The sequence below is a fragment of the Maylandia zebra genome, linkage group LG15, assembly GCF_041146795.1.
Source record: "Maylandia zebra isolate NMK-2024a linkage group LG15, Mzebra_GT3a, whole genome shotgun sequence".
NCBI classification, from domain to species: domain Eukaryota; kingdom Metazoa; phylum Chordata; class Actinopteri; order Cichliformes; family Cichlidae; genus Maylandia; species Maylandia zebra.
This window is the reverse complement of record NC_135181.1, coordinates 15,827,505-15,971,182: the sequence shown is the minus strand read 5'-3', so window position 1 is coordinate 15,971,182 and position 143,678 is coordinate 15,827,505. Positions and strand designations below refer to the sequence as shown.

At 41.0% G+C, this 143,678-nt stretch overlaps 7 protein-coding genes across 22 annotated transcripts in view; 3 read left to right on the top strand and 4 right to left on the bottom strand.

Moving 5' to 3' along the window:
• si:dkey-174m14.3 (brain-enriched guanylate kinase-associated protein) overlaps nt 1-19,009 on the bottom strand; it is a 39,401-nt gene extending 20,392 nt beyond the window's left edge. Inside the window, exons 1-3 of one of the 6 annotated variants that reach the window (XM_076874002.1) lie at nt 18,078-18,095; nt 15,073-15,110; nt 916-1,113 (exon numbers count right to left, since the gene is read on the bottom strand). In XM_076874002.1, the coding sequence (XP_076730117.1) occupies nt 916-1,013 (98 nt within the window). In that variant the 5' untranslated portion in view covers nt 1,014-1,113; nt 15,073-15,110; nt 18,078-18,095. Of the gene's footprint in view, nt 1-915; nt 1,114-14,626; nt 15,049-15,072; nt 15,111-15,315; nt 15,398-18,077 lie in introns of those variants that run through there. The other 5 variants (XM_076874001.1, XM_004550474.4, XM_076874003.1 and 2 more) reach the window with 5 other exon arrangements.
• Nucleotides 19,010-36,734: 17,725 nt separating this feature from the next.
• nt5c1bb (5'-nucleotidase, cytosolic IB b) lies at nt 36,735-42,338 on the bottom strand. 2 transcript variants are annotated; one of them, XM_076873999.1, is made up of 6 exons: nt 42,106-42,338; nt 41,804-41,971; nt 40,058-40,202; nt 39,828-39,950; nt 39,283-39,467; nt 36,735-37,999 (listed from the first exon to the last, which is right to left on the bottom strand). In XM_076873999.1, the coding sequence occupies exons 1-6, from the start codon at nt 42,217-42,219 to the stop codon at nt 37,634-37,636; spliced, it is 1,101 nt and encodes a 366-aa protein (XP_076730114.1). In that variant the 5' UTR covers nt 42,220-42,338; the 3' UTR covers nt 36,735-37,633. The 2 variants fall into 2 exon arrangements, with proteins under 2 accessions (XP_076730114.1, XP_004550530.3); XM_004550473.5 differs by having other exon boundaries at nt 40,073-40,202; nt 42,106-42,336.
• Nucleotides 42,339-43,907: 1,569 nt separating this feature from the next.
• On the top strand, nt 43,908-64,797 carry syt14b (synaptotagmin XIVb). Of its 8 annotated transcripts, XM_076873997.1 has the most exons (10): nt 43,919-44,016; nt 47,537-47,584; nt 47,989-48,130; nt 52,821-52,967; nt 55,380-55,517; nt 57,939-58,198; nt 58,523-58,960; nt 59,396-59,576; nt 59,963-60,019; nt 61,830-64,797. In XM_076873997.1, the coding sequence occupies exons 3-10, from the start codon at nt 48,118-48,120 to the stop codon at nt 62,144-62,146; spliced, it is 1,551 nt and encodes a 516-aa protein (XP_076730112.1). In that variant the 5' UTR covers nt 43,919-44,016; nt 47,537-47,584; nt 47,989-48,117; the 3' UTR covers nt 62,147-64,797. The 8 variants fall into 8 exon arrangements, 5 of the variants coding, with proteins under 5 accessions (XP_076730113.1, XP_076730112.1, XP_004550528.1 ...); XM_004550471.3 differs by lacking the exon at nt 47,989-48,130 and having other exon boundaries at nt 43,920-44,016; XR_001167542.3 differs by lacking the exons at nt 43,919-44,016; nt 47,537-47,584; nt 47,989-48,130 and adding an exon at nt 54,199-55,164 and having other exon boundaries at nt 52,889-52,967; nt 61,830-62,260; nt 62,368-64,797.
• Nucleotides 64,798-67,403: 2,606 nt separating this feature from the next.
• extl3 (exostosin-like glycosyltransferase 3) lies at nt 67,404-110,432 on the bottom strand. Its single transcript, XM_004550469.5, has 6 exons — nt 110,192-110,432; nt 77,048-79,681; nt 75,263-75,390; nt 70,987-71,131; nt 70,764-70,892; nt 67,404-68,783 (listed from the first exon to the last, which is right to left on the bottom strand). The coding sequence occupies exons 2-6, from the start codon at nt 79,184-79,186 to the stop codon at nt 68,574-68,576; spliced, it is 2,751 nt and encodes a 916-aa protein (XP_004550526.1). The 5' UTR covers nt 79,187-79,681; nt 110,192-110,432; the 3' UTR covers nt 67,404-68,573.
• A 1,003-nt stretch (nt 110,433-111,435) lies between these two features.
• On the top strand, nt 111,436-118,269 carry riox1 (ribosomal oxygenase 1). Of its 2 annotated transcripts, none has more exons than XM_004550468.2 (15): nt 111,436-111,617; nt 111,748-111,891; nt 111,991-112,127; nt 112,801-112,900; nt 113,576-113,689; nt 114,038-114,144; nt 114,231-114,338; nt 114,795-114,829; nt 116,424-116,602; nt 116,917-117,021; nt 117,114-117,255; nt 117,358-117,478; nt 117,569-117,668; nt 117,754-117,840; nt 118,037-118,269. In XM_004550468.2, the coding sequence occupies exons 1-15, from the start codon at nt 111,531-111,533 to the stop codon at nt 118,094-118,096; spliced, it is 1,626 nt and encodes a 541-aa protein (XP_004550525.1). In that variant the 5' UTR covers nt 111,436-111,530; the 3' UTR covers nt 118,097-118,269. The 2 variants fall into 2 exon arrangements, with proteins under 2 accessions (XP_004550525.1, XP_004550524.1); XM_004550467.2 differs by having other exon boundaries at nt 111,985-112,127.
• A 41-nt stretch (nt 118,270-118,310) lies between these two features.
• ndufb1 (NADH:ubiquinone oxidoreductase subunit B1) lies at nt 118,311-120,462 on the bottom strand. Its single transcript, XM_076873996.1, has 3 exons — nt 120,370-120,462; nt 118,977-119,125; nt 118,311-118,476 (listed from the first exon to the last, which is right to left on the bottom strand). The coding sequence occupies exons 2-3, from the start codon at nt 119,114-119,116 to the stop codon at nt 118,440-118,442; spliced, it is 177 nt and encodes a 58-aa protein (XP_076730111.1). The 5' UTR covers nt 119,117-119,125; nt 120,370-120,462; the 3' UTR covers nt 118,311-118,439.
• Nucleotides 120,463-120,634: 172 nt separating this feature from the next.
• On the top strand, nt 120,635-129,529 carry cpsf2 (cleavage and polyadenylation specific factor 2). Of its 2 annotated transcripts, none has more exons than XM_004550464.6 (15): nt 120,635-120,787; nt 121,154-121,320; nt 123,081-123,240; nt 123,340-123,445; nt 123,537-123,666; nt 123,756-123,871; nt 124,008-124,195; nt 124,350-124,640; nt 124,804-124,904; nt 125,241-125,444; nt 125,565-125,717; nt 125,938-126,160; nt 126,361-126,675; nt 128,032-128,166; nt 129,111-129,529. In XM_004550464.6, exons 2-15 carry the CDS (start codon nt 121,172-121,174, stop codon nt 129,201-129,203), a joined length of 2,364 nt encoding a protein of 787 aa, XP_004550521.1. In that variant the 5' UTR covers nt 120,635-120,787; nt 121,154-121,171; the 3' UTR covers nt 129,204-129,529. The 2 variants fall into 2 exon arrangements, with proteins under 2 accessions (XP_004550521.1, XP_004550522.1); XM_004550465.6 differs by having other exon boundaries at nt 120,648-120,741.
• The last annotated feature ends 14,149 nt before the right edge of the window (nt 129,530-143,678 follow it).

The window sequence follows — 143,678 nt, the reverse complement described above, 5'->3', positions numbered from 1 at the left end:
CTTCTCTGACACACATAAATGCAGCTAGATCCTTGCACAAACTCACAATGTTTTGTTTTTCTTAAAGAATAACAAAAAGATACATAATGCAGTGCTCATATTCTCTCAGGTTGATTCCTCTGTATTAGATATGGATTGCTTCTATTTTTAAACCAATTAAGTTTTATTTTATGAAAAACTGAGCATCTGAATTTTTCATTTCCACTTTTTTTTTTTTTTTAGCAAAGCAACATAATATCTTATCAAATTTAGAACTTATTTTTTCTCATGTTAGGTAAGTTGTGCTTCTGTAAAAGTAGTTTACGTTCTCTTTTTAAGCCTTTTTTTATGCACTCAGATTGAGTATCCTGCCTCAAGCACAGCTCTAGTCTCCATTTACTCGACTGTAAATACAAAAATGCTAAATACTAAATAACTTCTAGCTTCAGTCTAACTTCAGACTGAAAGTGGGATAGTGTTTATGTTTTATGGAACTGTGTCAGTGAGTAGAGAAAACCTGCCCACAGAGTGATTCAATGAATGTCTCAAATGACTGAGTGACATTTGAGTGCCGCATTATCCAAGCAGCCCCCACCTCCTCGCCTCATGCCTCTCTGTGATTGGTTGGAATCATCAGGGGAAAACAGGTGTTTGTTGTTTGGTAGAGGATGAGTTAACGTGAAGTAGCTCCAGGGATGTTAAATCCCCCATTAGTGACCTCCCCGGTGAACAGGAGCTGAGTCAGACATAATGAGTGTTTTCATTCCAGCGAGATGAGATGACGAGGCAGCGTGACTTCTGGGCTTGGAGAGGCGGGATGAGGCTGCTTTAGCACCTCTGGATGGCGAGAGGAGACACCTCGTGGGCGGATGAACGGACAAACAGATAAAAAACGAGGATGGATGGAAAGATGGCGTCTGAGACGTTCACTCTTACCTCTTTTTCGGATGTTTGCCGCCATTTCGGGGGACTTTTAAGGCGGTTTTGCCAATGTATATCTTTTTCATGGTTTGTCTGTGTTCCTTCCCTCTCATGTGTTTAAAGGGCTTGACCACAGGGAGACAGCATTTATGTTAGTTTTCCAAAGGAGACCAGCTAAGTCTGGAATTAGTGAGTGATCTATCTGTGTTGACCCTGCCAAACAAAGCAAACAGACAGGATGGCAACTTTTAGTAAGGACAAGTCAAGCAGGACAAAACTGATGTTAAGATCCATGGACAGATTCTGTTGGTCATATTCATATGAAAGAACCCATATTATTTTTTAAAGGGCCTGTAGTTGTATGTAGGGGATCTGCTACTAAAAATAACAAATAAAATAAATGCTTTTCTCATAATTTTTCTCACATGCTGCACCTCTTCTCACCTTCTGTCTGAAATGCTCTTTAGCTCCAGTCTATTTAAGGCCTCTCCCCCTGAAAACCCGAATTTGCTATGATCCAACTCTCATTCTACATAAAATCCCTTTTGAGCACAGAGCACACATAGCAACGTTTGCAACTTACCCCTCCGGATATTGCATCAAACTGAAAATAATTCACTGGGTCTTCAGATGCCGTGAAGATTCATGCGCTTACTCTTAGTACCCGACACCAGAACATTTGGTGTGCTTTGCTCATGGCTGAGATATTTTGGAGAATATGTGCCAAAACTAGCCACTCTTATACCACTGTTATGTAGATGAGTAACAGAAAGTCTGGAAAAGTCTGGACTACAAATGAGGCATAAGAAGGACTTCAATAGCTTTTCTTTGTGGGTGAGAATTACTCTATTTGGTGTTGACTTTGTCTTTTTAACTGTGCAAACCCCTGTGTAGAAGACTAAATGACATGGAAATCCCATTAAGCATAATGTGGACAGTTTAATGGCAAATATCCCACGAGTTTTGTCCCGTTTCCTTAAATTCAAGGCACTAAATTCAAAGTAAAGACCATTTTTGTCTTACTTCTTCCACTGACGGTGCACAACGTTTCCTGCAAAGAAACAGCGGAAGCGAAAATGAGAAGTAAAACTGTCTGAGACATCAGCTGTAAATGTCAAGCTTTGGACTCAGTCCTTCAGACATAAAGAGCAAGGGATTCCTTTCAGCTTTCTAGCAAAGTTCAGCTACCATATGAGGGGAATCCATTAAAGGAGAGGGAATATATACGCTCACGGTTTGAACACTCATTAACTCAAATATCCAATCAATCACATGGCAGCAGATTATTGTAGTTACGCATGTAGATACAGTCAAGATGACCTGCTGATGTTCAAATTGAGCATCAGAATGAGGACGAAAGGTAATTTAAGGGCCTGAACATGAGATAGTTGTTGTCGTGGCAGGGTTTTCTGAGTCATCAACCCAATATCACAGCAAAGCATGTAATAGACCTGCAGGACCATCCTATGGATGCCACGCTTTGCCTCTCCTAGGTGTAGTACCAGTAGAGGGCGATAGTTTATTTAAAGCCAACAAGTTAAACTGACCAAAGTAGGAATGAAGTACAATCCAGGCTCCTTCTATTCCACGTAATATTAAGCTACGTGGCTGATATGTGTTTACGTGTTTCATTAAAAGTTCGTCCATGACTGTTTTTATGTTGCTTTTAAATACATTATCGCCCTCTGCTGGCACTGAAAGGTACTGCAACTTAAGCATGCCTGTCCATTTCATGCGTAGGAGAAGCAAAGCATGACATTCACGGGATGGACCAGTGGGTCTATTACACACTTTGTCAGTATACTGGGTTAAAGTACTTCAGAAACTGCTGATCTGCTGGGATTTTCCCACAAACCCATCTCTAGGGTTTAAAGAGAAAGCATTTGACAACATCTGTTGACTGTGATACAAAAGCAGCAATCACTCATGAAACAAAGGTATGCAGAAGAGCATCTCTAAACAAGCTACTGATCAAACCTTTGCACAGATGTGCTACAGTAGCAGAAGACCATACTGGGTGCCACTCCTGTCAACTAAGAACAGGAAACTGAAGCTACAATTCATACATGCTCATTAAAACTGGACAACAGAACCTTGGAAAAACATTCCCTGGTCTATGAATCTCAATTACTAAAGTGACATTCAGATGGTAGGATCAGATTTTGGCATACAGCATGGATCCATCCCGCCTTGCATGATGGTGTAATGGTGTAGACAATGTTTTCTTGGCACACTTTGGGCCCTTTAGTACCAGTGAAGGAATGTTTCCAGCACCTTGTTAAATCTGTGCCTCAAAGATTTAAGAGCGTCCAACCAATTAATATTAAGATGTACCTAATAAAGCGCCCGGTGAGTACATTCTGTGTATATTTTTATTTCTTAAATTAAAGGCTCCCACAAACAGCTTGTCTGCATCTTCTTCTAAAATCTAAGTTCCCCCCACTCAGTTTAGGGAACATTTGGGGAACTGAAAACCTGATTTTGAATGAGAAGTATTCTTTTGTGACCACAAATGCTGTATATTAAAAGAAAAAATGCTAATTGTTTGACATGGAAAAACACGCAAAGAAGCACTAAGCTGCCTAATCACTGACACGCTGTGAGTGTGGTTTGATGAAATTTTGAAAGCACTCTGGAACATAAGCAAACAACCCCCACAACTGCCTTCATACAAAAAATGAAATGTTTGAAACATTTGTCTATATCTTTTTAAAAAAAACATAAATGTTCACAAAACTTTTCTACGTTCTTAAATATTGTGTTTAATGCTGAATTGTTTGCTTGTGGTCAGGAGCCATTAGACAAAATCTGTTGGAGGTTAAAAAAAACTGCTTCTGGGTCCTGGCAGGACATAGACTTGTTTCATGTCACTAGTGGTGGGGGAAAGTCTCCTGTGACAGGCGGATATCAGACTTATCAGTAAAAACAAACATCCCTTGCAGACTCAGTGTCTTCATCTCGTATATGTCCAAACACAAAGAAGAGGAGCTGACACATCCAGGCAGTGTGAATGAAGGAGTTTGACAAGCCTGAAAGACTGAAAGTCTTTTGTATAAATATTTCCTCCATCCCTCCAGTCCTCTGCGTCTTGGTGGCGTCCGCAGCACAGGTGCAGCCTTCAGCACACAGACAAATGGCGCATGTTATTAAATGAGACAGGCTGTCAAAGCTTGATCAAAGCTCCTCTGATCCGAGCAGCGGGCTGACCATCCGGGAAGGAAGCAATGACCGACTGTGGATGGGACTGCAGCGAGTTACAGCTCATGTTTGGGGTGTTGTACCCACTGATATTGTGTACACACACGCACGTATTATGAAATAAAGAAACATGTTGATCTACTAATGCCCAGTTGTTGGGAGGTGACTTCTGCTACTGGCTGAGAAGGCAGGGAGACATGTACTCCTCCAGATGGTGACAGCTCACTACCGCCACTGGAGCCTTCACTCCAGCTGCTCCCCTCTGAGTCATACCAGCTTCGAATATGTGTGTGCGCGCGTGTGTGTGTTTAAGATTTGGCAGGTGCGAGCATGTATTTGAGAGCATTAAAGTGGCAGAAATGTGTGAGTTTATCCATGCAGGTGTACGCTTGATTGTCCGTATGCATATGTACACATTTGTTTGTATCTATAAGTCTAGGTGTGTTCCTGCTTGTGCGTTCGTGTGTGTGTGTGCCTGTGTTTACTCTGCGGCACAAGCTCTGCCTATTCAACCTCCTTCTTCCAGGCTTGAATTAAAGTAACGCTGTCTGCCATAAAAGTGAAAAAGGACAGCTGTTAGCGACACGTCTCAGGCCCCATCAGGCGTCCGCTGTCAAAACGCCAACGCACAACCGCGCACGCAACACCCTCGCTCATTCACTCGCTTGCTTGCTTCTTCGTCTTCCTTGTGCCCATCCTCACACTGCAGCAAAACCTTACAAGGGGCTCGTTCGGATGGCGGTGCCTGCCACCCACTCGTGCCACGCTGACATTCGAGAGCATTGAAAAGAAGAGGAAGAGGGAGGTGGTAAAAGAGGAGGAGGGCATTAAAGTTGTGGAATGAGGGAGATGGAAAAGTAGAGGGGTGTGTGTGTGTTTGTGAGGGGGGGTTGCTAGCCAGAGTATTTACAATAAAGCCAAAGACATTAAAGAGGAAGCGAGCTTTGCCAAATTACAAAGGAAAAGCAAATAGAGCGGGTGTGAAGTCTCTGCTGAAAAGTCATCATTTCTTTACCTCCTTCCTCTCCTTTTCCTCGCCTCTTCCGTCAATCTCTTTCTTCCTTCCTGGCTTCCTGATTGCATCTACCTTTCAGCAAGATTGGCTCTCAGGAAAAACCCTTATCACAGGCCCAGACCTCAGCATTAGAGCGGGGGAACCCGAGTGGCTGACTCATCCAGCAGCAGGGAAAGAAGGCAGAGATGATGCTCTTTCTGGCCCCTGTGCCTTCGGATTAACAACCTGCAGTAGTCACTCAGTCCAATGGCATGTACAGTATGACTCAACCACCTCACAGACAAAAATCAGCTTTCAAATTAGGGTGCTATTCTGTCAGTGTGTGTGGGTTTATGTCTTAGCTGTTTCTCGGTCCTGCATTGATTAACTCGGGAGCAGACACCTAAGTAGTTTCACAGCAACTACCAACATCATTAGCGGCAGCAGGGGATAATGACCCGCTGAACGGATTTCACGTGCTGCTGATGGCACCCGGCACTGGGGAGTGTGAAATCACGACAACATCCCGAGAGGATTTTAGAATGAGCGGAAGAGGTGATGGAGGCTCGCCGATCCCAAATACAAACAGTTCTGTTCTGCCAAAACTGAAGGAGTGAACACAGAGAACAGAGTCCAACATCAACCACAGAATAAGCTGCAGGCAGACATTTAGACGTAGAAAATGGCACCGCGTTAAAAAGAGGGTTTGATACAGGCACCGGTATAATGATGAAATGCAAAGCTAGAGAACTGGTTTGAATGTTATCTGTTTATTTATCTTCCAAGAGTGCCTCTACCACTTAATACATTAACACTTTCCCTACCAGAGTATTGTTTTCAGCATACCACTCATTTGTGATTCCCTAATTATTCAAGCCTCCTCACGGCATTTTTGTTCAGGGAATATATAAACACATAATACCCTCGCCTGTCACTTCATTATGTATACCTGTTCAGCTGCTTGTTAATGCAAGTATCTTGTCGGCCACTCAATGCATGTATTCATGTAGACATGGCCATTAGAAGATTAGGAATTGTTGTATGATGGTAGGGTCAGAATTAGTTGTAAACACCATGAAAGCATGGATTCATCCTCACTTGTATCAACGGTTTAGGCTGCTGGTGGTGTAATGGTGATTGCGTTTCTCATTTTTGGACCATTCTCAGTAGATCCTAGTAGATCAGCAGCTTCTGAAATACTAAGTCCAGCTGATACGAACAACCATGTCACATTGAAACCCTCTTTCTTCCCCTTTCTGATTCTCTGTTTGAACTTCAGCTTCACCCCATTCCTGCAAACGTAAAAATGCTTTGAGCTGCTGCCATGTGATTGGCTGTTAATGAGCAGTTGAATGGTGTACCTAATGAAATGGTCAGGTAGGTATGTTGGGTTTATGGAGGCTTATTGTGCTTTTGACTGAGTGCATTTGGGCAGTCCCTGGAAGAAATTTGTTTTCCATGTCCGAATCAAAAATTTGATATTTGAATGCCAAATAAATTTTTAAAAAAAAAATCAGAAGCCACATCCTTGGCCACGGCCATTTTTCTACTTTGCCATTTTAAAGAGCGTGATCAAATCCACTCCAGAACTGAACTGCTTCTATTCTTGCCCATGCTTCAAGTCTTGATCACGTTTTATTTAATGGCTTTGCAGTTTTTACAGAATCCTGCTGGAAAACAACACAATACATGACACAGATCATTTAAATGACTCTGCAAATACTTCTTTCACCTTGAGGAACTACAGAAATAGCTTTCAAATTTGCAAATAGACTCTGTATATTTTTATATATTTTATTTATTGACTCTATTTAATTTGTAAAATATGTGTATACACACACACACACACACACACACACACACGTAGAAAAACATTTAGTATACACATCCAGAATTTTTTATTTTTTATTTTATTTATTTATTATTATTATTATTATTATTATTTTTTTTTGCATATACTATTATATATTGTACATATATTTATTAGTTTCAGATTTAGCCATTCGTATATTTTGCCTGTTTATGTTATTGTATTTTGCACAACTCTGTTGCTTGTGAAGCTCGCACACAAGAATTTCACTCGCATGTGCTGTACCAATGTACCTGCACATGTGATGTGACAATAAAAAGTGATTTGATTTAATAAAAAAAACAAAGATAAAATTCAAGCTAGGAGCCTCAGAGTGGCAAAAACAATGACCTATGCGTTCCTAAAAGAACAAACCCGCACACTGAGCGCATTAAAAACATAAAAACATGCTGCTCTACAAAAAAAAAAAGAGCTCATCCTTCAGACAAGATACTCATAGTGCCAGCGAAGCCTTCCGAGAGCTGTCCTAGCAAAGACGCTGAGATCACGTCTTTCTCGACCCAGAATACACCCTCTCACAATAACCCCAACTTTTAAACTCTTTCACAAGTTGAAACCAAAGTTTTCCCACTGATTACTTTGTTCCATCTCAGTGGTTCTGAATTACTTTCACAATTTAAATTTTCCCAGAAAGGATGAGAGCAGAAAATAAATAAATAAATAAATAAAAGCATTTCTGTCCACAGTCTTTTCATTTTTATCCATTTATTTATTTATTTTGCTGGTTGGAAAGAGGAAAAAGAAATACAGCTGTGAAAATGCTGTTGTGGTGCAAAAAAACAAGGCCAGTGTTTGCCACGTTTGCAACCACAACCAAAAGCAGACGGGATGGAAAAACACAAGCGGCTTTCAAACGGGTTCAGCTCATTAAAAATAGAACAGACACAAACACACATGGATGCACGTGCACACATGTGTATACACACATACACGCACACACGCATGCACAGCACGCCACCCACCATCGCAGCATGCTGTTTACGAGTGGAGCTCGAATGGACAGGTAGTGATTAGATGCAACAAAGGAACAACCTCTGCATATCTAGCCTGCAGTGTAGTGCTCTGTGTTTCTGTGCGTGTATGTGTGTGTGTGAGTTTCCTCAGCATTTACCTCGTGCACTTATACACAGATGTACTTACTGGTCCATCCATAACTCTCAAGAGGCTGCCTAAAAAGCCTCAACTCAGGGATGCATGAAAGGATCTTTAAAAAAACACAGAGAGGCACTATATTGGGAAGACGCAATATAGCACTAATAACTTTCCAGCATAGCCCCATTAATGTAGCGGCTTGGAAAGAAAACAAGGGTAATCTGTGACCTCCGGCTTGACCGAGGCAAACAAGCTGCAGACATTTGCTTGAAAAGCTTTAATTTATCTGTTTAATTTTCTTCTAAACTCTCACAGGTTGATACTCTTTATTACAAAGGTCCCTGCAGTTTGGCTTTTAAATGCTTTATGGCTTGGTTAAAAAAGAAGGTTTTGAATAACAGTTCAACATTTTAAGAAATGCATTTATTTGATTTGAGAAGATGGGTTCTACAATTGTATCTGTCCAACAGCAATGTAACCTCTTGTGCAGGCATGAGTTTGTGTCAGACTTTTAACAGATGGGAATTTTACATGGCGTCTGCTATTTTCACAGGCATGCTAACTAGAGATTTAGCCCACAGCCACTGAACTGACATCTCATCTGGAGCTGCGTATCTTAAAATCTTGCATGATTCCTACGATTAGTACAAAAACATGTTTTTTATATGTTGCGTTCATTTTATATGATGCCCGGCATGACGGAAAACCCCTACAGGTCTCAGAGTGGTGTCTCGTATTCATGTAGTGTAAAGTACGCTTGCCCTATTTTTATGGAAAGGGTAAAAAACAAAAAAAGGGATTTATAATTTGTTTTGCCTCAGCGTCTTGATGACTTGTGCTCACTGCCGGGTTTTACATCTTACATCTAGTTGTAAGAAAGGTAAGCTTGCACGTATCTCTGTGATGCCAGAAACATCTGACAGAACAAGCCAAAGAGCCCAAAATCACAACCCAGAGGAACCAAAATATCCAGTGCAATGTCCCGATGACTGGTGTCATTTTTAGCCTGGCGATTCATCTTACATGCACCTTTTTTTAGAAATCCTTCAAATTACCCTTGATATTAAGCTTCAGAGCTGCTTGTGTTGTTGGATTTTGTTATAGTAAGAGCAGAAACCTTGTACTTATCTATGTGACACCAGCAACTTCTGTGTGAAGGACCAAAAAGCTCTCCAGAGAGTGATCCGTACAGCAGAACGCTGCTGCAGGATTGCTCTCCCCCCGCTTCAGGACACCTACACCAGGAGATGCCGGACTAGAGCAGCGCAGATACTGAAGGACCCGTCCCATCCTGGCAACAAACTGTTCCAACTTCTGCAATCTGGTAGAAGGTTACGCATCTTCCGGGCAAGGACAGAGCGACTCAAGAGGAGCTTCTATCCCCAAGCCATCCGTGCCCTAAACACACACACCCGCCCGCTCACATCATCTATAATTGACTGAGACAGGACTCTCTTCCAGACACTCTAAACCAAGGCACAATGTACATTTCAATTCCTTTAACTTTAAATATGTTTATATTGTCTATCCTGTAAAATAGTCAGATGTCTATTCATATTAATGTACAGAATTCACCTGCTAGCTGCTACTACTGCACATTCACCCAGTGTATATACTATATGTATGTATATATATATATATATATATATATATATATATATATATATATATATATATATATATAATGTTCTTCCTCTACACACACCCCCCCCCCCCCCCCCCCCCCCCCCATTTTTTGCACGTCGAGGAGCGTGTCAGACTACATTTCACTGTGTGTTATACTTGTATAACTATGCATGTGACAAATAAAGAACCTTGAACCTTGAACCTTCTAAAACACATGTTTGAGAATTTTATCCAAACCACTCTTATGCAGGGGTTATGCAAAGGTTAGCAACCATTTAGTGAATACTGCTGTATTTTTATAGACTGTATACAAAAGACGGATTTCTGGGTCTGAAAATTAACAAGTTTAGCATTATAGTTCTGTGCTAAACACTATTTTAGCTCACTTACCAGCTATATTTTAGCATTACCATTCTTCGTCATTGGCTTTCACAGTGGCTTCTGTTCAGAAAAAATCTAACTCTCACTTTAAAATTCATTAAAATGGTGTCACTTCCATTGACCACAAACTGACCTACAATGCTGATTACTATGTAAATGTCCAATTCAAGTCAAATTACAAAAAAATTGAGTTATAGCCGCTGTCATATTAGGCAGGCTTCATCACAATGAGGAATAAATCTGGACCAGCACAACCTGACCGCTGGTGCTGAAGAAGGCAAAGGGGAGGAGAAATAATGGGGTTAAGATAATAAGATAGGCTTAATGGCCCCTGGGGGAGCTCTCAGAGCTTCAGGATAGAGAGACCTACAGACAGTGTGGGAGAGAGAGGCTGACTGGTCAGACCACAGAGGACAGTGGAGAGCATCAGTCTGTCAGAGCAACACTGTCCACTTCAGCAGGTCAAAACTAAGTTCTCGCCTCTTCAGAGCAGCCTCTCTCCCACGCCGCTTTCAAACACGTCCTCTCTGTTGCATCTCTCTATCTATAATGATCAGCCAAAACTCCCCTTTCAGAACAGCTCAGGGAATCTGAAGGTGCCCTGAGGTCTTCGTAGTTCTCATCATTCTGACTTAGGGGACACTCCATAGAATTGCAACAAAAGTCTGTTAATTTTCCAGCTGTTTCAAGCCACAAATAGTCATTTCTCGGAAGGAGAAAAACAAAGTTATGTAAATATACTGCAAGTTTTATGTATCTGCAATCGATAAACAGCACCCACCACAGTGAGGTCCCAGCCAGAGCTTCATTTTGGCAGCATTTTACACGTGTTTATTGTGGAGAATTCCTCAGACTGCCAACAGGATGGAATTGCACAAAAGTACAGACAGTTCTGTTTATTTTGGAGCTGGATGGGTCAATAATGTTGCTGTTTGGAGGGGGAAGGAGGAACACTATATGGAAAAAAGTGCACATATACAATAAACCTAAAGGAGCTACCTAAGGAGTTTGATAATGATCGTGGTCTACTGCTTTGTGGTTCAACTTTGTATTAACAGTAGATCAACTGAGAGTTGATCATGGAATATGCCACAATGGTGGTGGCATCCTACTACAGTACTACGCTTGAATTCAGTGAGCTCTTTCACAAATTAAACCCATTCATTCACAAATGGCTGTAAAGGCAGACTACGTGACCACATGGTTGATTTTATAAACATGAGACTGAAAACCTGAATTCAACGATTAAAAGATGTTGCTCCTATATGGACAAGAGATTGTATCCATCTCATGCTGATCCAGTTTATGGGTATTAGTAGTAATATTTTTGAACAGCTTGAGGTTTGTCTCATAATTGTGAGTTTAAATGACTCACTCTGAATGCCATTGATGTCTTGCATATAGTAGGCTATATTTTTTGTTATCTACCTTGGGACTAAAAATATAAACTAGCCATTTTGCTAAAATCTGTAATGTTTCTGTCTCATGCAGTATTTTGAGACTAATGTCCATTAACGGGCGACATCTCTATGAAATAAACCAGTTTAAAAGAAACCAGAGTTGCTATGGAAAAGGATGGATTGGTACAAAATGGCCAAAGAAACTGGACTGAGGGACTTCCAAGTGCATCCAAGTTAACAGCTGGCAGAACAAACGGGGAAAGCCCCTGTTTGTCCTCTAGGTAGGCGTTCCTATAGCGATGTAATATTGCGTGAAAACTATGAATACACGTATGAATATGATCACAAGCAGCAGATCTTTTTGTCAATCCTCTGACTCCCACAACCTGCCATCACTGTTCTGGAAATGTTTCAACGCAAACAATCTTGCCCTTGTCGGAGTCACTCTGGTGTCCACCTTGCCCCATTTCGGCACCATTTATCCACCATGTTGACTTTGAAAACTGTTCACTAACCTGCGACAACATCCCAGACGCTGACAGGTGCCTTTGCTATAACATAAACATGGCCGTTTGACTCATTTATAATAGAGCAGCTGCCCAGTGTTCTATATGTATTATTAGCATCAAATAGAAACAATAATAACTGAAACACAGCACAAACAGCGACTACCACACGAACGAGCAGAGAAAAACCTTCCAGTTGGCAAATTTAAGTTCAAATTAAACGGCACTGGAAGACTTCAGGAGAGCCTTTTATTTGTGTTCTTGCCAAGAATTAGATGAGAAAACTGATATCACTCTCATACCACTGGCAGCCAGTCTGGATTAGGAAACAGGCAGCGTGGCTCTGTCGCAAGGAACAAAGTCCACAAAGCAGCACGAATGAAACTCAATAATTGACATGTATCGTGTTCATTTGAGCTGTGGAATAACCAAGCTATAAAAACTACAAGCTGCTTTTGTGCAGATTAAATGAAGAAGACAGGACATGTTAATTAGTGAGCTTCAGAGGAGTAGGAAGATTCGGTTTACCTTCAGATCGAGGCCGAGACATTATCGCGGACTAACTGAGCTTTTTTAAAAGAAAACAAAAAACAAAAGTGCAGAAACATAATGAATACAGATCCCTCCCTTTAGGGCACAAAGGGTCACTGAATGACTTAATGACTAAAAGAAAAAGATCTGTGGTCTTCAAAGTCACCAGAGTTCAAGCCAAGTGAACACCTGGCAGGTCACGTGTTGGATAACTCTCTCCACCACCATCATTAACACATCAAATGAGTGAGTGCCTATTTATAGCTCATATCCCAGTGAGCATTTAAGCTCATATCTGGCCTCTTCATGACACTTTATGTTGTTCTTTCTTTAATCTGTATATATCTAAAAAGATCTACTTAAAAACAGGCTTAAAAAGACCAAGATATAAAGTGCAGGATACATTCTGAAACTTAACAGTATGAAGCACCTTTTAATCGCCTTCTCTTCCTGTATAATGAGGGTTCTTAATGTGCATATATTATTCTGAAATTATATCCAGTCGCAGTGGGTTTGATGGAAGAAAAAAAATGTCATCAATCATCCTAAAAATCTAAAAACTAACCCAGACTTTTGTTTTACTGCCTCTCAAGGACGTCACTTCCATCACCGCTCACCGAGACAGCGGCATAATAATTTTGCTCAATCTTTGGCTGTCAATCATGCTTTTTTAAAAAGCGGTATCAATCTTATATTTAAAATAAAACCCTTCACACTGTTATTCATCCGCTAGAGTATTCTGACAACGATTTTTTTTAAACTTCTTGAAACTTTAAATCTGTTTAATCCACCCGAGGTCCCCTCTGCGTTGGAGCTCCAACGTGTCGCTATGCAAAATTTACATCTCCATCTCCAGGGCCCTGACACATGAGCCCGGACAAGAGAGGGACAGGGATTGCGAAAGAGGAAGAGAGAGTGAGCGAGAGAGCAGGAGCAACGGAGTGTGAGAGATTTCAGGACATTTCATCATTTAGACTCGAAGGCATCTCGCGGATATGGTGGGGTGGGGGGGATGAAGAGGTAGGGTCAGACTCTCAGGTGGGTCCTGATTTCTCTTTAACCCCATCACAGCTTGCTTATAGGCTACAGGTGACCTGGTTTCCTATGCAAAAAGCGAGCAGAATAGACACGGGGCTACCCCCCTCTTATTTCGGCACAGCTGCTATAATTCAATTAAAGCTGTGACACAGAGGTGAGGACAATTGATGCCTCCTATTAAAGAAACACCCCGTCAAGATTAATTACCCCTCGTCGACTGGTTAAATGGCTTTTAAACTGTAATCTTCCTGAAATCGTAATAACACCATCGGTAATCTAACACAAAAGGAAAAGCTTGGGATCTGTTTTCATCTGAGCCGGATTAATAATGGTTCATTAGTACTGGTATTAATTAAAACATGTCTACTGTAGGCCAGTGAGGTGCAAAACAGAGAGTGGGAGGTAGAGGGAGGGGGGGTGGCCCCTGCATCTCGTCATGTTTCCGCTGCTGCTCTATTTCTCTGAAATACTTAAATCAGAAAAGTGGGCGAGCACCTGCAATTTTGTAATGAGCTCATTAAAATCCGTCTACACCAGCACGCGCTCACGTTTGTGTTTTTTTGACTGTCATGTTGAAAAACATACAGATCAGAGCTGCTCTTGCTTAAGTATTCGTGGTGGAAAAACAACGTTATCATGCAGAGTAATTAATCAGTGTTACAGGTGCATTCCGACAGGTGACAGTCCAAAAATCACACAGAAACCAATGTGTAACAGTCGTGGATGGACATTTTGGGAACCTGAAAAGATTCAAGATTATTTCAAATAAAAAAAATAAATTAAAAAAAAACTCCTGATTGATCTGTTTGGAAAAAAGCTTTTACAGTAACGCCATAGTCACTGCAGCGGATTTCCAGCCAAGAGGTTCCCCGCATGGAACCGTGTCAGCCTTCTTCTGCAAAATACACCCTTTTATCTTTGACAAAGTATCAGAGAAGAGGCATCATTCCTAACAGCGCTGCATCAGTAAACAGAGAGCACGGCAAGTGCAGCCACATCACGTACAGATGAGCACATAAACACACATATTCACACGCAACCAAAAGCAGCTTTGTAATCCAAATCAAAGATGCAAACAGTGAAGCAGTACCTTCCGCTCGCGCAGAGCTTCATCCTGAAGACCGAGAGATAAAAATCCTGCTGCCGGAGCCTCGCCGGGGATGGAGAAAACCCCCTCTCTATATGCTATCTGGATTGGTTTACCCAGCTTTCCCTTAAAGCTCGGAGAAAACCCCCAACACATGCACCCACCCCACCACCTCCTCCTCCACCACTAAAACTGTCGCTGCCACTAGCACCACGCCACTCCAGCAGTAGCAGCAGCAGCGGCAGCAGCTGAGCCAGGAGGAAAGACAAGAGGGAGTGAGGGAGAGACTGTGCAAGAGTAGAAAGACAGAGAGAGAGAGAGACAGGAAGAGTGGGAGGGAAGGAGCTTAAAGGAAGAAGACAGGGAGAACGTGGGGGCGTGATGATGGAGTGCTGAAAGATATGTGCAGAAAAGGAGGGAGAGTGAGAGAGGGAGAGGGTGAAGCTTACCTGATGGTGTCTATGTTGTTCATCACTTCGTCAGGCATCTAAAGGAAATGACAGCATGTTAGTGGAGCGGACCCATCAAACTGGCCCAGAAGCTGCCAAGTGGAGCACCGTTGCAGCACAAACACCCTCCACAAAAAAAAGAAAAGAAAAAGAAAGAACGAGAAAAGAAACATACATATTCAGCAAGCACACTCTGTGTTTCCCTATGTGTTTGTTTATGTCCCCACACTCCCCCCCACTCACATCCGTGCTCCCTCATCTGCTCCTCTTCCCTTTTTCCCTTACTAGTGAGAAATCCCATGCAACGCTCATCAGACTGCGGCCGGATGTGTACATCTGCGCTCACTTGAGGTGAGAAGAGAACAATCGTACCATACCGGGAGTGCGAGGGAAGAGAGTGAGAAAGCGAGGCAAAGGAAAGGGGGAAGAAAGGGAGGGAGGGAGAGTGAAAACCTCCATTGCAGCCAGACTGCAGATACATGGCAAGCCCCCCCATTGAGGGATACTGGCAGCGACTCAGTATCTCTGTCGAGGTGCTGAATCAGAGAGAAGGAGCACAGAGGGAAAGAGAGGGAGGAGGATGTGGAGAGAGACATAGAAAGAAGGGGAAACAAGGGGGAGGTGGGGGGGGGGGTGGAGAGTGGGGAGAACAGGTGGTTCAATCTGTTGAATCTTACATCTCAAGTCCTTGGCTGTTAAGGAGAATAGGTTTTATATGAATCGGCTGCTTTTTTTCCATTTTTCTTTTTTTCAGAAAGCGATGAATTATGCATCGATTTGAGAATATTCCCCCATCTCCGTTCAAATTTAGGCCCGATCGAGGGTGGTATCCACGCTGTTATGTTATCATGTTTCATAATTTGACGAATGCTAGAAAGCAGATTTTACCATCTGCACTTAGGGGAGACGTTCATCCATATTTATCTCCTGTAATTAATGAAGGAAGCAGTCGTTGCGAAGAGATTATTTGAGTCAGATTACCAACAAAACACACCTTAAAGCGGGGGGTGGGGGGAATGCGTGTTCAGTGTGTGTGTGTGTGTGTGTGTGTGTGTGTGCACAGCAGAAGGTCAAGTGCAAAGAATGTTTCATTACAAGTACAAGGACTTGTGTGAGGAGATGAAACTTTGCAGCGACACACAGACACTCACACTGAGATGAACGCCAACAGGCTCACATGCCTGCCTCTCAGCCCCCACACACCACCCACCTTTTTTCAAGCAGTTGCTAAGGTGACGGCAAAGGCTGAATTTTAATCAGACAATAAATTAAGGCAATGTGATCTTCTCCTTTATTATTAAATGGGAGCGACACAGAGTTTGAAGATCTGTCAAGTATGTTTTGTTTTTTGGGGGGTGAGAAATGCTAAAAAAAACAGACCCCAAACCCGGAGATGTAAAACAATAAGCTTGCACGCTTTCTAGTCAGCAAAGCGGTGCACATTTAGCAACTAGGTAACCTCAGCCAAGTGCTTCATCATCCTCATCATCCACCACTGACATGGATGTCATGCTGAGACTGCAAAAATACCCTCGCTGGTTGTAGTAATTGCTGATTGAGCCCTCAGGCTTGTCCTCCCGTGTAATGCACTCTAGTGGTGTAAGCCAGTGGAAACACTGGTTGCTACTCGAGAAGGAAACAGTTGTGCAACAAGGTTCGCTGCTTTCACAGCCATTTTAGCAAGGTTATGTTTCAAACTGAGTAAATGATGGATGTCAAAAAATAAATGCAAGTGGGCTGAGTCAGTAAATGACAGCATTGTTCAGTTCAAATTGTTTGTGTGGAGGAGTTGCTAATGGGTAGAATGCTAATGAGGAGTCCCATAAAAGTCTGCTTATTGGTCAGCATGAAGCAGCGCTCCTGTGCAAACTTACAGACACATCAGTATACCCAGTCTATTGAATCAGCTGAGGATGTCTATGTGGGTCAGCAGGAGAAATCGTACACCCACAGCTCATTCTTGCTCCAAATGATTTACTATTAATTGGAAGCTTTAGCACAGCAGAACTTGCATGGAACACTCATAATGTCATCACCAGGATGACATGCTTTGTCTGCTCTCTGACTACATATTCTAGGTTCAATAATCACCAGTGAGGTGACAACTTTAAAGAGCTTGACTTGGGCGAACCCAAGTCAATTGCAAGCCATATTTTTATAATTAGCAGTAAACTGAATGACTCTGTGTAAGACTCTGAGAGACTCATCGCCCCAAAGCTCGAACTTCTTCTAGACCTAGAGGCGTTTCAGTGGTCATAACTTTAAATGTTTTGCTTTTATCCCAGTGTTCTTTTCAGCAAAATAATAAAAAGCCTGAAAAACAACTGCATATGAGTCAAATCAACACACTGAATAACTAACAGATGGTGGAGAGCAAATCAGAGCTAAAATTAGCGCATAGGTTGGAGGTCAGAAACTCAATTACATTTAAGGTGTCTGTGTGGTGTTTGCAGTTCATTTCTACTGCCCTCAAGTGGGCAAAATGCTGGAATGACTATTATGTTTTGTATCTTTCGTTTTGTCTTATATGTGTATGCAAGTAGGCCTCTATATAACATACAGACTGTAAAATGGGATAAAGGCAGGAATGTCAAGTATATGAATGTTTTTCTGGTTCAGATAGCGATAACAAAGTTCTGTAGTGGGGCTATAAAAGTTTCTTTTTAAATTTTCTCCCTATAACTCTTGCTTTAATAATTTATTGTTTTATTTATTTTTATAGCATTCATTTTATATGCAACTGCTTCTTGGATTATTCAAACAAAACTCCACAGACTGCACTAGACAAAGACATTGTAACTCTGTGACATGCCCGTGCTTACTTGAGCTCTTTACGCTCTTAATAATAGAGCAGAAAAATCAGGAATGGCTCACTCAAATCATACAAAGGCTTGATTTACTCAGACGTCTCTTCAAAAACTGAGAGGAACAATTTCCGTTCCAATCACAACATATGTTCAGAGGCCTGGCCTTGATTAAAGACTATGAAGACTTTCATCACTCACCATGTTGATGCCCCTGGGCAGAGAGATAGATCTGTAGGGGTATCTGGGGAAGTCATAGTGAAACTCAGGAAAGTGACTCTTCATCTTAAATCCTTGACTGAACTCTGGAGGAGGTGGAATCACATATTTCTCATCTATTTGTTCTGGTGTGTCTGCTTTTATCTCCAGGTCATGCAGCTCATCGCCCTTCCTTACAGTGTCGATGTCCGTCTCCAGATACTTTTTTTCTACCAGGTCAGGAGAAGTCCGCTCTTCTGGAGTCTTCTGCTCGGCTAAAGGGCCTTGCTGCTGGGCCATTGAGCAGGGTAGCCTGGGGCTCACCACGTGGATCTCTGCTTGAGGCTGATCAGCATTTGTATTGGTGAAGCCAGAGGGAGATGCTGGTTTTCCAAATGCCTGCAGGCTGTTTGGGTCAAGCACATTAGATGTCACCTCATCCAGGAACTGGGAAAACTTCAGTTTGGCTTCAATCTTTTCCTCCAGTACACACTGTGGTTTGCCGCTTTTAGAGCTGGTGTGTGAAAGTACAGAGCCCCTCCCTTGATGCAGATTTCTGCTGTGGCTGTCTCCTCCCTGCTCTGCCTGTGGATGTCCTCTGCCATGAGGCCTGCTAGAAGGAACTGGTCCAAGCTTTTCAGACTCTCTGTCTCCTCTGAGTCGAGTCTGAAAAGCTTCCTGGCTCTGCTTCTTGATAGACTTGTGCAGGATGCAGGTCACCCCAGAGTTCCAGCTGTGCAGGCTGTCAGTGCCGTCACTGCTACTCCTGCTGCCTCCTGGACTGCTGCTTGGATCGCTGGGGCTAGATGGCTGACTGGGAGAGGACTGGTTAGAAGCAGGGTCTATCAGCTCCTCCAGCCAGACTTGATCACCATTGAACATGGGGGTAGCCGGACTCAAGGGGGCCCATGACTTTGAGAAATGCTGGCCCTTATTTGCTGTGCCTCTCTGAGAGAGGGAGCAGGCTTTGCTGCCTGTCCCATCCATCGGCTTAAGTCCAGTCTACACAGATGTGTCCTCTCTCTAATTGTTTTAAATGGCAGATGATCCATGGTCCAATGGATAGCTCCAATTTTAAAGAGTTCTAACCCAATCCTGTCTCACTATTGTGTAAGCAACCTCACAGCGATCCAATACATTTCACTCTAGGCTGAACAGATGGCCTCCTTCAGTGCCAGGCGAACTCCCTGCTATCACAGGCAAGGGCATCCATAGTCTGAGGCCACAGTCAAATACACTGAGAGTCACAGTTAATCTGCAGAAGCTCCAGGTTTAGGTTTACTGACAGGGAATTTTCATAAAATCCTAGCCAGTGTCTTTACTATTTGAGCAGACAGTGCTGGTCTTAATTAGACTGTCTATTGATAGCAGAGCAGGCAAAGCTTTTTCAGCTTTTTCCAGGTCAGTGGTTGTAGAAGAGAATTGATCCAACTGAGCACATGGCAGCTGACACACACACACACACAGACTAGATGGGCTTGCCGAGTAACTGATTGCTGGGATCTCATTAATATCTCATTAAAAGAATAGTCGTAATCATTAAGAAATTCTAAGAGAAATAATAGTAAGTTGGAATTTGAGTTGTCTGTTACAGAATAATGCCAAAAGTAAAAAAGTGAATTTTAGAAATTGTTTTGCAGTGTGCAATTACACTGCTTTATTCAATCTATTCCTCTCAAATGTCTCTGTGTTATGTGTATATCCCATAGTGTATGTTAGAAGAAGGACCTGCATTCCAAAGTCCTGATTTTAGCTTTATGGCTTTTACCATCAATTAACATTAGCAAAGCATCCATATAACATAGATTCAAATGCCTGCTAGTTACTGGTAACTAACAGGAAATAACATGCAAGACTTTCCATCATCAAAACTGCAGCAGGCTTTTACTAAAGATAAATGAAGAGGAATCTAACTATAATAAAAATGCACCAAAAAACACACGAGAATCGGTTTAGTTAGCTACCACACAGCTGTTGGCTCCTACAGCTTTACTGCATCTGTATGGGTTCAAATTGTGGTCATAAATATTTTGTACTTGTAAATCAGGATTTGTATGTGTAAAAAGAATTTGTGTGTGCCTAAAAAAGATTTGTATGTGTAAACAGAATTTGTGTGTGCGTAAAAAAGATTTGTGTGTGGCCAAAAAATAAGTGTGAAACTCTGCACTCAAGTTTCAAGTTACAAGTACGAATTTTGACCCTATTTTTCTTCCTTTCATGTGATTGGTCAATGTCATGTCAATCACAAATTTAACTATCCAATCAGAGCACAGATGGGTTTGGCTGTCGGAGGGGTGCTTTATGGAGCTTCAGGTCCTTGAAGGGAATAAATGCCCTTTTACATGCCAGCCCAGCATTTTCCTTCATCACCAGGAAGGAAAACAGTCTGTGGTGATTCGAGTTTGGTGATTTTTGTTTCCACAGGTTTACGTGCTTAATACAGGGACCTCCAGAGCCTTTTCAACAGCGCTGCGGACCTCGGGAGGGGGGGGCAGTGTTGTGGAAATGACACAGTCTTCACTAGTGGGGATAGTTACAAAGCTTTCTTCGTTATGAATTAGCGATACATGTTTTTATTGAACATTTAAAGAACCAGCAACAAAAACAGAAATTCTTGTAGAGGACATAAAGTCAGTGATAGAAACGGCAAGAAGCAGGTGCATCTAGTACAGGTAGAGCTACTGCAAAAACCCACAGAGCTCAGCTGCCAGCGCGACAAATTCTGGATCTTTGGCTTTTAGTTAGCAGTTAGCATTAGCAGCACATCCTGCGTCCGATGTGAAAGGACCTTTATGCTGCGTACTGGGACTCACAGCCATGGTCCTGGGTCAGCCCTGACTTTGTGTTAAACTAATCCTAAAGTAATAATGGTATTTCTAACCACTGATATACCACAACTTTATCCTTTCAACAACTGTACTGTAAGTTAGGTGACCTAGCTTCTATCGGATAGTTATATAGAGATCCTCCAGCTTCAAACTGTATTACCCTTCAAGGACCTGCAGTTCAAAAAAGCCCCCTCCGACAGCCAAACCCATCTGTTCTCTGATTGGATAGTTAAATTTGTGATTTACATGACATTGACCAATCACATGTGTAGAATGACCACTCGGTAGCTTCTTGTAGCGCTGCTTTATTGAACGTGTATCCAGCATGGGTTATAACAGCACAACAACGTGTGTGACAGCCAAGACATAGAACTGGATATAGACAGCCCCCTGCCGCAAAGCAGGTCCTAGTGGCGTAAAGCCGTAAAGCCCAGTACATGACATCTCCCCCCTTTTCATGTTATGTCCAATAACAAACCCCAAATAGAACAGCAATGACACAATGATAACATGCGACACTATAATAGCCTCTGGGCGGTTCTCTTAGGGTGGAGCACAAATGGCGTACTGTCAGCCTGAAGGGCAGTGTCCACAAAACAGGACTCATGAAACATGGCAAACCTTTAAGGTAATTAACTCAACCAGGTAACAGCAGTATTGGTTGCAGCTGAAAACATAAGTGCAAAACAGCAACAATACAACATTCCCACTCCCCAGTCCTTCCTTCTGTCCCATCACCCCAATGTCTATAGATCCAGCCTGCTGACTGGCTTGCGTACCCGGCCGCACCTCGTGCGTAGCAGAGTCGGTACGTCAGCGTGAGTGGGTGCGAGCGTTGGGGCAAGACTAGGGGCCAAATGTGGGGTCTCTGGAGTGGACGCACCAGCGCACTGAGGTGGCGGCTCCTCAGCGTCCACAGTGGGTGTTGGAAGGGGTTGTGGCATAGCCCGTGGAGACGGTTCGAGGCGGAGATGGCGGCGGTTCCGTTGCAGCAACACACCTTGGGGTGTGGCAACGAGATAGGACCTCGGAGTGACGCTCTCCTTGGAGATGATGGCCGGTGTTGCCCAAGCCTTCTCCTGGTCCAGCTTAGTTAGGACAGCATCCCCTGGATGAAGTGGAGGTAGGGGCTTAGCACCATGGCGGCGGTCGAAGTAGAACGCCTGCTCGGCCTTCTGACCAGTATCCCTTCGTCTAACTTCTCTTTTGTTTGGCCATTTAGGTTGAAGATTCTTCTCCAAGTTAGGCAGGGTTGTCCTGATCCTCCTCCCCATAAGAAGTTCCGCTGGGCTGAAGCCTGTAGTGGCACAGGGAGTAGACCTAAAGCACATTAGCGCTATCAGTGGGTCGTCGTGCCGGAGGATTTTCTTTGCAGTCTGTACTGCCCTCTCCGCGTGACCATTTCCCTGTGGGTGGTGGGGACTAGACGTTACGTGGGCGAAATCCATCTCTCTCGCGAAGGCCTGGAACTCAGAGCTGGAAAACTGAGGGCCATTGTCACTCACCACCACGTCAGGGATCCCAAACCTAGCAAAGGTCGACTTCAGTTTCTGAACAACTTGGCCGCTGGTCGTGGATGATAGGTGAAGTATTTCCAGAAAACGTGAGTAGTAATCCGACACAACGAGATAATTATTCCGGTTGTGTTCACAGAGATCCAGGGCTATCCTTTGCCATGGACGATCTGGCAAAGGTGTGGAGATGAGCGGCTCCTTTGTCTGCGTTGGCCTCTGGGCCAGACATGTGTGGCACTGCAGCACTACATTCTTTAACTCAGTGGAGAGCCCCGGCCACCACACAGATGAATTAGCCCTATCCCTGCACTTGGTGAGGCCTTGGTGCCCTTCATGTAGTTTGTGTAGAATGGCTGTTCTCTGCGACTTTGGAATGGCAATTCTGCAGCCTCGTATAACCAGGCCGTCAGCCTCTGATAGCTCGTTTTTCACTTTCATGTACGCTTTAATGTTCAATGGCACACTAGCTCCGTGTGCAGGCCAACCCCTGCGAATGTACGTAATGACGGTCTGTAGTTCAACGTCCGTTGCAGTGGCTGCTTTAATGCTTTCCATTCGGCTTGGGGACGCTGGAATGCCCTGTAACACGGTGGCTATGTAGCAGTCCACTTCACTGTGAGTGCTAGTGTCATCCTCAGCCCGAGTCTGTGGACTCCGTGACAACGTGTCGGCGATGACAAGCGTTTTGCCAGGGACATAGACGGCCTCCGGCTTGTACCTCATGAGCCTCATCAGGAGGCGTTGACACCTCAATGGAACATTGTCAAGGTCCCGGCTATTGACCAGGGGTACCAAAGGTCTATGGTCGGTCTCAAGCCTGAAGCGATCTAAGCCACATAGATACTTATCAAACTTCTCGCAGGCCCAAACACTTGCCAAACACTCCTTTTTGATTTGTGCGTAGCGTGTTTCAGCCTCCGTGAGGCGTCTAGAGCAGTAGGCAACAGGTTTCCACTCTGTGCCATGAAGCTGAAGCAGCACAGCCCCAAGCCCGTAGCTACTGGCGTCGGCAGATACGGCTGTGAGTCTGTTGACATCATAGAAGGCGAGAACAGGTGCTGATGTAAGCGCTCTCTTTATGTTCTCGAAGGCTGCCTGCTGTGGGTGATCCCAGGTCCAACTGTTTTTGCTTTTAAGCAACTCGTACAGTGGCTGGCATATTGTGGCAAGAGCAGGAATATATCTGCCCAGGTAATTAACCATTCCTAGGATCCGTTTAAGCTCTTGCACATTTTCTGGTGACGGCAGCTGAAGAATGGCGCTCACTTTCTCAGGGTCTGGCCTGACCCCAGAATGGTCGATCAGGTGCCCTAGGAAGCGAAGCTGGCTCTGTCTGAAGGAGCACTTCTCTCGGTTGAGCTTCAATCCTGCTAGCTCAATGCGCTGCAGCACCTTCTCAAGTCGGGTGTCGTGTTGTTCCATGGTGGCTCCATAGACCAGGATGTCATCCATAAAGACCTCCACACCTTCGAGCCCCTCTAAGGTCTCCAACATCTTTCGCTGAAAGATCTCTGGTGCACTCGTTATCCCAAAGGGCAGCCTCTTAAAGCAATACCTGCCAAATGGCGTGATGAATGTCGTTAGTTTGCAACTCTCGTGATGCAATGGGATCTGCCAAAATCCACTGGCTGCATCCAGCGAGGAGAAGACCGTTGCCCCACTCAACCTGGACATCGTTTCCTCAGGGGTAGGCAAGATATAGCGCTCTCTTTTGACAGACTTATTCAGTTTTGTCAGATCAACGCAGATCCTGGCCTTTGCTGTGGTCTTCTTCAAGACAGGCACCATTGGGGCACACCATTCGGTAGGTTGGGTCACCCTCTCAATGACACCATGGTTCTCCATTCTTTGTAGTTCCTCCTTCACTTTCTGCAGCATGGGGAAAGGCACACGGCGTGCCGTATGCACCGCGTATGGCACAGCATCGTCCCTTAACTGAATTTTGACTGGCTCAGTTTTTAGTGTTCCGTGTTCACCGTAAAGTGGTTGGTTCCTGGTGGGTGTGATCGTTGCTTCATCAATTCTTCTCACCAGGTTCATCTGCACTGACAAGGAGCGGCTGAGAAGGTTGCTGACTCTGTGTCCACGAACCACATACACCTTGGACAGGTAGTCTTTGCCTTTATAACTTATTGTGGCTTTTAAGTAGCCGAGACATAACAGCTCTCCTCCGGGGCTATCTAGAGGGCGATCTGAAGGCTCTAGCGTTCTCTTATGAGCAAGAGTGTGCAACGTGTCCTCATTTATGATAGTGACATCTGCTCCTGTGTCAATCTTAAATTCTATTGGGGCAGAGTCTAGCAGTAGCTGCACAGTCCATGCTTCATTATTTCCGTTTGCATTACACACTGAGCCTAGAAAATATGAGGCCTGCTCTCTTTTCTGTGTCTCTGTAACCTCATTCACTGATCTGGTGTTACGGCACACCCTGGCCCAGTGTCCAAATTTTTGGCATCCATGGCAAACAGATTTTGCTGCCGGGCACCTTTCATCCCTGGCATGCTGTGTCTTCCCACATTTACCACATTTTTTGTCACGCCCCGCCCATTTTGTTTTCGCGGGTATCCTACCTCGCTGTTGTTGTGATTTCCAGTCCATGCTTTTCCGTTTATCCTGTACCTCCTGTACTGAGCCTCCCGCATCTCCCTGCAAGCTGACCTGCCCTGCGACCTCCTCTGACTGTCTGACGATCTGGGTCGTTTGTGCCAATGTGAGGTCCTTCATCAGCTGTAGCCTGCGGGAGAGGTCCTTGTCTCGTATCCCGACCACAATACGATCGCGGATATTTTCCTCTTTACATGCACCAAACTCACAGTGCTCTGAGAGGTCATACAGGGCTCGGATAAAACTCTCCGCCGTTTCGCCTGGCCGCTGGACTCGCTGGTGAAAACATGCTCTTTCATGTATAGTGTTCCGCTGCGGGAAAAAATACTCGTCGAACTTCCTCATTACGACGGCGAAGTCGTCATGACTCTCATCGGCGGCGAAGGTGAGTGACTTGTAAATGTTCTCTGCTTCATTTCCCATTGCGTAGATTAGGCAGCTCACCTGTACCTGTCCTTCGTCTTTGTGGAGTTTCGTTGCGATCCGGTAGCGCTCGAAACGCTGTTTCCAATCGGGCCATTCCGTCGGCTTATCGAAGGGGAAGCCCGTCGGGGGATTAAACTTAGCCATTCTGCTGTTTTCTCCCCTATGGCGTTATTCGGCGATGGTCCGAGCCACTTCTGACACCATGTAGAATGACCACTCGGTAGCTTCTTGTAGCGCTGCTTTATTGAACGTGTATCCAGCATGGGTTATAACAGCACAACAACGTGTGTGACAGCCAAGACATAGAACTGGATATAGACAGCCCCCTGCCGCAAAGCAGGTCCTAGTGGCGTAAAGCCGTAAAGCCCAGTACATGACAACATGAAAGGAAGAAAAATGGGGTCAAAATTCGTACTTGAGTGCAGAGTTTCACACTTATTTTTTGGCTAAGTCCACACACAAATCTTTTTTACGCACACACAAATTCTTTTTACACATACAAATCCTGATTTACAAGTACAAAATATTTATGACCACAATTTGAGCCCATACCATACCCATACCCATACCTGCCTGTGGTCCCTGAAAATAGTAATGATGCAAATTTTAAGTGTTAATAAAAGTTGCTAGCAGAGTGGAGTGGAGTATAAAGTCTTACAAAGGGATGAAGTAGCTACAAAGACAGAAACCAAAACTAAGGAATTAGCTTACCTTATTAGCGTAACAAGCTTTAGCTTAATAAATATACTAATTTGTTGTTTTACAGGCGTTTCTTGTCTTCTCTACTTCTCAGTGGCCAGATGTAGCCTGTTAATTATCCAATTGAGCCAAGCCAAATGCTCTGAGATATTCATAGTGTTAAACTGTAAACAGAGCTAGATGCTGTCTTTATGCTAAGCTAACCTAAACTCCAGTTTACCAGCTGTCATAGTGAGAAAGGCAGGGTATATCATGGACGCAGTTTCCACAGTCATTAATAAAAATGTAGTTACAGGCACAGTAATAGACAGTATCCAAGTCTTTTCTCAACTGTAGAGGGGAAAAAAGTTTTATTTCTAAAAAAGAAATTTAAATGTCAATACTTTTAATGTCAGTTTTAATTGAGAAATTCTGATCTACGATCCCTAAATACTTAACTATTTCAGTTTTAAACCCTTAAACGATTTTAATCTTAGGAACTTTTTGACAACAACTTTTGGTTATTTAAGAAAATCATTAACTTGGATTTGCCTGTATTTAATATCAACTCAAGTCATGTTAAATAGAACTCTACTACATCAAAAGCAGACTGCAGAAATTTGAGAGTTTGTACTCTGGTGTAAAACTCTGCAGAATCAAATATGTGACAAAGGAGCAGCTGAAAGTCCTTTCTATTACAAAGATTATTTGGAGTGGGGGAAATAGTTATTTGATACCCTGTTGAATTTTTATGTTTGCTCGCATCGAAAGAAATAAGCAATGTCTAATATTTATGGTAATTTTCATTTAATGGAGAGAGACAGAAGATCAACCAAAGTACATCAAATAAAAGTTACTCAAATCAAAATTATATCCAATATTCTGTGGTACCTGGGCCCGATCATTGACCCCCTCAGTGCAGTGGAGTTGTTCTGTACCCTCAGCATAAAACAGGCCCCCTGATATGCTCATTTCCCATCCTGTCCAAATCTTAGCATCTTCGACTCTTTCACCTCAAGTTCCACCCCTTTTTTTTTGTTAGTGCCCCCATCTCTAAATCATTCCTCACAGCAGGTCTCACTACCCTCTTGTAAACCCTCCCTTACACTCTTTCTTGTATCTTGAGTCACAAATCTCCCCTAACACTCATCTCAACCCTGCCTGCACCCTCTTCCTCACCTGTACTTGTACTGAATAAATCCAAAAAAGGAGATTCTTTTTTTTTTTATTACCAAATGCGATTTTAAAATTGTCCGCACATGTATATACAGTAAAATATGCACATTCGTGTGCTGTCACACTGCTGCTGTCAGAATTCCTCTTTAAACTTCTTCACATTTTGTTGTTGCACTTCATTGTCTTCTAACTCTCAGGTTAATCATTTTCTGATATGCATGCAATCTATGTCATGAGGACAGCTTTCCAATATTGGAGCATGTATTCTTATGGGTATACTGTAGCTGTAATGTTCATCAATATTCAGGTGGTTATATAACTACATCAATAACACCTCTATTAGTCTGTGCATGGGTGGAGTGTAAAGACTGGCAAGTGAGTGTTTGACAGATATAAAACACTGCATTAAAGTGTACAAAGTTGTTCTGAAAATTAGTCTTACAATACATGTTCAAAGCTAGGACCCAGGGCAGGACACGGCATTTTTAACATGCGGTTGTCTTCTTGGCTGGAATAGTCAAAGGCATTATGGTGTAAATTAATGTCTGCGCTTACAACAACAGCAGACCTTCAGCTTGTCCAGCTTGCAAAGTCTTTCTCCAAGATTTCAACTTGGGTCAGACAGAAATAATACACTGTGCTGTAGCCAGATTGTTATGGAGCATCTTGTTGTGCTGTAGCCAGACTGTTACGGTCTCAAGGGGTGTCATTAGTGCTGCATCCGATATGTAGGGTTTTAGCCATGACTGGGTGGCCTGCTGTTCACATGTTTTCCCTCAGACTTGGGCCCCACACCCCGTCTACTGCTGCATCCCATTGGATTTACCCATGGGACCACCCTGTCTCCTAGGAGCACCAAGCCTCCAGCAAAGACATACCTCCTAATCATTTTCTTCCTGCTCCATCCCTCTTTTCCCCTCTTTCTTCAGGCCTTCTCCATTGTGCTGCCATTTCTCACCATTTTCAGACTTTCCAGACAGGCTCAGGCTTCTTCTATGATAAATGTCTTTAATAATCTCTTTTCAATCTCTGGAGGAGGAGAGGGGTGGGAGCCAATTTAGAACTATCGCCCTGATGGGAGAGACTGTCAGCCCATGGCTGCCCAGAGGTAATGGTGCTGAAATGGATTCCTGCTACAAGCGCAGAGGTGGAGATAATTGGTGATGCTTTCTTCCTCACTAGTTGCACTCTGCTTTCCCTTGCCGGCTAGTTGTGTTGCTGCCTGGCTGGGTTGAGCCCCTGCCGGGACCACACTCTGTGTCCTCTACTAAGCCCGGAGAGCAGTCTAAATGCCACAGCTGATCAGCACTGACCATGAAGTACTATGACTGTACGGCGTTCATCTGTTACTATGGCTGATCTAATACTGCTCTCCCTTCTGCCCACGCAACCTCACGCTAAACACTGGTTGGACAAGAAGCGAGTGTGATGCTTCTCAAGATGACAAAAGCCAGTTTAACTCGTAACTCAATTACATGAAAAAGAAATGCAGGGTACATGCATCAAAGATGTCAGTGACGAAGAGCGGGCCATTCACTCGGGCCAGATAAATCTAAAATACTAGAAGAAAAACAAATCTTTTATTTCCACTCTGCACTATTTAATGTTTTTACCCTACAAAATGATATAATGTGCCAATGAATTAATAGCTCCTGAGAAAAGGACCAGCAACATGCTATCACCAAGCTCACTCCCTCTCTTTCCCCCTTGGATTTTCAGAGCAAAAGTGATGAGTGATTGATTTCAAATCATTCAAATCATTTTCAGAGAACCGTTTAAACTCTTCCCATCATTAGATATGTGTATTAGATGCTCAGGCCTAGAGCTTCCTAACTGTGTTTTGTATCTTAGGTGAGCCTGTCGATAATATCTAACAGGTGCACTCATGAAAGGCCAAAAGGAGGAAACAGTGTGCCGATGTGGCTTCAGTTATCCATCTCATGCAGAGACACTTGTCAATGCCTCCGGACCTGTGGGGTCGCTTTTAGAGAACCACACTGTGCAATCAAATGAGAATAGGCTAAATTGAATAAGAGCCAGCTCATTCTGGAGGTGTAGAAATAGGTTTCCTGGGATCCCTGCAGAACACACAGTTAGGTCTGCAATAACACTAGTCAGGCAGCAATTACAGAAACACATAATGCATATCACAAGGGTGATGAGCATCTGTTTCAAACAGGCAGTGTGTTAGCATAGACAACAGCAATCTTTAAAAGGTACCTACCAAAAGTTCTGCACCTGATCAAAGTTTGTTCAGCAAAGCTACATTCCTCATGTGAATACTGTAGATTAACAATAGTCCTCTTTCAACAAATAATGCCACAAAACTTAATGTGTTCCACAAACTCAGTCACACAGCAAATGGTGAGCATGGCATCGTGCAGCAGATTCACTGAGCTGTTATCGCAAGTGCTGACCATCTTCACGGGTGAACAGACGAAGAAGTGAGCGCCACCTGCAGAAATCCAAACTTCATCACCACAAACTCACACTATAATTGTATTTACAGAAAAAGTGGTGAAAGTACATTCACAGTACTCCACTTGAGTACCATTTTTAACTACTTTAGTTTCATGGCACAATACTTTTGTCTAAGTACATTTTAGCAGATAACACTATATGTTTCGGCCTGTTACAATGATATGACAGCTTTGAAAAGTAAATGAAAACAAAAAGGCTCTGCTTTGCCAGTAGTTACCTAACAATGAGCGTGAGTAAAGCCGAAAGGAGTGCGCACAATTGTTGAGTCATTTTTCATGTAAAAATGTCAAACATTCCATAATTGCATTTCTCAAATGTGAAGATAAGCTGCTTTTTCCTTTTAACAATTTTACCATTTTGCAGATTCACAGAATATTAAGGAATTACTGTGATCACATTTCTCACCGTTTTTGCAACTTTTGCTAGCCAAATGGTTGAAAGAATCACTGAAAAAAATCAGTAAAATAATATATCTGCTAATAGCTACTTTTGTTGCAGATTTCTTTTACACTTTCTGAATGCTTATATCACTGAAAAGAACCTACTTAACACCTCCTATGATGCACCTGATGTGCAAGTTTACTGACCCCCTATGTGCACCCTTTGCTCTTTAAAGGCCTCTGACATTTTTATTGATATGGTGTGGGATTTCCTGCCTTTGCCATATTTCTGGTTAGAAGAAGCTCTAAAATTATCCAAACTCTTATGTGTAGCACATCCTACGACCATATCTGCTTTTCTTTTAAATGGCTTATCTATGCATAGCATCTTTAAACACCAAGGGGATTTTTTTTTAGCTTTCTTGTAATGGCTGTTAAAAAAATTGATTCCTGCAGTTTGAAAGTGTCCTCACTCTAGTACCAAAATATACAGGATTTGTTTGGACATAATATATTTGTAGCTCATTACTGCACAAGGAAATTATATCACACAGTGTTTTACAACAAGTCACTTCAGTGCTTGCTATATAAGTCTCTCTTGTTTAGACTATTAATTTGACTTTTTTCTTCAATTAAAATAGTAGGGACAACTCACTGCTGTCATTTCTGTTTATTCATCTGCTTATTCGGTTGAAGATTGTAGAAATAAGTCACAGGAAAGACCAAAAGCCTCAAAAAACAGTAATAGGAAAGGTCAAAAAGGGAATATATAATATATGGCTAAAATCACCAGCTAAGGTTTAGCTAATAGTAAAAAAAAACAAAAAACAAAACTATTAGCTAATAGTATAAATAAACAAACGGAATTGATAACTAAACTTGATAAATCATACACTGCATACAATCATTGGGGTAAACACTTTAAGAAGCTACAGAAGCTATAAAATATGGCTAGGAGTTAAACTGCTTTCTAAAACTGCAAGATAACAGCATAGGTAAATCACTGAAATAGTTATATAATAGGGTTATATATAATTAATTATATAATTAATAAATTTGTGAAATTGTGGACTGTTGGCTAATATATTAACTACTGAAACTGCAAGAAAAAAGGGTCAAACGGTTTTACGTATAAGCTAAACATAACAAATAAATTAAGTAAAGTGCTCAAAAATGGAAAATGGAAAAGTAGCTAGGATGGGTAAGCCAGTGGTTTCATGGAGACTTTTACTGAAATGCTGGAGACAACTGAAGACTTTGAAATTTCACTGAAAAATGAAAGTGTTGCATTAGCAAAACCATTGGTTGAACTTATGACAGTCAGTTAACCAAGTGATTTCTCATAGTTTTTGAACGTGCTGTGCAACCTGCACCTGTTTTATTAAAACTAAAGTATGAAATGTGTTGAATCTCAAGAAGCACTAGTCCAGTGGTATATATGATAGGGAAAATCATGGCCACTCCAAGCCGTAACTTTAGACACACTCCTGTGGTCTGTAAATCTTTTATATTAAATAAGCCTATCTAAAAAGAAAAGACATGATTAGGATATTAGGATGACTGTAGTTTCACAAAAATGCAATTAAAAACGCTGCAGCCAACACAACAGAAAAATTACAGATTAACAAATTCTTTCTTTCTTTCTTTGCACATCCAGTATCCATTGATTCATATTGTTATAAAGCCTTTTGCCTTCATTAAGTCTGTACATTACTCCTTGTAAACATGTTCCATATTTAAGATTCTGCACAGCGACGTGAAAGCCACGGTATCATAAAAACATATCAATTATCTAATTATGTCTAATAAATGTTCCCAAGATCTCCAGGATATGCATCAATGGGCCAATCACGGTAATGCAGGTACAAATAAATTACTTTCCAAAAAACATTCTGAAACTCAAACCAAGGGAACATATTTAGAGCAAATTGCTTGTCAAGAAGATAAATGCGACAGCAGAGAATGAAGGTGCTACTGTTTTTGTTTTTTTCAAGAACTTTTGTTGCGGTGTCCACACAATTACACGGACAGACACACACACACACACGGAAAGAGTGCCAATTATAGAAACTGTGTGATGAGGTTTCTCATACTGAGCCCCATGCTACCTTTGCCTCTAATCCTTTGTTATTAATTATATCTTCAACAAACCTACACAGTTCTTGTGGTGTCAGCACCAAGTATCCATGGCAACAGCCAGTTGGTCCCAGCTCTCAGGGATGCACACACTTCTTCTGCCTGACAAAACTTTGCTTCGTTGCAAAGCTACTCCCCTGACAAGATGAATAACTCAACTATATGATCAAATTAAAAAAATATCTTCTGCCGAGTGAGCATCCCCCCCCAAAAAAACCTCACATTGGCAGCGATGCTGGCAGTAATTCAAGCTCTACAAAAACAGAAAGAGGGACACAAAAAATCTGTAAAAATCTGCTAAGTGTACTTAGTGAAATTTATTTTACTCATATAAGTCACTTTATATTTAATCTTCACTATCTTTCATAGCCACATTTTTCACTTTTCCTGTTATAGTAACTCTAAAAATCCTTTACTCCACCTTAGCCTTGGCTTAATACAACATGACATGCTACTTACATTTTGTTCCATAAATGTAAATCGTTTTCTGTTTTTCAATGTTATCTTTATTCATTTATTTTAACATCTTTACTGGTTTCAAGGTCTCAGTGAGTAAGAGTGCACAGGTGGAAAAAGCTGTGTAAAGACTCATTTGGGTGATGAAGGCCTCAAATGATGCACGAGTTGAGGTTGAAGTTTAGAGTTACAAAGAATCATGTTCAGACATCTGTAACCATTTTCTTAAATCTACTTCTGACAAACAACCTGAGATTGCATTAAGTGATATTTGCATTACGCACCATAATCTTCGAGCCACCTGTTGCCATTCTGGGTGATATAAGAACCAGGTTTTGATAAAAGCACCAAATTTTGATATAAGAACTAGGTTTTGAGAAGAAGAAAAAGAAGAAAAATCGTGTGGAATCAGCTACAACGTATATATCATATATGTTTGCATGTACCTCCAAATCTAGTTATATCAGTCCATACACGGTATAGATTAAATTTATGTCCGCTCTTCTGTCTTCATTCATCATCATCATCATCATCAACTCACATCATCTAGCGGACTTAAACCTTGAAAATCATCTTTCCTTTTCCGTGTCGTCATTTTTCGCTGCAACCAATTTCAGAATTAATTACACCTTCCCACCACAGACGACCTTTTTTTAATGGCCTGACTGGCTTTTCGGCAGCGAGAGGGTTCACTGTCAGTGTGTATAAAATGTGTTCTTATTTCATATACCACATATTATCTCTGCAATCTCAGTCCAAGAATGGTAAACCTCAGATATTCTAATATATCTGAAGCTGCAGGATATAGTTCATTAACTTCTAATTAGATTTAATGTTCAGTGCGAACACGGTGATTTGCATTTCGCTGTTCTTTCTGTGCTTGGCAGTGATATTTTGATACCTGGAAATGTGCTGAAAGGGAACTTGGTATTCTAAAAGGAGGACTTATTGTAGGTTTGTACGGTTCAGCATTCTTATGATGGCATTGGTAGGATGATTTTAAGGCTTTTAATGGGCTTCTCTAAACTATGCGTGTGTTACTATATTTTTTCTCTATACAGCTGAGTCTATATGCAGGAAATGTAACGGCTAACCTAATCTAGTTAAGCTGGAGCGCCCCCTAGTGGTTCCCTCCGTCATGCACATCTAAGACGATTGAACATGGAAGGCAGAAATATTCTGTAGCGGCCCTTAACATATTTATTTTTGCAAGAAAGTGACTCCTTATGAAAAATTTTAAGGCTGTAAGTCAAACAGGTAACTGAAGATGTGCATTCAAGTGCTGTCGTAATAATCATGGATCAAGGATCAAGTCTGGGAAGAAAATGCCATAGCTTGCCTTAAAAATGATTTACCAAGATGGTAAAATAGAAAAATAGAAAAAAAATGGTAAAAGAATAATAGGGTTATAGTCATCAATAAGAAGTCCTTATCTAAATCAGACTGGTATGATAGCGGTGTATGTTTTGTTGTTGATCTGCTTGATAAAAACGGAAACTTGCTATCTTATGAATAATTTAATGATAAGTGTAAAATAGACGTTTCATTTAATAATTATAATAAGGTTTGTAAAGCAGTACCCACACTATTGTTAAATCTTATCGTAAATACTTTAAAGTATTTACTAATAAGAACATGCTTACTATACAAAAGCCAACAAGCTTACGCTGGTTTTACTACAATGGACCACCAAAACCCAGAGCCAAATTCTGTGGAAACACATTTCCAGCTTCCACTCAAGAGGAAGCGCGGCCTGAATTATGTTGCACAGAATTGCAGAAGTGACGACAGCTGCTCTCCACCAAGGAAAAAAGGCCAGGACAAGCACCAGTGACACAGAACATCCAAAAAAGTTCTTTGTCAAGGTCTATCCAAGACCAAGTTGAGAAAATGGATGTTACGACCTCGAGCGATACCAAAAGCTCTGAAATCACACTGAAATACAACAAGAGGCCAGGACAAGCACCAGTGACACAGAGCAGCCAAAAAAGTTGTTCGCCAAGCACTATCCGACTCCTAGTTAAGAAAATGAACAATATGACCTTGAGTGGAACCTCTGAAAACACACCAAAAGACAACAAGAGGCCAGAAACAGTAGTGACACAGGGCGTCCAAAAAAGTCCCTGAGCCAGGACTATCCAACTCCCAGGTCAGAAAACAAACGACACGGCCTTCGGCTAAGGAAAATAAAGAAAAAAAATAAAATAAAAAAAACATCTCTTACTGCTCTGTTTATTTCTTTAAATGAACACTTGTACTTTTTTGTCATAGAAGAATAAGAATATTAATATGAATATGAACACCAAGGCGTTTCCAGGCCAGCCAAGAGATATAATCTCTCCAGCCTGACTTGGGTCTACCCCGGGGCCAAATGCCTCCATGGGCACCTTAACTCATCACTTTTGACGCAGAGAATGTATTTTATTGACTAATATTAGTAGGCTGAAGCCTTTTACTTCTACTTATTTCTGATTGGCTTTTACTATATATTAATATGCTTTTTTAAGGATCAAGACGTGGGTGTGTTTTTCCAGCTTCATTAACAGTTGTTTTTTCAGAGATCAGATGTCCTCACATCTTCAGCAGTAACGTTAATCCATATTACACAGAGTGCATGTTTTGTATGATAAATTTTACCCATACCCTGCAGAATGAGAGACAGAGCAGCCGGGCTATGTAAAAAGTGTAAGGGGGCGTGTTCACGGTCACGTCCAGTGGGTGTGTGGGCAGAGACGCTCCACCACGAGTTACTACTGAGCAGACTCTGGCTCCAAAAGTGGAACATGGCAGCTCCCACAAGCTGGATATTTTGGCTTCATTTTTGCACAATGGGAGGAAGTGCTGTCGTGTCGTTCATCTTTTATACAGTAATTGGTTAGGACCAATCAGCAATCTTCTCCTTAAGAAATTTCAAAAATATACAAAACAATATATATAACTTCATAAGTCGACAAAAATAAAATCCAGAAAAATCATGTAGCTTTTCAGATTCATGATTCTTTCGGTTGCATCATAAAGATGATTCAAGTTCAAGTTTATACACTTAACCCTAAGTTGAGGTCTTTCATGTCTCTTTAACAAAAAACAGAAACAAAATCCCTATTCAGAAATCTCTCTTCTATATGATGGTTTGTGTGTGTAAACGTGTATGCGCGTCTGTGTGTCCACACACAGCAAGCATTTGTTTGGCCTGCTGATATGGCGCCTCGAGCAAAAATCCTGGCCACGCCCCATCCCTTAAGATCCCGCTCCAAAGTCCTATTAACCTACAGATTTAGAAAGAAGACGCTGCATTGTTAACTCTGAGGGAGATGGAGAATGAGCCTATTTCCAAAAAAAGTGGAGTGTGTTCCTTTAAATACTATATATTGTTAAAAACTAAAGTGCACACGCACACACACCTTTTGAAATGTTTCCTTGACTTGTTTTGTATATGAAAATTTCTTTCAATTAAACAAAAAAGAAAAAAAAAAAAGAAAGACTATCCCAGAGGCCCTGAATGTAAAGAGGAGCACTTACAGGTAAATAGCACCACCTAGCGGTGGACAAAAATACCTTTAAATGTAAAAGCTCTGCAACCAAAATCCTATTAAACTATAAATACCGAGGTATTATATACATAATGTGTCATTTTTTAAAGCAAATAACCTGTGTGCCAAAAATATGAAATATTAGTATAAACTGCAGTATTACACTAAGTGCCATTAATCTGTTTGTGTGTGAGTCAGTCAGGCCTTCTCAAAAGGCCTTGAGATAAATCAGAAGCATCCTGACATAAGGAAAGAAAAGAAAAAAGCAGCTCTGTAGCTCTTTTATAAAAAGATGTTGCTCTCACTAGGCAAACTCTGCCTAAACACAACAATCTGAGAGAATCTTTAGTATATTTTTATGTCAAATGAAGAAAAAAGCAGGATAAAGTGCCTCCAAATAATTACAGTACGTGCAGTTAGGTACTACCCAACACTGTCAAAACACAACAACTGGGGTTTCATCGCATTCCTTTATTTATCTAACTACTCGCTGGTAGAAAAGTCAAATGGTGTAGACAAGCTATCATTGTGTTACCACAATGTGAGTACAAAAATGAAAAAGATTAAATATACCAGCATATAAAAACATGCGAGTGTATCTGTGCAACTTCTTCCTGACATTTAGTTATGCAGACCATTAAGGTACATATTTATGCAATATAAATTTCAGAAATATCTGCAAACATATACAAAGGCATACGTAGATGTAGTCAGTCCATCCTAGAAAGTCTGGTTACAGCTTGTTGGCTGACACACAGACTCAGCGTAAACAGCCTACAGAACAAGATCAAGTTTTGTGGCACTTCAAAAATAAATGAGTACAGTAACACACAGAAACAGCATCAGCGCTCCTTGTAAGCTGAAGTTATTCTACCTCCTAAAATCCCTTTCAAAATATGAAATGGGTGAGGATTTTGCCAAACACCGAAAATAATGGAATTGGTGATCTGTACCAGTACTTTTATATGTATATATTTATATATGTATTTGCCAAAAACCTCACAGATAAAAGGGATAAACCTTTTTTATGAACATAATAAAAAAAAACAGCAGAAAACTTATTCTGCAGATCTTTCAAGTGGTAAGCACAAACGTTAAAACCAACCAAAAGGTTGCTTTTCCTCGACAGCAGTAAGTGAAAGTAAAGCACCTAGTGTAACTCTGGTGTGAAAATACATTCTCCTGTTCAGCAGTTATTCCCTCTCATGAGGAAAATGCTTATTGCCAATTCATGAGCAAAATCCTTTAAAAATTTGGATTCCTTTAATGGACATTTTTTTATGAATATAAATATTTAATCTGGAGCAAAAGTAGTGCGAGTGTAATATTATTTTTTTAACCTTTCTTAGGTTATTCCTTTTTTTCAGGCTGCTCGATGAGTTTTCCCTTGTGGTACTTTTGTCCGATTCCATAGGGGACGTGTGCGGATATGGTTCCCAGTTCCGTGGCCCCTTCAATATGGAACATCTGGTCGTCAAAGAAGATGTGCGGCCTGATCTTCTGAAGCAGGGGCCCTTTCGGAGCCCCCGCCAGGAAGAGAGCCTCGTCGATCTCCAGGCCCCAGCTGCGGAGGGTCTTCAAGACACGAGCTCCAGAGCTGGCAGCGCTGCGGGCCGTGACCAGGAAGGTTCGGATGGGGCAGTTCAAACGCTCGTTCTTGGCATAGAATTTTCTCTGGAGCTTTCCCAGGGCCTCCAGGAAACACTTTAATGGTCCCTGAAAGAGTCAAAGAATAAAAGTAAATTGAATTTAAAATGAGGACTGTGAAGATAAAAAGCTGTGTGTGATAGGTTAGATTTGAAGAAATCCACTGCAATGTGTTTGCTTTTATTTACATAGAGCCTCTCTTTTAAATCATCTTTCCATTCGATGGATGGTTGCACTGGGTGGAGAAGATCACAGTTACTGAAAAACTGCTACTACTTGTAATCTGGACGGATAATACAGATAGTATATACACAACCACAAGCACACACAAGGAAAATAAATGCTTCAGATGATGTGAAACATATTTACAAACTCACAAGGGGGTGCGTAAACCCCACAGATAATTCTCAGAGCGTAATATGCTCATATCAGCAGCTTGCACTGTAATTAATGAGGAATCTAGTGGGGTGCATTAGTATGCGGTGACAGCCAGTACTGTCTACTGATACCGAGTCAGCTTCTGAAACAACAGTTCACCATGACTGCACAGTGAAACTATCTACAAAAACAAAGAGCAAAACACTTGTTAAAAAGTGTGAATGGCTACACTTATAGTATTTGACTAGTGGCTCAGTCATGCAACAGTAAATACAGGACAACATCCTAATAACATAAGGATCATCAGCAGTTGCCCCGGTGATAGCATTGCTTTTTTGGGGGGATATGGCGTTCAATTACAAGTAGCATGGAACACTCTCAGCCTCTGGGTGACCACTTTTGATTGCAAGGTAATTGCACAGGTTGCAACCTGTCTCCAACATGTTGCAATGGATCTGAGTCAGTCTGCACAGATGGACAGAATATATATATCTGCAATAGGGGACGTAGCCATATTCTAACTTGTTGTATTTTGATTATGTTGCCACATCCTGCACCAACTAGGTCAGTATTTGTGGAGGGATTTTTGTTCTGTGAGGTTCGATCTAGACTCTAGATAGAACCTCACAGAACAAAAATCTAGAATCTAGATTCTAAATGTAAGCAGTTAATGTAAATTTCTGTGTATGTTGTTACACCACTATTGTCTTTGCAGTGGCAGTGCAAAGTCTTCAGGTGTCGCCTGGGCTGAAATGATCCCACATGGTGAGGTGTGGGTAAAGGCATGCCTGAGACAGGTTTGGAGGGGCATGGGCAAAGCCCATCTTCTATTTTATGTAAGCTATAACTATGCACTCTATGTGTGTCCTTAAACTTTTTGAAAATGCTCACTTCTTGTTTCCTGAAGAACAAAATAAAAAGGAAGAAAAAAATCATCAGCGATGTGGGAGAAGATGGAAACAACCATATGTTACCTGAGCGAGAGGTTTGTTCTCAAAATGTTTCTCGTGCTCAAAGAAAGTGTCCAGGCCATGCTGCTTCACGATGATCTCTGACTCATCGGAGAAGAGAACAGCGTCACCATCAAACGCCACTCTCAACTGAGTGTTGCTTAGCTCCTGCTCTGTGTCCGGCGTGAACATTGTGGCAGCAGCAATTCCTGATGAAAGGTAAGCGAAGCAAGGATTAAAACCTCTAAACAGTATATAGTATGTACACAATAAATTGAGCCTATCAAGAGCCCTTAATTCACCTTGTTTTAAATAAATATCATGGTTAACACACAAGCTTATTCTGTGTTCATTTGAATGGTGGGCGGGCTGTAAATCTCATGCTGCCTTCAACCAGCTATTTCTTGCAGTTTAGTATGAAGTCGAGATTTCCCTCTGAAGCGTGAATGAGTCACAAAGTCAACATTGAGGCTTGTAAATATAAGAAGTACTTAAACATCTAGAAGGTGGTGAAGGAAGTCCAAGACTCTGCAAAGTACTGATTAAAATATTAGACCAACATCACTTACCTTCATCTATGGCCTGTATGACTTTGTCTGCACTTTTGGAGAGGTAAAGATTTGTCAGGTAGGCCTTCAGGTAACCAATAGGACTCTTCCCTCCTGTCATGCAGAATCTCTCTATGGTCAAATCTGAAGCAAGGAGAAAAAACAAGTAAGATGTGCAGAAAAAGAAAGACTTCCTCATTTTAGACGCGCAATTGCTAGACTTGATCCAACATCACACTCCACGCTCAGACCTCGACGCAGCATACCATAGTGATTAATGCTGTTAATGAGGCGCACTCCCACTTGGGCATGGTTGTTGGTCATTAAGACGATATCAAACAGCTCCTCGTTGTCTGGATAGAGCTCCCTCAGTTGAGTGTTGACGTTCATCAGCGCCTTAAGAAGGCACAAGAAAACAAACCATGTTATACACCCAAAGCAAGGATATTGCATGAGTGCTCAACAGAAGTAACCACTATTCTTTTGGTTAAATCATACTTTTAAAGCAATGCATCATCCTTCAGCTGCTCCCTTTAGGCGTTGGCACAGTGGATCATTCACCTTCGTCTCACCCTATCCCTAGCCACCTCCTCTTTCACGCCAGCTCTTTCACACTGCATCCAGGAACCTTCTCTGAGGTCCTCCTCCTACCATTTTATTAGTGCCATCATCTCCAAATCATAGCAGGTATTACTACCATCTTGTAAACCCTCCCTTTCATTCTTGCTGCGATCCTTCTGTCTCAAATCACCCCTGACACTCGTCTCCACTCACTCCACCCTGCCTGCACTCTCCTGCACCTCTCTTGTGAACTGTCTGTTGATTTGGATGGTTCAGACACATCTACCTTCACTAACTCTCCTCCTTACAGCTTCACTCTTACACTTATTCACACACAGGTATTCTGTCTTGCTTCTACATACTTTCATTCCTCTTCTCTCCAGTGCATAACTCCGCCTCTCCAGACTCTCCTTGACCTGCTCCCTACTCCCACTACATCACAATGTCTGCAAACATCATAGTCCATGGAGACTCCTGGCTGACCTCTTCTGTCAACTTATCCATCACCAGCAGATCTCTAATGTAGTCCCACCCCCACCTTGAACCCATCTGACACCTACATCTAAAATACCCTCTAGGTAGAGTAGACTTTCGGGGCTGCATGCATATGAGAAATTACTATTAAAAAAGTCACATTTATTATTCCATGCTGTGGGCACTACCAGTATATTTTCATCCATGTGTTATTATCCGACAGTCAACTGTTGGAATAGAAAGTATATATGTATTAATGATGATAGGGCCCTTTGTATATTATTGCACAAAAACACACTGTGCTGATAATTTATTATGTAAAATGACTTCAACCTAATACATTAACCTTGCATTTAGTACCAAATTCATTAATGTTGTAATGCTCTGTGTTTGGACAGTTTGGCTGTTATGAATGGCAGGAGTGGCTATGGTACCAGCTGTGCCAGCAAAGTTGAAGCACTCATTATGAACCACAGGGACAGTGACTGTCAAACGAGAAAACCAGAAGTGTTTTAAAATAACTCTCTGTGAGACAATGAACCTGATAAACATGTGCAAACATCAGCTCTCAGCACCTATCAGGCTTTACAGGAATAACTTCTCAGTCTTCTTTGTTGAAAATGATTTGATTTCCTAGCTTGTACCATGTCATTGTAACAAGTAGTAAAACCGGTTTTAAAGCAATGAAGAAGTTAAATATTAAGCAATTGGTGCGGTGTTAGGTATTTCTCTTATTTTAGCCATGTTTGCTCTAGCAGTGACAACAGCCAAACACTTGCATTTACACCACCTCCTCTTAGGTGTAGGGATAGACATGCAGCCCCTTGTTAGCTATTACTGTTTATCAATAAGTATTCCCTGGCTTTAACTATGTGATCACAGACAGTTGTAATAGTGAATGAACACTTCTGAGGGGACACGCCCTGCACAGCAGGTTTGACAGTACAGGGGCCCAGGCCTACCTTGACGAAGGGAAAAGCAGGTCCTGGTTTTAGGGGCTCGTTTTCATGTTCCTGCTGGAAAGCGACATACTTCTCTAAGCCCTCTTCCTCAAAGATCTTCCTCTCGGCCTTCATGTTGAAGAGAGTGCGAGAGGAGACGGCGATGGTGACTGCATTCTTGGGTTTGGGCTGGGGGTGCATGAACAATGAGAAAAAAGAAATGCAAGACATGTTCAGGGGTTTGTTACCCAAACAACTCTTCGTGAAAGTATATAACACAGCAAACATGCTAACGAAAAGGAAAATAGCATTAAAACACTCACAGGTCTGGGTTTGTTAGATTTGAGGTTGTCGAAAGCAGCCTTAGCCGCTGCCCAGTCTTGTTCCTCGGCGCTCTCTTCACTCGACCCTTTATCATTGGGCTTAATTTCACTCATCTTTTCTTTTAGCTTATAAATGTCTATAAACAAAACTGTAATAAACCCGATTAAGGGAAGCCTGCCACAACTCCAAAACTTTGCGGAAATGTAAAGTAAGGGGAAGTCTAATGGGCGTGACTTCCCGTAGTGACGTCAGCAGTGTGGGGTAACGCTTGATTGTTTGTTAACGACGAGGAGAAACTGATCTGGCGTTGTTTTCCTGCTATATTTTATTTTATTGAGCTCACAGGCAATATTAGATCCAGTTGCTGGACTCTTTTATTGCTTTCGTAACTGTCTTAATCATTCATGTCACAGATTCAACACAGTGCTAGAAACATTCTTCAGACATGTTCATACTGGCATGAAAGCCTTATGCGGTTGCTGCAAATTTGTCAGCTGCACATTCATGATGTGAATCTACGGGTCCAAAACACCCCGAAGGTGCACTGTTGGATTGAGATGTGGTGCGTGTGAAGGCCATTTGAGCGCAGTGAGACAGCATGCTGTCCTGCTGGAAGCAGCCATGAGAAGATGGGTACACTGTGGTCGTAAAGGGAAGGACATAGTCAGCAACAATACTTGGACAGGGTGTGGTGTATAGAGTTACATTTATCAACATGGAAAGTTTTAAGCTTAATCGTGAAGGCAGAGAAAGCCGAAGGCTCTGGCTCCCATTCCACTTTTAAATATTCTCGGAACCACTAGTAACCCACGTTACTTAACTTCACTCTCAGACGTATCACAACAGATACTGCTAAAATGTAAAACATATGTGTGCCGGTCCATCAACACACACATCACACATTTGTTGTTTTTATTCTTAAGATGAATTTTTCTTGAATGAAGACATTGATTTGGCACAAGTAAAAATATGGTTGATTATATTTATTGTTAGTTAAGAATAAGTTAAGCGAGGGTGAAAAAAGAAAAGAAAATGGATGAAGAAGGGAGGGGAGAAAGAAAAAAATGGAGAGTGATGGAGAGGTGGAAGGAGAGGGGGAGGTAGAGGTTTGAGGAGATAAAAAGCGGTGGAGGAAGATGGGCTACGCCTTCTCATGATCAACTGAGGAAGCAGGAGGGTCCCTCCTCCAGAAGAAACAGAAGCATTTATCATTATCTTATCAATATCGGGTCTTAGGTATTTTTTATTCAACAATTACAATTTTTTGGAAAGAGAGTGCAATTGGACTGCAGTTAAACGCACAATATTTGCCCCAGAAATGAGGTGGAATAACTGGAATAATGTAGCATAACAGCAGACTTCTAAAGTGTAGGTTACTACAACTGGACAAATGAATGAAATCCAAATGAATGTTACCACGGAGAACAAAAATAACCAACCTACATCAATAATACAGTTATACTGCACATATTATTATTTGTAGCCTGTTTTATATAATTAAATATATACACATATATATATTGGGGCAGGGATAGCTCAGTAGGTAAAGTGGTCGCCCCATGATCGGAAGGTCGGCGGTTCGAACGGCTACCCTGAGGTACCCCTGAGCAAGGTACCGTCCCTACACACTGCTCCCCGGGCGCCTGCTTAGTGGGCTGCCCACTGCTTCACTGAGTGAATGGGTCAAATGCAGAGAAAAACAAGTAATTTCCCCATGGGGATCAATAAAGTATCCATTATTATTATTATTATTATTATATACATATAGAACTGTTACACAACCTCTCTCGCTCTCTCTGTGACACACACACACACACACACACACAAATGAATGACCGGCCGCCTCCATCACACCCCCACACCCCCCTACAGTTGGTAGAGTCCGGGACGGAGCATCATGGCGATTGACGGTAGGTACTCGCTCTCAGGTGTCCTGCGGGACTCGTGGGAAACTTTGCACGGGGCTGAAGGAGGACGTCTTTCCATAATCTCACGCGGTATTCACCGAGTGTGTAATTTCTGGTCCAGTTTCTCTGTAACTCACGCGGCGAGTATACCGCAGTGCTCCGGGGGCGCGGGGCTGATGCTGAAGTGCGGACACCCGCACTGATGCAGGACCGCTGAGGTCTCATTATCTTCTCGGGATGTGCACGTGAAGTGATTCGCGAGTAAACCGAGACAAGCAGGCAGTCCCGGTGCTTTGATTTTAAACTAGGGATGTTTTTAGACGGCAGAAAAAGCGTCAGTTATGGGACACCTGTGAGCACGTAGCGATTAATTTGAATATTTTAACACAAAGTCTTAGCATGCCGCTGCTTAGCGTCACATGACTTTTTGTTTTTCTTCCGTTAAAGAACTATATAACTTGGCGGAAGAATAGGGTTGTAATATTTGAAGAACACTCCGCTGCTGTCAAACTTTATTTGATGGCTGCACGTGCTGTAGATACCTTCATAGCTAACATGTGCAGCGGATCTAACAGCCTTCATGCTGAGGGAAAAGTGTCTCCTACAGGCTTTAGTGAGAGTGACCGGGACACATCACCAGGCAGCGACAAAAAGTAGGCTCGTGCCTTGTCCCGTGCTGTCACGGATACGGGTCTTATTGTTTCACGGGCGCTTGTTCCTGCGCAGTGTCACTTGAGAGAGGTGGTGTGGTTTAATTAAAGATAGACAGCTCCAGAAGAATTTTAGTGTAATTTTTTTAAATTAGATGTTTTATTGCAAATTTTTAATGAAATTTGCAGCAGCTTGGCGTCACTGAGCAGGGGCGTGTACAGAAGGGTAGCAATGGGTGGCACTTGCCCCAAATTCCCATCCTGGGGACCTTTCCAGTAATGCCACTGGTCTAGAATAGCCATTCCTAAAGTCAAGAGTGCTGCGGCCCACTTAAAAACCAGCAAATCTGTGGGGCTCAACGAATCTTAAACCGTTACTCCATTCAAATATAAGAGAGGGTGATATGTTTCCTTGAAAATTTTATTCAAAATGCTGTTGTCTATAAATATTACCAGTTTTAATACTTTTCATATGAATAAATACATTTATATAAATTTGTAACTGTACATACTTGTGAGTAATTTCAAACTGAAGTTCTGTTATTACCACGGCCCACCTGCAGTACCTTCCCGGGGCACATTTTGGGAATCACTGGTCCAGAAGCTGGTCTTAAACCTTGATGTTAGAACATCATTGGATGAGGGTGTGGAGAGGTCCAGTGTTGAAATGTAAGGGCTTCACCACACCTACTATGCAGTGGCTGGCGAACAGAAGTTCAGAGATTCGCAGATTATACACAGGACCTGTTGAAACAGTTTGAAATACTGTGGAAAAAAACAATTTCTTTGCCTACTGTTTTGACTTCTTCTCCTTCTGTATCAGCACTGATGTGGAGGCATTGTTATATTAACTAATAGGTCGGTGTTAAGTGGCTTAACAAAAAAAGCAATTCTCTGGAAATGGTCAGATATGAGAACTGGACTAAAAATGAGTGGAAAAACAGGCAGTTTCCATAGAAAGTCTCTGTAGGACCTTCAGAAAATATGGAGAAATATAACCTAAAGTCTGGCTCAGTGAAAGCAGAATATGAGTCACAACTGTACACAGACAGACAGTGACAACATTTACTTCTATTATTGTAAAAATCCATCTCTTTTTGAGCTTTTAAGGCAAGTACTTGTTGTACACTAAGAATTACTAAAGTTTGGTGAGAATAGACAACAGAGAATTTCTGCTAATGAATTAATAGAATGAATTGAGTCGCTCAAGGTCTGTCTGCTACCTCAGTCACAGTTTTCTCTTTGCTCTGGCACTAAAGTCAAGACCTCATGCCACTTCTACTATCTTGTGCAGTCCTGGATGTGAAGAAACTAATACACCTTTTTTAACGTTATGAAGGGATTCTTAATGCACTAAAATTTTGTTTCTTGGTTTGAGACAACTCAGCAACAAATTTCAGAATGTATAAAACACATTGCCGCTATTTTTAATTTAATAATAAACCTAAATTCAGAGCCAAGACGTGACCTTGCCAAACTCTTAAGTAGAGACACCTTAATTAATGGTGATACTGGAGCCTCAATACTGAACTGTTCAGCCAAAGAGAGATTATGTGTCACTGTAAAAACTTGGGGATGTGAAGGAGAGGAAGCACTGTTAACTTAAGCCTCATAGCGATTATGTAAAACAACCAGTTGACACATTATGAAATTGTATTCCAGTGAAAATACTAAATCCTAAAACTTATTTCTCCATAACCCAAACAGAGCAGCGTATTGCATTGCATTGCATTGCGTTACAAAATCATGTTGATAATTTTCCAGCAAAGCAACTCATGCCTGGGCTTTTGCATCTGTCGAGGAAATAGTTCATGTAATTTTATTTTTTAAATTTCTACGCTGTTGCTTATAGTTGTAGGAGCCGACCCAAATATAGCAATTTGACAGAGGAACTTTTAGTGACTTGTTGAAGGGTTGGGTTCACATCTGTCACTGTACATGGACTTTTTCCTCTATTTAACATACCGAAAAGGAAAGCCTTACAACCACAGAACTACAAGGCTAAAATAGATGTAAGAGCATTTATTTGAAAGATGAAATATTCTATTTTCTTGTTTAGCATAAGGCTAAAATGCGCCTATCAATGAACCCTACCTTTTTAATTGTTTTTTTTTTTTTTTTGGTGACTAGGCGAGTAATAAGGGATTACACAGGAAGGCAGTTCAAAGCAAACAGTGCAGTAAATGTCTCCAGAAAAATCAAACTAGAATACAAAACCCACCCTGTGCGCAAAACTTACAGGAAAGGATACGGAGAAGCAATAATAAAAAATGCTCGACTGGGAACTGAAGGCCAGTGGCAAGAGCTTTACAGGAGATGCATAAACAAGGGACAATGACAGCTAATTAAAAAGAGGCGTTATTAAAAAAAATATCCGGAAAACAAACAGAGACACAGAGTAAAACTGACAAGGCATCATAGCTAAGTGGAATTACAAAATAAAACAGGAAATTACTTTGTAGAATCCATGCCAGTCATCACAGCAATGAGTTATTAGTTGCCTTATAAAAAATGCATGGAGCTATAATTACTGCCTTTAATATGCATGACTTCTTGACATCATTGAGCCTCAGAGTAGCTGTGGCAGAGTGCATTTTTAAAAGTGTTCCTTTGTAGTGGCCCGTGGTTATTACTGGTATAGAGATGATTAATGATAGCCTACACTGCTCTATAGGCTAATATACCCATCAATATATTAAAGACAGAGAAACAGAGACCACGAAAAGCAAACAAGGTCATTCAAGCCTATTGGTTTTATGTTTGCTGACATGTTCATCTGTCTCATTTAACCTGAGGACAGACCATATGTTTCTACATTGCATAAAGTCATATTTAAAACTCTGACTCCCAGCTTTACATCGTCTTTCTCACAGGAGGGGGGAGGAACTGTGGTGTTCATGAGCTCATCTGTGCCAGACGAGGTAAGACCACATTGCAACCACACATTTAAAACCGTGCGTGTGTGCATTTTCAAGAGTATATTTTGTTAAACAACAAGAAAAGAAATTAATCAGGGTATTTACAATAATATTGCATTTATATTTAATTAATTTAATATTCATAATATTAAAAGTCTTATGATTTCCTTTTTTAGACAATAAAACTTAAAGAATACAAATGGGTTTAACATGACATAATTAAATCCCACTTCCACTTCTTCCACTTTGACTAGCTGTGCCATTTAATATTTAATATGTAATAATGTGAAAATGCAACAGCACAAAATGCAGTTAGTTCAGAGAAATAATAAATATCCTATTGCAGTAAATTCCTGTTTAAACATCCTGCTTGGATGATGTACTGATGATTCTGATTTCTTGTGTAGTGTCATCTGCGGTGCATTGGTCTCTTTCCCACATCTGCATCTCCAGACAGGAAGGGCGGCATCATGTTTTAGATCAACATTAAGATCAACAGCAGGCTTTGGAGTTTAAATATCAAGAAATATTTGAAAATGACTCAGCTAGGTAAAGTGTTCTACAGCATCTTGGACTGATTATGGACTTCTGAATGATGCAGTGAATAACGGTCAGGTCAGGGATGATCTTTCCACACAGGAGTGTAGCTGTTCCTGTCTATCAGCCCTCCCGACAGGGTTCCCTTCAAAAAAAGGAGTTCCTGAATGCTGAATGTCACAGACATCAGCCCTGATGAATAACTGCAAATCCAGAAACTGAAATAAGAAGTTGTAGAATTCACCTCTGTATTAAATTCTGATAATGAGGCAAGCGGTTGGCACGCAGTAGGATTGTCTCTAAGATTTTGTGATGCTCCGTTTTCATGTTGTAACCATAGACAGTATTAAAGATGGCTGTGGCTGCTAGGGCTGTGCGATATGACCAAAATCTCATATCCCGATATAAGACATCTATCGATATAAATCACAAAAAATTTACTTTTTTTTTTGTAAATTCTGTGAATCTCGGGCAGCTCGACTTGCGTGGACTGTTTCCAGCTGGGCGTCATGTACCTGGAGTCAAGGGTGCCGATGCATGAAACGATACATTTTTAGACATAAGTTTTAACGGCCGCCGTTTTCTTTGCGAGTATTTATTACACAGCGTGCTGCGGGGAAAAGCCTGTTCTAACGTTTGAGTCTAAGGTTTATTTTTTAGCACCTGGCGGCTCTTGTTTTGCTTCTCATCCGTAAATAATCTGCTCTTTCACGCGATTCAGTTTATTTTGAAAAGTCTCAACAGGATCTTGAGCTTTATTGTGAAAGGTTTATGTGGAACATAAACAAGAGGACACGTGACGCAATGGTTTTACCGTCGTTGTCGTATAAATACATGCGCTTTTCCATCCGTGGTGTGGTTATATTAAATATAAGAGAAAGAGAGAACTTTAAGAAATTAATATAGCCACTACAGTGACCATCAAAACGATGAAAAAATATTGCCCTAAACAGTTTATTTTGCGACACCACGAAACAAACGATAGCGTAAAATTAAACGATAGACGTTTTTATATCGTCATCCGGTATATATCGTTATATCAAACAGCCCTAGTGGTTGCTGTGAAAATTTCATTGGTTTTTGAAGTTCCATTTTGAAACCTTTTCACTGTCACCATCTTGGTTGCAGAAAACGGATGTGATTTGAAAAGATGGGTCTGACTGAGAACCACTTGCTAACTTGCTAATGATTTGCGATTGGCAAGTTGTTAGTCATTGAATGAGTAGGCAATACCACGATTCAGCTTTAAGGCACTTATGCATTGGCTTCATTTTTCCAACATGGAAGCTATGACAGTGTTTTGTTTTTGTTAGTTTTATTGTTGTTTGCACAGTAGACGAGGGATTAGTAATTAATATTTACCAAGGGGCCACATGGGAAATTAGGACTGTTGTGGAGGGACGGACCAATAAGCTTATAAAATGAGCAAAAGTGAGTTGAGCTATAGGTAGAGGCCATCTACAGCGACCCCAATTTCTAATATGGACCCTTGGGGAAAAATTAATTACCCAGTCCTGTTTCAAGATGTAAAAGCTTTACCCTCATCAGGTATAAAATAATCATTTGACATGTAGATGTGTGAACTCTTTATCCCTCCTGGCAAAAAGATCAAGAAGAAATGAACGAAAAGGGCAAACATAACAGCAATTAAAACAAATACAGGGAATATAAGTATTCCTTTAGTGGCTGTGAATTTAGTGCATATATTTTTTATCTTACCAATTTACCACTTGGCAGGTGCTACATATGTGCGCATTAACCAGTTACGAGTTAATCTGACACGTGTATTCACCATCTGTTATGCATTACAGCACAAGCTGATTTTCAATCCTCTGCTAAGATTTAAGTTTCCAGATCTTTGTTTCAGCTTTATTTTGTGAGTTTTCTGATGTAAGCAGATTATAAAATTTTGATATAATGCCATTTCTTAAGCAGGCCTTTGTGCGTGCATTTTTAAGCCTTTCTGTTGCATGACTGGAGAAGACTGGCTCATCCCCCCACCCCCAGGCACTCTCTTTTGCTTGTGAATTTTTACTGAAATATGATGTATAGAATGCTTTTCTATAGCTTTCTCAGTAAGCACACGGTTCATGTGTGAATTATGCACAGCGTATCAAGTTTAGGTTCACTTCAGCAAAAGAAGGCAGCTGTGTGTTCATGATTTATTCAGAGTGGAGGTTTTGTTTCGTATCAGAGGTCCATGTGTAAGCAACAATTCCAGATTGCATAACGAGCATGTCCCAGAAACGCCACTGAGTTTTAAAGCTTTAAACAAAGTAAATTAATCAAGCACTCGCAATGTCGAAATTTTAGTCATTCTGTGTCTTAGCAGATTAGGAACATGAAAGAGTAATTTGCTTCCCTTGTTTTATTTGACACAGACACTTCATTCAAACTAGCTCACATTTCTCTCAGGCTGTTATTTATTTTCTCAATGAATGCTTCGGTGGCTGTGCTTTCATGTTTGTTTGTTAGCTTGCTGGAGTCATTACCTGGGGAAAAAAGGTAGATTGAATCCTGAGGCTCATTTCAGAATCCGGAGTTCAGCCTGAGTTCACATGCTGTGAGAAACAGATTTATTCTGTTATTTTTATCTTGTTTATTCAGTTTGCACACACAGATTGCACATGCACACACACTCAGGGAGGATAAAATGAGATGAAAGAGCGGAGTTTTTAAAAAATCCACCTTAATCTGCTCTGCTCTTAAGAGAGATATCACACTTTCCTAGGTATTATGTAAAAACAGGAGGGCGAACTGTTTCAAAGGCCTGTTTGCTGCTCCGCTCCACTTTCCAGTGTATATCGTTTGGGGGGGGGGGGGCTCAGGTTACCTACCCCAGGTGTCTGAATTATTCAGCTGCTGTTGACATTTACAGAATATGGCCATGTATGAAGTGTCATCGCTTGCCGCAGCTCAGGACCATAAGCTGTTCGTTTTCGACAGATGGCTGCTGCTCTCGTAGCCTCAGAGGTCATTCTGCCTCAATCAACACTGCTGTCGGGAGTGAGAGTTGATACGTAAGCCTGGCGAGTGCTGGACCAGACTAAGTGTCAGGGATTTGTTACATGTAGGATTACTTTTGAGCTGGACAACTTTGTTATTTCCCTCCCTCTTCTTAGATCATTTACTATCAGTGCTTTAAGAAGCAGTGCTTTTTGGGAACAGCTGGCTTTAAAGAGGATATTCATTTAGAGGAGGTAAGCCTCTGTTGTCACATTGCTCTCTTATCTCCCTCCTACTTCTTTTGCCGTTCTTGGGAATTTAGCATTCACCATTTTGGCAGTCTGCAGCAGGCAGCAGCTAGTTGTCAGGCTATAGTCATCTCTGCCTGTTGCCATGGTGAGACAAGTCGGTCCATAATAAGTTCAGTAACAAGGTTTGCAAAAGTATACCTCTGTTTTTCCTCTCTCGTTTTCTCATCTGAGACCAGATTTTTACACCAATTTGATCAATGACGGGTGATTGGTCCTCAGGATGTGACTACCTGCTGCAATGCAGACGTGTAACAACTGTCAAGCTCCGTCAAGTTGTCCCAAATATACCTCAGGTTTATGTCTTTGTTTTGTTTTAATGTTGAAACAAACAGTCATCTTCAATTTCACCAAACTCATACCACCAAATATAATGTGTCACAAATGAAAATGGAACAACACGGCAATATTGTGAATGAGGTTTCAGTAAGCAGTGTAAGATTTCACCTTAAAGGGACGTGAAGCAGCATCTTAAAGCTGCCTGTGGCCGTTTTTAGACAGTATTTAAATGAGTAACTGCAGTGTAAAGTTGGTTGTTTGCTGCTGTGAGATACGTGCGATCTAATTCTGCTATGTTACATTATAACACAACAACTCAACATAACCCTCGAAACTCTTTTATACTATTGCTCTGGTATTTTGCTTAGTTACAATCGATGAGCCGTGATTGGACAATTTGGATTAGGGGTATAAAACAACCTAATCCTTAAAAATGGAAATGCAGAGGGATTAATTCATGAATATGCCCATAGTTTTTTATTGGGATTAAATTTTGTTAAGGCAGTAATATGTGCCTATAACTCGCTCAGTTTCAGTGTCTCTTATTTAGCAATTTGCCCTTTCAAGTGATCTTTAGAAATGCAGTTCATGCTTCACTGTCCACCTTCTCTTCCCCGTTTCCTGGCTATTACACTGTGCTGTGTCTGTGTTGTAGCCTATTAAACCAAGGTCCGGTCTGTTTTTTTCCCTGGGTTTGCTGAGTCTAGGTTTCAGTTAGATACAGTCCCTTTGAGGCTCTTATAAAAATAGCACAGGGCTGCATGGTTACATGAAGTATGGTTGGCCTACATACAGTGCTGTAGATTTTATCTCGTGTGCCTTTGAAGTGGATCTGTTAAAATGAAAAATATCTAACTCTCCTCTGACAAGCCAAAATGGCAGGAGTTTTATTGCAACTTTAAGATATTATCACAAAACAAATTATTTGACTGGGGTTGTTTGCGGCTTTTCAGGAGTCCTGATCAAAAGACTTTTTTTTTTTTTTTTTAGCTTGTAACCACCTTGTGTATTTTTATTAGAAAAACATGGGGCTCTTTTTTTCTTACTTAATCAAATACCTTGGTTTGGTATTACTTCTGTTTAAGTCTAACATTTGGATTTCTTTTTTTCTGTCAGTTCTTGCTTTGCTTGTTCCTCATGGCTCCTCCTCTTCTTCTTCTTCTCCTCAGTCTCTCCCGAGCTCCTGGGTGTCCTGTCTTCCATTGCAGCTTTCATGGCATTGATGGCTCTGTTTTTTCTTTACCTCAACAACAAATTGTCAATGGAGAGTCCTGACAATCTGTCACATCTCAGTGACTATAAGAACAACCAGCCAGGTACTGAACACACTCAAAGATTTATTACGCTATTAAATCTGTAGAAATTTATGCAGACGTTTGGATTGCTCTCGGCTTTATCGTGTGGGCATCACTGTAATGACAGCGCGTCCACATCTTTATGAGCCATGCTTAAACTGAACATTGTACCTGCTGCATTATGATATTAATGGCAGCTTTGCATCCTCTTAGCTGTGTTCTGTTAAAAAAAATACAACGGCATATGAACTGAGACAACATTTCTCCAAGTCAAAACGATGTCATTCTATTACCTCGGCTTACTGTTTTGTTTCTTAATTTGTACACTTGTACAGAATTTGCTCTCTGATTAAGAATTAAAACCTTCTCAACTTGTCTAAGTCTACTTATGTCCTTCTTAGGTCTTCACCAAGGTTCCTTGGACTTTCCTGTTGTTCTCAGTATTGGTCAGTCCATTGAGTTCTGTCAAATAAATGATTTTTCTGTAGTCAATCATGATCACTAAGGAGAAGTAATTAGGCCTTGGCCTTGTCAAGTTAAGACATTGTAGAACCTTAAGCACCACTTATTAGAAGGCTTAAGTAAGCACATTTTAGCCTGCATGTATATTTTTTGAACCTGGGTTGAATAGGGAAAATCCAAACTAAATTCAAACTTGTGCATCCAACTCTTGTTATCCCTCAGCCATAAAAGGCTGATGGTGAATTGTGGTGATGTGTTGTTCAGTGTAGAATTGGTTGCATGTATTAGCGCTGATGCCAAAAAGCTTGACCCAACAATTACCACAGTTCATCCACCGTGGATTCAGGCTGTTATGATTATTGAATGTTCGGTTTGCAAACGAGTCATAATGTGTGCTGTTTGCAAAAAGCACCAAGACAAAACCAGCACAGTGTCAGAGTAGAGGAAGTAAGAGTTAGCACAGTTGGCTTAAACCATTAAATGTGTAACACTGCAGTTTTTGTATTTTCTTATTTTGAAGGCAGAATAATACACATTTTATTGCTTTTGCTGTGACACACATAGTCTTGTCTAAGTTTTGAACTGAAAGCTATTTTTGTGGTCTTAATTGTATTTTTCTTTTAGTCTATGACTAGGCTTACTCTACATCCGTGACACTGACCGATAATGTCTAAGCATGAGACCTGTAACGAGTATAATTCTTATTACCACCATATTGGTGCGTATGTACATGTCAGCACTCACTGTAACACTGCCAGCACACCATGCTAACAAACACATGTTGTGTCAGTGCCTCTGATGAGCTAATCTAGTGATCAGCACGGTGACAGGAGGAACCCCGGCTGAGAGATGGCCTTCTTCAAGAGTTTCCAGCAGAACCTCCCATCTGTCAACATTTCCTCCATCTTGGACTCAGTCACCAGTCGTGTGGACGATCTCGCCAATGCCGTCAGCGATGTCACCTATGCTGTCAGTGACCAGCTGACCGAACAGGTCACTACTATCATCGACAAGGTGCAGGAAAAGGAAGATGGAGAAAACGGAAGCCAGGAATCGGGTCAGAATTCCACCCTGCAAGAAGGCAAGTCCGGGAGTAAAAGCATGTGGCAAATGCCCAGAGACTCAGAGGGGGGGAACACAGGCTCAAAGAACAGCCAAACTAGTGATACAACCGAGGCAGAGAACACTCAGAGCCAGCTGGAGTGGGAATGGAGGGACGGATGTTGGCGAGTTAAAAAGACAGAAGCCGAGTTAGCAGAGGAAGAGAGGAGGAAGAAAGAGGAGAAGGACCTACAGGAGAGGAGAGAACAGAGGAGAAGAGAAAGGAGACAGAAGCAGCTGGAGAAAGAAGCCAAGTCTCCGAGAAATGAAGAAGACTCTCAAGAGGAGAAGGCTGATGATTTAGAAAACACAGAAAAGAAGTCAAATGACCAATCAGCTGTTCAGCAAAAAAGTGGTGACAATGATAAAACTCCTCATTCATCTGGTTGTGAGAGTGAAAGCAGGGTGTCAAAGCAGGAAGAGCAAAAAGATCATGAGGAGGAGGGAGAGAAGGTAGAGGATGGCACTGAGCGAGAGGGAGACGATGAGGAAGAATCTGAGCTTTATAGATCGTCTTCCAGAGTGAAAACGTCGGATAAGAAAAAGGGGAAAGTCGCAAAAGAGGGTTCGAAAAAAACTGAACAGGCTTCGGATGTGGAAAAAAAGAGGGACAAAGGCAAGAAGAGCAAAAAGGGGAAAAAGAAAGGAAACCAAGGTTAGAGAGTGTGCTGCTTCTCTCTCCTCACTGCCCTTTGGATCTTCTCTTCTGCTCATGTTTTCAAGTTCTTGCACTAAAATTCACAATTTTGACCTGTTGTGTGCCAGTTTCAGCAGCTGCATGTTTAACTGGTTGAGTTTCTTACTTCGTTAAATATTGCACACGTTATAATCTGTGGTTTACTAGAATTAATGCCCATGTGTGACGTGCAGAGGGAGTTTTATCAGACAGTGAGGAGGACAGAATTCCAGAGGGCGAGGCCCAGCAGAACACAACCTCTGCATGGAGCAGCACACGCAAACAGTCATCTGAGCACGGAGGATACAGCAGCGAGGCCTCCAGTGAACAGGGTGAGAGCACATGCAGTGGAAAAGTACGTACACGGTACATCGCTGAACATAAAACCCCACAAAATCAGATACAATATGATAAGAATCATAAAACACAATGCATACAAGAATCATCTAAGATTGCATAAATACTAAACTCGGAACATCAAATGCATAACATCTTTTTGTGTTTATTTATCTGTAATTGTAGTGTCTATTCTGTTTTTTTTTTTTAATTAATAGAAATAGCTACATATTTTGGGTTTCGTTTCATTGAGCCCCAATGTCTCTTTGGTGGATCATATGGAGAGTTTCTGGCGAGTGTCCTTTTCTCTAAACATCTTGGGTTAGTGCTAAATGTCTGTTACTAGAAGGAAGTAAAATTTATTTGGTTTCTTTCCCAGACTTGGAATAGAAAATTGATAGCAGTCTAACACCCAAATACATGAATCTGGTTATAATTCAATAATGACACTACCCTCAGGACTAATGGGGAAAAACTCACCCAGATTGATCCAGAAGTAACAAATATTCTCATGCTACAATCTCTAAAAGCCACTATTTCTATCTTTATGCAGTGATATGTTTTGATTGTGTTGTGTTCACCTGCCAGGTTTCAGATGCCAGGCCAATCTAACCTAACTGGCTGTATCTTCATTTTTTACTGCACAAACATAATGTGGTGTTGATCTTTATTGTTGTAAAATGATCTTTTAAATGTTTTAATTAAAGCTGCTTTTGTCAAATATTGTGATGAGGAAAAAAATCACAGGATGCATATTTAATGAATAGATTTAATATGAATATGAATAAGGAGCCAGTATTGATCATGTGCCTCATCACACGAGCCAAAGTGTGAAAAAGGGTGTGGGTTATTATCAGCAGAGGTTTCATGTGAAACCATTGCAAGGTATTAATGGGAATTAAAGGCACCTGGAAAGGGATCTCAAAACTACATTTTAGGTGGCAGACAGTTGGTGTTGTAAGCCACACCCTCTGTTCAAAGATGGCTTATTTCATCCTCTTTCAAACCATCTGTCTTCTCTGTCCAAAATGTGGACATTGACATCCTCGAAAGAGTGACCTTGGTCCTTTAGATCCAGATGTACGGCTCAGTCTTGTCCTGTCGAGGTGGCTCTTCTATGTTGTGTTTATGAAGTGGCTTTTTGGTTTCTCCAATGTAGAGGTCTGAGCACTCCTCACTGCACTGCATACACTACGATGTTCAGTTCGTGTTTGGGAGTTTTGTCCTTGGGATGAACCAGTTTTTGTCTGAGTGTATGGCTGTGTGTGAAGTGCATTGGGATGTCGTGCTTGGAGAAGAGTTTCCTGAGTTTATCCGATAAACCTGCTACATAAGGGATGACAGCGTTGTTCTGTTTGTCATTTTGTTTCTCCCTTATTGTTGTCTGACCTTGTTTACTGTGCGTCTTTGCCAGTTGGGATAACTAACTAATGTTCTAAGAGCTTTCTTTACAATTCAGTCCAATTCAGTTTTATTTATACAGCACCAAACCACAACAACAGTCATCTTGAGGCGTTTTATATTGTAAGGTATACCGTAAAATAGTACATACAGAGAAAAACCCAACAATCATATGACCCCCTGTTAGCAAGCACTTTGGTGACAGTGGGAAGGAAAAACTCCCTTTTAACAGGAAGAAGCTTATAGCGGAACCAGGGTCAAGGAGGGGCGGCCGTCTGCCGCGACTGGTTGGGGTAGGAGGAGGAAAACAGGACAAAAGACATGCTGTGGAAGAGAGCCAAGTATGATTCAGTGCAGAGAGCTGTATAAACACATAATGAGTGAGAATGTGTTTCTTTACTTTCTCTTTTGGCTTACAGGGAATGTTTTCTTTGTATATTTTGGCCATAAGTGGGCCTGAACAGTTAAACTACATGATAAATGTATAAAATGACAAAAGTTCTGGTAGTTCATTTCCCAGACTACCCTGGAATTATAAAATTATAAAACTTAGTTTTCCATTTATTCCCTTAAAAAAAGTGGACTCACTGTTAAAAACAAAAACACATTTCTACATTAAATAGCACAAAAACAGGAGTAGTAGTATAAAGCACAGTGGTTGGGGGTGGGGGTGGCTTTATCAGTAGGAAAAGGTGTAAAATGTATGAAAATACAATAAAAGTCTAAATATATTTGCACGTCTTATAATTTTCCATCTAGTGGGCCAGACTAGAGTCTTTGCTAGGCCGATTATGGCCCCCAGACCTTATGGTTGACACCACTATATTACTACATGAAATATTGTTTTTCCAAGATTTAACAAGAATTTAAAATGACAATATAGGTTTGCAAAGACTGAGGAGACACTGTATGTCGCTAGACTGTATGTTGCATACCTAGTGAGTTTCCATGCAGAGCACAGTACGACTCCAGTAACACTCCTTCTGCATCCCTCTTTGTCATTGTCGTGAGAGCAGCCAGCAGCATCCAGAGGATAAAGAAAGATTCCTCGCTCGGTGAACCTCAGCCTCCACCGTACCAAGACGAGGGCTCAGGGGCCTGCGTGGGTTCTCGATCCCGCTCAGAGCGAGGGGTCAGGAGGGCGCTGTCCACACAGCACTGTGACAGCCCCCACTGCTCCAGCGAGGCCAGCGGGGACCAGGACACAGAGAGTTACCTCAACAAAGCCTGTGATGAGGACATACCCAGTGACAGCACTGCTGTTCTAGGGCCAGAGGTGGGAGATCAGACCTACTGTTTGTTGTCTTTTCTGTGTGTAAGCAGTTTGTTTTGGATGCCCTGTAGTTTGATGGAATGATCAAAGTTGGGAGCAACACTTCATCAACACTTACAGGAAGGGCTGGGTGATACGTTCGCTGACAACAGTTTCATTTTTTTGTTGTGTATTTTCTGTAAAAATGTGGAAATACACTCTGAACTGACTTAATTATTTGAGTGTTCTAATACTATGTCAGAATGGGGAAAAATTAATAACATTCCAGAAATTAAAGTAAAATTCATAAAGGAGGGGGAAATTGTTTTTTCTTTTCTGTACATTCAGGATGGTTCTGGTCCTCCGCTTCCCACTGCCTACGAGCCAGAGCCCCTCGCCAAATACGGCACCCTGGATGTCGCCTTTGAGTACGATTCCAGTGAGCAGTGGCTGGCCGTCACTGTCACAGCTGCAACTGACATTCCTGCTCTCAAACAGACCGGCAACATCTCGTGGCAGGTCCACTTGGTCCTGCTGCCCACCAAGAAGCAACGTGCTAAGACCGGCGTTCAGAAGGGCCCGTGTCCCATCTTCACAGAAACATTCAAGTTTTCCAGGGTGGAGCAGGAGGCCCTGGGAGACTATGCTGTTCGCTTCCGCCTGTACAGCATCAGACGGATGAAAAAAGAGAAGGTCCTGGGAGAGAAGGTGTTCTACCTGACGAAGCTCAACCTGCAGGGCAAAATTGCTCTACCTGTCACCCTGGAGCCTGGCTCTGAACTTACAGTGAGAACACTTTTTAAATATACTTTACATCTCAAATATCAGCTGTACACCATTTCTACTTTATTTATCAGTATCTTCAGCATTCCTTCATCTACACATCCTTGTAGAAGCAGTTATTTTATTTTTTATTTGAGCAGTTATTAAGAAGCAACTGTGGGCATCTAGGACATAAAAACTGCATGTATAGTGTCACCATTTAAATTGGTTTAAAAAACATTTAAAAGTTTTGGTGAATAAGTTTTGATGCTTTTTTCCACTGAAAGTTACATTTCTACCATCATTCTCTACAGATTCAGAAATCTGTCTTTGTCACACTCTCAAACTGCCCCTCCTAACTCCTAGGTTGATTAATGAATTATTGGCTTCTTATTGTTTTAATTGATGATTAAGTGGTAATTGACTCAAATAAAGTGCCTCTGGGTTTTGCCTCGCCAGGGTTGTGGCTCTGTGGTGAGCGTGTCTCGCAGTGCGGGGGCTCTGTCCTATCGCTCCACTGAAGACTCATCCACACCCGAGATCCTCCTGGGTCTCATCTACAACTCTGCCACAGGGCAGCTCTCAGCTGAGGTAATCAAGGGAAATCACTTCAAAACGACAGCATCTGATAAACCCGTCAGTAAGTACATATATTTAACTTTGGGCTTTTGTGCCAGCGTGGGTTGAAGTGTGGAATGACGCTGTAAATTGTTCAGTTAAACTTCTCTTCCCCCAATGGGTGCTGATATGTCAGGCTATTGTTTGGGCCGAGCAGATGGGCAGGACTTCCAACAGCATGCAACAGAAGCAAATAGAGGATCATTACATTTGAACGTTTCCTGGCACGAACACCAGCTTTTTAATAACCTAAGCTATTAAAGCCAAAATGCTGAAGGACCTGCTGCTTGTCATGCTCGCCGTGCTTCCCGTGAAAGCTGACCTTCTGCTGTATATTGAAATCTTTAAACTGCTTCCCCTCTTTCTTCTTTCCAATGGTGTGTGTGCTATGGTGTGTGTCTGCCACAGATGGTCTGTTTTGTTGTGTAAAACAAATCGTAGGGGGACAGCTTTATATCATGAGAGGTAAGACAAAAGTAAACTAAATGTAAGCTTTCTGTACGTTTGTAGATTTGGTGAGGGTTGTACAGATGTGTAGAACTGTGTAAAAGTATTGCCCCATCTCCCATTCCTTTACATTTTTCTCTTTATATTGCCAGGCTGTATTGTAATTTTTAAAAGTGATCTTGAGCAATGTTCTCCAGGCGTTCTGAAGGACCTTCAGAGCTTTTTGTTGGGCATTGGAGGCTTTTTCACTCATTTTCAGTCCAGTCCTTGTACCTGACCATTTTCAGAGGAATGCTATGAGTCCCATCCTTGCAAACTAAGAAAAAATCTAGCACCGCGTTTGCAGGAGATGCATCTGAAACTTGAGTTGATTCATCTACTGTTCACTGAAGCCTCAGCAGAAGTGGTCTCAGTGGAAATGTTGCTGTCAAGAAACCACTCTTAAGGAAGGGAAACGAGGAGAAAAGGATGAGGTATGCCAAATTACGCAAGAACCGAACTGAAAATCAGTGCAAGCAGGTCTAATTTAATGGGGAATGGCCTCCCCAGTGTCCAGACCTCAACATTATTGAAGCAGTGTAGGATCATGTTGACAGAGAACAGAACAAAAGGCAGGCAACATCCAAAGAAGAGCTTTAAACGTCTGTTAAGAAGCCTGGAGAAGACTACTTGGAGAAATTACAAGAAAGCTTGGCTATGAGAGTTCAGACTTCGCTGAAGAACAAAGGTGGTCATACCAAGTTTGTTAGAATTTTACAAACTTTGTTTTATTTCCCTTATTTACTGCATGTTTCCATGTATTTATTTGCACATTTCATTCATTCTTTCTTGCAAAATATAAAGAAATGGGAGGTAGATCAAGACTTTTGTGCACTACATTACGCACCGTAGGTACCAGTTTGTAGCATTCTTAGGTTTGGTCCTCTGAGGCCAGACTTCAGCATTTTGCTTTCTTGTCAGACAGGGTGAATTCAGCTCTCACTTCTTTATGTTATATATATAAATCTAGAGCTGGGAGCTCAGCTAGTTGTGCATTAATGTGGTGAACGAATGTCAGTTACAAAAACATTTGTTGGATTAAAGATTTGATTGGTAGGAAACTTTTGGCTAATAGTGCAGATCCATGTAGTGCATTTCATTTAGGTTTTTTTTTTATTAACGTTTAATGTGTTTTTAGTTTAACAGACACAGTTGTTTTTTTAGTAGTAACCTCAGTAAACCAAGTTTGCTGTTTCCAAATGTAAGCATCGAGGGAACAGCTTGCTAACATGAGAAGTGGCACAGTCAGAGGAGCATTAGACTGACTCTACAGAATTAGTTAAATTAGGTCAGCCCTTGGCTGGTTTGCTGTTTTCTCCTGTTGTTACTCTGAGATAATCCAACTTTCTCCAGGCTCTAACTCCATATTTACTAAGCTGATAGAGATCAGTATCTTGGCAAGAAAGTAGCTTCCCAGAAATGTCAGTCATGTCAGTCAGTAGTCCTTCGCAAGCCACAAAGTTTTTAGTTTTCTACCCTGCACTGACTTGCTTGCATGTTCTAAAGGTCACTTTCCTTTGGCATCATTTATAATTTATGTGCAGAATATTTCAGAAATCTGCTGCCAGCAAATATGAAATAGATTAATGGGACTTCATTTGCAGTTTTCAAAGAGTTCCACAGTTTAAAAAAAATCCACCAGCAGCATGAGTTTTAGGAGTGAGGCAATTATAGCGTTCTTGGTGTTGAGAGCTATTATTAAAAGACACTCCGTACCTCCTGCTGTAGTACACATGTCCGACCACTTGATGGCAATGTCTCACTTCTCTCCTCCAATGCTTCCTTTCAGACACCTATGTGAAGCTGACCATGCTGGACTCAAAGGGAAAGGAGATGTCCAAGTGTAAGACGGCCGTTTGCCGTGGCCAGCCCAATCCGATCTACAAGGAGACATTCGTGTTCCAGGTGGCGCTCTTCCAGCTGTCCGAGGTGTCACTAGTGGTGTCGGTGTTCTGCCGCCGGAGCAGCATGAGGCCCAGGGAGAGGCTGGGCTGGGTCTCCCTGGGCCTCAACAGCACCAGCGAGGAGCAGCAGGCCCACTGGACAGAGATGAAGGAGGCTGAGGGACAGCAGGTCTGCCACTGGCACACCCTCACCGACACATAGGAGGACGATTTTCCAAGACCGAACTTCCAGAAAGAGCATTCCCTCTACATTTTCGGAGCGCAAGAAAACTCCCTGTGGGATGTGTGTTGTGTGTGTTGCATAGAGGTGTGAGAGGTGAGCATGGGTTCCTCGTCTTAACTGCCAGACTGCATGAATACCCTTTAATCTGCCACCTTTCTCTGAGACAGATGGGCTGACTCCTGCTTCCGCCTTGTTTACAGGACCATGTTAAGACACTTCCAGACATTTTTCCGCCTCTGAATCTTGGACCAAAGAGCTCGGTCCAGTACTAGCAGGCTCCTTCCTTCTTTCCTTTTCTGGATTTCAGCTGCCACCAGCATACCAGACATTACTCAATCAGTCGTAGCCACCGACAAAAGACAATGAATGAAGAAGACTGTTACAAAGGGCCTATAACATGCTGCAGCTATACTTACAAGCTATGCTTTATACAGTTTGTTTACACGCACATGACATTATGCAAGATCCATTCATTGGTTTTTCCTTTTAGGTTCTTGGGTTATTCTTCCTAGTCTACCAGTTTTATGGTCGTTTCTGTGGGCTGTGCGTTAAACAAAGACAGATTTTCTTTTTTATCTCGTGGTCTTGCATAACTCAGTGCACTATGCATCTGACGCCACTTTAGACGAGAGGAATGCAATTCTTTCTTGTGCTTGCCGAGTCTCTTACAGAATTGGACACAGCTCTGCATGCCACCGGTATCAAAGAGCAGCTTCCTTTCCTGTGTAATGCAGATCGAGCCTGTTTCACTATTCAGCCTTCTAACAACTCAGCCATGTTCATTCATGTAGAAACATGGTGCTTCCCGCTGAGGAGGAATATGCAAAAGCCTGCACAGGCCAAGTAAAGCTGGCCGTTTCTGCCTCGACTGTGTACGCTGTAATTTGAGTTTGAGTGGCGAAACAAATCACAAGAAGGAGATGATCATATTTTCTCATTTTCATTATTAAATAAAGGCTAAAATAAAACGGGGAAAAAAATGTTCAGAACTGAGAAATCTTATTATCCAGGCGAGGGGTTCATCTGGAACAAAGGCCATTTTAAACTCCTCTGAAAGAGCAGCTATGAGTCAGAAAATCCCCCGATAAGAATGCTGAAGACTGCACAGCCACACCCTTGTATTAGTGAATGAAACCCTTTCCCCTGCTTCTGCTGGTTGAAACCGAGAGGTGTGGGGCGCATTCTTCTTTCTCTGTCCCAGTGATGTCAGATTTGAACCCTTCTTCTCACTTATGAATACTGCAACCACTCCTCGTCCCTTTAGAGCTTCTGTTGGGCCAATTTCAATTTCTACGTTTTCAAAAGGTTTTTGCAGGTTTTAATAAAAAACAGATGTTATCTAGATTTTCTAATAGATGATCATTTTTTTCACAATCAGGAATAACAGAAAATTTTTAGTTTGGTGTGCACTTAGTTTTAAAGTGCAGGTTGTGTTTAGCCAGCACTGATAACCATTGACACAATATCGGGGAACAGGCCTGTTCGCATTCTTGGAGAGTTAGCTTTAATGGCAAATGTGCAGTCCGAGCCAGCTTAATGTAGACTAAAGACTGGAAATGGAGGAAAACATCCAGGGTTGCCAGGTCTGTGGTTTTCCTGCTTAAATGAGCTGCTTTCGAAGTGTGGGATGAAATATTCATGGGCTGGCTGGATAGATGGATCATTCTGCATTTCGCATAAAAATTACATTAAAAAAAATATTACTAAAGTACATTGTAAAAATATAGTTAAAATATTTACTTAGATCCAGACTCCAGATCAGCACATGGTGCTGTAATGCTCTCCTCCTTCAAACACCTGCCTCTCATTCCCAACTCTGGCCACTGAGTTAGTTTTGTGACACACACACAGCAGGCAGCCCTGGAAGTGGCTGTGACTAAAGATATAAAGGTCTGCTCGACAAATCAAATTTTTGTGTAGCAGGTTATGAACAACTGGTAACTACATGATATATGTTTCACATCTCTTAAGGTTTCTGCCTTAATTTTCACAAAAACCACAAAGGGGGGAAAAGTCATTTACAAATTTTTGATCTGCGCACAAAGTGGAACAAACAGTGTTTTATTTCTGAGAAAAATGACTCACTGGACACTTTATTAGGCACAGTTCTTCATAGCGTAGATTCAGCAAAGTGCAGGAAACATTCCTCAGATATTTTTGGTCCATATTGACATGATAGCGTCACGCAGCTGCACATCCATGATGCGGATCTCTCGTTCCACCACATTCCAAAAGTGCTCTATTAGGTTGAGGTTAGGTTGTGACGTTGGAGGCCTTTTTAGGACCGAGCACTCTGACTTGTTAAGAAAACCGTAAAAACAGTGAGACTATTTTGAGCCGATGAGATATTTGCATTAGTAAGAAGTTAAACAGGTAAGTGTTGTTCACTTAACTGAAGACACCAAAGAGCTAAAAAGGTCACCTGAAGGTAGGTGGTTAGTTTTATTACCTGGAAAAAAAGCTGTCATTTCGGGGAATGATGGAAAATATTAACGTCAAAGCTGAGAAGCCCCACCAAAGTTTACCAAGTAGGAACTCCAACTATTAGTGCATTGTGGTCAGAAATGGGAAATTTCTGGGAAGTAGTAGGTTGCCAATATATGCAGCACCTCCCCCCCCTTGACAGAACTCCACTAAAGAGCAAATAATTACTTCCCAAAATGTCCTGATCCAAGTCTAAGGAGCAGATTTCCAACAGACACCTGAATAAGGACAAGAGTCATATTTTTTTTAACAACGTTGAGAGCTTTTATTTCCATTCATCTGGCCTTCAATGGTATGTTTGACGCTGTCATCAGTCATCAGTCTGGTACAACGCTGCAGGTCGCCCACAGCTGGGGATCAGACCCAGGAGCACTTTTTTTTTTTTTCCTTTTTCACAACTCTACACCTAGCAGAGTGACTGCAGCCTTCCAGGCAAATGCATCCTGCTCCGAGCCACAGAAAACCAGCTGTGCCACAGATCCTCGAGGGTGGGAACTACAGGGACCGGAGGAACACCAGCTGACCCCAACAGATCCCCGAGGACTGTTTTAGAGTCAGCCAGGTAATTATGAGGCCCCTGGAGCGCCAATAAAAGTGTTCAGACGTGATGAGGTTAGGAGCCAGGCTGGTTTTTCTAGTTCAGTGCAGCAACACAAAGTGGAAATTTGGACTCTGCGCAGCCATTTTCGCCCACACTAATTAGAAATCTGGCTCCGTGTTTATCCCTCTTGGGTAAAAAGGCCTGATCCAACATTTTTATGTTTCACTTGGAGGGATTACGGAGCAAGAGTAGCAATATGGAGCAGGCGATTTGGATTTAAAGAAACTCCACTATTGTCCCCTCACTATCTGTTTGCAAGTTAATCTTTTTAAAAACAAGTCATCCGTTAGCTCTCAGTCAGTGGCACCAGCTAGTTTTCTTTGGCAATGACAAGTTTGACAGTCAGGTTGAGATTTCTTTGTTTTCAGGTCTATTAAACTACAATATCTTGACAGTTTATTGCATGTTTCAGTATCGGTTTAAAAAACAAATCTTTTTCAGTAATATATTCAATAAATACACAGGAACCCTGGCCTTATGACATTTTGTTTGATAAAAACATCCTCACAGAACATAATCTGAATGACATTTATAAGAATCTTATGCTTTTTATTTAGATTGCATGAATTAAGTCTTGACAAGGTCAAATAAAGCACTCGTACATGATGGATTGGGTTCCAGTGGACTGACTCCTGGTCAAGTACCATGCAGAGTGGAAGTGGGTGTACCAGACTGCATCCTTTCACCTAGTATCTGCACCTGCAAACTACGCTGGAAAGCAGCAGACAACGTACCTATTTGGCAAAGAAAACATTCATCAAGCAACAGTCGAAGATGAAGTGAAACCAATATGGCGACACTGTAAAGTGACTTTTCTGTCCGAGGTGGGAGAGTTCTCTGCAGAGGGATGACGTGATTATGGTGGAACATACTGAATACCTGTACTGAAAAGTCAGAAGTGTTTAAAGACAAGTTGTACAGTTTAGAAAACAGGCTTGCCAGCTGGTGGAAAGCAAGCTCATATTTGTTATGGCTCGGTCACACTGGAGTAAAAATAGGATGGCAACCTGCTTGTGACTATGAAAAAAGAAAAAAAAAAAACATTGAAGTTTTTTTTTTTTTTGTTGCATTTTTGCAACTGGTTGCCTACAGGTTGAGTAAGCAGCACCCTCAAACTCTGGGCACTTTTGATTCAGAGGAGACTGCACCAGTTGCCTATTAGAACCCAACCCGTCTCCAAACAGTCGTGGTGCGACTTCAACCGAATGCAATCACTCTGACAGATTGGCAAAGGCTTGCACAGAAGTGCTGCCTAAGTTGCAAATGAAGACAGATTGTGGTAACTGACTGCAATCAATCTGAGTCAGTCAGGGCTGATGAGTGCAACTTGTCTGCGATAGTTTCCAACACCTGTTTTCCTTACTGTGACTGAACAAACTACAACCAGCAGCTGTTAGCTTAATGCAAAGACTGGAAACGGTATAAACATCTTAGCAAATCTCCCCATAAAATGAATCAAAAAGGGATCATTCAATGGTTCTCAAAGCTTTTATAACATGCCCAACACCCAGGGTTTTACACTACTGTATACAAACCCAGCCGCCCATCAGACCAGGAATTTACAACCGTCAAGTTTGCTAATGTCATCTTGTTGGTGTACGGTTCCTATTAACTGTAAGAAGGGGATTAAAGAGCCAGGCAAATGTTATGACTCAATACTGTTTACCCCTTCTGCTGATAAGCTCATTCGCTGCTGTGTTAGCAAGGTTGAATATGATTGGCTGCTCTCCTTGGTGGTATATATACACTACTGTGGACCTGACTACACATTTTCTCCCCATCATCCTCCTCTTTTTATTTCCTCTGTAGAGAACATACACAAGCCCGCCGACATAATCATCAGTATTAAAGCAGGTGGAAAGCAATACACGAATCAAACGCAATTCAATCACTCCCACTTGTCTGTGACAATAACAAGTTTAATGTTAAAGTAAAATAAATGTCAGCGTCATAGCGTCAATTTATTTACAATACAAAACCCATCTCCATTCACTTTAGCTCGGAGTTCTTTCCTTGTCCTCCAAGCCCCGCCTTCAGGGGGTCTATGCCCCAAGAGTGGGGCTGGCCCCACAGTTTGAGAACCATTGGATTATTTAGTGTGCTTTACAGGTGCAATTGGGCAGTATTTGGTACCATTAAGCAGAGCCACGGTAGTTTCCAGTCTTTATTTTATGCTACGTTAGGGTCATCAGCTGTTGGCTTTGATTTAATATTTAAGAGCCTGTTTGGAGAAAGGGATTGATATCCTGCTCCACTTCTCCACCAGAAACAAAGTAAGTGTTTTTAAACAAAACATCATTGTTCTCTTTAAGATTTTCCCATAATTCTGACCGTCACTGAAAACTTTCAGCAATAATAAAGTCAATGTTTTGTTGATTTTGGCAGCTGTTATTCTTGACTTTGTTGCACTTTACCTGCGAACATTGATTAGCCGATACTACTTTTTAACGTCTAATTTTACAAACATCATAGTATAAAAAAAAAAATCAAGCTGTTTCAAACACTTCCACCGAGTCCAGATCGTGTAAGCAATATGAAATGACAACATGGTGGCTGGTTTTCATGACAAATTTGAGGCATTATGGTGACCGCTGAAGTGAATTTTCCCCCTTGAGCACTCGACGATACTTAAAACATGATTGGGCTGACTTTCAATCGAGGTCCTGCCTGATCTCCCACAGGCAGGGGCTGTGGAAAAGGTTCACTCCACATAAAGATTTACACTTAAACGACATCATTAAAAAAAAAAGATCAATAAAATACTTCTGACCTTCAGTGCTTCGCTCATATACATGTACAAGACGTACAGTTTGTAACCGTAAAACAAAATCGTAGTGGCGGCCGTGTGCTGTTTGATCTCTCAGCTGAAACCGTTAAAAGTCTGCTGGGTCAAACGCAGCCTGGCATCTGTCAGTTACTCGCCAACCCCATTATCAGGTGTTGCTAACCTGGGAGAATTTCTGTACACTGTGTACACCCCGCCCTCGCTCCTCAGCAGGCGGTTAAGAGGTGCAAATGACATCTGCAGCTAGTGGTTTGATGACTGAGCATGATTAGAGAACACGGGGAAAAAGAGTGACATCCACTGAAAAGGCTTCTTTTTGTTGGCAGTGGTCCCTTCCAGCTTCCACTCCTCACATTTTCAGTAGTGTTGCTGATTAGACCGCCAGCCAACAGCTTTTAACTTGTCTTTCTGGGCTTACTTTCCATTTGCCCTGCAGCCCACCCATCCATCTTTATTACTGCTTGCAGTGGAAGGTGCTGTTTTTCACTCCTTCAGTTCACCCTGCTTTTGGCTCTTTGCTGACGCTCGCCCAGACGCTAAATGAACTTGAAGCACTTGGTCTTATCGTGGGGCAATCGAGTCTTAAACAGCACCGAGTCCACACGAAACTGCGTGTACAGCAGCGGCATGTAGCCGTAGACTTTGACGAAGAAGTTGATGCACTTGTGTCGCTCGTGGAAATGCGAGTCGTCGTGCGAAAGGGCCTGAGGGCAGCCCGGACAGCGGAAAGTCCAACGAGACGTCACCTAAAATAGACAGCAGGGGGTTAGTGCTTAAAATGTAAGAAACTCGAGTTTGCATTACTGAAATGTAATTATATGTAGTTTCAGCAAGTGGTGCTTCACAACATTGCTGTGAGAGGGAAGAAGTTTATCATTAATAGACAGCCATTAATCATCATTAAATGCACCATGATTTAATACATGCTAAACCCCGTAGCTTGATCGGCAAACGCCAGAGAACACCAGAACGGGAAAGTCTCCCACCTATGTCCTGTTCTCTTTGCAGAGATGAGCAGCTTTATGTTGAGCATATGTGACAGATGTGAAAACGTCTGGAGATGTCGTGGCAAACTTTGTGCTGCCTGCAAAATTATCCAGCGTGACCAGTTTGGCAGTGAATCAGTGATCATGTGAGTCACACAGACCTCGAGATTCTAGCCATCAGTACAGGGATGAAACCCTCAGACCTAATACTGGTGCAGTGGGCCCTGCATTCCTCCTGGTGCAGGACAACGCCCAGGTTAACGTAGTCAGGGTTTGTAAGCACTACCTGGATCATGAGGACACTGATGCCACCGACTGGACCCCACATTCCCCACACCTGAATCCAGCTGTGAACCGCTGAGATGTTAATGTATGGAAGTGAACTGTGGAAGATCCAGTAGCTCACTGATGCCCTGTACCAAATGTGGTAGGACATCTACTCTAAACAAAGGGGTAAACAAAGGCTTGATCACGTAGCCAAAGCAGAAAGAGGATAACGTTTCTGTTTTCCTACAGCAGCAGTTGATAGATTTTCCAAAGCAGCTGAAATGGTTGATGCTGGAAAAACTGAAGCAACTTTTGAAAACTCTGCACGGGAAAAGAAAAAGAGTCGGAGGGAGCACGGAAGGCGAACAGGGAAATTAATATAAAACCAACGTTGGTGGATCGAACCCTGACTCCTCCAGGGATGCATCCATCAAAGCGTGAGTGTGTGTGACTCTTCGTAAGCACTTGATTGAGTCTTGTAGTAGAAAGGTGCTACAAATACCAGTTGATTTACAATTTGCTCTCATTTTTATCAGGTTATTGCAGCAGTGAAGTGGTCTGCTTTTATTTTGAAACTATTAAAACAACACTGTTTGAAACATGACTATGTGCTGCAAAAACAGTGCATCTTTTTAACCACGCCCATGCTGACTTTCCTGACAAACATGTCCATCGTTTGTTTCTAGCATTGTATAATTTCTCACGCCATCAATGTCAAACCTTTTTATCATATTTTAGTTGTTTAAAAAAAATGTTAGCTTGAAACATTACAAGCAAACAGTTGATGTCAACTTTAGCGCAATCAGCTAGATTGCAGCAAGCTACTGAATCTGACAACAAACCAAAGCAAACTCTAGCAGCTGTTTTTATTATTGTAGGAAGAGGAGAAGAAACAAGCTTGAAAAATCTGCACAAGATATCAATTCCTCACCAGTGGCACAACAAAATCCATTTATTTTCTTCTTTATTTGTCTTATTTTAAAGAAAAATAGATTCCCTCACCGCTTAGGACTCGTTCAAAGTTGCCCCAAATTCATTATTCACAAGACTTATTCCTAGCAGCGAAAACACTGTCATGCAACACACTCCATCAAAGACGTCCTTAATTCCCCTCTGAAACGCCCCTGAATATTAACACCCCACTAAATCAAAAAGAACTTAAAGTGAGGGCTGCAATGACAATTCTCTTCTAACAGCTTCCCTAGCTTGATTGCTATAATTATTTGCCTAGCCATAAGTGTGCTCGGCGGCAATAAATGTTCTTCCAATAAAAATCCAGGAGAAAAGAGAGAAGAAAAGAAATCTGCCGTAACGCACGGATTCGATCTTGTGTTTTTAAAAAGTATAATTTGTGCGGAATATTGGATATGCCAGTTTGAGTAATGGCAAGGCTAAGCAGGCAGAAATATAAATACCCACGTCCTGAAGGAGGTGCAAAGCCCCCAGAGCCAGACTGCATGCTCTGTCACTGACCTTGATGGGTGGTTTGCGGGTGATGTGAGAGACGAGGAAGTTCATGGCGATGTCCTCGCAGTTAATGTATTCGTCCACCATATCCCTAATAGCTTGGGGCATCACATAGGAGTACAGGTACGCGTAGTACTGCGAGAAGACAAGGACAAGGGGAAATATGTAAATGATATGCTCCAACACAGCCAGATGTGAACCTACCGTGTAGCCGTTTTCATTTTCTGACCTTATGGAAGAAGGCAGCTCCTGTCAGGACCATGGAGAGCTCACAGGAGTAGTTGGAGTTGTAGAGCCAGGACTGGTGGTTGACGTCCCACGCGTGATACCTCCCAGGAAAACCTACGATGCGATCTCTGGCCTCACGCCACACTCTGAGCCACCCAGAGAAGTCCACAAAATATTCCAATTTAAATCAGTTAATTAAGATGCAGGGTGTTTACATGTGCAGTTTAGTTTAGCACGATTGCTGTTAGCTGAAGCAATACAGCAGCTTCAGCTCCTGGGGTCACAAATCTTTCATAGCGCACTATAACATCCTAAACAAACAAACGACATACAAACACTCAGCGGCTTACAACATAAATTGTGGCCCATATTAGGAAAAGCATTGTGAGACATAATAGAACATAATATTTTAATGAATCACCAATTATTACAGCGCACGCACTAATTCAATCAAATAGAGAGATTGTTTTAAACCCACTTTTACTGGGGTTTTTTTGTATTATCTGTTTTGCCAATGAATTCAGTTCCATCAGTTGTATAAACATGTTCTTTTAATTGAACTGTGTCGTGCTATGCCTAATAAAAAATGTCCTCCTGTAGGCCGCCTGATAGAATAATCTCGTCTTCACTGATATGGTAAATTTGTTTTACAAAATAATTAGTCTTTGTAACAATAATATTTATCATGAATACAAATACAAAGGACGACACATGCCTCTCTATTTTCTAACACTTGCACTTCTTTAATCACATTGTGCCACTACAGCATACTGGATAGTAATCACAAAGAGACAATATCAAAGCCATGATAAATCGTCTGACTGATTTAGGTTTACACATCTTTTAACACCAGAAATACAGTTTCCCTGTTAGAAACTATGATACTGGTATGTTTTGTCGAGGAGCTTGGTCTCACAGGCTCTCTCAACAACATAATGGAAACATTTAAAGCTGGATTCTTTCTAATTAAGTGTTTAGAACCAAATATAATGCTATGTGTCAGAACACATCAAAATCTGTTTACTGTTCTGTATCCTTTCACCTACTCGCTGCTACTCTGAATCAAAAACTACATACATTAATAGCTTTTGATAGCCTCCTAATAAACCACTTTAAACCAATTTAAAACTTAACTATTGAGCAGTGGAAATACAATCCTAAAGAAAAATAAATAAATTAGAGAAACAGTTGATCATCAGAGTATAACACAGGTCTAATAAACAGGTCTGTTAAACTTTAGGGTTAAAAATCTGTCCAGTTAGAAAGCATCTATCACTGTGAATCCATTTCAGCCCCTATGGTGTAAATTAAAGTGAGAACAATCAACCCCAAACAGTCATGGCAAATGTCTGCCAGGTTTCTTCCTGTTAAAAGGGAATTCTTCCTTCCCATTTTAGCCAGGTGCTGTCTCATACCTGTTTTTTTGATTTTAGACATTTTCTCTCCACTATTGTGGTGTCCTTACCTTTCAATATAAAGCACCTTGAGGTGACTGTTGTTGTGATTTGCTGCTATATAAATAAAACTGCACGGTGGCACGGTGGTTAGCACTGTTGCCGCACAGCAAGAAGGTCCTGAGTTCAATTCCAACATCAGGCCGGGGTCTTTCTGTGTGGAGTTTGCATGTTCTCCCCGTGTTTGCGTGGGTTCCCTCCGGGTACTCCGGCTTCCTCCCACCGTCCAAAGCCATGCGGCTTGTGGGGATAGGTTAATTGGATAATCCAAATTGTCACTAGGTGTGAATGTGTGAATGAATGTGAGTGTGAATGGTTGTCTGTCCCTGTGTGTTGGCCCTGCGACAGACTGCCGACCTGTCCAGGGTGTACCCCGCCTCTCGCCCTATGACAGCTGGGATAGGCTCCAGCGGCCCCCGCGACCCTGAAAAGGATAAGTGGAAGCGAATGGATGGATGGATGGATGTGCACTGTGGCAAAAACAAGACAACCCAACCAAAAGCGGAGTGGTTTTGTAGATGGTGGCCCACAGGCCATTGCTCTCTCCTTTTCCTACTAAGTGATATTTCTCTAGTTTTAATTTTTGTTATTGTTATCGTCACTACTGGTCCATTCAGACTGCACAGATAGTCCAGCTCCTCCAGGCTGGAACATCCATATGTGCTTGTGCATGAGTAGGTTTTGCCAGAAGATGGATGACCACACAAGGAGAGCTGGACACAGCTACAGCAGCAGGACCATAACTTAAAACATCCCTTGCATGAGGAAAAGCTGAAATGACCTCCATTAGGCTACTCAGTTTTCTGACTGACCGATCAGACTCTGTGAGGGCGGCATGACAGCCTGACATCCTTTTGTGGGACCTGTGCTCACAGACCAGCATCACGTAGTTCCACTGCCAGAGAAAACCACAAGCGCCAGGTCAGCCACTTGTGCCCAATCTCTTCAAACATCATGTTCCAGGCATAATATTTGTCAGTGTCTCCAGACTCCATCGCGCCTGTCACATGTGCTCGGTGTGATCCAGCTACGTTTGTCAAGACAGCGGGTGCCAGTGGCTGCCCTGCCAGTTCTGGTTTATGCTTCGTAACGGGACAGATTGTTATCCCTGAAGTTTAACTGGTTTTGTGTTCCACTGTGATGATCGAGTGTTCGCTTAATTTCTTTGAGCAGTGTACAAATCAAAAGCGACACACTTTTTCAGAAGTAAACACCGGGCCTGCGGATAGAAGATTTTTGCATTAGGGAGGTTTATAGGTATAAGCTACAACAGGTAAGACAGCTAATGTATCTTTATTGACATAATTTTTACCTCTTTACCTGTTACCTTTTCATCTCTTATGCAATTTTGTAACATTTTGCAAAATTCAGCTATCAAACACCAATAAATGCCGTTTGATTTGCTTAAAATCAGATAACGGGGAAAACGCCAGCCAATAATAATATTTGGTCATTGCACTCCCAGTCAGTAAACTCTAAAGCTTGGCCTCAACTATGCAGTTGCACTGAGTGACCTAGATGCACAAAATATGCAAGAACAGCAGCACTGCGCGCTTGAAATTTGTGACCAAAGAGAAACTGAATTTTATTAAATAATTTAATGGCTTTTATTCATAAATAAGCATTTGACATATTTGAAGACTTCTTAAGCAACATGTAGACACTGTGTGATGGTTCCCTTTTATTTTAGAGTTAAAAACAAATTTCTGTGTTTGGATTTCAAGAGTCTGTGCATATGCTGTCCTTTCAAATCCATCTGTTTCAACTTGTTAGCCAAGTAAGCAATGTGTCCATTTTCCTGTCAAGCATTAATTATTTTCTTTTCCATTAGTATATAGCCTTTTTTTTCTTATGATTCACTGCAGGAATGTGCACAAAAAGTGTTTCGATACCTCAAATTGGATGCTTGAAATTCCTACTTCGGACTCACAGAGCTAAGAAATCTCAAAGCGCAAATTAAAGTCTCGAATGAGTTCATGTGAGACCACTTAAAATGTCTAACGCACTCGGCTGCCGAATGGCTTCTCCTCTTTGGCGAGAGCGGAGATTGGGAAACATTCCTGTGTAATTCTGGGGGAGTTTGAGATAATTCGTGACAAATGACCCCGCCGTACTCGTGCTCGGCAAGTGAGTTTTTGCCTGCCTCGACAAGCTGCTGCAGCACCGAGTCGTAGACAAGTCTGACAGAGGGGAGAGGTTGTAAACCAAAATAACTTAACGGCGCGCTTGATCATTTAATTGGTTTAAGCACGGCCTTCATATTCAGCTCATCTGAGTGCTGTATGGGCAAGACGCTGACAGCACATTTCCCTTTTATTTTCTATACTTTGGTCTCTAGCAGGAGGTTCAGTCTCTCTGTCGGATCCAGTGTTTTTTAGGAACGTGATGTTTCGACATTATTTTGAGCATTTTCCCTTCCTTCCTTTTTATTTAGCTCAATGTTTACGTTCAGTTTTCTTCAGAAGCACTTTTCTTGAGAAAAGCACCGCTCACAACGTATCATCTTTAATTTATCTATGAATTGTTGTTCCAGTTAATGACTTGCAAGACAAAACAACACCAATAAAAATGAAAATAATTAAACAAGTACTGTGCTTAGCAGTTGTAATTAGCTCCCTTTTTAGAGCTCTGCTATCACATTAGAATTAGGAGGGACTTTTTTTCTGTTGATCTTTGTCGCAAAATTCTAATTAAATCAACTTTTCATCTTCAATGTTGCAGCAAAATTTCCACGGTGGGTTAATACGCTTTTAATAAGCACGCCGAAACACCAAATGAAATGACAAGTGTGCACCAGGCGATAGCAAAAACATTTTTCTTCACCTGAAACCAAACATGATCTCATCGTGGCGAAGGTGAGCGTCGTCGTCGATAGACAGGATTGCCTCGGTTTCCACGGCATCCCAGGGTAGGAAGCGATTGTTGAGGCTGTTCTTTTCTGTGCGGACCACCTGCAGGCAGGAGAGGAGAGGCAGCAAGAGCTTTAATAAAAGGCACGTTTTAGAGAAGTAGTAGTAGTCTAGATGAGATCTAGTAGTACCTGCTTATGTAGTGACTGCTTCTAAAAACGCTGTTTCCTGTATCTTACTGCAAATCGCTGTTAGATGCAAGCTGTTAAGCTGAAGTGCTTTAAGTGCACTTTATTCTAAAACGGTGCCAAAAATTTGCATTTTAGAGACCAGTTAGAGCCCAAGTCCATATCAGTCAGCCTGTAATGATGCTGATGACAGATGCATATTGGTATCTGTGTTTGGTGCATCATGTGAAAACCTTTTCAGGAATGTAATGCAGAAATAATGTGTTGATCAAATAGATTGATCAACACAGGGCTGTGTCTCCATTACAATCTCAGAACTGTATGTAGCACATACAACACAGTAACGTCTTAGCTGAGGTGTGGAGTCTTCACGTTAAACGTCATTCTTCCTTTTTAATGCAGCTCTAACACAGCAGCTCTGCAGTGTAGTCATTAACACATTCTTCCAACCAACAGATCCCTGGTGCAATCCCAGGAAGAGAGAAATCCATTCAGGGTTACATCAGGAAGGGCACTGGGTACAAAAACACTGTCGAATCAAACATGTGGAGCTACCTGTTGTGGTGATCCCCGGTGAATAAGGGGGCAGCTAACAGTAACACTCTGCATTTATAAAAGCTCTGCCCTGCTGAGAGGAAAGAGACATTCCCATCTGCATTTAACCAAGTAAATAGGTAAGAACGAATAATTGGATAATTAGTGCTGCGATTAATGTGTTTCGACTTGCAATAGGGATAGTGGTGAACTGAAACCTTAACTGCAAATGGCTTAAAATGTAGTGAAATCAAATCTTAAATTGAAAGTAGACGTCACAATTGTGTTAAACAGTTAAAGTAAAAGGATTCTCACGTGCACAAAGCAAAGACAACTCAAGGGATTAAGTGGCTAAGGGAAAAAAAAGTTCAATTTGCCAAGGAGCATAAAGACTGGACTCTGTAATAGAGGACTCATTAGACCACAGGACCTTTTTCCATTACTTCAGAGTGATGGGAGCATGAGGGCATGATGCTTAATCGTCATCTACGATTTGTAAGGAAAAAATGCTTGTTACAAGGATGTAACTTGTTTTTTGCTATCAAGACTCACATTAATCGGTTAATTTAGTTGATGAATTTAACCAAATGAATAATATAAATAATTCACTGACAAAGATTGTGTTCAGTTTCAGTCTGGCACCACCAAATTCTTTAGTACCTCCCCATCAGCTCACCACATGTGAAGAAAGTCAGTGTGACAACCTAATGGTGTGGACGTGAACCACATGAATATTTGATTTTTCATCCTTAGTTCAAAGGCACAGATTTTATTATTCATGGGTGTCAAGCTTCTTCAATCCTTTTAGTAAAGCTGCTGGTAATTTGTATGGACTCCAACAGATTTTCAAAGAGACTGATCCTGATGTACTCAAAGAAACTTTTCATCTGACACATCAAACATCGCAGGTTACCTTTTTGCATTTCAGAGAGAAAGGATGAGCACGAGATGATTTCCTTACTTAAAAAAAACTTACTATAACAACGGTATTTAGATAAATTGTTGCACGTAAAAAAGATCAATCTTTCTACACTCACCACAATGGGCAGGCCGATGTCTGGCCACAGCAGGTCATCTGAAGGAGGCTTGGGAGAATTCCACACTACCACTACCTTGTTAAGGTATGGCAGTCCATTCAGCCTCTCGAGAGAGTTCATCAGGACCTCCTCCCTCTCATAAGTCAGCATGACTACAGTGAACTGCTCTCGGGGAACATTCCCACCCAGAGCAGCCTGGAACTCCTTTCCAGAGCCTCCTGTACCTCCTCCAATAGGCCTGAAACCAGTACCTGAGCCAAGGAATTTGGCTTCAGAGGGCAGTACCGGGTCAAGAGGAGTGTGAGGAAACAGGTGGAAGGGCCCCGGGGCCCGGTTCCATGATCTGTAAGTGTCTGCAGCTGTATATGTGAAGTTGCGGAGAAAGCGTGGAGAGGCATAAGGAGGCTCCGTCTCGACGGGACCCAAATCCAGATCACCATTGTCAGCCAGGTTGGCATCTGTCCCAGCCAACTTCCCGGCTTTGTGAGGAATCTCATGAACTGGCTCTTCTTTGATGGGTGCAGCAGGAACTTGGATGCTGGTTCTGATACTGGCCAGAATGGTGTTAAGAACATTTTCTGAGGTTGAGAAGTACGTTTCCCACAGAAAGCGGCCCTGTCGCCTCATAGCCAACATGTCATTGTCTGACAGGCTCCTCAAGAGGAAATGTAGCTCTGTTACACGGGGCTTGGGGACCAAAATGGCAGCTTCACTCCAGCGAATAAACTGGTGGTAAGGCAGTCGGGAGTGGTCCCCCAGAACAACAGGGATAGCCCCCACTTCTAAAGCCTCAAACAGCCTCATCCCAAAGCCTGCTGATGCTACAAGTTGTCCATCTCCTGCAGCAATCACCAGGGCAAAGGTAGAAACCTTGAGGACCTCCAGTCTGTCTTCTCTCTCTCCACAAAGAGCCCACTCTGTTGGCAAACTTGGCCTCGGGTTCTTGCAGGTGAATTCCACCAGGACCTGATCCAAGTGGCTGTCCTGCACTGCCTTTAAGGTGCCGATTATGCGATCGTCATAATCAGCTGGTGGATCTCCTTCCATTTCCTCCTCGAAAGACTGGGGCGGTGCCTCCTGTAAGCTGCTCCTCAGGGACTCCACCCTCTCCCCCTGGAATGTGAAAAGGTATTTCCTCTTCACGGGAACTTGAGGTGGGACTTCTAAAAAGTTGGGTTCAGAGAGGGCATGAACTAGCGGGGACACAACTAGGTCAAAACCCTCACGGTACTGCTGCTCTAGGAAAGTGGACTGAGCAACTGCTGCTCGCCCTGTGCTCACATTATACAGGAAGTTCTGTGTCATAGACTTTCTAGAGAGATGCACCAGTACATGGTTGTGTCCATCAGACCTCCAGTAAGGAAGAGCTTTCAGTTGCTTCTCCAGCTCTGAAGGAGATGGCAGTGGGAAGGAAGGGGACTCCTGCAGCTCTCCTACCAGAACCAAATACAGACAGGCAATGTTGGGGTTATTAGTTACATAAATGTTGCTCTTAACTGATGCAACAAAAGCCTGCTTTACCAGAGGGTCAATATAGCTCCCCCATAGGTAGGAGTCTGTGTCATAGACATATACAGGGAACCCAGATGTAAGGGGACAGCGTGCATAGTCGAAGCAGGAGCGCAGGCGGCAGGAGCGTGGAGACTTGGGTGGTGGCAGCCCCGGATCCTCCTTGTCGGGAAGTAACCTGACGGGCAACGACAGCTTGGGCTGGTTCTGGGCCATCAGTTCTTTATAAGAATGCTCCGTTTGGCTGATAACATTTTTCAGCTGTAGTAGATCTTGCTTGGCACTGTCGATGCTGCGCTTGCAAGCCTCGATGCGCAGGTTAAGTCGGGCGATCTCCCCATTGAGCTCCTGCCTCTTTGCCTCCAGCTGCAACAGCTCCTCACTGACCGACTCGCGGATACGGCACAAGTCCTGCACATGTTTGGCCTCGCACAGCTCGCCACCAGGCCGGGGCCCAAAGATGTGCTTGTCGCGATCCCCAGCTTCATCAATGGTAGTGAGGTAGTAGTGGGCAATAAGCGGGAAGAAGACCAGGATGAAGAAGAGCATGAAACTGAGCCACGTGAGACGCACGCGGCGAAACATCCACGGCTGGCCTCCGACGCCCACGCCGCCACCGTTACGCTGCATTGTTGACTCTCTCAGTCTGTTCTTCGTCCCTTCAGGGAACCATTGCTCTGGCGATCAGCAGCAGCCATGGCCGACCTTGTCAACAAGGCAGTGGAATAGACACTAATTCATCAAACCTGGGGTATAACTCTATCCTTCTGTGAAGGTCATCCAAGGCTGATTACTTCTCCTTAAGAGTCCTGCAGGTATCGGCTAGAGACTCAGTCTCACCTGTACTCTGATATGAACTCTGATGAGTCATAGTCTGCACAAGCTAATGCCATTCTGTTTTTGTGAGCTCTGGCTATTAATCCAACTCTGGGTGAGAAGACAGCCCCACATCTGGGGAGGGGTTCCTCCTCGTTGGGTGCAGGGAATACATAGCTACTCAGAGGTCAGAGTGTGACAGCTGAGAGGGGCCGCTTCCATCCATCTTTCATCCACCCCTCATGAGAAATATCTCCAGAGACTGTGCCTCAGAAATCCACTCTTCCTCCTCCTCCTTGATTCAGAAACCTGAGAGGGAGAATAGCAGGAAAAAGAACTAATGAATGACACTAATTATCTGCAGCAAGAAAAAAAAAAAAAGAATTTCTGTTTAACTGCAAGAAAAGCTGTTTGGCATTAAGCTTTAATATGGCAAAATATTTACTTTTTTTTATGCACCTCAAAACTTAAAGCTGAGCTAGATGTATAATTCTGTTTGATGAAGGCTGGGTGCAGTTAGTAAAGCAAACTCATTAGCCACAGCAGGATTGGTCACTTGTCACTTTCCCATTAATAAGGGCGGCCTAGTTTGTTTACTTAGATATGCAAGAGGTAAAAAGCCCAGAAATATAAATACAGTTAATAACTGTGTATATGGAATATTTACAGCTAAGCTTTCCACATCCACAATAAATATTTCTGTATAGAGCAAGACTCTGCAGCTTATCCAGTTGTTTTTTTTTTTTGTTTTTTTTGCTGCATTCTGTGCATGACTGCCCGGAGAGAAAAAAAACATCCGTATGCTGCAAAATACCAGGGGGTAGGTATCTTTTTCTTTCTTTTTAAAGTCACACAGAAAGAGCAGAAAACCAGGGAGAGCCATCACTGCGAAACTACAAACGTACAGCGAGCCAACACCAAGAGTACCTCGAGCAAATCTCATTAAAGGCCTCCGCCTGCATCCCAGCCTCATCACTGCCTCAAATTACTCAGCATCCTTGATAACAGTTTATCCCAGAGAGTGATGCTGAATTATCTCCACTAGCTCAGGAAAGAAAAAGGCTCAGGCACACACAAAGGACACCAGCTGTAGGGTTGCTGGTTTTATTTCAGTTCCTGAGGCCAGTGGAGGTATGTGCAAGAATAACCTTGCGTACCTTACAGCTCAGAACTGGTTAAAAAATAAAAATAAAGTAGAGGGGGGGAAAAAAGACCCCAGGAGCTGCATTTTCAGTGTGCAGATGTTGGGAAAAGATAGCTCTAGGGCAAAACCAGCAATACTGAAAGTCACAGCACCTCTTCTTCCACAGCCCTGAATGTCTCTTAAAGACTCTTACATCATAAGCATAATCGAAATTTCACTACAGACTGTTTCCTTCTAGAAGCAGCATGCCACAAATCCATCACACCACAAGCCCTGAGGATGTCGAGCGAGAGGCCAAGCGCCAAACAGACCTTATCAAATACGTTACCAAACCCACAACACTGAGAGCGAGCCTCGATAAAGCGGGTCCGACTGACACAGTCGCAGAGACCAGATGAATGCAGGTGATGTTTACCTTTTTCCAACATAACAGCTCCTCTTGATAAGGATGTTATTCCCCGGGCTACTGGTAGATTCAAACATCTGTGGATGTAACGCTTTCATTGCAGCCTGGTTTGATCACAGCGCACGCAGATAAGATCTTAAAACAAACTGAGGGAAAAGCCATTTTTCATTCTGTCTGCTTCAAGTGATCACGTCGCCTTGCTGCATCCATGTGGCTGGCATTTCTGATGTTTAGAGATTACTGCGCCCTGAAAAACTGCATCCTGCAATACAGCTGCTGTGCATCTGTCTGTGAGCGTGCCTGTCAAGGAGAGGAATGAGGAAAAGGGCCGGCCAATCACACAACAGGCATGTGATCCCGTCTTGCCTAGAATGACCGCCATAGATCTGCAAATTTGAAAGCCGCAAGTCTGAAAACGTTGCATAATATCAATAAGGGAAATCTGTAAAAGATTTGTTTTTGTGATGACAAGACATCTTTTCTTCATAACTTGTGTGCAGCTTTGTGTAAATGTTTTGGGTTTTTTTTCCTTTTGATCCCTCAAAAATAGGTTTACAACACAGGAAAGTAACGAGGTTTTTTTGCCAACAATTTTGAATAAACTAACCATTTTGTCTGCAACGTTTTAGTTAACTGGTTCTTTTGGAGCGCTTTTCTACTCTACTTGAGCACTCAAACCACCTCTATACAACATGCCTCATTCACCCATTCATACAAGCAATTTTCTAAGTGCTTTCTATCTTTCCCTGATGAAGACTTTTTAGTCGATACGCGTAGGTCGTGCATTTCCTTGCTTCTAGTTTTTTATTAGATATTTTTAAATCTCAGCAAGTTTTTTAGTCATTTCACCCTACTGATGAGCACCTGTTTAGAATATTTGTAAAAACATGGCAGCGCTTCATCTCTTTTCTTTACTCACACTCCAAAGGATGTATCAGAGAGAAACTTGAAGAAAGTATTTTGCCCAAGGATACTTTGGCATGCAGACTGCAGCAGCCAGCGATCAAACCACCAACCTTCCAATTAGTGGATGACCTGTTTTACCTTCTGAGCTACAGCCACCCCAAATGGGAAAATCTTCACATCACCAGGAGTGAAATCTCAAAAAGTTCTGCTTGAAAAACCACTGAAACGACCAGATAAACACTAAATACATAAAAGCAAGCAGTGATGTTTTGTTTGTTTTTATGAACCATTAACCGCTTCGTTTGTCAAAGATATTTATAGTTATTTAAAAACAATAATTTAATAACCAAACGTAGATTGCCAAAAGCATTCATTAACTAGTGCAAATCAGAGCTGTAATACAGCAACACACATACTTACACGATTAAAATAACTTTACCATCTGTAACTGATTTTAATTTTCTACACGTTTTAGTCTCGGGGTATCAGTGTGCAATAGATACATTGCAGGCTACAAATGTGGAACTGCACACAGGAATGCAGAGCATGACAGGTTAATATGAGATAGTCCTGCACAGTAACTAAAGGCCTGCATTCTGCTTTAGTTAGGAAGGTACACACAGAAAGCTCCCAGGACATATGACCCTGTGAACGCTGACCCCCATCCTGCTGCTAAGTGATGTGCCTGAGGTGCAGAGTGACCGAACGGGAACTATCACAACAGTCCGATTAATCACTGCATGACTGCCAGTGTCACCCGGGTAATGGCCGGCAGATGTTGGCAAACACTACTGCCGGGTCTAATCCAAAGCCAAAAACATGCTGGCCTAAAACTCTTCCTATAGCTGCTTCTGGGAGACAGAGCAACACACACATAGATAAAACCAAATCTCAGTCCCTTCAGTTGTAACTTTCTAATCTGCAGACTGTCTGGCCTCCTGCTACAGGCGGCTTAATCTCACTGCTGTCTGCATGGAAAACACATGGGAGAGCATTGATCACTGTGGACTTACTTTGTGGGGGATCAATGATAATGCCATCATTACCTACAGCTGAGCTGCAAGCTGGTTTGGTGTGAAGCACCTAAAGAGCTGTTATTGTAGCCATTTCCATTTGTGGGTTTTTGCAGAAGAGATGTAACAGTGCGCCACATAAAACACTGAGACGCAGCGATAGCGGCATGCCTGTCCTTGCCTTCACCTTATACATCACGGTGTGCACTTACAATGTTACACAAAGCCACTTTGCAACTCTAACTGAATGGCCGCAGGCAGCAAATGTCATAATTATTCACATTGATTTTCCATTATGATGGCTAATCACTGTATATTATAGTACAAATATAACATTACTCAAGTAGAAAATCAATATGCATTTGATATGCAATCCATTCATTTTTCAGAGGATGAAATCCTCTGATGCAGTTAAACCAGGAGTTCTGTAGTCTTCTCAAGGGAAAGGAGAAGCTCAAGCACAGCTGATGACCCAGATAAAAAAAACACTCTTGCTCAACATGGTGTGCAATGAGCAACCAACGACTCAGTCAGCAAATTGCTGGTCAGTCCTATGAATAACACAGAATGTGGGAGTCCAGGAGAGTTAATTTGATTTAGAGGAATAAAAACTGGTTTGATGCAGGACTGGTTTTTATATTAATCCAGATCAATTTCACAGCTTGAGACAAATCAGGAAACAAAACCTTAAAAAAAAAAAAAAAGTGGGACAGAATCTATGTTGTGATGCTTGCAAACATTCTGCAATTCATCGTGTGGAATTAACAAACGTATTCATGTGAGGTGAAAAGAATGACAGCAGCAGGTGCTCGGCTCAGAGCCTGAATGAAGAAGTGGGGGTGCTGCTGGCATTTGAGGGCAAGAGCTTGTATAAATGTTTGAACAGTCTCTGCAACCTGGCAGTGCTTTTTGAGACGGTCCGGAAATTCCTTTAAGAAACACAGAACACAGACAGCAGTGACATTCGGCTATAACAGGTTTTTACTTGGCTACAATCGGTCCGACTCAAGGACCACATCTCATGAGTGGGGGGGGTGACACGGAGGAAGGCTGCTGCTGGAGCAGCTGGTGAATGAGTAAAAGCTGAAGTTTCTGAGGAATGACATATCCTGCAACAAAGTCGAGAGCGAGGGGTTTTTTTCTGCCAGCAGATGACGAGTCTGACAGACAGCGAGAAGAAGTCATAGATTCAAGGGCAGAAGGAAATATTTAACTGCCTGTATTCTCTTGCAAAAGGAGTTTGGATTATTTTTTCAAATCTAAAGAAAACAAGTTGTTTAGCAGTTATGTTGCACAAGTTTTGCACAAGTAAATGTTCCAATGTGGGATTTTTATTCAGTTAAATGTTAAAAATCAAATCTAGTTCATGAAAAAAGTATAAATCCAATGAATTACTTATTATTCCATTATGAATCCTTATATTAAAGGAATAAGTAATAAACCTGGCCACTCCTGTAGAAAAACGCCCGGTTACACCGCTGTCAATGACGTGAAATAGCTGAGCCTGTTGTTTCCACAGCTTGCAGTATACTTAAAAGACAATGTTCAAAAATAACACCGCTCAAGGACAAAGTTGCAATGCATCACACAATACAGTAGGCTACAGTATCTCTCTAGTTTCAGCCACTTAGCACATACTGCAGCAGTGTGAAGCTTATATGCACTGTAGGACCGGGACCACTTATTGTAAAAATGATCTAAACACCTTACCTTACAATAGAGCTCTGAGGGGGGAATCGAGTTTATCATATTTGCATTTCATTTTACTACTTGTTATTTTCCTAGCTGGGGAGAATATGTAAAAGGTCAAACAGTGTTTCTTGTCACTTTAATGCATCGCTAACATACCACTGTAGTTAAATACTAGGCAAAACCGAAACCTTAATTTAAATGTACGCAGTTCTAGCTTACTGGGCCAGTAAGAACAGGTCTTCGAAGAACACGCTTCTGCACTTGAGAAAAGCTTAATGCCTGCTGGGACTCCAGGTTACCCTGATGCATTACTCTCTCCTTAAGGGGCTTTGGGCTCATTGTGCTTGCATACTACCTTTCCCATAATTAATTGTAATTTCATCGAGGAGTTCGAAGCATGGCATTCCCTGTGGAGGTGATGGGGTGGTGGGGAGGTGGAGGCAGCTGCAGGAAAGGCACAGTGGTAGGGCTGTGTGAGGGGAGCAGCTGTTGTAGCCATGGATCACAGCTCATCTGCAGACAGCTGACAGAGGCATCTCAAGGACTTTTATCACTAGCATGTTACAGAAATAACTGTAAGGCACTCATAGGAGTTATGACAAGACAAGAGTACTTGATTAAAGCTAGCAATTGATGGTCCTATTTAAATTGCTGAAGCTACTTGATGAGTAGCATTAAACCTTGCTTGAAATATTTCATTTTATTTCATTTGTGATGTTTGCTGTTTCATTTTGTGGTTGTAAATATGCTTCCAGAATAAGCACATAACAGTGAATGATGTTGCAACTTTATGTGCAACATCATTCCCAAACTAGTTCATACTCCACCTACCTCTGACTATTATCTTCGTCTTCTTCTTTCAGCTTTTCCCTTTAGGGGACACCACAATGGATCATCTGCCTCCATCTCACCCTATCACCTCTGTCCCACCAACCCTCTGCATGTCTCCTTTACTACATCCATGACTTGTCTCTGTGGTTGTCCTTTTCTCCTCTTGCCTGGCAGTTTCACATTCAGCATCCTTTCCTAATAATGCCACCATCCCTCCTCTGCACATGTCCAAACCATCTCAGCCTCTCTTCTTTGGCTTTGTTTCCAAACTGCTTAACCTGAGCAATCTTACATACCAGACTATATAATATATATATGAAAGCCTATTAATGACTTCTTCATGTTCCAAATGCATATCATAAGGCATTACTCATATACTGTGCATGCAAATGAAAAATGATCAGACTTTTCTCTTTTATATTAGTAGTGTCTTTCCACAAATGGTTTGGGTGAAATTCCGGGGTATATTTGCCAAATGTCTAACATATTTTATTATTATCATCATCATCATCATCATCATCATTCTTATTATCCTGTCATCTACAATCTAGTAAACAATCCTCACATTCTTTTTTCACCCCAAAGTGAGCCCTGATGCTTCCCCTAATTCATTGTGTTTGATTTCATACGGTAGTCAGATGTACTTTATCTCAGTTTTAGACAGGTCTGTTGCTAGCAGAGGATCACACTAAGCACAATGAAAGCCCAGATGCTGCAGATCAAGGACAAGAATGCTAGCCATCAACTTCATCCAAGACAATGGAGCTGAAGTTCATCTGGAACTGATTATATTGTTGTTTGTTTGTCATAGAGTACTTGACAAATAAAATATCTGAAGATGAGAAACAAAAATATTTCTGCTTAATATTTCATTTAAGAGAGCCACACTCATGGACACATTTCTTACCAACCGCAACTGTCACAAATCAATCTAAATCTGTTGAAAAGCACTGTAGGGGTAGGCTAAACACTGCTAAATGATGCAACGCAGTTCAACACCACCACAAGCGACACCCTCCAAGATGATCTTACAGTTGAAAAAAAAATTGCCTCTCACTGGCAGGATTCCTGCAATAAATCCTTACTTTATGAGTTTTACAATCTTCAGTTTGTGTTGCAGAGAGACTGCAGTGATTTTACCAAGGTATTCTCATCAAAAACACAAAACAAAACAAAAACCCCCACCAGTTACTGAGTGTGTTTAACATACATATCATAAACAGAGAAGCTATTTTTTTGGAATATGCACCTCTTCCACACCAAAAACCATGCAGAAACATTTCTGACTGTACACCAACTTAAGGATGAAATACTTTTCCACACTGCTCTATGAACTGAAAACGGTTCAGTGGATGCTCATTTCTTCCCTCTTTCATTATCAAATAATGCTGAGGAAATGACAATGAGGCCGTTATCACTATGAGGGGTATCGGTGCGATGATCGCCCAGAGAAGGAGCAATTAATTTCGCCCTCCGTGTGGATCACCTCCTACTCCGTACATAATGTATGGGTGCGATGACCTTTATATATCCGTGTGTGCATTAAAAGAGACGGAGACAAACAGAGGCAGACAGAAAATCCACACTAAACTGCCCTCTTGTTTGCAAGCGAATATCACTAGGTCTAATCATGAGTATTTATAACTCTGCTGAATACCATTTTGCGCAGACAGACACAGACAGAGATGTAGATAAACAGAAAGAGACAGAGAGTGATGACCGGGGAAGGGGCGGGAGAGGAGGAATGAGTTCATGACAGATGGGCCTGGGTAACTTCCAACCTCCAAAGCTCCTGCAGTATGACAACGATTACACACGAGCCTTAAAAATAAATAAATAAATAAATAAATAAATAAATAAAAGTCCTGTGTCCTTTCTGGAGTGCACATATTTATCATTTAAGAGACAACCTAGAGTAAATCTCACATGAAATGTGCAAATATCACCCACATGATCGAAAGACCCTACACCGGTAATGTAGACCAACATCTGCGAACATCTTCGGTGACCTAGCGCTCGGAGAGCGATAAACAAAATGAATCGTTCTGCCTTTGCAGGAGGTGCTAATCTGTCAGTGAAGCCTCTGCTGTTTAACTGCTGTGGCACGAGCTGCCCCGCAGGGGTGAGGCACGGAGAGTCTCTCGCCGTGGTGGTGAGAATTGCGAATGTGAGAGCCAATTAAAGTCAAAGCAGACATAGAGACACAGAGGACTCCTCCATTTTTCACCACACAATAGCTCACACATTTTTTGTCTAATGAGTTTCAGCTTCCAAAAAGCCTCCAAAGAGATCCTCTGACATCTTTAATTTTTATTTGGCCTTTTTTTTCCTGCCAGAAATTCGCACAGTAGGCAAAAATATAATCATGTATTCTTCGGTTTCCCAAAACTGGTTAGTTAGCTTTGTTACTTTGCTCCTTCCTGAAAACAAAGGGCAGAGTTGGCAGAAAAACATGAAGCTGGTTTTTGTCGCTTTCCTTTAATTAAGGTTCCAGTTTTATTGCTTTTTGAAAACACGTATTCATGATGCTGGACAGACTCTCTTTGTACACAAACTCAGACAAAATAACGTCCAATTTAATGTAGAGAAAAAGATTTTAAAAATACAACAAAGAATTAGAGTTTGCTACAGAGGACAGGAAGGAGAAGTGAATGCGCTCAAGTTACACTGAATCCACATTCAAACAGATGCATGAGATGAGGTGCCTGCTGAGCAAAATTCAGGCGAGATGCGCAACTAATTCTTCTTGAAGTGGTATGAAAAGCAGTATTTGACAATTTTCCTTTGGCATTTCCTCTTCCCCAACAGCACGGTCATGCTTTTTATGTTAAAATTGTATTTACTTAGGAGCTGAGTGTTATCTAGAGCATCTATTGGTTCACATACTCCAGCGTCCTTCTGCGGTCTCTTTGCACAAAGAGTTTCCCAGATATTGTTTTGTATCGAGAATTGTTGTGAAACTAAAAGCTTAGACTGACTGTGACATACAGAATTGACTGGGTTTTTCACAGTTATTGCTTTATCCACAGTGCAGACAATATCTGACTGTGACAGAGAGGAGACAAGCTAAGGGAGAAAATTACATCTACAGAGATAAAAGATAAACTATAATTTGCTGTCAGTTGCCTCCGGATTGCCAAAGGTCTCTCACCCGGTCGGCTTTCAGCAGCGTGATGGAGGTGTCAGTTTGTTGCCTGTGCCAGACAGGCTCCATTGTCCAAAAATCACAAGCCGGTCTGGGCTCAAATCCCAAAACGACAAACTTTTGTCCGCAACCACCTGCGAGTCTTTAATTGCACTTCTTTGTTTTTCCATTTGAAATGCATTTGAAGCTCATGCCAAGCCCATGTATTTATAAAACTTTTAAAAAGACTTTGAAGAGTAATCATGTCAGATCTGGCAACCTGCGATCTCTATGGAAAAATATATATTTTGAAACGGTCTGGAGAGTGGTTGCTGGAGGTTGTTGGCTGCTGCTGGATGAAATTGGTTGCACGGTCACCTGTAGTTTGCATGGAAGTCACATATTTGTTTTCAAACACTTGTAATTTACTCTCTGAGCGGCATTTGAATTATGAAAATTGTGACATACACCGACAACAGAGAATTTTTGCCTTTAAAGTAAAAACTGTGCCATACTGCTACAACCAACACGCTTCAGATAAGATAAGATAAAACTTTATTAATCCCTCGGGTGGGTTCCTCTGGGAAATTCGGTTTCCAAAAAAGCACAGCACCGACAGAAGTTACAGAGTTACAGAATATTATATATACACACACATATATAAATAAAGAGACATATATAAATAAAATATACAAAGGGGATAAATAGAATAAATAGGAATAAAAAATAAAAATAAAAATACAAGTGAAATTGCACATTTGGCACAAGTTTTACTTTGAAGGCAAACATGCTTTGGGTGCCTAGAAAAGCGCTATATAAATCCAATCCATTATTATTATTATGCTCTTGTTTCTGGTTTGTGTTGCACTTTTCATAGGTTCACTATGACTTGGTGAATGGTTTGCAAGTGTTTGCAGACAAGCTGGGGTCTTCCAAGCAAATTAATGGTAACCAGTGTAATCTGCTTACAACCAAAGGAATTGTATACGTCTTTGTGACCAAATGCTACAACTGTTCGTCAACCAATCGAGGAATCCACTTTTTTTTTTTCTTAAGACCAGTGGTTCTCAGGTGGTCTACAACCAGTCTCTAGCTGTGTGTGACTTAAATAAGCAGGAATTGTGATTATGACTTTTGCCACTGTACAGCCTTACTGGGGCTTACTGGTTGCATGGATTAATCAATGTTTTTTGAGCTTCTAGTGCTGCCAGAGGTCTGAACAACAAAGCAGGATTTGAGCTTATCTAAGTAACTTCAGGCTTAACGCTTGGTTTTCTTTACTGTGAAGGTGATTCCTTTCTTACCAGGGTACATGACCATGATAACATATCATGCAAATACAATTTGCTCTGGAGCAGGCTAGACTCCAGATTTAAGATCAACAAGAATGAAATCACCACCTACTGACCAATCAATGCTCTGGAAAACAGCCTTAGCATTCTGGGAATACCTTAAACAATCTGTACGCAGATGGTATGAGGATTTAATGTTTTTGAATATTTTCCAATGTCTTTGCATGTCCCTGCACCTATATTGCACATAGACTAAGCCTACATTTGAACTGAATTTAGTTTTTCTTTTATCTTTACACTCACAGAGGCTGCAGCAGAAAGAATAAAAACTAAAACTATCCTTTAAACATGAATTTAATAAAACCTTAATCATAACCAATACCTCAATAGTAGCTCTTTTTCAGTCTTACTGACCAAAGCACTTAAAACGCACACTTTAAATACTATATTATCCACACTGCTCTTCCACTCATACACGCACTCCTGCTTGTGCTTTGACTGCAGCAGCAGCTGCTGTATAATTTTAACTTCCTTTGGAAAACCAGCCGCATTACTGCCTTACATATATCCATGTTTGTGATTGGTCAGAGGATGACAATGCCATCCCTTGCATGTGAATGCACAGAAGAAACTCTAGGTTAACTTAATGAGTTGATAACCAGCTTCGCGTGACTGCGTATGCTGATGACATTAGTAAGGGACGTAAATCTAGATAACGAGAAGATACCCTAGGTGTAGGGCTGCCATGATTAGTCGACTAGTCACGATTACGTCGACTATCAAAATCGTCGACGACTGATTTAATAGTCGACGTGTCGTTTGAAGCTTTGTAAGATCACAAAAGACGCAGGAATAAGTAGTAGGATTTAAGAGTGTAATAACGGACTGAAACAGAAGATGGCAGCACTGCATGTATAAGGATGCCAGCTGCCATTAAACCCCGAAGAAGAAGAAGCTGTGTCCCAGAATTCATAGCGCAGCCCAGCGCAGTTGTCAACAATGGCGGCAGCTAGTTCGTTTTAATATTACTCTTATTATTCTTTCTGGGTCACAAAATAAACGTTTAACATATTTTCAGGCGAGAATGTAACTGTATAAATCTCAAATATCTGCTCAGTTTATCAAGACACCACATATTTTCAAAAGCGCTCCGACGTTTTCGTTTTCTGTTACCCACTAGCTCGATAGCTAGCCGGGGGCAAGGCTCACTAGAGCCGCTGAGAACACCGGACTCCCTGCAAATCGTTTTCAAAACCACCAGGTTAAATATATATAAGTCACTTAGATAACTTCAAAATGTTATTGTCTTTTTTTAGTGTTTTATTTGTTCCTGGGTAAATTGGTTTGGCTGAGATTAAAGTTATAGTTTTTACACAGCTAAATAAACATCAAGAAGACAGCTGATTATCAGAAGTGTGAGATGCTCGAGAATACACTCCGGTGTCCCGTCATATTTTAGATAGCAAGGAGTTTATTAAACTTCACCGAAACAATCTGCAAATTTCATTAAAATTTAATAAACTATCATCTTGTCTTTATTTTTAGTTAGCACATACCTTAAACACTTAAAGCTGTAAGCTAATGATAGTTATATAAGAGCAGATGCTGCTGGTGCAATAAGCTGTACGTTTTACGTCCAATGGATGCATGATCTGATTAGTCGACTAATCGCAAACATAATCGGTGACTAGTCGACTATCAAAATAATCGTTTGTGGCAGCCCTACCTAGGTGTGTTGAATTTTCTTCTTTGCGCACAAAAAATGTGGAGGACTCTCACTGGTATTTTCTTTTAAAATTCACTTCTGTAATATTACAAATGAGTAGCGCTGATTCATCAATAATTTTTTTGTTAGACCCAGAATAATGAGAACTTCTGTCAGTCTCTCGAGTGATGAGCAAAGTCGGTTCTAAGAAAAGAAACTTTCGGGAAACCAAAGTTCAAACCGTCTTTTCATCCTCTAAGTAACGACGCGTCTAAATGACACATCCCTGTCCCTTGTCAAGCTACACTGTCAAACCTAGTCTTTACAGGGAAGTTCTGTGCTTGAATGCCTGCAACTGGTATTTCACCCATTCATTACCAAAAATCTAATTACAGGCTGCCACATGGTACTCATTTAAACATTTGAGTCTGCATAATTACTTTAGTCAGAGATGAAATAGGACAGAAGAGTCTGAGGCCACAAACAAGCCTCTCATGCACTCTTCCTCCTGGCAGAATCTAGTAAAATCTCACCCTAAATGGAAACTACTAAAAATAACTTTAACTCATTATATGTGGCCTCTGTATATTTCTCACCTTTGTATTTATACTGTTCACTTCACATTTATACTCTTATCTTCAGCCAAAATAGTACAGAATCTCTCAGTTTGTGGGTTTTTTGGGGGGTCCAGGTGCTTCATTATCCATTTCCTGTTAAAGCCACGCAGATTTATAATAAAATAAGCATTCATCTCATTAATCACCATCTTAGAACATTTCACAAGCCCAGATGTCACAATTTTGAAAAAGGCATGGTCGACCCCAATTAGTCGCTTTGGCTCTTATCACACTTTATCTGGAGCAAAGTGAATCCAGCTGTCACAACTACACAAAGTTCAGTCTCTCTGTGTTACAACAGTTCGTCCGAGGCAGGAAGAAGAATGAGGGCAGAGAAAATGAAAGAGTTTTTCTGTATTCCAGAGTGGAAACTGCTTCTCTGATTGAACACATGTCAAGTTCACTGCCGCAGAGGCTCTGGTGTGTCAAAAAACCCTCTTTTTCCTCAAAGAAGCAACATCTAAAGTAAAGCTGTGTAACATACACCAAAGCACAGGGAGTTCCAAATCCCGATTTTCTCTATGTATGCTGAATATATTATAGGACAAAAAAAAAAAAGAAGCATTTTGTGGATTATGCTTTCTTTCTTACTGAAGTTAAACTGACTTATAAGACCGACACCATTAATGTCAGCGGATTAAACATGAAGCAACAAATGCGGCTGAATGAGTTAATTAATGCTGGGAGCTAGCTTATTTTATTTTATTTTTACATTTAGACAAGTCTGGCACCGACTGGTGAAAAGTTCGGCTGCTGACGTGAATGACTGATTGTGTCTAGGAGGTGGGGTCTTTATGCTAACCTTAAGGAGAGATGTCTGACAACCTTAAAAATTACTTTCCTTATTAAATTATAGCATTCCATTTGGTATTCCTTTTCCATAGCCTTGCATCTTTTAAGACTTTGTGGTTATGTATATATAACCGAATGCAATTATTCACAGTTGGCTTCAACTTTGTTACTTTTTAATTAGTTTGTCTCAACACAGATACAGCAGACCTACTTTTATCCTGTTAACAAGTAGAGAAAGTAGGTGAAGAAGGGGAGATGATATTGCTTGAACTTCCTTTCAGTTAATTTGTCCAATAAACGTAAACCCAAACTGATGCCAATTGTAGCAGGTTTGTAGTTGTTACATTGATATTTAAAATCATGGAGTATGGTCTGGTAGTAATCGACCCCACTGCCAATAAACACCTGACAGGCAATAATTTCATTGTACTGGAAAACATGACAATAAAACTTGAAACTATAAAAATAAACTATCTTATGTAATTAAGTGAGCTTATACATCATTTGTTTATTTTTATTAACCTTTTTTGTTCCAGAGAAGCAAAGACCTGTATTATTTACAATAAAAAAATAACTGAACAGTTCTTTGACTCATTCACTGCCATTGACGTCTATAGCCGTCAATTGCAGTGAATGAGTCAATGGGTTTAACTCATTCACTGCCAATGGCTGGCAGTGAATGAGTTAATATTAGGCTTTTGCAATGCTAACGTCAAACAACAGATAGATATCTTTATAAACCCAAGCAGAATACCATCCAATTCTCTGTTAAGCTTACAGAAGTCAACAACACCGTTGTGAGCTGACACCACACAAACACATTATGTTTACATTATTATCAGCGCAGCTCCTGCATCATTCATAGTAACAAATGCAAGCAGTAATTATAATTGCTGCACCAATCCAAGTTTTTCCATTTCCAAACCAACACAGACGCTTTGATTACTACTGATATCGAGCACAAATCTGATAACAGTATTCAACTAATACACTTGAAATCCATCCTTTAAGTTTAAGTAATATAAAATATTACACATTTTTGACAAATTTACTTAATATGCCTAATTTTTTGGACTAATTCTCTCAAATTCTTAAATCAAGGAGAGTCCATAGGTTTATGCTTACTATTGTTTTTTGCAGATGCAGGTTTCTCCTTTTTCTGCACCTTCTCTCTCACACAAACACGGTAAGAGATTGCACTGACTAATAAACCTTTATGTTACTCTTAGCGCAAGAGAGAGAGAGAGAAGCTAAAGCATCATCTTGTTGAAGTCCTTCAATCACTAAATAACTCCCCAGTTGCTGCGTCTTTGCCATTAGCTTCCTTCATGCTACATTAGCTGTCCTGCTAGCTGCTGCTGTCATGCGGCAAAGTAAACACAGAACAATAAACCACCCGCTTCAATTTCCCAAACCGCCCATCCTCAATTCCTCTTCTCGCCTTAGCGCCTCCCACCAGAGATGCAAGTGGAGGAGGCGTGGTAGAGACACAAGGAGAGAGGGGTCGAGGCAACATGCACTTAACTAAATAACATATCCTCTCCTTGGAGCAGTCACTTTAGAACAACCCAAGTGCATCATAAATAACTTTGTTATAGCTGCAACTACAGCTGTATTTTATGATCTCAGATTTAACTGTACTAATATCATGTTTTATACTTAGGAAGACTTTTCATTATACAACACAATATGGCATAATCAGATAAAACATTATCATTTAAAAAAAAATTATAATGATCACAGAAACAGTTAAGGGCAAAAAAATGTATCATCCTAAATAATTGGAATAGTTATTTGATGAGTCCTTCTCCTGCCGTGGTTTGCCATGTGTGCCGCGCCTCGTTATGCCCTTTAGGGAACATAGCATTCTGAGATTGATTTCTGAGCTACAGGCTGGAGAACTGAGAAAACAATCAGGCACAAATAAATTAAATGGAAAAAAAAAAAAAAATAGAACTGAATTGAACAGATCAGCACGTTGTCAGCATCAGGCCAATATCCTGTACAAATATCCAATGGGTGCATTCCCAGTAAAAATTATCAATACTGATCAAAATGAGCAAAAATGTTGTGACAATATTTTTTAAGCTGCATAGTGACTAAGTCACAGAGAGAGATCAATATCATCGACTTAATCTGAGGGATCTCCATGTGGCGATGGACAGCTGTCAGCAGAGGATCTGCAGATCATCTGTTATTCCTTTGACCAAAAGTTGCTCTTACATTATCACGTGCTACATGCGTTTAAAGTTCTGCCATAATCAGATATTTTTTTAAAATCTTTTTCACTTCAAAATTAGAATTTATCATGCACTAACAAAAATCTATGCAGGCGTCCTGGTTTGTGGCAAACATAGATAAAACAAAATCATTACTGCAGTAGTAATCACACCTCTGCTTCTTTAACATCTACCTTAAAGAAGGCCATTCTTTAACCCTCATTTAGTTTTCATTGATGCCTGCAAGCCCCTGCTGCATCATTTGATTGTGACCTTTGGCTATTTTATAAATGTAGTGTTACATCCACCAACACGATTTGAAAGATTTCTCCCTCTCAGTCTGCCCTCGCAAAGTTGCGGACAGCCATCCACTCTGAACAGACTACAAATGGAAGTATGCCTCCAAATATTTGCTTGACGACTGAGTCTTATTGTGAGGTCTCTGCCAGTTCTCTCTCCCAGCATCAACACCACTCTTTGCCAGGGCTGCAATATCAACAATTGGGCTAAAGCCATAAATAGGACTAGTTTGTAAGCCTCAATAATCACATAGAAAAATAGCCTATGTCTGGCTGGAACTCAAAAGTGATTTAAATCCACTGAGCACTGTCTTTGCTCCATGAATATAACCAATTTCAGCACATTTCTCTTTGACAGTGTTGGCGTAAATATATTACGCCACTGACAATTCATTTTAAGACATAGAAGCTGTTTATGTCAAAACAGCTGCAGCTTTGAGTTAAACCCTGGAAATTATTGGCACTGTCAGACTGTAAATTAGGGATGTTCTTTGTTCTTAAACAGAGACTGGTGCTGTCTTTTTGTGATGCACTATGCTAAAGTTACAAGAAGTATATTATTTTTCAACTGATAAATTTCACACCAGCAGAATAGCTTAACATTGCAACGAACCAGGGACAGATGCACTTACATAACACAGGCACCAGCTACCAACCGTTTTTACTATTATATCATTAATTATCAATTAAGTGTTTAATCAAAGACATGTCTGAACTGAAGGTCAACAGTTAAAACACAACCCCAGCAATAAAGGGCTATACATACAAACAGCTAAACCTAATGTCAAGGCAGGTCCTCACGAAGTCATACATGCTCAAACCTGACTCCCCCCCTATGAATACTTTCCAGACAGAACAGTCAGCAGATAACACAGCAAAATTTAGCACACAAATAGTAAAATCCTGCCCTCTCAACATATAACTCCTCCTGTTATCTTGCCATAGCAGTGGCTTGCCGTGTCCTCCCGAGAGCTCTTTCTCTCCCCCTTCCCGTGCAGGCTGGCGTAGACCATAACAGATTGACTCAGCCTGACAACAGCTGCCAGAAGCCCGCAAGCCTCATCCTCCAGACACTGATGGATTGTGGGAGGGGAGCCAGGGTGATTAGCCCCTTGACAAGGCTAAATTATTGCAGTGTACCACCCCAAAAGAGACTGCACCTGAGCGTCAATGTAGAGCTTTCACACTACTTTAAGTCATGCTGTTAATGACTACTCAGCCTCACAATGGGCTGAACTCTAAAGCTACACTGATCAAAAAAAGGAAAAATCTTACCACGTGTATTAAAAAGTGAAGGAAATGTCTTCCAGACTGACAATCAACTTTTGCAATAAAGCAGTTATTTTCAACTGCTTCAGTCACCAGTGGCTCTTACAGTACCTTAAGGGTAACAATGAAATGACTAAGGTCCACTAGGTGTGCACAAAACTGTTTTTCCCATTTAAAACACGTTGCTTATTGCTCCGTCAAGCTAAAGTACAATATAGCAAGGCAACCTCCAAGCAACTTGGACAACGGATTCGCACAATGAAATTTTTCACATTTGCCAACCAACTGGCAATAGTTGCAGCAACCAAACGCTCACTGAAACTAGGAATTTTGGGGACTTGTGATCCACAGTTTGCCCTGGCAGCTTCATTTAATCCCTGAAAGTGGTGACATCTCTCCCAGAGCTCCAGTTTGGTGACATCTCTGCATATCTTGTAGAGAATAACTTGGAGCAACAACAATCACTCTCAAACACTCTCGGTGAAGGTTTGCAAATAACTACCATTTAATTTCTAAACAGACAGACTGATTGCAACGTGTTGGCAATCAACTCATCAACACCACAACACTTTACAATAGAGGACTCAGATCGCTAGTTGCCAACTGGCAAGGTGAATTTGCAGGTAATTCGCAATCTTGCAGCAACTTTGTAACCATGTGTGGCAGAATTTCATCATTTCTGTTTCAAATCTATGAGGATCTGCCTGAACTCTAAAGGCAAGTAGTTCGTGTGAATTTCTGTGTATGCAGATAGGAACCATTTTCAAATTATCATCGTATTACCACAAAGAGATTGCATGTAGGGCTGCCACAAACGATTATTTTGATAGTCGATTAGTCACCCATTATTTTTGCAATTAGTCAACTAATCAGATCATCATCCATTGGACGTACAGCTTATTGCACCAGCAGCATCTGCTCTTATATAACTATCATTAGCTTACAGCTTTAAGTGTTTTTTTTTGTTATTCTCTTTTTATTAAACAACCTATATAAACACAAATAATCCAAAATAAACATATAATCAAGAACAGACGTAAATAATAAAAAATAAATAAATAAATAAAAATAAGAAAAACAGTCGGGTGTACCCTCTAGTGTGTATGTACTCGCACACACATATTCACTCACACACCCATATTCTTAAGCATACATACACATACCTACTTACATATGTGTTCACTTGTAGTCTCATACATACTAACATATACATATAAACACATAACGATTCAGAAATGTGGCATATATAGTTACAGAGATTCAAACAAGATCGGGTCTCCTTAACCGGATGTAGTGTTTCCATTTACCCCAAATTTCACTAAATATATCAAACTGGAGTCTTTTAATGAAGGTAATTCTTTCCATTTTAAACATCCCATGTACAGTCTCATGCCAATCACCCAGTGATGGAATTTTCACACTAAGCCATTTCTTGGTAATAATTTTACGGGCAGCCAAACTCAGGATACCATACAACTGCTTAGACATTTTATCTACATTTACTGAGTATAAATATCCAAACAAAAGTTCGTCCCAATTAAAGGGAAGCTGCATACCAAAAATAATCTGCAACTCAGAGTGGATCAATACCCAAAAAATGTTGATCCTTGGGCAAGACCAGAACAGATGAAAATGTTTTACTCCTTGGGCCCCACAATTTCTCCAGCAATTAGAGTGATTAAAATAATGTTTACTTTGTGCAGGGGTAATAAAAAACCTACAGATACTCTTCCAACCGTAACATCTCCATGTATTAGAACTAGAAATTCTCCACTGAAAAGCGCACTGCTCATACCAAATGTTATCTGATATTGCTATATTTGTTTCATTTTCCCATTTTTTTTGATGTAGGTAGTATTCCACTTCTTAACCTCTTGTATACCCTTGTACAATCTTGAAATCACCTTAAGGCCTGTGTCAGCCTGATAAGCCTTGACAAATATACTCAGAACAGGTAAAGAAAAAAGATCTGTTCTCTTAGGTATAAAATTATATAGATGATGCCTAATTTGTAAGAACCTAAAAAAGTCCGTTTTACTTAACTGGTATTGATCTTTTATTGATTGGAAGTCCCTAAGAATTCCCTTATCGTAAAACATACAATATGCCGTTAAACCTTGTCCAGACCATTTTTTATATCTTACGTCTAATTCATTAGGTAAAAAATCACTGTCAAAAGCGCACCATCTTAAAATCCTAACCTCTTCAATCCAATCATTCTTATTAAGAAATTGTAACCAGAGTTTTAAAGGTAGGTTAATCCATTGGTTTCCTTGATGAATTTGTTTTTTAATAAGTGTCACATCCCCTAGAATTGCCTGAATTGGAGAATCTTTTAAGGTCACTGTTTCTAGTTCTTTCCATCTCGCTTGATAATCTACATTACACCAACACACTAATGTCCTCAATTGAGCAGAAATATAATAGTCTTTCAAACATGGGAACCCCAACCCTCCTTTGTCTTTAGCCAACTGAATAGTTTGGTACTTAATCCGTGGTTTTTTCCCCTGCCATATAAACCTAGAGATTATTTTGTCCCATTCCCGAAATTGTTTGTCAGTTATTTCTACAGGGAGTGTTTGGAATAGGTAGAGCATCCTGGGAAAGATATTCATTTTAACTGTATCTATACGTGATTCAAAATTTAAAAATGGTAATAAATTCCATCTTTTAATATCCTCATTTATTTTATAACTTAAAGGATTAAAGTTTGCATTGTATATCTTAGACAGATCTTTAGTAATATTTACTCCAAGATACTTCATCTGCTCCGTTTCCCATTTCAAATTGGCTTTAGCCTTAATTTCATAATTGGGCTCATAGTTAAAAGTTAATATCTGAGTCTTCGATATATTTAGTTTATAACCTGATATTGAACTAAAGATCTCCAGAAGTGACAATAGCTTGGGGAAAGTAGTGTTTGGATTTGTCAAATAAATCAAAATATCGTCAGCAAACAAGGAAATCTTATGCTCTCGACCCCTAATCTTGACTCCAGTAATAGTATTGCTTTGTATTACACTTTGACTCAGGGCCTCTATGAAGAGAGCAAAGAGTGAGGGGCTTAGAGGACAACCCTGACGTGTCCCTCTCTGTAGGTTAAAAACATTTGAAAGCGCCCCGTTAACTTTGATTCTTGCCTTTGGTGATTTATATAATGCTTGTATAATCCTGATAAACGATTGATGGAATCCGAATTTATCCATGACTTTGTATAAAAATTCCCAATTAACCCGATCGAAGGCCTTTTCTGCATCTAAGCTCATAAGGACCATCTGAATTTTATTTTTCCTAACATAATCAATAACGTGTAGTGTTCGGCGAACATTATCTTGCGTTTGTATCTGCTTAATAAAACCAGTCTGATCCAAACTAATTATCTGAACAAGAATATTTTCAATTCTTTTGGCGAGAATGTATGTAAATATCTTAAAGTCCTGGTTAAGAACACTAATGGGGCGGTAATTTCCACAGTCAAGCCTGTCCTTTCCTTCTTTAGCTATTATAGAGATAGAAGCCTCATTCCAAGATGGGGGAATTACTCCCGTCTTTAAAATATAGTTGAATGATGTTCTCATCAAAGGAATCAGTACCTCTTTCATTTCTTTATACCAGTCTGATGGGAATCCATCTGGGCCTGGGCATTTATTCGGTTTCAATTTTGTAATAGCTTTTTTAATTTCAAATTCAGATATGTCCTTGATTAGGGTTATATTCTGTTTTTCATTCAACTTTGGTAAGTCGAATGAATCTAAAAAAGATATCATACCTTTAATATCCACTCTAGGTTGTGTATATAGTTCTTTGTAGAATTTTAGGAAGGCTGACTGTATATCTTCAAGTTTATACACAATGTTATTTGTTTGAGGGTCCTTTATTTTATATATTGTATTTTCTAATTGTTGTTTTTTTAATTTATAAGCCAGTAATTTAGCAGATTTGCCTCCTACCTCATAGTATCTTTGTTTTAAAAAAACCATATTTTTTTGTATTTCACTTGAAAAAATTTCATCGATTTCGTTTTTCTTCTTTTGTATTTCTAATTGTAAGTTTGTAACTGCGCTTATTTTATGGGCATCTTCAAGATATTGTAGTTGTGTCTGGAGTTTTCTTAAATGCTCATTTCTCTTCTTTTTTAAATTAGCGCTGTAACCTATGAGTTTTCCTCTTATCACTGCTTTTAGGGCGTCCCATAGAATACTTGGGGAAACTTCTTCATTATTATTTCCCGCTATATAATCTATTATATCTTGACTAATTTGTTCTTTCATCGTGCTTAGAATACTTGTATTTAATCTCCAGGATGTAACTCTTCTTTCGTATCCAAGCACTACTTCCAGGTACAATGGGGCATGGTCTGATAAATCCATCACTCCTATCCTGCAATTGATCACCCTGCTAAAATCTTTTTGGTACATAAAAAAATAGTCCAATCTAGAATAAAATGAATGAGGGTGAGAAAAAAAGGTATAATCCTTCTTGTTGGGGTTTAGTTCTCTCCATACATCTATGAGCCCTACGTCCTTTAAGATTAATTTGATGTTTTTGGTTGTTTTATTCAATCCCGGAGCGTGTGGGTTTGATGAGTCCAAGGACGGGTTGAGGCGAACATTCCAATCTCCTCCCAAAATCAGAGTACCTTGTGCCTCTCCAACAATCAATTCAAAAACCTTTTTGAAAAATTTTATCTCTGATCCTGGGGGAGCATATACATTTATAAGAGTAATCAGTATACCCTCCAGGTACCCTTTGACTAACACAAACCTCCCCTCCTTATCACTGATTTCTTGGATGCATTCAAAATTTAACCTACTAGAGATTAGAATTACCACACCCCTTTTAGGACTCTGAGGGCAGGAAGAGGAATACTGATTAAATTTCCATTTCTTTAATTTATCATGTTCGAGCTTCGATAAGTGAGATTCCTGTATAAAGGCAACTTCTATTTGTTCTCTTTTTATTTTTGACATAATTTTACTTCTTTTAATATGGCTCCCCAGACCATTTACATTAAATGACACTATTTTAGTTACCTTACAGGGCATTGATGTACGACCTTATATAATTCCAATCTCTGTACATAGCCAAAGATCGAAAGGTACTCCCCCAAAACAGAAAAAAAAAGAGAAAAAAAAAAAAAAAAAAAAAAAAAAAACATTATACAACGAAAACATATAATCATGTTGACTTCCAAAAACATAATCGCTATATTAGCTATATTTGGTGAGGGAAAAACTCTTCTGTCCACTTGTGGAAGAGTGCCCTCTCCGGCACACAGGCCGAAAGCCCAGTGGTCTGTAGGGTCCAACTTATTGTGCAAATAAATGACCCGACTTTAATGTAATTTTATATGCCCTCTTTATAAGATTAACTAATTATATAACAAAACAAGTAAATCGAAATAAAATTCATATTCTCAGTTCATCTTAGGTCTCAATATTCTTGAGTTTACCTCTAGTATAGTGCTCCGTCACACACTTGCTGTTTATCCACTGTCATCTTGGTGCCTAAATATCTGAAGGCGTTCCTTGAAACCCAGCTTTGGAGTCGAGTTTCCACCTTTCTTCTTCGTACTTGTTTGCCAAGTGTGCTGTTTTATTTGATCCAAGAATGAGTCTCTGTCTTTCACAACTTCTACCGATAATCCCCTCTTCACCATATCGGTAGTCGCTTCATGCGCCGTGTTGTATGTCACAATTCCCTCTCTGTAGAACACCCTTAGCTTGGCCGGGAAAGGCGTCTGGAAGCGAATATTGTTCTCTTTAAGCACCTTCTTCACTGTCGCATATTCCTTTCTTCTTCTTTGTATCTCCGGGGCATAGTCATTGTCCACATATATCCTAGAATCCATAAAGTTGAAGCCCTTAGCCTGCCAGGCCTTCTTAATAATGTCTTCTTTGTTACGATAACTTGCGAGTTTAACTACAATTGAGCGTGGAGGGGCTCCTTCCGGGGGTTTTTTGCCACCGGCTCGATGTGCTCTTTCAATTCCCAACACCGTGGGGCGGGAGAGACTCATTGTCTTTTCAAATAGAACCTCCACAAAATTGACAACGGATGGAAATTTGTCCTCTTCCCCTTCCCTCACGCCATATATTCTAAGATTCTTGCGACGTGACCGTCCCTCTAATTCCAGTAGCTTAGATTCGCATCGCAACTGAAAATTTGCCATTTCAATTAGCAGCTCCTCCAAGGCCTGGATTCGAGTCTCCATTACGTCTATGCGTCCCTCTGCTTCGTCGAGTCTTATACCAATGCCGACGACCTTCTCCCTTATAGCATTAAACTGATCATTTGTGTCTTTTCTAAAAGCACGTAATTCTTTTAATATCATGTCCATCGTAGCTGGGTGGTCCATCGCTGTGGCGTTAGCATCGGGTTGCTGGTCTTCTTCCATATTGCTGCTAGCTTGCGACGAAGCATCTTCTTCCGCTTCAGTACGTTCTCCTACATCCTTTTTCTTGGATTTTCTGGGCATTTCTATTCCTTGGTATAGTACCCCACAAAGATAAATCCAAACTTTTTATGTTTCGAGTTAGGTAAATTGGGGTAGAAAAAATGTCGGGAGCAACTATCCTACACAGCCATCACACGACCCGCCACAGCTTTAAGTGTTTAAGGTCTGTGCTAACTAAAAATAAAGACAAGATGATAGTTTATTAATTTTTAATGAAATTTGCAGATTGTTTCGGTGAAGTTTAATAAACTCCTTGCTATCTAAAATATAACAGGACACCGGAGTAAATTCTGGAGCATCTCACACTTCTGATAATCAGCTGTCTGCTTGAAGTTTATTTAGCTGTGCAAAAACTATAACTTTAATCTCAGCCAAACCGATTTACTCAGGAACAAATAAAATACTAAAGAAAGCCAAACAATAACATTTTTAAGTTATCTAAGTGACTCATATATCATGTTTAACCTGACTAGCGAAAGACGGCGGTGGGTTTGAAAACGATTTGCCGGGAGTCCGGTGTTCTCACGGCTCTAGTTAGCCTTGCCCCCGCCTAGCTAACGAGCTAGTGGGTAACAGACGTCTCCGAAAACGTCGGAGCGCTTTTGAAAATATGTGGTGTCTTGATAAACTGAGCAGATATTTGAGGTTTACACAGCTACATTCCTGCCTGAAAATATGTTAAACGTTTATTTTGTGACCCAGAAAGAATAATAAGAGTAAAGTTAAAACTAACTAGCTGCCGCCATTGTTGACAACTGCGCTGGGCTGCGCTATGAATTCTGGGACACAGCTTCTTCTTCTTCGGGGTTTAATGGCAGCTGGCATCCTTGTACATGCAGTGCTGCCATCTTCTGTTTCAGTCCGTTATTACACTCTTAAATCCTACTACGCATTCCTGCGTCCTTTGTGATCTTACAAAGCTTCAAACGATGCGTCGACTATTAAATTAGTCGTCGACGATTTTAATAGTCGACATAATCGTGACTAGTCGACTAATCGTGGCAGCCCTAATTGCATGTAATTGCAAACCTGACCCATTCAATTATGCACGCTTATAAATCACTTCATAATCCTTACCCAATGCGCCACAGTCTAGCAACTTACAATCGTCACCTCGACTTCGCCTCAAAATTTATATTCAGTAGATAGATAGACAGAGACATAGACAGAAACAGATGGGAAACTATTCTCTCCACAAATGAAAAAGAGGTTTTCACTATTGTTTGTGCATTAGGTGTCTTGAAGTTTAGCTTAGCCTTCGGGTTATAGTCTCCCTCTCTGTCAAAATAAATAAATAAATAAAATAAATAAATAAATAAAAATCCTCTGTACATTTCCTAGTTGCAGATTATATCTGACTTTATACAAAACTTGTGCAGTTTTACATTTTTTGAAATCCATGACCTTCACAATTTTTTACCTGAAAACAAAATATCGTGTGGTCTCTAAATCCTACATCATTAATGATCCTAATTGGGGATTTTATAAGTTTATATAAATGTTTGAAATAACGATTTTTATGGAGCAGGGCGATAAAATACTTAAATCAATTATCATACAAAACTCTCCTAATTAGTGTCTTGAAACATGGTCAATATAACGTCAACAGAACTCATTCCATCCATGTTTGGACAGACAACATGAAAAGAAAATGACAATCAGTATAACACAGATCTAAACAAATTTAAATAATATTTTAAACATTTATATTTGTTCAAATTCAATTATAACTCGTTTCTATAAAACTATTTCCAATTTCCAAAAGCTGCTACGAATCCTCTCCAACACACCGACTCAGTTTAATCTCCATCCTGAAGCCTCATAGTCGCTCTAAGGACGGGAACTGACTGCAAGTAGTCACAGCCTTACCCTACCCGTCTTCAAAACAACCATTTAAAAGGCAAAAGGATCACAAGTTTATTGTGCTTTATTTGTTGCAGTAATTTTAATCATGTCAAAGTCCCAAACTACTGTTTTCCCTAGTGTGACTGTAGTATTATTGGAGATGAGTGAGCCGAGAAATCCTACTGCTTGCAGGCAGTGCATGAAGAGCTGCTGTTTGCTAAGTAAAAGCAGGACTGTCATTCTGCTCTTTTCTCATTTTCTGAGCCGCTGCATCTGTTTTTGTCAGAAGCTTCACTCAAAACATTTACTTCTGTCTTCTAGTGCAAAGAAACCATTCTTCTGTGTTTCAATAAACAAATGGAACAAGCTGTCCATGGTTTATGTTGCCTAACTTTTCCTGCCGTTTAAAGAAGATTTAGAGGATGATGCAGAGTAGCAGAGCTCACTCCTCCATAGTGTGACCAGTCAGCTATTCAAGTAGCTCTAAACCTCTGCATTTTCTCTGACAAGAGCAGAATAGTTTGATAGAATCCAAGTCAAGAGGCACAAGCTCTATTTGATGATTCATCCAGGCCCTCATCACAAAATACAAGGCAATTAATGTCTTCAGTGTTTGAAAACCACAGCCGAACCCTCTCACTCTAGTGTGGTAAAAAACAAATCAGGACTGCCATAAAGAAGCACCTCCATCTCCTTCCACGGTATAATTATCATCGCGAGCAATCAAGCCAAATTCTGACCACTTTTCTCTTCATCACAGTCAGTGAGAAAATAACAACTGGGCCATTTCACAGCAGATATTTAGATATTTTGGCCTGCGATAGCAATCAGAAAAGCACAGGTGTCAGAATCTCAGTGAGCTGGCAAGGACATACCTAGCAGTCTGAAGCTGAGAAACAGAGACACCTAAACAGAATTCAAGAATTATTCATGTGATTTAATTAGCTGTCTAACATGGGGGTGGTCTCAAGTGGCTGAGCTGAAGGCAAATGGATTCCTTTTTTTTTTTTTTTATTCCTGAAGATGTTTCACCTCTCATCCAATAAGCTTCTTCAGTTCTAACAGCTGATGGGGAGTATTGAACTTATAAAATAAGTCCAGCTGCCTACACAGGCGGCATCATAATAATAAACATCTGAACATTCATGAGCAAACCAAAACGAGTTACTCCTCACTGTCAGTGCAGCTCCCACCAGGAAGAGGATACTGTACCAAAATGAACTTCAGGCTTTTACAACAAACTTGGAGACAGGCCAGTGGAGAATGGGTTGGATGCTCATTCATACAGTGCTTTCTAGTCTTACTGACCACATATCAGTCTACAGTCATACAGCACTTTACTCTTTGTACTTAAGCCCTTCATCTACCTCACATCCTTGGCCAGTACAAAATTAATTTAACATCAATATCTTTGGATATGGATGGAAGCATGAGTATCTGGACAAAACCCATGCAGCCACAGGGAGAACCTGCAAACTATCGAGATCAGATGATTTGAGCCATGGGCCTCCTTGCTGTGAAATGACTGCAAACCAATGCAGCACCTTGCTGCCCAATTTGGGTGTCTGACCTCTTCCAGTGACAAAGCCGAGGCTGCTGCGCATCTAAGTACTAATAATTACAAACACTATGTCCCAAGTGAGTAACTACAGACTTATTTTAAAAAAATAACAAGTGTCACATTGTTAGTTTGGAAAATCCCATCAGCATCAGGGCCAGGAAACCTCACTCTGGTAGTGCAACCACTTTGCTGCTTTTAGAGCAACCAAACACACTGCACTGCTTTAAGGAAGGCCACATGTGCGTTTCCTGAGGTTGCTGGAGTTACCCTGCCTACATACGACTACCTATTTGCACACAGTGTATTGCACTCAGGTGTACTTTCATTAAAATGTGAAGTAATATAACATTAATGAATATTTTGCCCTGCCAGCCCTGAATAGAGTGCACAGAATGTAAACAGCTTCATTATGACTAGCTGACCAGCATTAGCATAAACACCGATAACGACTGTGGTTGTTCAGGTGCTTATCAATATTTCACTACTGACCAGTCTGGAACCTGGTTATACTGGTTCTTTTACAGGATTCTGCCAGATGCATTTGGTTTAAATCAAGCATATTCACTTCTAACCCAAACAGGATCCCATGCCAAAAAAAAAAACTGACTTCAAATCCAGAGCCTCATATTTTCATCTACAAGGTGACTCCCACCGTTCATAAGCAGCAAGTACTTCCCTGAATCTCCTATATAACTATTAATCCTATAGCATATAATATACTGATGTAACACAGCTAATTTTTCACTTGAATGGCCACTAGACATGATCAAATTTAATAATGTGCACCTCAGGTATGTGTTTAACAAGCAAAGGATATTAGCAAGCATATTGTACCTTTTGGGAAATGCTAGTTTTAACACTGGTGTGTCTTGTGAAAGATGTTGATTGCTACTGTGTGTGACCACAAGAATAAGAAATCACCCAACCCCTCAAAAAATAAATAAAAACAACACGTGGCAGTGACACCTCCAAAAACTAGATAAATATCCTTATCCACAGAAGAACACACGCTGCCCTGTAATGCCCATATTCATCCACACTGTAGTCCAATCTAACCGTGTAAGTGTGGAAATTTCTAACCACACAAACAGCTGTTTGGTGAGATTTCAGCTTTTGGAGAGATCTTTATTGGCATTCTCTATGATAGATTTTGTGCTGCATCATCACAAAAACACATGTCTCTTTTGTTTATTATCATGATGCAAACACTTTAACAACCTGCTCTTGTTCATATCTCAGCACAGCAAGAAAAACATCAAGAGATGGAAGAATCCCTTCAAATAAAAACACTTCCTGTGATAACATCAGACACCGGCACTAACCGGATAGGAAGAAACTGCTGCCCAGTCTCAGACAGAACTCTAATAACACATGACAAATACAGACACGATTATCAATATTGGTTTTAAGATAGGGGAAAGTACATAAGCTCCAGGTGCAGTGTTCACAGAAGCCAATTTCCCTGCACTCTTCTTTCAGAATCAGAGTGTATTCAGCAGCTTTCACCAAGCGTCAAGTACAAATATGACATGTACTCAAACTCATTTGTCTTTTAAATATGATCTACTGACTTAAACGTAAAAGTAAACAAAAGGTATAATCTGATAATGCAATTCATTAAAGGCACAAATGAATTAACCTCACAGCTACAGTTCTACAACTCTGATACAGCAGCTATTAAGTGGAGACCTTGGGCAAAGACATGTGAGTGAAAACTGGTTCGCTGGTTATAGAAACATGCTTTAAAAGCACTGCCCCAGGCAGAAACCTAAGGCTTCCCAAAAACATGCCAAGCCTTGCCTTAATATCAGCTACAGGGCTTTATATTCCACATCTGCAAAGAGCTCACTCAGAGTGGGCTTACACTCACTGGCCACTTCGTTAGGTACAACCACTCATAAATGCAAATATCTAATTAGCTAATTACATGACAGCACCTCGTTGCATTCAGACATTTAGGCACGCTGAAGGTCAAACCAAGCATGTAAATAACTTCACTTTTTTTGCAATTCTCTGACTGGGAAAACATTACCTGGTCCTGGTCTCCATTTCTGCTGTGATTTTCAGGTGATAGAGACAAAATTTGGAGTAAACAACATGAAAGCTTGGATCTTTTCTGCCTTTTATCAATGGTTGATGCTGCTGGTTGTATAATGGAACACTGTCACACTCTGGTTGCCTTAGTACCAACAGATCATCGTTTACATGCCACAGTGTACCAGAGTATTGTTGCTCACAGTGTCCATCCCTGCCCTCCGGCAGGATAACAGTCTTCCTACATAGATCAAATCATCTCAAAGTGCTTAAACACAACAATGAATTTACTGTACTCAAATAACCCCCTATGTGCAGTCGACAAATCTGCAGTAACTGTGTGATGCTATTACTTCAATAAGGACCGAAATTACTCCCGAATGTTTTCCTCATCTTGTTAAATCCATGCCACAAAGAATTAATCGTTCAGAAAGCAAAGGCGGGTCCAACCTGGTACTAGAAAGGTGTAACAAAAGAAGATGCCACTGAGTGTAAGACAATACTCTGGAAAACTCCCTCACTGCTTTTAAAAAGTTTCATGCACTCAGTCTTAAACAATCACGTCCAGTTTTTTGTTTGAGCTCAGTTTAATTTTGTGGTTATCTGGCGAGTTTACGTAATTTTCGGTCTACCCTCGTTTATATAAACGAGATGATAGATGGCAACTGAGTAACGAATGCTGAGTTTAGTCAAAAAACACAAGGCAGCACATTAATTTTTCATATTTATTTCCTATCTTATTCATAGCCTTTTCTTTTTTTGTTTTCTTTAGGTCACGAGCAGTTGTCCAAGCATTTCACTACATATCGTACTGTGTATGACTGTGTACGTGACATTTGAATTTACTCATATTATGGGAATCAATACTAGTTAATGGGGTGGAACAGCCAGGAGATAAAGTCACTGAAAATAATATCTAAAAAGGAGAAAAAAGCCAACTGATTAAGTGGTTAAGATGCAGTCCATGACTTAAAGCCATTTTTAAACTTTTCCAATCGTTGTGTTAAAACTAAAAAATGTCATTATAATTGACTGCCTATTATAAAAGCAAATTATTTTTTATTATTGGTGTGTAAACGATGACCGGTGAGATGCTGAAACTGTCGTCAGTATATTAACATGAAGCATGAATATAAATTATCACGACTGACAAGCAGCTCGATGTTGAACTGACAGCGACATTTGTGACAATCTACACGCCATAAAAGTGGCGCAGGTTTTGCAGGTGACAATAAAAAAAAAACGGGGATTCAAATATTAAAGATCGAAATTTTTTCGGGGCAGCCCAGGTGGGTCATATTCAGACAACATTACAGCAAAGCCTCGAATACACCGGCTGTGTGCCGAGATCAAAGCAAAACATACTCACGACTAGCAGGGGCTACAGAAATCCACTCAACTACCTTTCGGGACTTTGAAAATTCACATCTAGGAACCAACGAGGACGGGAGGACATATTAAAGATGGCCAGGGGATTGCAGGGAACCACACAAGGGGCTACAAATCTCATCTCTCCAACTAGCTAGCGTGCTAGCCAGCAGTGGTCACAACAAAACGCATTTGCTCTGTACTACACTGGCAGACTGATGTTAGCTTCAGCGGCTACAACTCACCGGGATAGAGGAGTCCAAGATGTCCTAAAAAACTGAGTGAAAGGCGCCAGGAATATCTGACACACCGCAGAAATCTCCGTGTGCTGAATCTGCAGGTCTACAGTCTCAAGACAAGCCTGCGGTGTTGCAGCATTTTCATCTCGCACCGCTTCCAGCACCATTAAAAGCTGCACTGTTGGAACGACTGCTGGACAAACAGCGCCGACCGCACGCAGCAAAGCATTATGGGAAACTGTGTCGATGCTACGGTGCCGTCAAACGCTGGAAATGCAGTGAAACTGCGCCACCTGGTGCCGGCATTATGGACCATAAAAAACAGATGTCTTCTAACAGGTGAACGGTGAAGTGGCTTATAGTTGGCTATAGTTGGCCTATAGTTAATTAATTGTTCAACTGACGAGTTCATTAATTAGCAATTATTTGCCTTCATTCTTTTTCTTGTTTAATTTTTTTATTAAGCTATTTTATCACTGTTGTATGTGACTTTGTCCATTACCTATTGAGCCTTCAATGTGGGTCTATTTAGGTATCATAAAGTCAAATAAGGACTGTCAGCTGTGTACCAATCTGACTTCTGCACAACAGAACTGATGGTCCCAACCCCATTAAAAAGGCAAGAAATTCCACAAATGAACCCTGAGAACACTTCTGAACAAACTAGCAGGTGTAGAAGGCCCCTACTGGCCCATATCTATGGGACTGATTTTTCCTAATAACGCCCACTGAATAGAATGATAACATCCAAAGTGGGTGAAAAGGCCCACCTATGAAGTGAAAACCATTTTAGGTGACTACATCATGAAGCTCAATGAGAGAAGACCAAGGCAACAAAGCAAAGGATGGCTACTTTGAGGAGTCAAAAATATAAGACATATTTGAGTTACTAATCTATTTTGTATTTGCTGCATAATTCCATATATTTTGCTTCATATATTTGATGTCTTCAGTATCTATCAACAATGTAGAACGTTATAAAAAATAAAAAATAAAGAAAAAACATTAGCCTTTCTCTGTTGCTTCATTATCTTTTGGGAAAAACCTTTTTGTTTTTGGTAATTTTTTTGATTATTTTCCTGCCATCATATTGCTGTACAACAAAAATTTTTTTACAATAAACAGTTTTAATTATTTTTAAATTCACACTGGTTTACTTGAGAAGACGAAGAACAAGGAGAAGAGGAGAAATTGAAATAAATTGAATCAGGTCAAATCAAGCACACGTCTGTAGGTGGCGGTAAAGAGTCCGTTAGAGAACAAATCGACACAACATTCGTAGAAGAAGGAGTGGCGCACAGGAGCATGTGTAGAAGTCGTGGGTTGGTGGTACATCGGGTGTGAAATGGAGAGCAAACACATGTCAGCTTTTGCCTTGTATCAAAATTTAAAACCGGACCAGCCTCCTCCGGCTAAGAAGCCTCCAATGCAGGTACACACACGTAAAACCAAAGACTGAGTGTCTGACTGCTGCACGAGGAGCAACACTGACTCCAGCCCTCTCCTCTTTATCTGCACACGTCTGTCTTCTGGGCATTGTTTTAACCTCTCTGTTTTTATAGGCGGAAGTTAAGAAGAAAAAGAAAAAGGACAATGCAGCCTTTAAGCTCAAAGTCAAAGTTCAAGCAAAAGCTGAGAGGAAGAAGATGCGAAAGAAGCTTCACAAGCCGTCACAAAAAGAGGAGAATCAGAAGGAAGTTCCGCACGTGAGTGTGTTTACCTGCTAGTGTAAATATAGAGGTTTAATGTCTTCTGAATTTCAAAAACGTGTAAGGCCTAATAGAGTGTGTGTTTGTCAGAATCAGGTGACGGTGGAGTGTGTGAGCGCTGAGCCTCTCGAGACTCTGCTGGCAGACCTGGCAAAAGTCAACAACAGCAGGGAGAGAGCGAGCAAGCTGTTCCAGTGGCTCATCACCCCCATTCCTGACAAGATGTTTTTCAGGTACAAACAGCTGGCACTCCTTATTTCGAAGCTCTATCTCTCTATCTATCTCTCTATCTATCTATCTATCTATCTCTCTCTCTCTCTCTCTCTCTCTCTCTCTCTCTCTCTCTCTCTCTCTCTCTCTCAACCTTTATTGACACCCAGTAACTTTTAGTACACACTTTAATATTCTGCCCCTTCAGTTACTTTACCTCACTTTTCATTTACGTCATTTACATGTGATAAGGTCCACAAGCACAAACAGGGGCCTTGTTTTAGGACCATGTATTAATGCTCACAAAACAATAAAACAGTTTGAAGCTAATAGGGGAGGAAAGGAGGAAAGCTGTGCCTGAGAATCTATTTCTTTCTGATGCTCATCAGGGAAAGTCCAAAGACTTTAGACACTGTTAAAACGTTATTATTCATGCTCAGTAGTCTGGGGGATCTTCTGGGAGTGGTGATATCATTTTCCAGAGACCTGATTGGCCATTAGCCAGTGATTTTTATACATGTTGATCTTTAATCTTGAACATAAACTGCTCTGGAGCAGGTTAGGTCTGCAGCATAAGTGACCTGTCTGAGAAATGAACTGCTGCAGCAATACTCAAACCCCAGGGTTAACCAACTAACTTAAATCATGCTCCTTAGTACAGGTCTTGGGTATTGATACATTTCCCTCTTTCCTCAGGGAAATATGGGAAAAAAAGCCCATCTTTGTCCAACGTAAGAATCCTGATTACTACAAGGGACTGTTCTCCACAGCAGAGCTCGATCGCATTTTCAGAGAGGTAAGAAACCTGAAACTAAGTCTTAAACTTAGTTAAAAATGGATGCTGCGCTTTTTCTTTTTCAAAACATTGAATTAGCACCAGGTGAGTCAAGGGAAGGTGCAAGTGGAACCAAGTACTTGAAATGTTTGGAGAATGGGTGGATAAACAGAAGACATAATCTCCCCATCTGTGTTTATCAGGGGACATGATGGATGGCAGGCTTTATTGGCACTTTTAAGGATTGTAATCTGTTACTGGAAGTCTCACAAATGTTTTAACCAAACTGGCACCTTTTTTAAACCTCTAATTCGGGGATGTCAATTTGGCCCGTCAAAGGCAAATCTGGCCCACTGGACAGTTTTGGAACACGTGAAGTCGGACATAAATTTTGGGCTTTTAACTGTATTTTTCTGAAGTTTTACAGCTTTTCCTATTGATGAAGACCTCCGCCACAGCCATTCACATTACCAAAGTAATTAAGATATCTCAGGGATTAAGTGTCTAGTTAAACTTCTTTACACTGATAGAAAGGGGCGTTTCACTGGTCGACTGTATGTAGCCGCCATGTAAAATTAGAGACAACCCTGCTCTAATTGTGCAGACTAATAATCGTCCAGAGCAGTTTGGTCATATTTGTTAGTATAAATAAGGAATAAAGGTCCTGAATATTTGTTGACTTTTTTAATATTTAAGGAAGATGTTCAGTATGGAGTGAACCTGGATGTCACAAGTTACACTAATGGCAAGAGAGAGACTCACAATCCTCCAGGGAGAGTGCTCCCATACACTGCGTGGGACTTCTATGAGGTGGGGACACAGTGCTGCAGGCTGCTGATTTATGATTATGTCTAAAGCAAGATTTCAGTGATTTCTGCATTTTTAATGTCCTGATTACTTTCCTAATAATTGGGCCCTTTGATGCAAATTAGCTGCATTCACTTTCTCTGTGGGGATCATTAAAGCTTATCCTCATTTTCATATTTTCTGGGACCACCTTCATTAAGAGAAAAATCAGATGTATATTTATGTACTAAGTAATATTTTAATTTGAATATTTTTCATTGCCGCATGATAGAAGTCATTCCATTAGCTGCATCAGTGCGCCATCTGCTCTGTGCTGCAGATTAGTAGTCATCTTGGTGTCTCAATTCCCAGAGTGGCTGCTCCCTCCGCATGCTGAATCCTCAGGCTTTCTCCTCCACGGTGTGGAACGTGCTGTCCATCCTCCAAGAGCAGTTTGGCAGCATGGCGGGAGCCAATATGTAAGTATTTGGGGCAAAAATCGGTCACATTGGGGAATACTCCATTTGTTTTGGTCTTGATCTGTGTATGCCTTTTCTTCAACCAGATACCTGACACCACCTGGCACACAAGGATTTGCTCCACATTATGATGACATTGAAGCCTTTGTGGTTCAGCTGGAGGGGAAGAAACACTGGCGAGTGTACAGCCCAAGGTGAAAAACGGCAGGGAAACTTTCAAAAAAGAGCACCACAATTTTAAAGTGCACATTATGTGATGTCATTACATTAGTAAACCTCTGCAAATGTTTTAAATCAGCAAACTTGCATAACAGACTTATTTATAGTATGTGGGTCATGATGGACTAAAGTTTTATACAAAACTACTTAAGCATCCAAATCAGTGTTGATTGAACCCAGCAAAGCCTGAACCATAAAATAATTGGCAGAAAATTCTCATTTTTGTGAAACTGGGGTGTTTATTGAACCTTCAGACCAATTAAAACAATAATAAATTAAGTCAGTTTGCATATGTGGTTTTTAATTTGTTTATTTTATTTTTTATATATATATATATATATATATATATATATATATATATATATATATATATATATATATATTATATAAATTTTTAACTCTTTCATTTTTGTCTTTTTTTTTTTTTTTAGATCAGACGATGAGGTCTTGCCCGTGCTTTCGAGTCGTGAGTAAAAACAAAACTAATCGTCTTAGTAGTTTTTAACGGTTGCGTTTTATTAGCATAATTATTTGATGCCTTTGGGTCTGAACCTCATGGGATCCTGGGGCAGCAGGGGAATGGGTACTTTGTAAAAAGCACTTGTAATTAAAAGTAAGAGAATGATGGTGGAGTGGGTTTGATAAAGGAGGGCAGAAAAAGAAATATTTCATGTCTTGTGGTGTCACTTACAAATAAATTTAAAAAAATTACAGTTTCTAATCATAATATGTAAACATGATTATACATGGAGAAAATGCATGAATATGTAAAGATTTGCTAGCCCTGAAACAGACTTTGGCTCTCAGCGAAGGCGGTCGCACTTTTCCTCCTCTCCTCCTTCCCCTTATCTTCCCTGCTTAGCCTCTATGTCCTTGTCTTGTCTTGTGTGCATTACTTTCCCTGGAACAGTCTCTCACTGTCGTTCTCTAAAACCTAAAAGAGAATTATGGATTTGATCAAATGGTCTCTGAATGCTATTGACACCCTTTTCTCAACGAAAAGTCTGGGCTCGGGAGAGCCCGAGTGCCCTGGAGGGACTTTCCCTGCCGGATACACGATGGACGGGTGGCAGAACTGGAGGGTCATGTGCCTGGCGGGACTGTCGATCGAGGACGCTGAAGATATCTACCTATTCGGAACCATGATAACAGGGTTCTTGCTGATCGGAGCTGGCTTGGCCCTGGTTTATCGGAGAAATAAGAGAGCGGAACCGGCTGTTCAAACCCCCCCAAGGCTGCCCGCTGGAATTGAAGCGATGGGACGAGGCGCGACCTCTCACAACGAACGCAGCATGGTTAACACCTTGGAGACGCTTACAGCTGCTGTGAAGGCTCAAAACAACACCATTGAGCGTATGGGGGGGATACATCAGAGAGAGGCCTGCTCAAAATGAGACCCTTGAGCGACAGTTGGAACACATCGCGGAACGGATCACTGCAGTTGTGGGGTCTCAGAATCAAAAGAATGACAACACCACCTAACAGAAGTTTGATACCATCATGGGGAGGCTCGCGGCTCTCCAACAGGAGATTGAGAGACCAGTGTCGGAGTGTTAAAGAACAGCTTGAAATTATCCTGGGCTGCTCGCATGGAAAATCAACAAAATCAACATAGTAATGCAGACACCACCATGGTGCCAGCTGCAGGCCCAAGGCTGGACCCGAATAATCACTCCCTGATAACGACTGTGTGATGACTATTCTTCCATGCAAGGCCACCTGGATTGGCTGGAGGACTGTTTACTTAGCCTGATAGGGCAAAGGACACTGTCTCAGCTGAACTATGGACACGCACACACATACACTTACACTGATAAGCACTCACTCATCCCTCAACTCATCACTCAACTTGTAACCCCATGTGATGTCTGTGTTATGTGTGTAAGGTCGGGGGGGGGTCCCATTTTCACTGCAGGGCAACCTGCTTGTGACAAATAAAGCTTGATTGATTGATAAATTACTGATTTGTGGAAATAAAATGGTCTCTCTTGCTTGGAAAACAGAATTATAAATAAATATAATTAATGCTCAGGGGTGTCTGCTTTGTGATTTCTCTTCAGCAAACTTCGACCAGGGAGACATTGGTAAGCCGATCCTAGATGTGGTGGTAGAAGCCGGAGATCTCATCTACTTCCCTCGAGGTTTTATCCATCAAGGCAACTGCCTACCAGATGCACACTCTCTGCACATCACCATCTCCTCTTACCAGAAGAACAGCTGGGGAGATCTGCTGCAAAAGGTAAAAAAAAACCTCCCTGTTTCCCCCTGTGATGCATGCAGATGAAGACAACGGCCGGACTCTGAAACCAGTACCAGTGCCAGTAGTGAGCAAAAGGGTATAAATCTTGCATCCAGCATGAAGTGGTTTTGCATTGCAGGTGAAGAGTAATAATCAAAGCAGTCTTTCCTGCTGACAGATGATACTAATGATTTCTGGTGGAGAGTATTTCGCTGACGGTTCATACATCACCTGTCTTTCTTAACCTAAGGATTGCCTAAGACAGTTATACTTACAAAGGGGTATTCATAATTTACTGCTCTTTTTTTTTTCAGCTGGTCCCAGCAGCATTGGAAGTAGCAATGGAGGAGGACGTGGAGTTTAGACGGGGTTTACCTCTGGACTACCTGACGTACATGGGAGTACAGAACTCCGACAAGGTATTTAAATGAAGTGATTTTTACCAACTTTTCAGGTGTTGTCCTCATTTACTCCCAATTACTAGCTAAAGACAAAACTTATCCTTGTGTAGGAAGACCCGCGCAGGGCAAAGTTCTTCTCTCGTATCGATAATCTGATGAAGAGGCTAACAAATTACGCACCACTGGATGCTGCTGTTGATCAGAAGGCTAAAGATTTCATTCATGACTGCCTTCCTCCCACTCTCACTCCAGGTATGTGATGGAGAGAGCTGTAATTGTTGCAATAGTTTTTTTTTTTAATGAGATGCATGTCACGATATTGCTTTTAATTCTAATTCATACCATCACCCACAGATGAACTGGTCACCAGTGTGAAAGGAGCACCTACAAGGTGGGAAGGTGGACAAGTAAAGGATGTGGGTGTACACATCACTACCCAGACTCAAATCAGAATTCTACGTGCTCAGTGTGCCCGGTAACACAGATTTTTTTGACTATATGTTAAGGCTACCAATTAAAGCAGAAAAGTGTCATTGTCATTTGTCTTGTAAATCTTTATCGCCAGGTTATGCAATGACGGAGATGCGGTTCATCTTTACTACACCACTGACAACTCCAGAGTTTACCACAAAGAGCAGCTCAAGAGTTTTGAAATAAAACCAGAGGTAAAGATTGGTAGATGTGTTTGTCATCAAATGTCAGGTCTCGTAAACTGTGCTAATGATGGGGTTGACTTGTTTTTCCTCTTAGTACACAGATACGGTCGAGTTTTTGATCCATTCATATCCCGGCTTTGTGACAGTAGGAAGCCTCCCATGTGAATCTGCGCAGGACAGGGTAATTATTACCTTCACACACTCTGTTATGTTTAGTTTTGTTTTTGGCAGAAGGTGTCTCGTATGTGGCAGCTTATCTTCAGTGTTTTAGATGGGTACCTGTATAAACGGGGTTTCTGCACAGTGAAATCACTTATTTAGTCCTGTGTTTCTCATTAGTGGTTGATCCTCATGTTTTTCCCTTTACTTTTTCCCAGATTGCTTTGGCTGAACTACTTTTTGAGAAGGGGATTATCCACACTGCAGAACCACTGTAGCACTAGATTCTTCCATCATGGTGACTGCATGAAGAGATCAAATCACTTTATACAAAATAAGATCTTCAGTGGAGACCATGTCTGCTCCAAGTAGCCTTCATTAGCTCGACTGGAAATGGATAATGCATTTGTGATTTTGCTGTTCAACTAAAAATAAAAATTTTTATATCGTTTTTGTCTTGTACAACCAGAATCATTAACAAGTACCAAATGATTTCAATTAATGGCGTCTTTATTATTGGTTGATACAACTCAAAAACAGAGGTACAGGAGTCTTCTTAAATATTGTGATTTGAGGACACCCATTCGTTCACACCACACAGGCTTTCAAGTAGAGAGCAGTCTACCTCCAGGTCACCTCCTCTCCAGGCTTCAGTTCCCTATAAAAAGAAGAAAAATTTGAAGTTTTGTAAGATGTTTGGCTTTCGCAGAACAGAATGATGGATGAGTACAGTTTTACACCAGAAGATCACTACTGGAGTTATCGGCTGAAAGTGGAAAAGTGTAGAAACAAAAAGTGTTATATGGTAATCTATTAAAGTGGATTTGCATAGATATAGAAGGCAGTTGGTTATTAATTGAGCCTTTTTTAGGAAAAAAAAAAAGGAGATAGGAGTCAAAGTAACCTTAAGGATTTATAGCACTAGCTTTTTAGGAAAATTTACAGGTGGATTTTTTATGAAATTGCAGATTTCATGTATTTATAACTTTGCCCAATTGAAAATATCCATGCACTAAACTAATAACTCCAGGCCATAGGCTATTGTGTACACAGTGACAAACATCACCATGAAGTCAACATAGTAGCTTGTCTTTAAATTCAAGAATAACCTGAGGGGTTTGTTTTGTTTTTATTTGGTGAACAGTCACTCGTTCTTACCTTCCGTACAAAGCACTCTTGTTTCTGAAAGCTGTCAACTTCTGGTCCTGTTGCTTGTCAAGGTACCATCCAATGACAAAGCCTGTGGGGACAAATATGTGCGCCCAGTACTGGCGGGCAAAGGCTGCCAAGTTCACCATGGTTCCTACCTAAAAAGAAAAAGAGCATGGGTTTTATACTCCCAAATTAAACTTATGATTGCAGTTGTGCATTCATATTTGTATAATAAGAAGAATGGATACAGGAAAGCACAAGCATAAATGATACAAGAACATTTACCACTATTGCTGAACAGCCTAATCTCTGTTTAAGCTATTTGAAAGGCTAAATACTAATATAGCAATATCTTATTGCTTTCTTTTAAGATACACCATTGATACACTGGCACCACATAGATACCCCTGTTAAATAAACAAATCAGTTATTAAATCATGATTTTAAATGAGGCTCTCAAATGAATAAGGGTAAAAGTTAACTAAAATAAAATTAAGGGAAATACTGTTAAAAGTGTAGGAAATCAGATCACTTACAACTGAAGTGACTTATTAAAAGTAATAATGAACGCAACGACAGCTTTCTGCTTTTAATTCCATTTCTTTCCATTTAGTTACACAGATTTAGATTTTGCATGTACTCGGGTTATCTTTGTCTAATGTTAAAATTTGTTTGATCTCAAACATTTCAGTGAAACAAATTTTTTTTTTTTAAACTAAGATCAGGAAAGGGAGAATGCTTTTTATATTGTGCCACCATCATTATTTTGATCATGCTGCGAGTCCCAACCATTAAAAGAGACGTTGTAATGTTTAGCAACATGTAGTATTCTGGGGGTAGCCCATGTTCATAGATTTAGAGGACCTGCAAAAAACTTCTAGAAAACAAAATTAGCTAATGTTGTCAACTAAAAATGACAGACATTTTCTTGCACAATAAGCACAACAACCGAGTGTCTTTAAACGCCTACTTTAGATTCTAAGAATGTGTACACCTTGACAATGATTTACAACACTTCTTTATGCACTTCAATGAGGTTTGACAGGCAAACCTCATTAAATGCACATCAGACCACGGTCACTTCAGTTATCATATGGTAGCCATGCATTACATTACAGCTTTTATATATATATATATATATATATATATATATGAAGCTGAATACTAAATATCCGGTAAGTCTGCAGATCGTTCATCACAAACTTTTGGTATCCTAGAGAGAGGCACTTGGCTAGCTAGCCTGTCAGCTAGTTAGCCTTAGCAATATGTTTTAAGATGTAGTTAAGGATTATTTCTAAGATGCACTGGTTACTGTATTGTCAGTACAACAAACACATTAAAACGCACTGGCTCGACCAAAAAAGAATAATGAATGTAATATTAATATCTAAAATAATACCTTCTGTTTACACCAGCCGCGGCCTTCAGTTCCTCATTCAGCAAGCGAAGGACATCGGATTCTACCAACTGTAAACTTACGACGAGGTGGTTTCATATTTTTAAATAATACATTTTAATGTCAAAGCACAAGTAGTGGAATATTAGATACGATCCAACACTGAAACTATGATGTTAAAGGTGATGTGTTCAGATACCTTTCGAAAAAAATCTAAATGTAGTGTTTTAGAAGAGATTTAGAATTATTTAGTAACGACACCACCATTTGTGGTATGCTCCTTTGCCCTCTCACACATGATGCAGCGGCAAGTATGTCTGCCGCTATCAAAAACGCGAGCCAAAATGGTTTAATTTGGGAATAACAGAAAAAAAGGTTGTTTTTTATTCCAGAAGACTAATCCATTATTTTACAATTAATGGTATGGTGCACGCTCCTTTGTTAGTTCATTTACACTCATTAGCTAGCACTGTAAATACACTTTGCTGGGCAATCTGCTAACAACTCTAAGCTAGCTGTGGCTAGCGACAAAACTATGTTTACATTATATTTACTTACAGCCTGTAAGCTGCATACATCACTGGTTAAAATTGTGCAACATTACGCTATTAGCCTCACACAGATTTTAATGGCAAACTCCAACCATGGTTGTGTTTGTTTTCTTTGTTGATTAAATTGAATGACTTTTCGCAGAGTCGCACTCACACATAAAGAGCCACGGGCCTTAGAGTTAGTAGGAAAGGTTTCGTGGTGAGGATAACATGCAAGCACAAATCTTATATTTCAGCTCGACAACTGAAGAACCATGACGTCCATTATCAAGCTGACAGCCGTGTCAGGGGTTCTGGAGGAGTCTGCCCTTTGTTACCTGCTGCAGGTGGATGAATTCCGCTTCCTCTTGGACTGCGGGTGGGATGAGAACTTCTCCACGGAAATCATAGATGCTATGAAGAGGTCGGTATACCGCCAGTCTTTCAAAAACAGTTGATGTTTCTATTTTTTTAAAACTCTTAGCAAAAAGTAAATGTGCCTTTATGAACTCACTAAACAGTACACCCACAGCAGTCTGGTTTATTGATGACTGACCTCCCCACCGTGAAGTAGGGGAAAGAAAGCTTGTGCCGACTTTTTTACTGACATAAAAAAAAGTTTATAATACTACTACTGCCCGTCACCCCTCCCAGGGTATGGGCTGCCAAAGGTAGATCTCCAGAGATTTCTGTCCTGGCCATTCTTTCTAGATGGGTCCAGGTGTAGCCCATCATTTATAATACTATAGTAAAAAGCTTCTAGTCCACAGATTATATGGTTCTGTTTGTTGGTTTCTGTCATACCACATATTAGACGATGGATGTAGGTTTTGTTTGAGTCTGAAAGTCATCTGCGAAGAAATCTTAACATCAAAAACCCAATGTACCTCACTTACATGTATGTTGAATTTGTACTTCTTCTGTCTCATCTTGTAGTAGAAGAATATCAGGCACAAGGAGATGGTTTAACATATATGGAGAGATTTCCAAATTTAGTCCTTTGCTTGTTTATGCTTTCATTAGCATGGATAAATGTATGTCTTCTAATTCTTGCTCTATTGCTGTTTCCTATACATATATACAACATGAATTATCTAATTAATACTCTAATGGCAATTTTGTAGATGTTAAGATTTTCACTGGGCGAAAGAATTGGATTAGAAGGACAGTTCCAGTTGAACAGTTTGGAGACAAAATGCGTGTGTATGTATGTATTTGTGTGTGTGTGTGTGTGTGTGTATATATATATATATATATATATATATATATATATATATATATATATATATATATATGTATATATACATACACACACACACACACACACAGTCATACTGCTCTATCAGCACTCCAGTTGTAAAACCCTGTGTATTATAGTGCTTTATCACCAATGAGGAATTTCATACTCATTTCTAACTGTATCGGTTGGATGAACATCTATAGAGTCAAAAATAAAAGGCACAGCTCTACTCTTGAGGCTTCCAAACTACCTAAACTCTCCTCTCTTCTCACATCTAATAACAACAGCTACAGAGACAGTGGTTGAATTGTAACTTGCAGAGAAAAAATGTTTTTTAAAGTCTTATTTTAGTGCAAACTCAGGAAACCTCTAAATTGATTTTTACACAATAGCTATCTTAACACCAGGAGTATCAGAAGTAACCCTTGAAGCTCTTGCTTATAGAGCAAAATGACTGGGTTTGTATCAGAAATTGGTGAGGGTGGTCTCTGCCTATTCAGTTACCCTTGGAAAAAACCCCAAAACTATTTCAGTGGTTGTCACGTCTTTATTGATATGTATTGAGGTATCAAAACTCATCATTAAGGGTACAGGGCAGTTCATGAAATGTCATCTTTGTTGAGGGGGAAAGCATTAAACACAACTTTAAATATTTCCCATGTGCACATGTTAGTTGGCTTTGTTTCTGGAACTGTGCACCTTCTAATCTTGAATGAATCGCAAACTGTCCTCAAAGTAGAGGCCACTAGAAGCCTATATTTCCCTTGTAAAATGTAAAGCTTTATTATCTGTTTGAACTCCTTGTGAATGCGTATTGTTCTCCTTTAAAGAAGAAATTTTGATCTTGTGAGACGAGACTGTGCGATTGAATAAAGATTTGAATTAAACCACTCCACTTTTCTGGGACTTGAACCTGCTGCAATGCTCTTTTTCCCCCTCTCCAGACATGTTCATCAGGTCGACGCTGTGCTGCTCTCCCATCCCGACCCCATACACTTGGGAGCCCTGCCATACGCTGTGGGCAAACTGGGGCTGAACTGTACTATCTATGCCACAATTCCTGTCTACAAGATGGGGCAAATGTTTATGTACGATCTGTATCAGGTAAGAAGGGGATATGGGTAATGCATGATTTAATTAACAGAGGTTCTTTTTGGCTTGATTACCATTACTTTATTAAATTCTCTCTTTCTTTCCATGTAGTCCCGAAACAACAGTGAAGATTTTACACTGTTCACACTTGATGATGTGGATGCTGCTTTTGATAAGATCCAGCAGCTGAAATACTCTCAGATTGTCAATTTGAAAGGTGTGTTTTATTTGCAGAATAGGTGTTATTCCCTGTTTATGCACCACATATAACAATGTGATTGTTTATGTATTTTTTTTTTACCTGACAGGAAAAGGGCACGGTCTTTCCATTACTCCTCTTCCAGCCGGTCACATGATTGGAGGCACTATTTGGAAAATTGTGAAGGATGGGGAGGAGGAGATTGTTTACGCCGTGGACTTTAACCACAAGAGAGAAATGTAAGCAAAGAAAACGTTAATGTGAAATGAAATTTTATTGCTTTAGTTTGGCTCATTGTTAATGCATTCTTTTTCTCTGTGTACTCCAGCCACCTCAATGGCTGCTCACTGGAGAGCCTCAGCCGTCCATCCTTACTTATTACAGACTCCTTCAATGCGGCGTATGTACAACCACGTCGTAAGCAAAGAGATGAGCAGCTACTTAGTACGTATTAATAGCCACTGGGCGCTTTAACACTAACACTATTACATCAATAATATGCGAGTTCATACTGCCATATTCTAACGGTTACAGATTTTATTATGTACATTTGTAATTCTCTTTTTCCGTTCTTCCACAGCCAATGTGATGGAGACCTTGCGTGGTGATGGCAATGTCCTTATTGCCGTAGATACAGCTGGGCGTGTGCTGGAACTGGCTCAGCTCCTGGACCAGATTTGGAGGACAAAGGATGCTGGGCTCGGAGCTTACCCACTCGCTCTGCTTAACAATGTTAGCTACAATGTAGTGGAGTTCTCAAAGTCCCAGGTACTGTTAACTGTTTGTTTTTTTTCACATCGGAGAAACTATTGAAATATTCAGATTTTTCCAGTCAAAACTTTCATTTTGTTACAGAGAGAGCACAGCAAATAATACATATTTGTTATAATTCTTGAATTCATTAATCACTGATCCTTTCTAGGTGGAGTGGATGAGTGACAAGCTCATGAGGTGTTTTGAGGACAAGAGGAACAACCCGTTCCAATTCCGACATTTGACCCTGTGCCACAGTCTGGCAGACCTGGCCCGAGTACCCAGCCCCAAGGTGGTGCTCTGCAGCCAACCGGACCTTGAGTCAGGGTTTTCTCGAGAACTTTTTATCCAGTGGTGTCAAAATGCAAAAAATTCCATCATCCTGACGTACCGCACCACACCTGGAACCTTAGCTCGCTACCTCATCGACAACCCTGGAGAAATGATGCTGGATCTGGAGGTGAGGCCTGCAGTCATAATGTTGATTTGCTGTACCAGAGGGTTGATATCTGCCCCATGGGAAGCTCCTGATGCTAATATGCAGACCCGGCTTAGGAAGAAACAAAACGTGTCAGTTTGTCATTTACACCGTATCCATTTGCCACTTTTTCTTGTTACAACAGGTCAAGAAGAGAGTAAAACTCGAAGGCAAGGAGCTGGAAGAATACCTGGAAAAGGAGAAACTTAAGAAAGAAACTGCTAAAAAACTTGAACAAGCAAAAGAGTAAGTTTCTACAGAAAAAGACATGAGATGACTCGTAGCTTAAGGGTTGCATGTATTTTCTCTGTGACGCTTTTGGTGTTACAAAACGTTTCATCAGTCAGTTCACGAGTACGACAGCAAATTAGGTTTGGAAAAAATGCCATCACAAATGCAAACTGTGGTCTAGACTGCAAATCTCAAACATGCTGTTTAAAAGGAAATCTGTAACTGCGAGATGAGTCATAACACGTTTATGACAAACATTTATATTCTACTACCGAGCAAAAATACGTTGTCTGCTCTTAGATAAATTAAACTTTTAAGTATAGAATTAATATTTATTTTATGGGTTTGCAGGGTGGATGTGGACTCCAGCGATGAGAGCGATATGGATGATGATCTGGATCAGTCGGCTGTAGTAAAAACCAAACACCACGATTTGATGATGAAGGGCGAGGGCAGCCGTAAAGGCAGTTTCTTCAAACAGGCCAAAAAGTCATATCCAATGTTCCCCACACACGAGGAGAGAATCAAATGGGACGAGTATGGAGAAATCATCAGGTACTCGATACTAATGCACAAAAACATCAGATGACTGATGAATGCAGGAGGCCACTAATGTGAAACTCTGACTTTTATCAATGATAATATAATAATAAAAACCAATGTTACCTTTTAAAGGCTAGAGGAGTTTCTGGTTCCTGAATTGCAAGCCACAGAGGAGGAGAAGAGCAAATTAGAATCTGGTTTGACCAATGGAGATGAACCTATGGACCAGGATCTGTCTGTAGTCCCCACAAAATGCATCTCAAGCATAGAAAGTCTTGAAATAAGGTCAGTGATCATTGTGATAATTTGGCTGTGTTTTCTCAGCCATTTTAACTGGCCATTGGCAAACAGTACAGTAGAATCCACCTCCACGTGATTGAATATCAACCTGTATGATGCTGAAAATTGTTATGTGTAGTCAACAAGTCTCTGGTGTCTCTGGCACAGTTCTTGTCCTAGCAAGGGTAGTGTTGAAAGGCTTGACCTCATCTCTGTTTCTTCACAGAGCAAGGGTCATGTACATAGACTACGAGGGTCGCTCTGACGGGGACTCCATAAAGAAGATTATCAATCAGATGAAGCCCAGACAGCTGGTGATTGTTCGTGGGCCACCAGAAGCCAGTCTGGACCTGGCAGAGTCCTGCAAGGCTTTTAGCAAGGACATCAAAGTCTACACGCCTAAACTGCAGGAAACTGTGGATGCCACTAGTGAAACCCACATCTACCAGGTTAGCTTCATTTAAGGCCTGTGTAATTATATTTTTAATAAAGTGTGTTTATTTGTCTTTTTCCCCCAAAATTTAGTAATGGGTGCATTTGATCTTATAGCTTAAATGTGTTTTATGACCTTAAATATGAAGTATTGTGTTGCAATCCTTCCAAGACTCGTCAGGGTCTTCATACTATCTTGTTTTCTGTCCTGGTAAAGGTGCGGTTAAAAGACTCCTTGGTGAGCTCTCTGCAGTTCTGCAAGGCCAAAGACACGGAGCTAGCGTGGATTGACGGTGTGCTGGACATGCGTGTAGTGAAGGTGGATACCGGCGTGATACTGGAGGAGGGTGTGAAAGACGAGGCGGAAGAAAGCGAGCTGGCTATGGACATCGCCCCCGATCTTGACATTGACCCCATCAACATAGCAGTCACGGCACAGCGAGCCATGAAGAACTTGTTCGGAGAGGACGAGAAGGAGTTTTCCGAAGAGAGTGATGTCATTCCCACGCTGGAACCACTGCCACCAAACGAGGTGGGGAGCAGAAATCTTGCTGTCTTGAATGATTTTGCAGTTCTTTTTGATGGTTTATGTTGCATAATGCATCCACACACTGTATTTAAAAGCTGGACAATCTTCCATGTATTTCTAACTTTTCTTTTTAAAACTTTAAGTTTGACTTTCTTTCCATCTCCAACCATGCCCATATTTGGACAAGATATCACAAGCTAGCTTGGTTAGCAATGTGCTATTGTGTTTTCTAGTGATGTGAAATGAGATGTTAATTTTGGCTTGTGCAAAACAGCAAATTTCTGTACAGCTGTTTTGCTGTACAGAAATTATACTTAGATTAAGACTGATTGTTACATGTGACTCATAGAGTAGCCCTACTCTAATCTATTCATCGTTTTTTTGGAAGGGGGTTTCCCCCAAGGGGCCACATAAAAATCAGGACTATGCACGGCCGCACCAATATGCTGAACTTTTTGGCCTGCAAAATAACTGTCGCAATACTGTCACATTCTATTGAAGAACACTTGAAATTTACAACATATAAACAAGTAGAAAAACATTTATGATCTCATAAATCAAAGAAAAGAGTGGACAAATTTTCACACAGAGTTCTCAACCCCCTGTCGATCAATAGCCATTTAAGGCATGTTTTCATTGACTTTACTTTTCAAGCCTAGGGGCTACAGCCAACTCTCATGAACCATCTTTAGCTGCTCTGAGATAGTCTCCTAATTGTGAGCTCACAAAATTCTGCTTATATCTTCCAGCTCTAAACTTTTTCTCTTCGTCTCCCAGTGTCAGGCTCTGCACATGTTCTAAACACGTGTTTGAGTGGAGGACTTTCAAATATTCACTTTCAAGTTTATTTTGCTGCTGTAGAGTTGTTAGATATTTTTGAATGAGAGATCAAACACAGTCTGTTTTTCCCAGTGTGCCCCAAACATTTAGATGGGTCAGTGATGTTGTACGAGTGAGTGGTCCCACCTCTGAGTGCGAAGAAAGCTAAAGAGGGTGGAACGAATGCTAAATAGGGCGCTTTGTTTCGATTCAGCTCAGAGAGAATATGTGATCGTAAGGCTTGTTTTTGCTGCTTCTCATTTTGACAGGTAGCCTCATTTCCTTGCAGTAATGCAAATTGTTTTGGCAAATGAAACAACATGAGCAGCATGTGACTTTTAGGCCCAAATAGCTGCTACAATTAGTGCATAAAACTTATTTTGGCATTTTAATGTCATTTGACCAACGTACGATGCAGAAATGATCCCTGAAAGAAAACTTTTCCCAAGGCTCGTGATGTGATTGTGATAGTCTGCGTCCAAAAGAGTGAATAAGGAGTCTTTGTAGGAAAAGTTTGACCCTGTTTCACTCTCTCTTCAGATTTCAGGGCATCAGTCTGTGTTTATCAATGAGCCTCGTCTGTCTGACTTCAAGCAAGTCTTGCTGAGAGAGGGCATCCAGGCCGAGTTTGTGGGAGGAGTGCTGGTATGCAACAACATGGTGGCCGTCCGCAGAGTAAGTGTCCTTCCTTCCCATGAAAGAATACTAGATAGATAGAAAACCAGTCAATTAGTCATATTAAACCTGCCAGTGTTTCAAATAATTGTGTTTTAAATGCTGTTTGAAAGACCGTTTCTCTTTACACTCTTGGCTATAGTGACATGAGACTCTGAGCCATCGGATGCAGCGATGCACAGTTGAAAATTAATCGCATGAGACACACTAACAAAAAATTACAACAAACTGTGCTTGTCCATTTGTTTGATTATAGATTGTGGATCCCGAGCAGTTCCTTACGGTGCACTGAGCACGTCATTTCATATGTCATGGGAAAGTCTGGGGTGTAGAGAAAAACAGGTGGAAGCAATAGGCTGTAAATCTGCTTCCTGTTTTCTCTTAAAGTGTATTTGCATGAACAGGAGGAAGAAAACTGGTTTTAATGTTGATACTCTGTAGGTACCTGACTGTTTTTCTAAGACAGACTTGAAAAATTGAGTACTTTAACGTTTCTTTACTTAAGCACAAATGCCCCAAATGGTAGTTTACACACAAAGAGAAACAAATACAGCGTGCGTAAGTAGGCTACCAAAGCCCCAGCAGCAAATTAAAACATCTCACCTCAGCCAAAAGATGCAAATAAGAAACACAGGCAAAGCTTCAGAGCTACAGAGAAAGTAGGAGTGAGCCAGGATACTAACAACAACCTGCATAATTGACAAGAACTTAAAATAGATGCAACCCAGAAAAGGAAATCAAAGAGAGCCGAGACTCGTAAAGGAGTGCGGTGTTTAACTGTAAAATCTTGATGCAGATTCATTAGACGCTTTCATCCAAGTTTGTAGGAAGGAATGGGGAACACACTTGTTTTTAAGGTCTGGTGTGATGTACAAGGCTGGTGAAGGCTTGCTGTGTGAGGACCTGGTGGATGACCTGTGCATGTTTGCGCTCTCTTTGTCCAGACGGAGGCCGGACGCATTGGCCTGGAAGGCTGCCTGTGTGACGACTACTATAAGATCCGGGAGCTCCTGTATCAGCAGTACGCTGTTGTATAGCTGCAGCAGAGCACACCATGGAAATACAGAGACAAGCCTTTACAAGGACTTTACCCAGAGAAGATGCGTGTACCTCTTCCCGATGAGCAGTTCCGACTGTTTCACTGCAAACCGTGTTGAACATTTTCCTTTTCCTGTACCTTTTATAATTTCTTTTCCAGGTAATTTTTTTTTATTGGTAGTTTACCTCAATAATGGCAAAGGCAGATGCTTCCATGTACTGACATCTTTGTGTGAACAGATTCTGAAGTCCTCCCTCTTTACAATCACATCCAGGTAAATGTTTTGGGCCTCCAGATCTGTCATTAAAAATCTTTTTTTTCCAAGATGTATTTCTGTTTGTCTTAAATGTCCATAACTTCAAATGCTGGCTATTCAGTCCTACAGTTATGTTGCGTTACTTGCCTATTCACGCATTCATTACTGCTTATATAAGGTAAAATCGAAAACTTCTCAGAATCCTTACTGGGCTGGCATGTATATTGTGCTTTTTCAGTGTTATTGACCACTCAGAGCACTTTATACTACAAGCCCACATTCGTATTTCACATATACTCATACAGGACTTTATGCTGTGCACTTAAGCTCTTTATCTACCTTCCATTCACACCTACGGCCACTTTAGATTCACCACTGCACTTCTTTGGGCTGTGGGAGGAAGCCAGAGGAAGCCCACACAGGCACAGGGAGAGCACGCAAACTCCACACAGAAAGGCCCCGGCCTACCTGGAGATTCGAATCCAAAATGTGGCCGATTTAATTCGATAATCTTCTCTTCCACCTCTGTATGTTTTCACTGCGCACGGCAGAGGCACACTGGCAAGGAAAGAGAACAGGGTTCCAGCAGTTTGGGCTTGACAAAGCTCCAGAGCTTCATATTAGTTCTCTCAGAATCTACACTTTGAGATGAATTCAGATCAACTGATATTGAGGAATAAACACACAACCAAACAGAAATCCAGACAATGATAAACCTAACCAGTGCAAAAATGAAAATAAGCCAATAAGCAAAACTAACTGCAGACTGATAACACAAAAAAATAAGCATATGATGTGTCACATATGCTGATCGGTCTATCACTACAAATACTTTGCTACCTATTAGTTTAGCTAGTTGTGTAGTGACACCAGATGGAGACATTTTTCAGCTGTATGTAAGCAGCCTCTGAATACCCATATCAAATCTGCCCATGCAGCAGGACCATTTGTAATACAGCGCCGAGATGACATTGTCCCCGCAAGTGATAATTGGGATTGAATATAATTCAGCCTGCTTGTAGTAAGCCAGGATTACTGCTCTTTTTATATGTTAAGTAACTGTCTCACAGTTATAGAAGTAAATATAAATGTTGCCTTCCTGGCTTTAAAATAATAATAAGAGAAACACTTGATCAGTTTGCTTTCTTATCTTTTTCTGGCACACGTGGATATACAGCCTCACCTCTGCCGTGCCCCAGTGAGGTGTGACTGCTTGTATTAAAGCTGGGCGATAAAAGCGAGTGCTGAGGATGGAAGGGGAGGCACGGTGTCACTGCCGGCGTGATGTGTCCGCTGCAGCCGTGGTGGCACACTGACTCGGCTGATTACATTCGCAGTGTTGTGTGAATCCCCGGGGTAGATCCTTAACACGGGCAGCTGTGGAATGTCACTTTTCTGGATATACCAAAACAAACCTTCTCCCCATCCTGCCTCCCCACAAATCACCCCCAACACTCCAGCATCACACGTGTTGGCAGCGTGACATCACAGTGGTGGAGACTCCTCCTATTATCATAGCGTGCTAAACAATCACAGGGGGCTACACAGTCACACACATGCCCACACATACACAGTAGCGAAGCACGCAGTGTGAGGGAGTGTATGTGGGGATGGATGATCATGCACATGGTTGGAGGAGCATGGATGGCTGGCTGACATGCAGGCCTGTTTTTACACAGTTGCATAACATACAGTTTTGCACTTTAGAAACATTAAATTTTAAATGCTCTTTTTTAATCCGTGGCTCACACAGATAACCATGTCATGTTCAGAAAGGCATCAATGACGCCTTTATTTATTTCTCCGCCTCCCTGCCTAAACCTCAGTAACCTGTGACAGACAGAAGCTGAGTGGGAGATGGAGAGCTAGAGTGGAGATGAGAAGGAGAGAGAGAGGAGCTCTTCTGTGCCATAGAGCATGCCAGGCCTTGCCCAGTCACTGCTTTTCATTTTGATAATTGACCGGCAACGCCAGAAATGTCCATCAGCTAATCCTCTTAGCTTTCATAATGCTGACTCTGTCACAGAAGCCCCTGTTTTAATGTAACGAGCAGCTAAGCCCAGAGCACAGGGCAGAATCGCCCAGGGGCAGAGAGGCCGCTCTGCCCTCTGGAGGCCACTAAGAGAGCTGCTTTCCACTCAACATGCACCTCCAATCTGCCGGTTGATGTCATATCATGAACCCATACCCAGGTTGACCACCCCTGTGCCTTTCACGCTGTAGTCACTGGCACCAAACTGCACTCAAAAAACAAGCATCTTGGTCGTGCATACCCATTCATCTGTGTGGATCGGAGGATGAATGAATTTAATCCCTTTTGAATTCCTGGTCTCTTCACTAAGCAGACCACTTAATGCCAATGACATCAATGTAATAATGTGAAACGGGGACAAATTTCTATGAAACCACACAATATTCAAACATAACATAAGGCACAAAAATCCCATGATATCCTGCTCTAAAAATGGAACTGTCACTCAGCCCAAATGGACATTGTGATGACATTCTACTGGTTTTGAGATTAAGCATGGGTTCTAAATAACCAGCAATCATGGCTAAAACTAGACATCTGAAAGATTTGGAAAAATTTTATGCACCTTTGTACCTATACTCTAAGACTCTAAGATAAAGACATTACCAGATTCAGCACATGTAAGTTTGCCAGTATATGATTCAGAGAAGGTTTGTCAGAAAGTGCTATGGTCAGATGAAGCCAAAATTGAGCTCTACGGCATCAGCTCAACCCACTGTATTTGGAAGAACAGAAACACTGAATTTGACCCAAAGAACACCATCCCCACAGTCAAGCACAGAGGTGGAAACACTATGCTTTGGGGCAGTTTTTCTGTTAAGGGTACAGAATGACAGAATGGATGAGGCTATAAAATCTTGAGAGCTTTTTCCCTCAGCCAGAACACTGAAGATGGGTCATGGATGGTTATTACAACACGACAATATCCCAAAACATACCACCAAGGCAACCAAGGAGAGGCTAAAGAAGAAGCACATTGAGGTCATGGAGTGGCCTAGCCAGTATCCAGCTCAGGCCTAGAAAGTCTGTGTAGGGAGCTGAAACTTCGAGCTGCTAAGCAGCAGCCAAGAAACCTAAAGGATTTAGAAAGTTTCTGTAATGATGAATGGGCCAAAATCCCTTCTGAGTTTGTAGAAATGTCTAGTTGCCAACAAGAGTTTCTCCACCAAATACTAAGGCTTGTTTTGCTTCAAAATCAAATACTTATTTCACTCATTTTTTTCTGGATTGTTGGTTCATATTCTGTCTCTCTTCATTAAAATTAAACTACTATAAAAATGTAATTTTCTATATATATCTGTCAAGAGACTATTGATGTATGTGATTCAAATGCAATATTTAAGAAAGTGAAACGTTAAAATATTGTTCTGGGGGATTCCAGAGGAATTATGCAATTGCAGAAAACACATTTATTGAGAGAAATTAATTATTTTTTAAGGAAATCTGAAATTATGCAGTCAGTTTCAATACTGCTGCTGGCTCATAATGGGTTTTTTTTTTGTTATAATGGACTGTAAAAAATACAGGTGAAGGATTTGCTATCCTCTAATGAAACAGAGCATGTCCTATCAACAGCTACAGAGTGTTACAAAAAATAAATAAATAAATAAATAAATCAGTTTTTAAACATTATGGGAATTTTAGCACTGCTGTTTGAACATTGTGGAGAGGTTAAAATTATCATCTATTTGGCAATATAAGCAGCTGCCACTCGTCTTTGCTGCCAGTTTTTCACAGTGGTCAACAACAACCACAAAATTTCCCTGATGGCCAAAAAACTATTTTTCCACACACCAGGATGATAAAAAACAGCTAGAGATTTCTAAACAAGGTTGTTTTTTCCCCTCTATTATGAAGCTTTAATCACATTTGTATAACCTCCACAGAGCTTACAATAATCAGCTGTATTTCTGTAAAATATAAAACTCTTTGAGCTGAGCATGAACCCACAGCTGGGCCAGGAGGGGAAGGAAATGTGCATATGTAGTGGTGTGAAGGAAAACTTTTTTTTGGCTCACTTCCCAGGAGAGCAATTTCACTGTATTGAGTGGGTGTCATCTTCGGGTTTGGTAGTTACTACTTATCACATCCCCAGTTTAGAGTTGGACAGAAACAAGGCAGATTTTGCAGGTGGTGTGACTCAATGTGGATTTTCTTTTGAAACCTTTCGCTAATCCTGTGGCATTATTCATATATTTAATAAAGTGAATCACAGAACTGATAGGAAAGGAGTACAACTAGAGAAATATGAGGGAAAAAACTCAACTGGGGTTGAGTTGTCACACATAATCAGGCACGCTCCTACATGTGAAGTGGCTGTGTTCATTGCTAGGTAGCTTAAAGCTACGAGTGCTCCAATTTGCATGAATGCTACAAGGTTAAAATTAGCTTCTGCTTCTGAACACACCTTAAGAATTTCCTGACTTACAAGAAGTTGCTGCGCCTGCCTGCGGTTCCTCTATACCAGTTACCAGTGAAACAAGGTCTTCTACAGACTGCTGCATTATGAGCTTTTTGTAATCTAGGTTTTATGTTTTATGGGTGGCGTACTGATGAATTAATCATCAGTAAAAGTGTAGAGAAATGTTTAAAATACTAAGAAATTAGTGCTCTCACAGATGAGCTGTTCTCATCTTTCATCTAATAGAAATTGCTCCAGTAGATGAGCACTCTCTTCTCCTTGGCTTGATGTCTTGGGGAAATGCTCCCGAAAGGTCAAATGCTAGAATGTTTTCTATCCTCCAAAAGTCTTTTTCTCAAAAACAGATGTTGCAAAAGGGTAGGTGGGGTTGATCATGGGGTCACACTTTATCCAGATTAATGAAATATAGCGTATAATTTCCTGTTGAACTACAACTTCCTAAGATCGTAACGTTTCGGATTATGTATAGATTAAACAAACGAGGTATTATGTGTTATGTTAATTATTGAGCTTTAGAGGTGTCAACAGGTGTATTTTTTTTAAACTTTTTTCAAATTTTGAATAATTCCTTTAAATAAAAATGCACAGAATACGTTTTAAACAATATTTGCAATCTTAAACTAGCTTGTAAAAGGTTTGTGTTTGCCTTAGAAGTTCTTTTATTTCATTTCCTCCCCCCTTACTCTGTCTTTTAAACTCTCTTCTTAATTCCTCTTCAAGCTCTTGCCTTTTCCCTCCATCTCTTTCCTAATTCCTCCCTTCATGGGTAATCCCTGTGCATCTTCCTGTGTTAATGGTCACTCCAGTAAAGGAACCACTCATGCCCACCCACTCTTTAAAATAAACATACATCCCGTTAAACAGAAATCCTGAATTACACCATTACAGCGGTGATCCTCTAATGCACCCTGCTCTTCACACTCATCCACACAGCAGGAAAGCTCACAAGCACAAATCCACGATGGCTCTTGCTGCCAGATTATCCACAGTCCACAATGCTGCAGCTGCTATGTTGCCTTTCTGATAAAACAATGTGTTTTGTGGGGTGCATTCATAGCCGGGACTGATCCTGGCTGAGTCCCTGGCATAGACATGTGGATGACTTAATGATCATGTGTGTGTGAGTCAATATTTAGGTCAGATCACATGAGATTGTTTTGCTTGGTTTGGGTATAAACAGTTCATTCTTCTCTTCCTGGAGGAAAAACAAACCTGACCAGTTGCTTGTCTGTAACTTAAGGCATTACAGGCAATAGGATCAGGCAATGTGCTCTTGGGTGAAGGCGGTATCAGCCTCTTAGCAAAACTGCATTCAGCCTGACATGTGGTTCCAGCCAGTCAGCAGAATGCAACCTGGCTGGCCTGCTCTTTCCACTCAGCACATCAGAGGGAAGCGGCCTTATCTGATGTGACATGGCTGACACCACCTTTAGATCTGCGAGGAGACCCTGCTGATGATTAATTCGAGTTCTGTAAACATGATGAAGATTAGCTGCCTGTGTTTACCACCGCAGACGCCTCTCCTAACTCTCCAGCATGCCACAGGGCCGTGTAATAAGGTTGAATCATCTGCAGTGAATGATGGTGATGTGAAAACTAGTAGAGGCCAGACCAAGGAGTACGAATCCAGAGAAGTGACTCAGCACTGCCAACAGTTTATCTTTAAGCAGCTCAGTTTAGATGCCAGCGCTGTGAGTGGTGACCTGCAGATCTCGGTAAAATGTAAAGTCCCAATCATTCTGCTAGCTTTGCCTTGTATCGCAGCATAAGTGAGCATTTTGTGACTCAAAGAAAATGTTGAGTGGTCTGAAAAATAAAACTAGACCTGAGGCCTGACTGCCCACGGATCTACGGGGACTCGAGTGAAAAATGTAGATTATCTGATGATCAAAGCGATTCATTAGTCGCTCTCAGACAACAAGGAGAGGGAAACCAGAAAGCTTCCAGTACCAAACACCATGATGTCTGTTGCCTGCAGATTTAGGATATTCGCATGCAGATTGCTGTTTATAGAGATTAGGTCCATAATCACTTAACCAGTCTATAAAACTGGCCTCTGGATTATGTAATAATTCATGTGTCACCTAATTGTGACTGTACTGTCGTGCTGCATACAGTAATAATGAACAGATATGCATTCAATCACACTCCCACAAGCACCACATGGTGAGCCTTCTGCTCTCTTCAGGACAGTTTCCTGATGCCTTTTTGGCTTGATTTGCAATTCAGCCTTTGTTTCTGACATGTTGATCACCTAATGAAGCATATCAAGAGTATAAAATGTGATTCTAATCTCAAGAAAGCTTCTATCTGAGATGCACATGCTATTAAGACATCTCTGAAAAGGTTCAATGCTTGCAGGTTAAATAGGAAATTCCCTTTAAGGCTCAAGACTTGCTACCAAAGAGCTGATGGATTTAATTTTCCTGTCTTTTAACTGGCACGTAGTGGTTTGTGCAAGGAAACTGTAGTACTCAAGAAAAGTTACAGCACTCAAACTGCTGCAGCAGGCCAACAAATCCTGGCTCTGATCCTCTTTTTTTGAGCTCAAGCTTAAAAAACCAAATCTTACAATTCCCACAATTAAACCGTATCTTTTGTTAAAGCCCACCAATATCCAGAGTCTCTCCGTACCCAAGTCTGTGAAACAAGCTTATAAGTATAATAGACTAAATTGGAAATGTTTGCAAACATACCATGAAGTCCAAAAGCCATGGAGGGCTCCTTTAAATGTGCTTTTTTCATCAAAAAGCACATTCTGTGCCACGTGCCTGCTTATGAATAATAAAAAGTTGACATTAACAACTCCTACACATTGTCCTCCTACACAGTGCCTATAACTTTTTTTGTCCAATATGGAGGTGTGCAGGGTGATGAAATTACACAGCAGGGAAATCTACTGGCTCACTGACTTTATTGCACGCACCCTCCACCTCCAGCTCCAAGTGAATGAAGTAAATGAACTCACCCTCACTTGTCCTCTGTTTCAGGAATGCTTCCTGCATTAATATAGTTGTTATACCCTGTGTCTGCAACTCTGATGCTATCTTCGCAGAATGAATGAGCTGCTTGCTTCGTCTGACATAACCTCTGTGGTCAGCCTGAATGGTAATCTCCACTCTTCCTGGCAAGGCGAAAAGGTTGCTCTTTGCGTGCCTACCCACAGACAGAAAAGAATAATAACGTTATTTATGTGCAGCTCATTATAAAAGGTTAAGTCTCTCTCAGATTTAGCCAACCTTTTTCCTTTAGCCACTGTCTGCAGAACTGCAGAACTGCAATACCTTGATCCAATTTCATGCAGCCCTGATCCTTAAAAGAATAAAACTTTTTCAACAAGTTGAGAAGGGACTGAAAAGATGAAGCTGTTTTGATGTAAACTGCAGAATGGATAACATTAAGAACATAAAGGCCATAAGTGACACATTTAATTAATTTAAGGTATTACAGTAATAGTATAGTAGTAGTCAAACAATGAACATCTTGAATTAAAAGTATTCTAGTGCAACACCTTAAATTTCAGCATCAAATTAAATGTTTACAGTTGATCCCTGACCTGAGTTTTAACTCAGAAGCACCTTACAACCTGTTCTGCGCATAACCAATCACATATAAGTCTCAGGATATACATCTATTCATCTGTATCTGTGCATCAAAATAGCAAACATTTTAAAATAAGAGGGATTTTGTATACCACTCTTTGTTAATGGAGCAGGGCGGCTTGGTGGTTAGCCTTCCTGTTGTTGCCTCACAACAGGAAGGTCCTGGGTTCTAACCTGGGTACGGGCTTGCTGAAGCTGAGCTCAGCTAAAAGCTCTAAAGCCCATGGTAGTCAGACGAGCAGACGGTATAATGAGATTAATAGAGGAGGAGGATCTCAGAGTATGGGAATGAGCGGGTGCAAGGTTAAGGAGAGACTTTAAAGCAAGAATCAGATTCTTAAAATTAATGTGGTATTTTACAGGAAGCTGGTGTTGAGGGATAGGAGTATTATGTCCTGTGGAAGGGATTCTGGTAACGAGCCGCATTTTGAAACATTTGAAGTATATGGGTATGTTTGTTTGGTAAGCTAGAGAGGGTAGAATTAAAATGTACCCTGAACATTGTTAGCTGTAAAAAATGGATGTAGACAACTAATATTACGTAAATGGAAGTGCGAAAACTTCCATTTACGTACATTACATTTGTCTAAACAGTTTTAGTTCTTACCACAAAAAAACCCAACACTTTTTTGTCACTATTTAATTTGAGGAAATTAGCAAATAACCACATTTCAAGTTCAAGTAAACAAACCGTGGAGAGAACAAGGTGGAAGAGTAGAGCTTAGTGGACAGATGACGTTGTGGGTCATCAGTGTAAGAATGAAAATGTGACTTTCCTAAAAATATGACTATATGAGAGGTAGAAGATAATAATTATAAATATAAGGAGACCTAAGACAGAGCCCTGGGGAACACCACTGACAACTGGACAGACACACAAGTCTGAGTCTGCTGCAGCTCATCTGCATGAAATCCTGTTGCATTAATTATAACCACGTCATTTAGTAATGTGAAGAAAAACAACAACAGTGGTTTGGATTATGTACAGTTCTGTATGTACAGATGTAGGTTGTGGTTTCCGGTGTCTGTGTGGCAAATAGAAAGGTTCAGCTAGCAACATGATCACGGAGATTTATGACCTACAGCCAGTGTTCATCTTCAGGGTAGCTGAATGTTAAATAAAATAACATTGTCTTTACAATGAAGCATGAATAGGGACATGGTGCAGCATGAGGAATAGCGTTTTTCTAAACATACCATTTACTATACATTACTTTGATACATTTTACAATTTGCTGTTTATAGAGATTACAATAGGACCATTAAAACAACAGTATAATGGAACACAAACAGGTAATAGTATCACACTTTAATGCTCATATTCTATAATATTTTTTACAGCAAGAAACTATTGTTGTTATTGGAGAAACTATAAATCTGGCTTCTAGCACTTTACTGCTATTTAACAGGACAAATAGTTTCTGTGCAGGTTTTACTCTCAAGTCAGAAGCCACCTACGGTACACCACTTTGACCTATCATGTGTTATGTAATAGTTTTCAAAAGAAAATGAAATTAATCTATCTTGCCAGGGAAGAAATACACACAACTGATCGTTTTGCTTTTTGTTAGGTCCTATTGTCCCCCATTGCACCCATTTTAAGGCAGTGTATCGTAATGTTTGTCACTGATGTTGTCTGTCTGGGGTTGACAGTGCTGCCTTTTGTTGTCGAAAGCGCTAAGGGTGGGTTTTCATGTCCTCGAAGATGAAGAGAGCAGTACACAAGATGACTGCTGCCTCCAGAATACACAGATTAGACTCTCTGTTGCTCGTCTCCGGCTTGTTTACTCTTCACACCTGAACAGGCATACAAATAAACCTGCGGTGCAGCCACCGAATGTTCAACACTCATGATGAATATTTTATTTTTCCTGCAGCTGGATGAGAAGCTTTCGCAAAAAGTAGAATCAGCAGGTCTCCAGAGATAATTTGGCTCTGTATGTGTGCACGCACACCAAGCTTGTACACAACCAGCCGGTGGCTAAAGTGAGCTCGGCAATAATTCAGGTTCAGAGGGAAAAAAAACGTTCAAAGCTTGGGATATTTCTCCATCCATCTGTCTACTAGCTTCAGTTGATTGGTAAAATATTAGTTACAATGCCAGCAGTGCATTAATGGAAGGAGTCCAGCTTCTTCCTTTGGCTCAGTGTCACCTGGTTATCACGATCCATCACACAGGCACGAATTCGCTTATCAGCTTACAAATGGTGTCCACCATTTACACTATGTGCTTTATTTTATAGTACAACTGGCATTGTCTTTTTTTATATACATATATAAAAATGGGGAGGGTACATGTGATTTTATTTAGCCTATAGCTGGAAAACTTATGAAGTATGTGAAAACAAAACTTTCTGCTCCTGATAAATAAAATAAAAACGATGAAATGAAAAACAAAACAAACTGTGGGCTGCTGTTTCCATGTTGGCCCTCATGTGGGCAGACTCTTGCTCGGCATGTTCTTCCCACACTTGTTCTGAGCTATCTCACTAACCTTCTGATATATAATAGCTGGATGGTGCTGAACACCATGCTAGTGGCTAGTGGTGCAGCTGCTAGTCTCTGTCGATTCCTGTGCTTACCATTTACTCACCTGCCTGCCCACTCGTCACTGTTTCTCATCTAGCTGCTTTGGAATTCTGCCTGCCCGTCGGTTACTCCTCCAGGGCTCAAGTAAGGTCACTGAAACAGTTCACAAAAATTACAAGATCTCACTAAACTCACCTTCACCACATCTCTCCACTCTGACAGTGTTCCTGGTTGCGTTCAAGCTATAAGACTGTAAATCACTGTAAAACTGCTGCCGGTGTGCTGTGTCTGAATTTTCAGTCCAAATATGACAACCACCTCAGTTAGCTTGTTCATGACAATACAATTGGAAGAAGACTGAAAAAGTATGACTTGGTCAGAAGGGTTGCCAGGAGAAAACATCTGCTCTCTTCAAAGAACAGCACAGCCTGGGTTTGCAAAACTACCTTTGACCAAAATAAACAGGAAGATTGATTTGGAGATATCCATCCAGACCCATAATTCTGCACAGACCACAACCTGACTGAAACGCTGTAGTGCTGTGCATAAACGAATGCCTCCAAACCTCAATGAACTGAAATGTTGGTGCAACGTGGCCATGATTAATTCAAGCTATTATTGCTAGATGTGGTTCTACAAGCTATTTAATGGTATACTTAGTTTTTCAAAGCTCTGCACAGATCACTTCTCAACAAAAGTTCCTCAGTGTCTGAAATGTATGAGACAGCAGATAAATGTTCGCTGCTGGTGTCACCATTATAACACAGAAAATGAAAGGGAATTTTGCCTTCTAATATGTAAAAAGGAACAGGAATGCAAACTTAAAAGTCCTGGTTTAGTTATGCTAAAACTTCTGAAATGCTGTGACACCAGTAGAGAGGAGTCATAAAGACAGCTAAACTGATTCCATCATGCAAGTCTTGTTTGATGGCAATACCTAACATTACCAAGTAAAAGATACTGTTCTTACCTGCTGAGACTCCGACAATACAGCATTTAAATATGTTGTAATGGCCAAAAAATGTAGTTCTTTGTAAAGTTGCTTTTGCCTTTAAAGTGCTAAGAAAAAGTAACAAAATAAAAGAAGGCTTAATAACAGGATAAGTGGGAACATTTCTAACTCACGTGTGGTGAGGTTAACTTTGAACCTGAAAACTACTTCCTGTGTATCTCTGTGCCTAATTGACATAATGGGACTAGGGTAACTTCAATTCAGTTAATTTGTTATATTTTCTTCAGTTTAATTTGATTTATATAGTGCCAGATTACAACAGTCATCCCAAAGCCCTTTACTCTGTGAAGTAAAAATCCTACAATGTCAGAGAGAAAAAACCCAAAGAATCCAATGTGACACTTTGGGACTATGGGGAGAAAAACTTTTTTTTATAGGAATAAACCTAATTTCCCCCGTTAAATCTGATCCTAAACATTACAATCCCCATTTCCCACAGAAAGAGTATGATCTGAAATCAATTCTGACAGTTTTAAGAAAAGACATGCAACATGCACTGGTTAACTGGCACGTGCTGATGGTGCTTGATTTGAAGGCCTAGTTAAATATGTTCACATGATGTAAAGTGATTCAGCTGTAATGCCCTTAAAGAGTGGATTTAATCACTGAATCAAACCAGTGAATAAACCACACGAGTCATCGCAGCAGTAACGGAGTTGGAAGCCTAAATGAGCAACGCTGAGTCAGACTGCAATTGTTGTGCAACACTGTAAACACACTTGACATCAAGTCATTAGTGATCTGCAGAGCAAGGACATGACACACGCCTGGCATTAATATCAAAGCCAATTTTTCACTATCTCTCCGTGGCTAAAACCACAGTTCACACACGTTATTATCTCTGCTGCAGATCAGGGGGCAATCGCTGGGTCCTGTAGAAGGCAAAGGAAGCCATATGTATGTTTCACCGAGGCAGGGAGTGTACAGCAGTGGCTAAATCTCTGTAAGCAGGCCCTGGCGCTGCTCCCCGATTGCCTGCCTGCTGTGCGGGCAGGGGCCTGAAGGGGACTAATCCCTTGGCATGGGCATGAGTCGCACATGTTGATGTGTACGGGTGCATGCAGAAGACCCAAGCTGCAGGATAAAGACAAGACCTGGCAACAGATTCAGAAAGCCCCAACTAATAACCTTCGATCGCCTTCCATGCTTAACTAGCACCCTTCACGCATCTTGGATGCTTCTTGGAGATGACGTGAATTGTTTTTGGAATATGGCCTCGTACTGTATGGACAGGACAGTCCTGGTCTTACATAACTCTTGTCTGCTGGAGACTGTGCCTGACTGCGAGGTCTTTGACTATTACATGTGGCTCAGTTTTTGCTTAAGTGGGCAGCCGTGGTGATGGTAAAAAGTTGACATGCTGTTTCAGCCCTGTCAACCTGTGCATTTTGATGGCTTTGAGAGTGCAGCAGCTTTCCTGTCTGTTATCTTGGCAGCTAAGGTGACCTGCAGCAGGCCTGGAGGCAGCAGCTGGAGCAGACTGTGCTCTGTAGTCTCACAAGTCCTCCAACAAGAGTGTGCTGTTTATAATTGGAGGGCAAGGTTGCACTTGAGTGTTAATGAAACAGTGGTTATTATCTTTCTAGCAATAAACACCATTGCCCTGCTTATGCTTGTATGGCAAAAAGAAAGCTTGTGCCACCAGGGTTAGCCAAGCTTATAGTGTACATAACCTTTTACAGTGACAACATTTAATTAAAGATACAGATTAAGCTTTTATTCACTGTGTACTAGACCTAGGTTGCTGTGTCTCACTGCTATCAGGCTTTATGTTAAGCTAAGCTCGTCATCTCAACTGACTTTATTATTTCACTATTTCTCAAAGTGTGGGGCTGTCTATTTCAATTTTTTCTACATGTTCATGGAATCATCATCAGCTTCAAATTCAAAGTAAATTAAACATTTAGCTGTGGGAAGCGACTCAATTATTCTAGGAGCAGTCTATAAATACAACTGGAAGGCTCTTCATTAGTGCAAACAGCAGGGTGGCTCACCAACACAACCTCAAAGTTGAATATATTAATGAGAGTTTAAACTTTTGAGCCAATAACTTTGAATTTCGCTTTTCTTTGAGCTGCGTGTGACAACATAAGTTATAATATCTGGATAATAATTTGGTGCACTATCCTAACCACAGCATTAAATACCTTTAGATTTAAATCTTGAGTCAACACAGATGCCCTATATGCAAGACTGCTAACTATCAAAGAGCAATGATCTTCAGTGAGTGCTTTATGCCTTGCCTTCACTGTAAGCTGAATTCCAGTTCACTTCCAAATTTGTCATTTAGTTTGATTTTTGGTTTATTTTGTATTTTTTGTATGCTAGGGATAAAACCACAAACGTCACAGTTATTAATTTTGCTGGTTTGCAGGTCAGACCTGCTATGCCTCCTGAGCTACTGGCTCTGTCTAGATGTACTAGCTACATCTAGACAGAACAAGAGGTAAAGAAGAGCTTTGAAATGTCCCTCAAGAAGCCTGGAGAACTATTCCCAAAGAATACCTAAAGAAAGCCTACCTACAAGAGTTCAGGCTGTGTTTTCTTATATATACTGTATTTTCATTTATATTTACACATTTCGAGAAAATCCTTCACCTATTTCCCATTCTTTTAATAA

Coding starts and splice junctions, on each gene's coding strand:
- cpsf2 (XM_004550464.6), top strand. CDS start 121,172: ATGACGTCCATTATCAAGCTGACAGCCGTGTCAGGGGTTCTGGAGGAG. Junction 123,667..123,755: donor TTTAACCACAAGAGAGAAAT/GTAAGCAAAGAA, acceptor TGTGTACTCCAG/CCACCTCAATGGCTGCTCAC. Junction 126,161..126,360: donor GTGAAACCCACATCTACCAG/GTTAGCTTCATT, acceptor GTCCTGGTAAAG/GTGCGGTTAAAAGACTCCTT.
- nt5c1bb (XM_076873999.1), bottom strand. CDS start 42,219: ATGAGTGAAATTAAGCCCAATGATAAAGGGTCGAGTGAAGAGAGCGCC. Junction 39,951..40,057: donor CTATGGTATGCTGCGTCGAG/GTCTGAGCGTGG, acceptor TCCTTGCTTCAG/ATTTGACCATAGAGAGATTC. Junction 38,000..39,282: donor AGAACAAACCTCTCGCTCAG/GTAACATATGGT, acceptor TGACTCTTTCAG/GGACCATTAAAGTGTTTCCT.
- ndufb1 (XM_076873996.1), bottom strand. CDS start 119,116: ATGGTGAACTTGGCAGCCTTTGCCCGCCAGTACTGGGCGCACATATTT. Junction 118,477..118,976: donor AAGAGTGCTTTGTACGGAAG/GTAAGAACGAGT, acceptor TTCTTTTTATAG/GGAACTGAAGCCTGGAGAGG.
- syt14b (XM_012918957.3), top strand. CDS start 54,258: ATGGCCTTCTTCAAGAGTTTCCAGCAGAACCTCCCATCTGTCAACATT. Junction 55,165..55,379: donor GAAAAAGAAAGGAAACCAAG/GTTAGAGAGTGT, acceptor TGTGACGTGCAG/AGGGAGTTTTATCAGACAGT. Junction 55,518..57,938: donor CGAGGCCTCCAGTGAACAGG/GTGAGAGCACAT, acceptor TCGTGAGAGCAG/CCAGCAGCATCCAGAGGATA.
- riox1 (XM_004550467.2), top strand. CDS start 111,531: ATGGAGAGCAAACACATGTCAGCTTTTGCCTTGTATCAAAATTTAAAA. Junction 114,145..114,230: donor AGCATGGCGGGAGCCAATAT/GTAAGTATTTGG, acceptor TTCTTCAACCAG/ATACCTGACACCACCTGGCA. Junction 114,339..114,794: donor TGGCGAGTGTACAGCCCAAG/GTGAAAAACGGC, acceptor TTTTTTTTTTAG/ATCAGACGATGAGGTCTTGC.
- extl3 (XM_004550469.5), bottom strand. CDS start 79,186: ATGCAGCGTAACGGTGGCGGCGTGGGCGTCGGAGGCCAGCCGTGGATG. Junction 71,132..75,262: donor GAGATCATGTTTGGTTTCAG/GTGAAGAAAAAT, acceptor TGGGTGGCTCAG/AGTGTGGCGTGAGGCCAGAG. Junction 70,893..70,986: donor GAGCTGCCTTCTTCCATAAG/GTCAGAAAATGA, acceptor GTCTTCTCGCAG/TACTACGCGTACCTGTACTC.